Source organism: Lynx canadensis, chromosome B4, assembly GCF_007474595.2.
Source record: "Lynx canadensis isolate LIC74 chromosome B4, mLynCan4.pri.v2, whole genome shotgun sequence".
In the NCBI taxonomy this organism is placed as follows: domain Eukaryota; kingdom Metazoa; phylum Chordata; class Mammalia; order Carnivora; family Felidae; genus Lynx; species Lynx canadensis.
In genome coordinates, this window is record NC_044309.1 from 85844034 (window position 1) to 85988212 (window position 144179).

The 144179-nt window shown below is 35.5% G+C and overlaps 1 pseudogene; it reads right to left on the minus strand.

Annotated features, from left to right (window-relative positions):
- Window positions 1-59744: 59744 nt before the first annotated feature.
- LOC115518744 lies at window positions 59745-63382 on the minus strand (annotated as a pseudogene).
- Between the last annotated feature and the right edge of the window lie 80797 nt (window positions 63383-144179).

A 144179-nucleotide genomic window follows, 5' to 3' on the forward strand; every position in this document is an offset into this window, starting at 1 on the left:
ATTGGTTCTCCTACAGTCAATTTATGGATTTTGTTATCATCCAGTGTACTTTCTAGGTGGATGATTTAGCTGCAACTCCTCTAACCTCAGGCAGCCACAACCTGAACAAAAGAGAGGAGCTGTTGAGTCTCTGAAAAGGATGAAGTGAGCCCAAAGACTGCATATGAATTAAGGGCAAAAGCTTTCTTGGGATTCTGACATCAGTGTATTTCTTCCTTCCCCTTGGGCTGTGAATACACTCGGAGGCTTGAATAAAAATCATAGAGGGAGAAAAAGACTTCTACATCCTAAAGCATTCTCTACCTTGAGAATGTTGATGTTCTATATTATGTTTGAATATTTTTCTTTAAAAAAGAAAAAAAAACTTATCTCCCTTAGACAGGCTGACATTTAGCCAAAAGTAATTTTCAACGGTCCCCTGGTTTTAGCCAGTGAAGAGTGATTATACAAAGATAGTCCGACAGTGCCTGTAAGGTTCATGAGTCAAGCTCCTTATTTTTCTCATCCACTCTATGGACACTGATACTTTGTTGAGCTAAACTTAAGAAAGAATATCGCATTTCCACCAAGGTACACAGGACTAGAGCATTCATGTGCAGTGGAGAGTGAGGCCATTCTGTCTTAAGTCACATTTCTCTTGGTTCCCTTGTCACCTGGTGATGTGGAAAGGCAAACTTGATCTCAGAATGCAAAAGGATAGTGAAACGATAATGAGATGTGTTCAAGAAAAATAGAACAAGAAATGTTTTGGTCTTAGAAAGAGTGTCAATTCTTTCAACTTGCTGAAGAGGAAACAAAGCCAGCAGAAAGTAAAACTATTGTTTTTAACTTTGTTTCTAAATCTGGGCTTTCTACTAGTGAGAACTTCTTATAGATTCCCAAACGTGCTAGCAAAGTGTCATCCTGGCTTTGCTCAAACTGCTACATATGTCAGAAATGCACCCAAATCCTGACCCCTCTCTGGTCCACATCCTCAGTATGCAACCCATCATTAAAACGTAGAAGTAGGAAATGACATTGCTCTCAATGGATTAGAATGAATGATGCCTAAGCAAGGCAGAGTTCATGGAAGAAAAAGTCAGGACAGAACAGTAGAACAGAAATCAGGTAAGTCGGAAAGAAAGATCAATCAAATCAGCTAACAGAAATATTTTGTTAAATTAAAAATAAAAAAATATTTATAAGTAATGTCAATAGAAATGGAAGTCAGATAATTTAGGGTAAAATTTTCAAGTCAAATTCTGTAATTGTTTGAGTTCACATTCTATTTCTTCAAAAAGTTATTTTAGGGAATAAATAACTTTCTTGTTTTAGGAACTATTACAGTTAGAAGGCCTGATGCTTAAAGTAAATATTTTCTCTTCGATGCTGTGTGTTAATCCAAAGTAAGAAGATGGATATTGTGAATGAGTTCAATTCACAGCGATGGTCCTAAGGCGATGTTCTAAGTGAATCTCTTCACTTCATCACAGTGGCTTTGTTAAGAAATTGCATCTTTCATAGAAACAACAATTGGAACAATTAATTAGTTTCAATTTTAATTAAACGATAATCTCATTTAGCTCTGATTAAATTACAGCAGCTAGATAAATCCAGACAGCAACATTTAGCTAATTTAATTAGGGATGGCATTGCTTCTCTGTGTTTCCCTTCTGAATGACTAGTAGTTGGGTGCTAGGGTTTCCTTACACAAGATTCAGCACTTTTATTGGATAGGCACATGTAAACAATAAGTAAATTCAAACTAAATTATATCACACTTTCTTTTTCCGTTTTTAAAAGTATTTTACGATATGTGGCAAATAATTGTCTTTTTCTCTGTTAGAATGCAAGACAACCCTCAACAAAAGTTTATTAGTTTTCTCAAGAAGTAAATTTCTAATTATTTTGAGATAGCAAGGGTTAAATTTCACTGTAGAAAGCCTAATTTTCCCTATCTCCGCTATTTTTCAAAAATTATCTCACTTGGATTGATTTTCAGTCTTTTAGTTCAATACTTGCATCGTACTTTTCTTATTTTCTCTCCATTTTTATTCTCTCTCTAGTTTTATGTGCCTAAAAAGATTGAATTTCCAAGTGGTTATATGCTGTGATTCAACTTTAAAATTTCTGACTTCCTTAGAAAATTGTGTATCAGGGCTTAAATTTTCACAAATAACAGTAATTGGAATAAAATGGATATTAATTTTCTTTCACAGAACAAATAAATCCAGGGGTAGGCATCACAGGTCCAGGGTAGCAGCTGTTAAGGAAAAAGAAACCTGCTGGACAAGATGAACAAATAAAAGTCAATTTTGTTCCAAGAGTATTACAACAGGGGAGAGATACTGAACTCAATTCTACTGAAACAAAACCAGGAAAGTTTTGAAGAGCAAGATGGGGGGGATTGTGGGCTACCTGTTGATTAACTGGCCACACACAAAGGAAAAGTAAACTTTATCCTATCTCATGACAAAGGCAGTTTTACAATCCACAACAAGAAACCCACTGCAGTTAGGCTCCTCTCCTTCCACCGACACTGGGAATGAGGGGTACTCTCTTCCTACCATATGTTTATATTTCAGAGAGATGCTTCCTAGTTCCTTGAGAAAGACATTCCCTGACTCATGTAAGTGGCAAGAAGAGACTCATATACATCTTAGTGGGACAGAGAAATAATTTGCAATTACATGTTTGAGACAGGAAAGAAACATGTCTACAGTTGTCAATTGAGGGGAATGTTAAGGCCTTTTTGGCTACATTTTCAAGGGCATTTAGGACTGAGGCCTCTATAGTCCTCTCTGTCTTCTCCAGCTCCAGCCATTATATCTAGATTTGAAAACAAACAAACAAACAAACAAACAAAACCCTGATGAATTTAACATACAGTGCAGTGGTCAAGACTGAGTCTTGTGTCATGTCTATCCGTAATAAAGCCAGAAAAGTAGTTTGTATTCTTTTGTTTATTTGTTTTCCAAATCTGGGCATATTGCCACTTCAACAAAACTGGTGTAAGTTGGGTAAGGTAAGTAAAATTAATTTATTACGAAAAATAATAAAACAGTTTGATTTGAGGATTTTTTTTTTACATCACACTATATGGTGTTTTCCCAGGTAGCAATTAGAAATTATTACATTTTTCTTCTCAGTTGAGCCTTTTCTGTACGTTATTAAAACTTGAGTTAAGGACTACCAGGGGAGCTTGTTACTGAATGTTCTTTGCGCTCTCACTCTGTTGCTTTCCTGCAGTCTTAACATCTTTGGCCTTCCAGATGCAAAGGGCTTTATTTTGCATTAAACACCATGAAATATCTCTAGATACCATTGTTAAGTTTACTTTTGAGTTGCATTTGTTTTTTAGGGACTAGTTTATCCCCTTTCTTCTGTTCCAAGACACTCACAGTGATTTTCAAGGACGCTTTGTGGACAGAAATGAGAGTTGAGTCTGGTTTCAAGAAAAATACCTTTCTGTGTAGTGATACATTTAATGAGGTTCTCCAGATTAGTCACTAAATCAGCTTACCCACTGCAAATTCAGACTCTTAGAGTTTGCAGGCATAATTCTGGAGCAGGGGGACCTGACAGATTGACTAACAGGACTTTTCTTTGTGGGTGGGAATATAGGCAAAACAGCCCATTTTTGATAGAGGAAAATAACGTTCAAATATGAAATGTATATATAAATAACTCTTTAAAAGACTATTGGGGAACATGAAATGATATCTGAAATAATGACAAGGAAAGCATATTCTGTTTTGGAATAAGGATATTCAGTATGGAATTTGGAATATAAAAGTTATTAGTTCACTGTAAATTGATATATGAATTTAAAGTAATCCTAATAAAAAAGGCAATAGAAAAAAAATACCCCAAATATATGTCTCTGTCCTCATCTATTCCATCTTTTAGCATCATTGTGACTGTTTTGTGAAGTGACTCCTTTTTAAAGAATTTCTGTTTAATTTCAACATCATACTCCTAATCAGGATTTCATCCTGTCTCACTAGCTTTTTCTTAGTCATATTAGCTATTTTTCTTTCTCTGCTAACGTAAGTGCTAGACTAGACTCTAGGCCCTCTAAATATTTTGCATACAACTTCCCCTTGTATTATATAGTGTGTGTGCGTGTGTGTGTGTGTGTATATAATAGTAAAATATGTACAGATCTATCATCTATCGATCTATCATCTATCTAATCTATCATCTATCTATTTATCTTCATTTCAGTAATGAGCGCTCTCTCTAATCTGGTTCCTTCCCATTCTCTCATTTGCTTCTTTTTGTAGAGTACTACTCCCTGAAATCACCTTTACTTATTTTATAACACACTGTCTTCTAAATTAAAGAGTAAGCTTCATGATTATAAGCCTGTTGCAGATCAGAACCTGACTCATACCAAGTACTCAACATGTTTTGAGTGAATGAATTCTGAATGCATGTAAGCTCTCTGGAGTTGTAGAAATTCCTTTTAATATTTTAATTTTTAATTTTTCAATTTTATTTATATCCAAGTGAGTTAACACATAGTGTAATAATGATTTCAGGAATAGAATTTAGTGATTCATCACTTACATGATGTTCTTATCCCAACAAGTGCCCTCCTTAATGCCCGTCACCCATTTAGCCCATCCTCCCACACAACACCCCTCCAGCAACCCTGTTTGTTCTCTGTATAAGAGTCTCTTATGGTTTGCCTCCATCTCTGTTTTAATCTTATTTTTCCTTTACTTACCCTATGTTCATCAGTTGTGTTGCTCAAATTACACATATGAGTGAAATCATATGATGCTTACCTTTCTCTGACTCATTTATTTTAGCATGATACCCCTTAGTTCCATCCACATTGTTGCAAATGGCAAGATTTCATTCTTTTGGATTGCCAAGTAATATTCTCTCTCTCTCTTTCTCTCTCTCTCATCTATCTATCTACACACTCATTATACACACACACACACACACACACACACACACACACATATCTTCTTTATCCATTCATCACTCAATGGACATTTGGGCTCTTTCCATACTTTGCTTATTGTTGATAGTTCTGTTATAAACATTGGGGTGCATGTGCTCCTTTGAATCAGCATTTTTGTATCCTGTGGATAAATACCTTGTAGTGCAATTGCTGGGTCATAAGGTAATTCTATTTTTTATGTTTTTGAGGGACCTCCTTACTGTTTTCCAGAGTGGCTGCACCAGTTTGCATTCCCACCAGAAGTGCAAAAGTATTCCTCTTTCTCCATATCCTCACCAACATCTGTTGTTTCCTAAGTTGTTAATTTTAGCCTTTCTGACAGGTGTGAGGTGGTATCTAATTGTGGTTTTGATTTGTATTTCCCTGATGATGAGTGATGTTGAGCAACTTTTCATGTCTGTTAGCCATCTGGATGTCTCCTTTGAAAAGTGTCTGTTCATGTCTTTTGCCATTTCTTCGCTGGATTATTTGTTTTTGGAGGGGCGATATTGAGTTTGATAAGCTCTTTGTACATTTTGGATGCTAATCTTTTATCCAATATGTCATTTGCAAATGTCTTCTCCCATTCCATCAATTACCTTTTAGTTTTGTTTCCTTTGCTGTGCAGAAGGTTTTTATCTTGATGAGGTCCCAATAGTTCATTTTTGCTCTTGTTTCCCTTGCCTCTGGAGACATGTCCAGTAAGAAGTTACTGCAGCCGAGGTCAAAGAGGTTGTTATCTGTTTTCTCTCTAGGATTTGCTGGTTTTCTATATCACATTTAGGTCTTTCATCCATTTTGAGTTTATTTTTGTGTATATGTCAGAAAGTGATCCAGGTTCATTCTTCTGCATGCCACTGTCCAGGTTTCCCAACACCATTTGCTGAAGAGGCTGTCTTTTTTTCCCTTGGATCTTCTTTCCTGTTTTGTCAAAGATTAGTTGGGCATACATTTGTGGGTCCATTTCTGATGTGTTCCATTGATCTATGTGTCTGTTTTTGTGCCAGTACCATACTATCTTGATGACTAAAGCCTTGTAATACAGCTTAAAGTCTGGGATTGTGATGCCTCCAGCTTTGGTTTTCTTTTTTAACATTACTTGGGATATTTGGGGTGTTTTCTGGTTCCATACAAATTTCAGAATTGTTTGTTCTAGCTCTGTGAAGAATGCTGGTGCTATTTTGATAGGGATTGCATTGAATATGCAGATTGCTTTGGGTAGTATCGACATTGTAACAATATTTGTTCTTCTAATCTGTGAGCATGGAATGTTTTCCCATTTCTTTGTGTCTTCTTTAATTTCTTTCATAAGCTTTCTATAGTTTTCAGCATATAGATCTTTTACCTCTCTGGTTAAGTTTTCTCCTAGGTATTTTATGGTTTTAGGTACAATTGTAAATGTAGAAATGCCTATCTTTTTAATGTAAACTTTTTTTAATAGTTTGTTCGCCTGTGTTTATTTGATTATGTATGTAAACAGAGGGAAGTAGTATTAGCTTCGTGACACTGATGGTAAATTTAGGATTCAAAGGACTTGGGATTTTCTTGAAGTGACACAGCTTATAGCAAGACCAGAATTAGATCTCTATACTGTGTTGCACAAGGTGGAACATATCAACAAGAATTCCATTAATAGATTTGATAATACCCACAACAATTACATGACAATAACCCTTAGTTCAAGTTAAAATGCTAAACTCTAGGACCAGGAATAATTCTTGCTTGCCTTTCTAGGTGCCAAGTTGACCCAAGAGCCAAGGGAAGACTATAGTACATAGAGTGGATTATATAGTGGGCCTCACTGAAGAGATACCAAGAGATTTAATTTCGAGAAATTAGAAACAAGCCATTGCCATTGTAACTTCACCCTTTTGGCCTACCCTCATTTTTTGAACTATTTCAATTGGTCTGAATCAAGCTTACCAGTTATGCTTCCTGGTTTATTTGAACAAAAAGCCTCCCTCTCTCTTTTCTTCTCTCTGTCTCTCTCTTAAAAGGAACTTAATATTTCCCCTTGGATTTAATAGGTCACTGCAGGAATTAAAATTAGGTTGCTGTGGTGGATAAAAATTTAGGCCAATAATTTTGTCCAGTTACATTTTTTACAAGAGCTATCTACTGTCAGAGGAATACTTTCTGGAATTATAAACTCCTATGTTCTTGTGAGACTTTATATGCAATCTTAATTTGAAGATATGAGCTCTGCCATAACTATTAGAGTTGCCTAGAATGACAGATTAAACACTATGACTATTAAGGTAAATTATGCTAGTTTGACCACAGTGCAAAAGAACATTATTTCTGGAGACAATCTTTCTGCATCATAAAAATCAAATTCTTTCATTAGACCCAAAGCCACTTGTAGTTGTTAATATGCAATTACAATTTCATGAAATTTGAAGTGTACAATTAATTACCATTTTAATATTTGATCTTGCCTTCCTGTTTTATATTATAAAAGTATTATTGAAGCCTTTTCTCTAGGTACAACACATATTAGGAATCTTGAAAATGATACCACTTAAGTGGAAACATGGCAAGTGTCATTGCCAAAATTGAAGGTCCAGAACAATGTTAAATTAGTACAATATTTACAGAAGTATCAGCATGAGTGGTGTGAGAGCCACTTATCTTTTAACCAACAAGGGGGCTTAGGCTTAGATTTCATGCTCTCACCATCCTCCTCAGCATAATTGGAATGTGATTTAGAGGGTGATAAACGTGATCCAAAAAATGCATGTAATTGAGGAATGGAAACAGATTTCAGAAATACATGGCTTAATTGATGTCCTGAGGAACTAGAACAGCTGGGGGCCCTACTTCATTATTCTACTTCTTCACACTGGGAGAGAGGAGCATAAGAAGCTTTTTCTAGCTGCCAAAACACCCACTATCTTCTTTCCCTATTTGTAACCATAGTCATGTTTTCTCAGGTATACCCTCAGAATTTGTGAATAATCATCTGTTCCTGAAAGAAGTGGCAATTCATTGAAGAAGCAAGGAGATTTTGCAGGAGGCATGTTGAATTTCAGCCCAAATTAAAAAGCACTGATGTGTCTTCTGAAGTGAAATTTCAGCCACCACAGACAGAAAATTCCTGGATTAACTGCACATTAGTGTATTTTTTACATGTGCTGATATTCAAATTAATATCTAGATTGACACATGGTGTCAGAGTGAGAACAGAAGAGGACAGGCAAGGTGCTGCTACTCTCACATAATAAATGTGTAAAACCACTCAAGATATCATTTAGAAAGAATTCACACATAAAAAATGCAGACTGAGGCAGAACATAGCTATTGTTTTAATGGATGACAAAGCTATCCAAGTTCATATATTTCTTACAAATTTGTATCCAAATCTATTGCCTTAGTCTCCCAAAATAACTTCAGGGTTTCTCTCTCTCTCTCTCTCTCTCTCTCTCTCTCTCTCTCTCTCTCTCTGTGTGTGTGTGTGTGTGTGTGTGTGTGTGTGTGTTTTAATTAACCTTGTAAAGAGAAACATGGATATTTCAGCTATGTCACTTTAGGGTTTATCTGAAACATTAATTTGATAACAGTAATTAGCTTGTTTAAAAAACAGAGTTCCTACATTTGAAAGGGAATAAAATAAGAAACGGCACAAAAATAAATGCTGAAATTCTGTTACAAAGTGAGATAATGGAAGGGGATAAAAAGTGGGTTCTTGTGCCTTATTCTGTAAATTTAACAAATTATAGAAATAAAGCTATTTATTGACCACATAAAATGTACGGTGGGTTGAATAGTGTCCCCCCAAATTCACGTGCATCTGTAACCTTAGAATTTGACTTTTTTGAAAACAGACTTCGTAGAAGTAATTAGAATGAGGTCATATTAGATTATATTGGGCTGGAAATCCAGTGACTTGTGTCCTCATAAGAGGAGAGATACAAGATGCACGCTGGAAAGAAGTCCTCATGATAATGCAGACAGAGATCAGTGATGCAGCTACAAGCAAAGGAATGCCAGAAGCTAGGAGAGAGTTTTGAAATAATTTTCCCCCTATCCTCCAGAAGGTATCAGCTTCGCGGATGGACACCTTAGCTTCACACTTCTCTCCTCCAGCACTGTAAGAGAATATAAATTCTTCTTGATTTCAATTACCAATTTTGTAGTACTTTGTTATGGCAGCCCTAAGGAAACTGACATGTTAGTTAAAAAATAACATGGTACACAATTCACGAAAGTGAGAAGTGATGGAGGAGGCTGGGCCTCATTTTTCCATGCATGATTGTTTGATAAGAGCAGTGTGTGCTAATCCTTGGCATGGGCAGGATGTTCTGGTGTGTGTTAATTTTCCCAATGTTATCTTGGGACAGGAGACTGCCTTCCTCCCCCTTAAAAAAAAGTGTCAGCAAAGTGGAATAAAATTACACCAAAAATAACAAGAAAAATGTTCACTTGAGATGATTCTGTATGTGTTGGCAGGAATTATAGGATAATTTGTTGACGCTGGAGTTCAATATCCTATATACTAAGTTGAATACCAACTGGAATAAAGAGCTATAGACACAAAAATTGAACAACAAATGAATAAAGTAAAAATTGACATATTTTATGATATTAGAGAAAGGAAGAAACCCAAAACATAAGAAAAGGGTCTTTTTTTCTTGCTACATTAGATTAATCAAAGTTGTAAACTTTTTCAAGAAAATGTACACTATGACGTGATTTAACTCAAACTGCAACCTGTCACCCACCCGTGTTTTGCTCTTCACATAACATATCAATTATGAATAACAGAACACTAATTCTGTTTCAGGGCATCATTCATTTACCAGTTACTCATTTTGCCTAATTAGTACACCCAGGGATGATTCATACTGTTGATTTGGTCCCAAATTGCCTAGATTGTTCTATCTTTAAACTTTTGGTAATCTAATGATATTTAATGACTTCTTGAACTTCATTCAGTATGATGTATTGCTATAACTTATTCTTTTTAGTTTCTAAAATTTTAAAATATAAACATGACAGAATCAGTTCTTTCTTGCTAACGTTCCCAAAATTCAGAGCTAATGCTTTTTATAAACTTTTGTATATTACAATCGTTTTAATGTGTATTTTGTGCTGGTCTCAGCCTATCGATAACCCGTGTTGTGGCTTGACTGCCCTTGTGGCTTGTATTGTTATTGCAAGATACCTTCAGCAATAAGCATCAGGAAACTTTGAAAGAGGCAAGGTTTATTAATTACAACTTCTAAAAATGACATGATACAGCTGGGGCCAAGCAGTGAGGTCATGGGTAAAGAGAGATTGAGAGTGTGGGCCTGAGTTCTGCTTCTATTGGGGTCAAGGGTGGGGGATCTAGGGTTTGGTCAGCTCATTCTTTATTGGTGAAATTAAAACAGAAGAGCAGGAATTTAAAGTGCAAGAAGAGAAAACAAAACAAACAAACAAACAAAAACAAGTGTCCTAACTGGTCAGTTACCTAAAGAGCCTGGTGGGGGACGGGGGTGGAGAGCCCTGTGTCTTTATCTAGTCCTTGGCAGACAGTGTGTTTGGTCAAGATAGCCTTACATGGAAGAAAAACCAGCTTTCAGGGCTTATACTAAAATATGTCATAAAAACTGTGAATCGCCTCCTGAGGAAGAATGCACATAGTCCTACACACAAACACACACACCCAGACACAAACACACACATTTACATACGTGGGTTTTGTACTATTTTAAACTACTCATGGTCTTCCTGGAATTCATCCTTAAATACTCGAATCTCTGATCTTAAGAATCACTGCAAATAGGGGCACCCGGGTGGCTCAGTCAGTTAAGCTTCCGACTTCAGCTCAGGTCATGATCTCACAGTTCACGAGTTTGAGCCCCACATCGGGCTCTGTGCTGACAGATCAGAGCCTGGAGCTTGCTTCAGACTCTGGGTGTGTGTCTCTCTCTCTGCCCCTCTCCCAATTCACACTCTGTTTTTCTTTCTCTCAAAACTAAAAATAAACATTAAAAAAAAAAAGAATCACTGCAAAGTTTTCTCCAAAACGCACTCAATTCTGTGTTGTCTATGAAGCACCCACATAAAACTAAAAAGACATCATTATTAATATTAAAATATTTAAATAATACATACTTTCTAAGATCAAATGCTTTTTTCCATTTGTTAATACAGCAGTCTGTAGGATATCTATGCAAAAAAATTCTGAAAAAGTCATATATATTTTTCAAAATACCTTTTTCCTCCATGGTCATTAGTATCTGTATACTACAAGCTACTGCAAACACAGTTCTTGCATTTACTTTCCAAAGTAGTTTTTCATTTATTCAATTGAATGACAGTATTTCATAAAAATGTTTCCACAAACATCTATCTGTATAATGTCAGTGATAATGTTCTGGTATTTCACTGCCTCTATGCATTTATTTTTCGTTTCAAATGTTTGACTTATTAAAAGTAAAAATGCACACAGTGGATGAAAATCATTGTAGGAGGTTTTACTTCCTTTTGGAATCATTATTCCCTGTTTAGACCCATTCTTGAAAAATATTAAGTTCTCAAAAATATATGCTTAATAAAACTTAGATAAGGAATTCTATTTCCCTTAGTACATTAACAAATACTTTCAAATTTGTAAACTTAATTTTTTCCACTTATATGAATAGAGAAGGCAAATCTGTGCCTTCCAAGATTGATTTATATATTAAGATAGTTTATGTAATAGCATTTAACAAATTTCTTAGCATATAGGAAAAACTTAATTAGACTTCCCCTTCTTTTCTCTTAAATCTATTCAGTCTATGAGTGTGAATTATGTTGTGAATTATTTATGTATGATTGGTATTTAAAAGCCCTGACTAAAAAAAAAATTGAATTTGCCAAATGATAAATGTTTGGTGATGATTTATTCTACTATGTTGGAACTAAATTTAATTTATAAAACATCAATTAGGCACAATTTTACTATTTTATTAAATCTCAACTGTTATTTCAAACTTAGTGCTAGTTTTTTAAGGGGACTTTGGTAAACATAGAAAATACCAAAAAGAAGTTAAAAATTACCTTTATTCACTGTCTCACTCATTCCTTGACTAAGAGGCACATAAAATTAAAGCCCTATCTTCCCCTTACCCAATTTCATTTCCAACAGTTCAGACTTTTAAACACAATCTCACGTGTGTGATAGGTGGAAGAATAAATTTTCACTGAAAAAGCATTTTACCATTGTACTAGATATCTTTCTTGTCTCACCAAAACCATCCCATACTTCTCGGCTTCGATCTGCGTCCTGTATGCTTTCCTTGCTCTCTGCCTTTCACTTTGGTTCCTTCTGTTGAAGGCACTAGCAGAAGTTAAGAAGATGGGAAGGAAATAACATCAGGGTATTTGTTACCCAGGCTTCTTTCACTGGGTTCCCGTGCACAGGCTTTATTTTTCCAGGGGAGACAACAGCTCTTTCAGCTGTCGATTCCATAAAACTAGGTCTCTGGTTTCAGAGGCTGCTCCTTTCCCTTGTGATTTCAGGCTGAGTGGTGTCACAGTTTTCTGTTGTCACCAGCCTTGGCGTGCTGTGCCTTCCTTTCCCTGAACCCTTTGTGAATAATTTGTTCTTGTTAAACTCTTCTCAATTATAATATTGAGTGCCCTGGCATCACCACTGTGTTGTGTGCATCTAGACTGGTACATCTAGGTGTACATCCATTCATTCATTCACTTGTTTCTGTATACATGAGTACCTCCCCATTAAAATGGGAATATGGGTTGGGTTTCTTTAAATCCAAACTCTGGGATGTACATATCTCACTGGTGTTCTAGAATCAGCTGGGTTTTTATACTTCCAGGATGTTGGGCCTGCTATTCTAAACAGCTGAAAGGCTGCTGTTACCACACTCTTATAGTCATCAATAATATATAGGAATATCTCCTTTCTATATTCTTTTAGACATTCATTAGACTTTTCTTTTCTTTTGTATTTTATTTTATTATTTTATTTTTGAGAGAGAACACACATGACCAGGGATAAGGGGAAGAGAGAGAGAGAAAGAGAGAGAGAGCAAGAGACCCAAGCAGGTTTCACACTCAGTTTGAGCCCGATGTGGGGCTTGAGCCCACAACCTTGGGATTATGACCTGAGCCAAAATCAAGAGTCAGACACTCAACCAACTGAGCCACCTAGGTGTCCCAGAATTCACTTTTCTTTCTAAGTCCTATAATTGCTTTATGTAAAAATGTATAGATTTTCATGACTAACATATCCCACTGTGTTAGGAATATTTGATATTTGATTTGTGTCAATACCACAATTGTGTATATGGTCATGGGAAGGTGTCTGTTGATCATGATTTTATGAATGAGAAGTTAGCTAATTAGGACTGAGGAGGCAAATTGGTTTATAGTTTGTTGAGCTTTGAACTTTAGCTGATAAAGCATATCAGAGCCATTTTTCTGTTTTTGGAGGTCTGGGGTCCAAGGTCAATCATCTCCTCATAATATGTAGACCATTCCAGAAAAAGTATCATCTCAGTAGGAGGTCTAACTGCACATCATCATCCATGTTGTTCTCACTTCTGTGCCTTGATAGACATGTGAAATGCAAAAGACTAATTTAAAATATTACAAATAATTTTGTAGGAAATATGCCTCCACGCAATTTAACTCTATTTTTCATTTTTTGGTCTTGAGGAAAGCAGTTGGCATGTGTCTTGTTTAGCAGGCTGAACAACATGAGCAAAGACAAATTTTTGTATTCTGCTTCTGTAAATTGATACACAATCCCAGTATCTTTGTTTGGAGAAAGATGAACAAAGAAAGTACCAGAAATATTGAAGGCAAGGGTAAGAAAGGTCACTGGCAGGCATCTACATGCCTTTTCATAGTTCTCATTAGAATATAGGATGAGGAGAGATAAAAAAAAAAAAAAGAAGAAGATGGCAGCGTAGGAGGATGCTGGTATCACCTCGTCCTGCTGATCGTTTAGATTCCACCCACAACTGCCTAAATAACCCAGAAAACTGCCAGAAGACTAGCAGAACAGACTCTCTGGAGCCAAGCATAGACAAGAGGCCCGCGGAAGAGGGTAGGAAGGGTGACAGGAGGTGCGTGCTACATGAACTGGTGGGAGGGAGCTTGGGCGGTGGAAGGGCACCCCCCCAGGGAAGCATAGCCCCTTGCAAAGTGGCTGGACTCTGTGATTTCTAACAGCCAGTGGTACTTAACATCTGGAATGTTAAGTCAACAGCTGTGCTCTCAGAGAGCAGGGAGGGCAAGAGGATGCTGGGAGGGAAGGTTGTTGAACCCTGGAAGACAGAGCTCAGCTCTGAGGGGGAACAAAGGTGCCTGAAAGCTCCATTTCCCTCTCCCATCCCCCAGCAGAAATTCCAAAGGGAGCCAGTTCCCGTCCCCGAAATTGCTTGCACCTCGCAAACACCCAACAGTGTGTTTCTGTGGATCCATCCCTCCCATGGGCCTGCCTTCCTCCCAGTGCTGCAGGGCCCCTCCTGCAAGGGACTACCAACAGCAAAGCGAGCTAAGCCTGCACCTCCCACCCCTGTGCACCTTGAGGATCCACACTGTCTAATACACCCTTGGCCAGATCCCATCGAAGCAACACCTCAAGCCTGGCAGTATGCAAGCAGCCCATACAGGGACCACACCACTCCACAGTGAATCCTGCCCCTGGGAGAGGGGAAGATAAGGTACACACCAGTCTGACTGTGGCCCCAGCGGGGTGCTGGGGGCACATACCAGGTCTGACTGCAGCCCTACCCACCAATACAAGTTACTCCAGACAGCATACGGGAAGTGCCCTGCAGTTTGGAGCCACTGCAGGGACTAACCAAATGAGGAAACAGGAAATTTCACCTCAAAAGAAACTCCGGAAGTAGAGACTGCTAATGAATTGATCAAAAACGATTTAAGCAATATAATGGAACAAGAATTTAGAATAATAGTCATAAAATAATCACTGGGCTTGAAAAAGCATAAAGGACAGCAGAGAATCTATTGCTACAGAGATCAAGGGACTAGGAAATAGTCATGAGGAGCTAAAAATGCTATAAATGAGGTGCAAAATAAAATGGAGGTGACCACAGCTCAGCTTGAAGAGGCAGAGGAGAGAATAGGTGAATTAGAAGATAAAATTATGGAAAAAAGGAAGCTGAGAAAAAAAGAGAAACAAAAATTCAGGAGTATGAGGGGAGAATTAGAGAACAAAGTGATGCAATCAAACAGAACAATATCCGTATCATAGGAATTCCAGAAGAGAAGAGTGAGAGAAAAGGGCAGAAGGTGTACTTGAACAAATCATAGCTGAGAACTTGATCTGGGGAAGGAAAAAGGCATTGAAATCCAACAGGCACCAAGAACTCCCTTCATATGTAATTTGAATCAATCTTCTGCACGACATATCATAGAGAAACTGGCAAAATACAAGGATAAAGAGAAAATTCTGAAAGCAGCTAGGGATAAACACGCTATAACCTACAAAGGGAGACCCATAAGACTAGTAGCAGACCTATCTACTGAAACTTGGCAGGCCAGAAAGGAATGTCAGGAAATCTTCAATGTGATAAACAGAAAAAATATGCAGCCAAGAATCCTTTATCCAGCAAGTCTGTCATTCAGAATAGAAGGAGAGATAAAGGAATTCCCAAACAAACAAAAACTGAAGGAATTCAAAACTGCTAAACCAGCCCTATAAGAGATACTAAGGGTGATTCTGTGAGTGAAATGTTGCAAGGACCACAAAGTACCAGAGACATCACTACAGGCATGAAACCTACAGACATCACAATGACTCTAAACCCATAACTTTCTATAATAACACTGAATGTAAATGGACTAAATTCGCCAACCAAAAGACATAGGGTATCAGAATGGATAAAAAAACAAGACCCATCTATTTGCTGTCTACAAGAGACTCATTTTAGACCTGAGGACACCTTCAGATTGAGAGTGAGGGGATGGAGAACTATTTATTATGCCACTGGAAGTCAAAAGAAAGCTGGAGTAGCCATACTTATATCAGACAAACTAGACTTTAAATTAAAGGCTGTAACAAGAGATGAAGAAGGGCATTATATAATAATCACAGGGTCTATCCACCAGGAAGAGCTAACAATTATAAATGTCTATGTGCCGAATACAGGAGCCCCCAAATATATAAAACAAGTAGGCACAAACATAAGCAACCTTACTGATAAGAATGTGGTAATGGCAGGGGACTTTAACGCTCCACTTACAGAAATGGATAGATCATCTAGACACACGGTCAATAAAGAAACAAGGGCCCTGAATGAGACATTGGATCAGATGGACTTGACAGATATATTTAGAACTCTGTATCCAAAGCAACAGAATATACTTTTTTCTTGAGTGCACATGGAACATTCTCCAAGGTAGATCACATACTGGGTCACAAAACAGCCCTTCATAAGTATACAAGAATTGAAATCATACCATGCATACTTTCAGACCACAATGCTATGAAGCTTGAAATCAACCATAGGAAAAAGTCTGGAAAACCTCCAAAAGCATGGAGGTTAAAGAACACCCTACTAAAGAATGAATGGGTCAACCAGGAAATTAGAGAACACATTAAAAAGTATATGGAAACAAATGAAAATGAAAATACAACAATCCAAACGCTTTGGGATGCAGCAAAGGCAGTCCTGAGAGGAAAATACATTGCAATCCAGGCCTATCTCAAAAAACAAGGAAAATCCCAAATACAAAATCTAAAGGAAATAGAAGCTGAACAGCAAAGACACCCCAAACCCAACAGAAGAAGAGAAAGAATAAAGATCAGAGCAGAAATAAACAATATAGAATCTAAAAAAGCTGTAGAGCAGATCAATGAAACCAAGAGTTGGTTTTTTGAAAAAATAAACAAAATTGATAAACCTCTAGCCAGGCTTCTCAAAAAGAAAAGGGAGAGGACCCAAATAGATAAAATCATGAATGAAAATGGAATTATGACAACCAGTCCCTCAGAAATACAAGCAATTTTCAGGGAATACTATGATAAATTATATGCCAACAAACTGGACAATGTGGCAGAAACGGACAAATTCCTAAACACCCACACACTTCCAAAACTCAAACGGGAGAAATAGAAAATTTGAACAGATCCATAACCAGCAAAGAAATTGAATCAGTTATCAAAAATCTCCCATGAAATAAAGAGTCCAGGGCCATATGGCTTCCCTGGGGAATTCTACCAGACATTTAAAGCAGAGATAATACCTATCCTTCTCAAGCTGTTCCAAACAATATTAAGGGAAGAAAACCTCCAGACTCATTCTATGAAGCCAGCATTACTTTGATTCCCAAACCAGACAGAAAACCAGCAAAAAAAGAGAACTACAGGCCAATATCCCTGATCAATATGGATGCAAAAATTCTCAATAAGATACTAGCAAATGAATTCAACAGCTTATAAAAATAATTATTCACCATGATCAAGTAGGATTCATTCCTGAGCTGCAGGGCTGGTTCAATATTCACAAATCAATTAATGTGATACATCACATTAATAAAAGAAAAGAACCATATGATCCTGTCAATCGATGCATTTAACAAAATTCATCCTTTCTTAATAGAAACCCTCCAGGGGCGCCTGGGTAGCTCAGTTGTTTAAGCGTCCAACTTCAGCTCAGGTCACGATCTTGTGGTCCGTGAGTTTGAGCCCCGCGTCAGGCTCTGGGCTGATGGCTCAGAGCCTGGAGTCTGCTTCTGATTCTATGTCTCCCTCTCTCCCTGCCCCTCCCCCGTTCATGCTCTGTCTCTCTCTGTCTCAAAAATAAATTTAAAAAAAAAGTTACAAAAAATTAAAAAAAAAATAGAAACACTTGAGAAAGTTGAGGTAGAAGGAACATACTTAAACATCATAAAAGCCATTTATGAAAAGCCCACAGCTAATATCATCCACAATGAGGAATAACTGAGAGCTTTCCTCCTGAGATCAGGAACACAACAGGGATGTCCACTCTCACCGCTGTTGCTTAACACAGTGTTGGAAGTTGTAGCATCAGCAATCAGTCAACAAAAGGAAATCAAAGGCATCAAAATTGGCAAAGATGAAGTCAAGCTTTCCTTTTTCATAGATGATATGATGTTATACATGGAAAACCCTATAGACTCCACCCAAAGTCCGCTAGAACTGATACATGAATTCAGCAAAGTCGCAGGATACAAAATCAACGTACAAAAATCAGTTGCATTCTTCTACACTAATAATGAAGCAACAGAAAGACAAATAAAGAAACTGATCCCATTCACAATTGCACCAAGAATCATAAAATACCTAGGAATCAACCTAACCAAAGATGTAAAAGATCTGTATGCTGAAAATTATAGAAAGCTTATGAAGGAAATTGAAGAAGATACAAAGAAATGGAAAAACGTTCCATGCTCATGGTTTGGAAGATTAAATATTATTAAAATGTCAATACTACCCAAAGGTATGTACACATTCAATGCAATCCCAATCAAAATTGCACGAGCATTCTTCTCAAAGCTAGAACAAGCAACCCTCAAATTTGTATGGGACCACAAAAGACCCTGAATAGTCAAAATAATATTGAAGAAGAAGACCAAAGCGGGAGGTATCACAATCCCAGACTTCAGCCTCTACTACAAAGCTGTAATCATCAAGACAGCATGGTATTGGCACAAAAACAGACACATAGACCAATGGAATAGAATAGAGAACCCAGAATTGGACCAGAAAGTATGGCCAACTAATCTTTGACAAAGCAGGAAAGAACATCCAATGGAAAAAAGACAGTCTCTTTAACAAATGGTGCTGGGAGAACTGGACAGCAACATGCAGAAGAATGAAACTAGACCACTTTCTAACACCATTCACAAAAACAAACTCAAAATGGATGAAGGACCTGAATGTGAGACAGGAAACCATCAAAACCCTAGAGAAGAAAGCAGGAAAAAACCTCTCTGACCTCAGCCGCAGCAATTTCTTACTTGACACATCTCCAAAGGCAAAAGAATTAAAAGCAAAATGAACCATTGGGACCTCATGAAGATAAAAAGCTTCTGCACTGCAAAGGAAACAATCAACAAAACTAAAAGGCAACCGACAGAATGGGAAAAGATATTTGCAAATGACGTATCAGACAAAGGGCTAGTATCCAAAATCTATAAAGAACTCACCAAACTCCACACCCGAAAAACAAACAATCCAGTGAAGAAATGGGCAGAATACAAGAGTAGACACTTCTCTAAAGAAGACATCCAGATGGCCAACAGGCACATGAAAAGATGCTCAACGTCGCTCCTCATCAGGGAAATACAAATCAAAATCACACTGACATACCACCTCACACCAGTCAGAGTGGCTAAAATGAACAAATCAGGAGTCTATAGATGCTGGAGAGGATGTGGAGAAACTAGAACCCTCTTTCACTGTTGGTGGGAGTGCAAACTGGTGCAGCCACTCTGGAAAACAGTGTGGAGGTTCCTCAAAAAATTAAAAATAGATCTATCCTATGATCCAGCAAGGAATTCCTTTACCCAAGGGATACAGGAGTACTGATGCATAGGGGCACTTGTACCCCAATGTTTACAGCAGCACTTTCAACAATAACCATATTATGGAAAGAGCCTAAATATCCATCAACTGATGAATAGATAAAGAAATTGTGGTTTATATACACAATGGAGTACTACGTGGCAATGGGAAAGAATGAAATATGGCCTTTTGTAGTAACGTGGATGGATTGGAGAGTGTTATGCTAAGTGAAATAAGTCATACAGAGAAAGATAGATACCCTATGTTTTCACTCTTATGTGAATCCTGAGAATCTTAACACAAGACCATGGGGGAGGGGAAAGGGACAAAAAATAAGTTAGCGAGGGAGGGAGCCAAACCATAAGAGACTCTTAAATACTTAGAATAAACTGAAGGTTGGTAAATTTCATATTAATAATAATAAATTTCATATTAAATATATAAATAATAAATTTCATATTAAAAAAAAGAATATAGAGTGAGGAGAGACCAATTATTGGGTCAGAGATAGTGACTCAATAGATATTTCTGTTTTGAAAACTGTGATGATAGATGATCATGATAATATCTCAGGATAATGCATGATATTTAAGGAGTTTGAGGACTTGATATAATGAGATACATTCAAAATGCTCCACTGTCAGAGTTAAAAACACAAATAACAAAGAGCTTTATGAAAGAAAATTGAAACTACAGATTAAGAAAGTTCCAGGTAGGTATTTATAGATAACTTGAAGGCTGGTGACAACACAAAATAATAGAAATTCAAGTATTTTTGTATTTTGGGTGGAAGGGAGTGGCTGAAAACAAGATAAACATTTTCAAAATTATTCCTGTAACCCTTCCTTTGTAGTAGACATAAATACCATAAGTACCATTAACTAGGAAAGCCATTGATATTGACTTGTTAGAAATCTGGGATTAAGAGCTATTTTCATGAAAAAATAATAGCAAGGTGGAGTCAGTACTTTTCATAATTAAAAATTCTGATAAATTAGAGAGCCCAGTGGAGGAGATTCAGAATACTAGGGAAGGGTGAGTTTAGCAGACAAAAACACAGTGTCAGACTATGTACATCATTTCATGCCCTATCTCCATCATTCCTCCCCTGTGAATTCTTGGGTAAGTTCCTAAACCTCCTGTAGTTTGTATATAGATAAGATGAAGGCTGTATACTAAGTCATGGAATATTTGTGAAGGTGGAATAATAGAACACATTAAAAGAGCTCCATATAATTTATAGCATAAAGTTATTAAGTTATTCATGGTTTGACTATTATAGAATTGTGATGTAGAGAAGGTCTACTAAAAATAATAGATTAAATTGACTACCTTAAATTATTCAAATCCTTTTCATTCTAGTATCAACTATTATCTGGTTTCCATTTTGCTCTGTAGTGACTAAAATTACTATCTCCCAATTGCTAAATCTAATAATCCCCTCTTAGATAATATTCTGTTTTTCCACAAGGAGAAATTTGGTAATTCTTACAGTTTCCTTAATTTTGAAACCTCATGTGTCTTGACTTCTATAATGAGGCTTACTCTTGGTTCTATTAATAATGAGTGTTGCTCCTCATATTCTGCTCCTATCATCAGTCTTTCCAATGTTTGTGATTCCTTGGATTCTGTTTTGCTTTTATTTTTTAAAAATTTTTCATTCTGCCAATTTACTGATTGTTGTTCCATGTTAAATTCCAATATTTTAGTCACACACACACCTTTATCACATACAACTACATACACAAAAAAATACTTCTATTTCTGCTAAGCTCCACAATTTATATTTCCAATAAGCTATTCAGTATTTGCACCCATAGCCAGAAGTGCAAGGAACTTGGCATTTCTAAAGACTTAACTCATCTTCCCAAACAAGTGCCAACAACTCAAAAGACAAACTTGAATCCTCAAAGTATAAATGATTGGGTTCAAGTAGACTTAAACAGAATTGTCTTAAGTGTGAAGGCAAATTTCAGGCTGAATATAGAAAGGGTAATTAAAAAAAACAGTAGGGAATTTATAAAAACCTGTTGGAAAATCTGGATGGTATTGTGAAAAATCATACTTTAGTGGTTAATTTCAGTGAAGAACTGATAAAAGAATTGGTAGTGTGCTTTATGCTACAATATAAATATTTGTTTCTTCTTTCTTTCTTTCTTTCTTTCTTTCTTTCTTTCTTTCTTTCTTTCTTTCTTTCTTTCTTTCTTTCTTTCTTTCTTTCATGTAATATTAGTTTCAGGTATACGGTATAGTGATTCAACACTTCCATACAATAACCAGTGCTCTTCACAGCAAATGGACTCCTTAAACCCCATCTCCTATTTTACCCATTCCCCCACCCACCTCCCTTCTGGTAACCATTTAGTTTGCTCTTTATAATTAATAGTCTGTTTCTTGGTTTGTCTCTTTCTCTATTTTTCCCCTTTATTCATTTGCTTTGTTTCTTAAATTCCCAAATGAGTGACATCATATGGGATTTGTTTTTCTCTGACTGACTTATTTTACTTTGCATAATACTCTTTATAATACTCTTTAGCTCCATCCATGTCATTGCAAATGGCGAGATTTCATTCTTTTTTATGGCTGAGTAATATATATATATATATATATATATATATATATATATGCACACAGTAATATGTATACACACACACACACACAATTTCTTCTTTATATATTCATCAGTCAATGGACACCTGAGCTGTTTCCATAATTTTGCTATTATAGATAATGTTGCTATAAACATCTGGGCGCACTTCTGGGTTTTCTATTCTGTTCCATTGATCTGTGTCTCTTATTGTGCCAATACTATACTGTCTTGATTACTACAGCTTTGTAATATAACTTGAAGTCTGCAATTGTGATGACCCCAGCTTCACTTTTCTTTTTGAAGGTTGCTTTGGCTATTTGGGGTCTTTTGTGATTCCATACAAATTTTAGCATTGTTTGCTCTAGCTCTGTGAAAAATGCTTGTCTTATTTTAATGGGGATTGCATTAAATGTATAGATTGCTTTGGATAGTATAGACATTTTAACAATATTTGTTCTTCTAATTCATGAGCATGGAATATTTTTCCATTTCTCTGTGTCATCTACAGTTTCTTTCATCAGTGTTTTATAATTTTTAGAGTACTGGTGTTTCACCTCTTTGGTTAGGTTTATTCCTAGGTTTATTATATATGATGTGCTTTCAAAATATGATATGTGTTTATATGAATATCTAAGATATGTACACACATATTCATATGCACATATGTATACATAGGTGTGCATACGTGTATATGTAAAGTGATATCTTAGAGCTCATTTATTTTGATATGTAATATATTTTCTTAAATATATGTTATTTGTTATATATATACATATATATATATATATATATCATATATATTCTGCGCTGTTTGGAATTTAACACATTTAAGAATATGTTGGTGTTAGTTCAAAAATTACTCATTAAAACAAGTATAGAGGGGCGCCTGGGTGGCGCAGTCGGTTAAGCGTCCGACTTCAGCCAGGTCACGATCTCGCGGTCCATGAGTTCGAGCCCCGCGTCGGGCTCTGGGCTGATGGCTCAGAGCCTGGAGCCTGTTTCCGATTCTGTGTCTCCCTCTCTCTCTGCCCCTCCCCCGTTCATACTCTGTCTCTCTCGGTCCCAAAAATAAATAAACGTTGAAAAAAAAAAAAAAAACAAGTATAGAAACTAGTAGCACATTATTTTATTGATATTGTAGTGGCGTCCCAATGCATCTGTAAGTGACCATTGTAATGATACAGCTGTAGAAAAGAATTCATAATTCCTGCAGAGTAAAGTCACCACCTTCATATCCCTAAATCAAATGTGTTTACAACAATCACCATTTATCATGTAAATCAGATAAATGGCAAACATTATCCCAAATGCATATGATGGATTATAAGTGACATCCTAAATTTTAATGTTTCAACATTTTACAAAATGCACACCCCTCAATTAAATTTGGCCCCAATTTTGTCATTATAAATCACAAATTGATTATGAAATGTCAAAGAAAAATAAAAGTCACATTACCTGAAAACACAGGAAAAATGTAAAAAACATTTAAATTTAGTACAAGGAAAGTACTAAAAATCATGACTAAAATAGATAATGAAAATGATTTTAAAACATCTAGATGTTAACTATAAGGTAACTAATTGCGTATAGTAAATATAATTGTATTTAATGTCTAAATTTAGATGTAATGAATCATATTTAACTTCTAAGAAATCCTTGTGCACTTACACAGCACAGTAAAGCATTTAGAGAAAAATAACGATCAAGTCATCAGCTCATAGCTACTCAATCTGTTTACCACGAAAATAAATTCTTTGACTTTTACTAGCAACGGATTTTCATAAAAGGTCAAATATATAAGCAAGTATGTAACCCATACGGAGTCATAAAGAGAAATAAATAAACCATTTTTTGCAGTAGCAAAACTTTTGCCTTTATACAAATTCCTGCATTTGTCATTTATAAATCTTTCCTCTAAACGTTTCCAGTATTGGAAGGGACATGAATGCTTTATATTCAAATTGTGAATAATCTTATTAATATAACAATCCTATTATGTTTCTCAAGAAAACCAATCAAGTGCATTTTTATTCAAAGCTTTTTTTGGTTTCAATTACAAACAATTATATAAACTTTTGCCATACTTAATTGGATTGATACATATTAGATTCTATTCTTCCTTCATATCCAGGAGATTACTAGTTATACTCAGTCTTGAAAGAGGAAAAGGAAAATTTGTTGTAATTACAAACCATGTTTCAATCGAATTGCAACCAATGGATTAAATAAAAATTTAGCAAATGTATATTGGCCACCTGCCATGGAATAATCATGTTTAGGTGATTTGGGGATTAAATATAAAAGTAAGATATAATTTATTTAATCTGTTTTATGTCTGTAGCACAGAGGAAGATTCTGTCTTTTCTGACCCTCTTGTACACTAGTATGAACCATGAAATTGCCTAACCAGTGGTAATAACTGAAATAGAAACAGAACACTATTAGTATTATCTATATGTCTATACATATTGTATGCATAAGAAAACACTTCTAAATATGCTGTTAATATAGTCTGGTCATTCTCAGAATAGACAGATAGCTAGGTAGGTAGGTAAATAGACATTACAGATCCACTGCTACTTCTGCTCTGAAATAATTGAACGTTAATATTTATACCCACAAAAATGGGTTATATTAATTTAATTTTACATACAGTTAACTGTATGTGAATCATAATTTAAGTTGTCAGGCCCTTTAATTCTTTATTTCTGGCGCGACGTCTTATCTTCTTTTCACACTTTCCCATTGCTAAGCAAAAAATAATAAATACACAGTTTTGGAATTAAAGAGCTGCCAATCTAAAAATAAAAGGAAACAAATAAATAAACAGAAAGCACAGCTATTAATTTCATGTAGCCAATCATCAAAAGTAATCAAATTCCACACAATTAAAATTTGAGACAAACAATGGAAACTATCAAGAATCAGGGTGTATGTTTTATAATTCTTTTGCCAGAAATTATTACTTGTTCCTTAAATAATTGATTGGTAATATCAATAAATGACAAGCCATTTCCATGTTCTGATTTTTTTAAGTTAAAATTACAAGCAAAATTCTGAGAATTTAAAGATACATTTGAAATTTAAAAAATCATAATCAGCTCAAAACATAAATTTTCATTGAAATCAGAACTCTATGTGTATGTAACTGTCACTAATGAAAGGCCAAAGGCCATATATAGAATTTACATTTATGAATAGCCACGTACATATAACATATAGTAATCAACATAATTCTACCCTGTGGCCATATTTCAAGCATACTTTTTGAAAGAATCTTCTTCCCTTTAACCTCAGAATTGTTTTAAGGATGGAAAATGTTTCATATTCCATTTCTCCTTGGTTGGAACTAATTCCTCTCATATTTGAAAGAAGTGTAAGTTATACATATATGAAATATGAGAAATTATGCCTTTTTTTCAAGAAAGATTATGAAACTCTAGAAAATCTATACCATAAAATGATCTTTAAATCTTTCTCACTAGTCCATTAAACTAATTATATTCATACCAACAGGGAAAAGTTAATTTCCTATGTAAAATTTGATACTTGAATCTCAGGGTATAGTGAATCACAGTGTTCTGTAAGCATTCTCAGGCAAGGGACCTACTGTCTTCTCATTTCCTTATGTAATTAATCTGTAATCATGTGGAGAAAACATTGATCACAGAGTATCTGATAGACATGGACAGCGCTGAAACTGTATGTGGTTAATGAGAATGATCAATGAGGTGGGTATTTCTAAGAGACAGGACCCAGTAGTGCCCTTACATTTTAAATTTCTACAGCATACTGGAAGACAAATGTGATGGTCACTCTTGAACTTCAGGCACTTTTAAGATTCTTAATAATTTTAAATAGTGCTTAATTACAAACCAAAAAATAAAATGGTGCCCACTTTTAATTTTTTTTCAGAAGCCTCTACTTGCTTTGTTATATTGAAAGATTCTCAGAGTTAAGAGAAAATAGTAGAATTCAAAAATTTTCAACTAGGAGCTCTTCCAAATTTATTCAAATATATTCAAATGAGGCATTCAACTCAGCCTAGCAAAATAACCTAAGATTTTACTTGAAAACTGCCCCATCATAAATCATTTCAAGAGGAAATCTGTTATGCATTGTAGGGCACCAATCATGGTTAGCAAAAGCTTCTTTGGTTGAATCCAAATATAAATAAATAAATTTAGGTTTAAACAAATATGTATATAAATGATATAGTGTGTGTATACTTGTCAGTTACATGTAATTTTTAAAATTATTTATATGCCTGAAATAACTGAGAATGAATTGCCTTATAGCCTTGGAATTTTAGTCTATTAAATTAAGACAGCTATGATGCTATCTATAATAATTCTTTGAACTGCTTAAAATGTCGTTGTCAACACATCAATATAAAATCCCTCATCATGGACACTAGTGACATACAAGTTTCTAAGTGCAAACAGTGCTTCCGTTCTCTGTACAGATCCCTCTACCAGTGCAAAAGATTGAAGTTTTAGATCTCCACCCTCACCTACCAATTTCCCCTTACAAATAATCTAATTCATCAGTACTGAAAACTGGTTGTTCTCTAAATGTTGTATTCTTTCTGGAAGTCCCACGGTTTTCCCTGTTGCTCTCTATGCCTGGAAAATCCTATCCAATGCTCTTTGCCTTCCTCTCTCTTAATTCAGCCATTTAAACCAACCTAGGAAGTCGTCATCCCTGACAAGCTGCCTCTAAGTGTATGAGCTATTATCCTTTGTTAATTTTGTGACCTGTTTTTACTCACACATTTCTGACACCAAACGTGTGGATTTTCTTCTTGATAATTGAACTCAACCCCATCCTGTTCCTCTTTCCAGAAGTCAGGGCATGAGACTGAAAGCTCCAATAATCATGCTTTGGTCTTTCTGGTAAAGAGCTCCCATTCCGGAGCTACCAAGGTACCCCTAGCAATCACACATCTTATTAGCATACAAAAGACACTTATCACTTTGGAGATTTCAAGGGTTTAAAAGCCTGTGTCAGGAACTGGGGACAAAAAACAAATATATATTTCTTTTTTTAAAAGTGTATTTATTTTTGAGAGGGGGGAGGGTCAGAGACAGAGGAGGACAGGGGATATAAAGTGGGTTCTGTGCTGACAGCAGAGAGCCCAATGTGGGGCTCAAACTCACAAACCATGAGATCATGACCTGAGCCGAGTTGGATGCTTAACTGACTGAGCCACCCAGGCGTCTCCCAAATACATATTTCTTATTGTATCACAGTGTGCTTTGCTCTTTTTTGTGTTCCAATGTTTACATTTTTGAAATTTCTCTGAAACTTAGACACAAAGAAGATTATTTAAATTCGTATCAGAGATGACAAGCTCTTTATATATTGACTCCATTGGCAGAGATAAGAAAGAAAGGTTCAAAAGTGAGCCTCCAGAATTCAAGAAGGAAGAGGCTCTGAAATGCATGTACTGATTTTGCAATCAATTATGATTTTTATTCATGTACCTCTGTAGCATGTGCCACGAAGGATAGCTGGAGAACTGTAGGCATTTAGTTATTTTAGAATTTTTAATGATGCTCTTGACCAGTCCTGGGTAGCTACCCAGAGCTGTATAAATATGAACGTGTATAGAATGTTTGCTTTAGCTGCAAACATTTCTTTAGACATACTTCTCTTATATAACTCATTAGGATCAGTTTGACCATAAATATTTTTTTATTTTATTGTTCTCTGATTTAATTTCACTGATACTTTTAAGTACAAATTGAGGCCTTATGGTAGTATCTGCATTTTCTTTATGCTTAAAAATGTATTTTTAAATATTTAAGCAAAAATTTGTAAATTAGATAAAATGGTTGCATCGATTGAAATCTCAACTTTCCAAATAAGTACAAGAGGATATGAAAAATCTGAATATTCCTGTATCTTTCACAGGAATTATTTTTAATTAAATATTTTTAAATAGAAATTTTCAGGCCTAAGTTTATCACTGTTTAATTATTTCAAACATTTAAAGACAGGGTAATGCATATATGAGAAAAATACTCATTTAAAATGTTTAATAAATTTTAACAAATCTATAAAAAAGAAATGCACAATTTAAAATGGGCAAATGGATTGAAAAAAAGCTTTATAAATGTGCATATCAATCAGGCCAATAACCATGAAAAATATTCAACATCAATTTACACCAGAAAATATCACACACATCAATACCTCAATTAATATCATTATCTACCTCCCCTACCCCTACAAGTAATATTTAAAAGATGGATAATATTATATGTTATTTAGCATGTGTAAAAATGGAACTTCATAAACTGTGAATATAAGTTGATATAACCACTTTGCAAAACCTTTTGGTATTATCTACCAACACAGAACTCTCTCATGCTAATGACTCAGCGATTCTATTGCAAGTATATAACCAACAAAATTATATACAAATGTTTACCAAAAGACACTTAAAAAAATGTTGATTCCAGCACTGTTTGTAATTGCCCCAAACTAGAAGCAAACCAATGCCCATTAACTTCAAATGGATATATAAATTATGGTATATTTATGCAATGCAATTCTGTGCCATAATGAGAATGAATGAACTACAGCTATAAACATCAACAAAAACAAATCTCACAAACACAGATAGCATTGTGAAAAAGCTAGACTCAAGAATACATAATGTATATTTCCATTACATAAAACTTAAAAGTAGGCAAAAGATAATGTGCTGTATTAGTGGTTGACCTTCTAAGAATGTAGTGACCAAACTAGAGTTTGAAAATAGCTTCTAGAATGTAGGTACTATTTTGTTTCTTCTTTTGAATGCTGTGTTGATAGTGTGTTAATTTTGTGAAAAATTTTTGAGTTGTACACTTACGATTTGTGCACTTTTATGTGTATGTGATATACTTCAATCAAAGTTTACTTAAAATGCACACATGACTATATATACTCTTCATTATTCAGTTCTTCTACTACCATAATTCATCCCCCAAACTACTCTCCCTCATTCAATTTTTATATTTCTCCCTAGATTTAATATGAACAATTCTGAAAGCCACCACCAAGACCCCTGGCATTTTGCACCAGAAACTATTTTATTTGTAAGTAACAGAATGTTACCTCTGATAGAAGAAAATATCTTTTAGTTGATCCCATTAATTCATTTGGGACCATTTGCTGGTATGACTCATTTTATAACCAATCTAAATGATTTATTGTCAGTCTTATGAGCCAACATAATCCTCATTCCATATTATTTTTTTAATATGAAATTTATTGTCAAATTGCTTTCCATACAACACCCAGTGCTCATCCCAACAGGTGCCCTCCTCTATGCCCATCACCCACTTTCTCCTCCCTCCCACCCCCCATCAACCCTCAGTTTGTTTTCAGTTTTTAAGAGTCTCTTATGGTTTGGCTTCCTCCCTCTCTAACTTTTTTATGTCCCCTTCCCCTCCCCCATGGTCTTGTGTCAAGTTTCTCAGGATCCACAAAAGAGTGAAAACATAGGGTATCTGTCTTTCTCTGTATGACTTATTTCACTTAGCATAACACTCTCCGGTTCCATCCAGGTTGCTACAAAAGGCCATATTTCATTCATTCTCATTGCCAAGTAGTATTCCATTGTGTATATAAACCACAATTTCTTTATCTGTTCATCAGTTGATGGACATTTAGGCTCTTTCCATAATGTGGCTATTGTTGAAAGTGCTGCTCTAAACATTGGGGTACAAGTGCCCCTATGCATCAGCACTCCTGTATCCCTTGGGTAAATTCCTAGCAGTGCTATTGCTGGGTAATAGGGTAGCTCTATTTTTAATTTTTTGAGGAACCTCCACACTGTTTTCCAGAGTGGCTGCACCAGTTTGCATTCCCACAAACATTGCAAGAGGGTTCCCTTTTCTCTACATCTTCTCCAGCAACTATAGTCTCCTGATTTGTTCATTTTAGCCACTCTGATTGGTGTGAGGTGGTATCACAGAGATACAACCTCATTCCATCTTAAAAAGCACAAGGAAGCTCAAAAATCTCATCACTTTCACTAAGATTTCATTTTGGTTGAGATTGGATCCACTGGAATTTTTTAAACAGGTAACTCTAAAGATATTTGTTTTCTAGATAGCCCATTCCTAGAACCGATACAAATGGGGTCCAAGGATAGTGTTAATAAACAAAATAGATAGGGAAAATACTTCTATTTTTGCCTTTCACTTTTCCATTTCAGACACTTCCCATTTTTGCCGATAAATTGCAATACTGATTGATTTTAGGGATAGTTCATTTCACTGCCCGGTTAAAAAAAAATGTTAATTTAAAATTGTTCAAGATGGCAGATCAAAGCACATGATGAATGCATTAAGCATATACTGTTACCTAATAAAACTTACCCCAAATCTTAGCAACTTAGAGCAGCCATATTTGTCACACAGTTATGTGAGTCAGGAATCTAGACTGGGCATAGTTGGGTCCTCTGCATTCTCACAGGAATACAGGTGGGGCTTTCACCAGGGCTGCAGTTACTTTCAGGCTGAATTAGAGGAAAGTTTGCTTCAATTTATGACTTCCATACCTCACAATATGGTAGCTTGCTTCATCAGAGTGGACATGCAAAAAGAGCAAGAAAGAGAGAGGGTTTGAATAAGATGGAAGTCACAGATTTTTGTATCTCAGTCTTGGAAGTGACATCTTATCAGTTCTTCTCTATTATATTTGCTAGAATCAAAAACTAGGTGAAACCCACACTCAAGGCTACGAATTGCACTATGGTGAGATCACCAGGGAGTAGGGGTAAATGGTAAATGGGAGCTAATGTGCAAGCAGCCTACTGCAAAAGGACAATTTTTTTAAATAAACAACAACAACAAAAAATTATCATTGACACAATCACAAATTAACTACCAAAGTGATATCCTAAAACAAATCAAAATCATGAGACATAGAAAATGCAAAATCCACTATCTGGTATGTATACTAAGCTGCTTGCTAGGATTTATAAATTGTTATTGATGGAAAAGTACTTCAAATTCCTTTTATTATATATAATGATAATATTTGCAGTTTTCTACTTTCTTTATAAATACTTTATTTTTTACTTGTCTACATAAATTGATTCAACTAATATAGCCTTTTATGATGTACAAGATTAGTTTTATACTATTCATAAGACAACTTAGTGCTTTATAAACTTAAAAGTACTTTATGAAGATTGAAATACAGTCAGCACTTTTCAACATTGGTAAAATTTAGTCATATGTAAATTTCAGAAAAAAGTAGAAAGATTATATTAGAGGTGAGGGGTCTAGTTAAGGGTTAATTTATAGAAACCCAATGTGGATATGCTTAGAATATTACCATACAATAGGAAATTCTTAGAGAGACAGACCAAAGTTCAATTTTGAAATTTCTCCTAATTAAAAAAAAATTTCAAAGTGAGTATTTTTTGGTGCATTTTACCAGTATGTGGACATATTCCATACTGACTTTATGAATACTGGATAATATTTAGCATACTGTGTATGACCTAATAATGTGCTAAAGTAGCAATTATGACAAACAAATTATAAAAAAGAATTCACTAAGGCTAGGGAGGAATATCTCATAAAGTAGTAAATCATTAAGCAAATTCCCAAAACAGCCATTCCACTGAAATAAGTTGACATATTTCAGTGCACAGAACTAAGAAAGTAGCATAAAATAAACATAAAATGTTGTTGTATCTTTTCCTTTAATTTTTAAGTTTACTAACTTTAGAAGCAAACTGAAAAAAAGTCTTCTTTTATAATGAAACTCTAAAATATTCCCAGCTCTTAATATCAAAAAGGAGGAAGGAAGTAGAAGATAAAAGCACTTATAATAATCTTATATTTATAATGTAAGAAAGACAAATAAAAGATCCATAACACCTTGTTACATTCTAACTACTATTTTTATTTTTTTTTGACTTTTCTATGTTTTTCACAAATGATTATCTATAAGATATTTTTTCCTCTTACATGTTAATCACATACAATGGCTTATAAAAAATAATATACTCTTTGATCCAGTATTTTTAATTGTTATGATTTAACCTAAGACTGTCAAATCACCAGTGCTCAAATACATATACAAAAGCATATTCAGCATATATTATTTATAATGCCATAATTTTAAAACAAGTTGAATTTTTATCACTAGCAAATTGCTTCCATATATGGTTAAATTCAAAATTAATGGAATATTAAACAGTTGTAAAATTACTATGGAGTTCTTCTTTTATGGATATACATATGTAACAATTTAGATCCAATCAGGAGAGAATCACACATAAATTGAAGAGTAATTGGTATAAGATATCTGTTCATAATTATAATGCTACAGGAAAAATCAGGTTACAGAATCATAGATATAACATTTTTTCTTCAATAAAGTTAATATACTAGGTGGTATCCTGTGTGTTAGAAGTATAACAGTATACAAAACAAATTTCTTGCTCTGTGGAGATTATATTCTAGTATATTCTTATTATGTTAAAAACTGTACACAAGCAGATACATATATCCAATATACAGTTTATTCAGAGTGCTATTAAAATCTTTAGCCTAAATGAGAATGATTCCCCGGGGTGCAATTATAAAACAGCATTATTTTTCTTACAATATTGTGTTTCAATACTATTTTGAATTTTCCCTTCTTTCTTTATTTTTTATTTAATAATTTTTTTAACATTTATTTATTTTTGAGAGAGACAGAGCATGAGCATGTGCAGGAGAGGGGCAGAGAGAGCCAGAGACACAGAATCTGAAGCAGGCTCCAAGTTCTGAGTCAGCACAAAACCCGACATGGTGCTCGAATCCACAAGCCGTAAGACATGACCTGAGCTGAAGTCGGGCACTTAACCAACTGAGCTACCCAGACATCCCATGAATTTTCCTGTCTATCACTGAAAGACAATTTAGGCAGATACCATAGATTTCTAACTCACTTTCAGGTATTAAAAGTTTCATTCTCAATTATTTGAAAAATCCATTCTGATCTAAACAAAAATGTTTACCTCTCATTCACTTAAAAGTATCTTTCTCTTGGGCCCAAATGAGGCTTAAAAAATGATTATAAATAAAAAATGTGTGATCAGCTTCTTTATTCTTTTCCTCCCTTACTGTTTCATGATTTCTGTCTTCATTCTGGTACATCTGATTCCTGCAGGTTCAAGCTAAGAGGAAGGAAAAAGTGATATATGGACAAGAAAGCACTTACTTGAGAGCACTATTATAATCTGGCACAGGTACTTTCCATATGATAGCTGTGACTGTTTATCAGAGTCATAAAACCTCAGAAAAACACCTTTGGAAGGTAACATCAAAGGAAAAATCCTAAAAATCAGTGTATATACAATGATCTATGGATATTGCTTCTGAAAAAGTCACTCTCAAATAATGCATCCACCCAGCATTATCATGCTGAGGTAGTTTTAACAATTAACATCTTATTATATGGTGGTAACCCAATAGCTGTAAACACCTGTCCAAGGTCTGTTTTTATTCCCTGGCCCATTTATCCAACGCTGGCCATGATGGTGAGACTGGTCAATATGGAAGACAGAGATTACTCTAACATATAGGTAAATGGTACATCAGTGTTCAAAATAATTGTAGAGAGGATCCCAAAATGAAGTATGAATATTCTCAAATCCTACGTGTTTCAGAATATAATCCATTCCTCTAATACCCAAATGGAAGTTTAAGGTCCTATCCAACAAGACTGCAACAGTTGCATTCTTTTATTGAGCTTTCCATCCAAAGTATTTTGTAAAATTTTCTCTATATCTTTCTTTTTCACTTTTTGTTTTTTTTAAATGTTTATTTATTTATTTTGAGAGAGAGAGAGAGAGAGAGAGAGAGAGCGCACACATGTGAGCAGAGGAGGGGCAGAGAGAAAGGGAGAGAGAATCTCAAGCAGGTTCTGTGCCATCAGTACAGCACAGAGCCCAATATGGGGCTCAGTCTCAAGAACCATGAGCTTGTGACCTGAGCCAAAATCAAGAGTTGGCTGCTTAGCTGACTGAGCCACCCATGCATCCTGTTTTGTTTTGTTTTTAAGAATTCTAAGGGAAAGCTTGCATGGTCTGGAAATCCATCCTGAATGTCCTTCAAATACCCTAGCCAATCATTGTTAGGGTGACCCTAAGTTCAATTTTTATTGCCAAAGGTCATGTTTTAAAGTTTTAATTAGTTTTGGAAATTGCATGTTTGAAAGGTGAGACATAGCACATGGGAAATACAATGAGAAATTCCTGAAACAAGACAATTGATATCGCTCTCTCTGGAATACCTGTGTCTTGCTCTTCCTTGGCTGGTTTTCTGCTAATCATTGTCTAAGCCTACTAAAATGTTAAAAGGACTCAATTCTCCACTTCCCACACCCCCCCTAACAACTACCAATGACTATTATCATCACCCCAAACAGGTATTCAGCCTCTTCCAGGGTTCAAATAGATGAGAAAAATAAAATAAGTTTTCTCTTCTCTCAGAACTGCCTTTAGCTTGGTGATGTACTCAGGGCTGCAGTTCAGAAAGATAAGTTTTATATCGTTACACAGAACATTTAGTTCCACATTGCTTCATTGCTTCTCTTGTTTCGGATTAGGATCTCTTACAATGTTTTTCTTTACAAACAATTCAGAAATTTCCTTGAGGCTTGAAATAACATTTTTTCATCATCAAGTCATCAAGTTTTCAAACATTTTTTGAAAATACCACATTATATGTATGAAAAGTATGTGTAAATGTGAACTGTGTTTTTAGTATGATTTTCCAGCTGCTAATCCAGTTGTGTGTGGCTGAAGATCGTATCCAACATTTCTGCCAGTTCTCAGGTCTTCCTGGCTCTCACACTCTACTGGTGGTACCATTCCACTGATGAATACTTTGGGCATCTGTGATGAATATCTAGTTATTCTTATATCTCTCCATTAATTTCTCAGTTTTTTAATGTTTATTTTTGAGAGAGAGAAAGAGGCAGAGCACAACCAGGCAAGGGGCAGAGAGAGAGGGAGACACAGAATCTGAAGCAGGCTCCAGGCTCTGAGCTGTTCACACAGAGCCCCATGAAGAGCTCGAACTCACAAACAGCGAGATCATGACCTGAACTGGTCAGAAGCTTAACCAACTGAGCCACTCAAGCTCCCTTCAATTAATTTCTGATTGGACTTCCAAACTTCTTGACAAAGTTCGTAATTTCCGGCTAACAATAATATGGATTTTTCCTATTCATTAGAAACTGAGTTGGTAATTTTTTGGCTAGCAAAGTGGAAGATTGTTACTCCATTTAGCCTGTATTCAGTGCTTAACTGAGTGTGACATTGCTTATAGCAAAATTGGAGGATTATTATCTTATCAACTTCAAAATGGTACAAGTATAGTTTTCACCTGAGTTGAGATTTACCAGCTAAGATGGCCACAAATACTTGCCTTCTTATACCAGACATTTGTTGTTTCTCAGGAATAAATATTTCTCAATTTATTGCCTTCCTTTGGGTGATTTTTATTACTTAAAATTGTTGGTTTTGATAATTTTATTTAGGTTTGTATCATTTTCTATAGTGTAGGGGAATGCCAGAATGCTTCAGGTTACCATTGCCCAAAGGTCTTTCACAACATATGGTTTTCATACTTTTTTCCTAGAGTGAGATGCAATAGAATCATATAAATAAAATCTTGTGTATTTTTCTAATCCTTTACATATATAAGCTTAAATATGTATAAATTTAATGAAAATGTCACAGCCCTCAAAGCTGGAGGAAAACCAGTACTCAGAACTATAATTATACACAGCAACTCATGTTTTCACATTAATCATTATTCATCTTTTCTAGAAAATAAGTTTTAAAGTAGATTTTCTTTTAAAATGTGTATTTTTCTCATATTTATACCAAATGTATTATATCCAAATATAGTATATCCCTACCCACTGATTTGGGTTTGGTCATGAGAATTGTTTTCACCTATAGAATGAGAATGGGTATCCCATAGGCCACATAAGCTTTAATAATCATCAGCTGCTTTTGAAATTTCTTCTTTTTTTCCCAAGAAAATAGCATGTCCCAGATTGGAGAAGCTTCTTTAAATGCGATCCTTGGATAAAAGATATGCGGAGAACAGCTGAAACACCAATAACACAGTATGAGAGAGGTATGAATCATTATTTACAATAAGTCATGTTGTAAATCATTGAGATTGTTGAATCATTGTTTTAATTTAGGGTAACCTAGTACAAACTTAATACAGATGGACCTTCCTAGAAGTATCACTCAGTATTTCTACTTATATCCCATGGTGAGAACGTAGCTAGCTGGCCACTTCTAATTTTAAGAGGTAACGACAAATCTATTCTAACAGGGCACATTCCTAACCCGAGTAATGAGGAAGAAAGGGAAAATGAGGGTTGGGCAACTACCAGTCTCTGCTATCCCATTACGATGCCAAAGATCAATCACTGATGCATTTATTTCCTTTTTACCAAATATGTGTTACATATTTTCTCTATTTTAATTTGAACTTTATGAAATGTAAAAGATTGATGGCATTTGTTTTGCTCATTTTGCCTGCGGATCTCCTCACAGCTCGATTCATATCCTAATTTCTCTTTCCTCATTCTCTTTCATTTCTGCTCCATTCTCGATCACTCCTTTCCCTTTTGTTTCTTTTCAGGCTAATTTTGTATTACTATCTGATAAAATATGTTTTTCAAAACCAATTTTAATGGAATTTCTACATTTTATTCAGTTATTAAATAGGCATACAATAATTATTCTCTTCTTCATATTTTCATTTCTTTAGTGTTTTTCTCTAATAAAAAAAGCAGAAAGCAGCTTGAGGTGTCTTAATAGAGATTAACTTCACACAAAATATAATCAATCAGTATTTTCCTATTATAATGCTGGCATTTTGAACATTCAGCTTAAATGAAAAAAAAACAATATTATAATAAATGATAAATGACTTGGAGTTGGAAGAAAGAAAAGTATGAAATTGTTCTAGTGGCATTTTACCCTATTTCTTTCTTTCTCTCCATAAGCAAAAAAAAGAAAAAAAGAAAAAAAATCAAATTATCTACAAATTCAAGTTCTAATTACATTATAAGCCAAAGTGGCTTAGCAGGGCTGTGTTCACCCTGTTGAATAGAGACCCCACATGTATTGGATTAGATATATGGAAATCCTCAAATATGTGAAAAATTGGCATAGTGGCAATTATCACCACTGAGTGGAGAACAGTATCAGAGACAAATTTTTTTTTTTTTTTTTTTTTTTTTTTTTTTTGCTGAAGGAGAGTGTGTTGTCAAATGTTGGGAACAGCTGGCTTGACAGATTGTCTTTGTTTGTCCCCAGCTTAGACTTTGTGGAACACTTCAGCATGTATTGGGTATGCTATTTAGGTTAGACATGACATTTCTAGTACCTCTTTAAAGGTCACAATGACAGATGCCTGGGTATAATGTTCTCCACTGGAAACATTTATGTAGCGATCAACGCTTATGTCTTTTTCAAACATTGCTCTTTATTTTAAGTGATTTGTAAGAATTCCGTTTTGTGGAGACCCAGGTTCCAGTCTTGATTTCTCTGATTCCTGGGAATAACACGTAATAACACTCTTGTGAAATGAGGTAATATAAACGTTTACTCCGTAGGGTTCTTGTGAGAGCTAAGTACATAAAAATACTTTGCAGTTCTCAAGTGCCATATGAGCACTAGTTTTCAATATAGGTATTGTGTATACTTATTTTTATATGAAGAAACACACATACCAATTTCTAGACAGATATACAGATATTAGAATTCACATCCTTCAGATATCTGACTTTTTCTTATGTTCACTCTGCTGACATCCAAAAACAACTATTACGTGGTAATCAACTCAGCATCCTTTCACCACACTGAAACAATATTAGTCTCCTAAACACTAGTGTACAAGATACATTTACTTAGGCAGAAAGAGACAGAAGAGGGTTTAACATAATATGCATCAGAGTGTACAACATCATAAATTCCCTTTTAACACAGCTCTTCCCCCAAATCTGACTGATGACAGGGAGTGCTAGTTGGGATTAGGTGTCAATTTTGCCCTTGATGGGTCTTTGCTTCCCAGTTTTTGTTTTCCCTACTATGTGCGAGGTCCCTTGTGCTTCTGCCCAGCTTTCTACACCCTTTAGATAGAGCATATTATCCTCCCAGGGGCACGTGGGTGGTTCAGTTGGTTAAGCGTCCGATTTTGGCCCAGGTCAGGATCTCACGGTTTGTTGAGTTTGAGCCCCGCATTGGGCTCTGTGCTGACAGCTCAGAGCCTGGAGCCTGCTTTGGATTCTGTGTCTCCCTCTCTCTCTGCCCCTCCCCCACTCATGCTCTGTCTCTCTCTGTCTCAAAAATAAATAAACATTAAATTTTTTAAAAAAATAATTCAGCTCCAGGTTACATCCAAAATAAAAATATTGCTATGTGAGGAAAAACAAAATCATCAGTATTTAATCCACTCTGTCCAATTCTGCAGATAGTCTGATATAACTTGACATAAATAATTTTTATTAAATAGAAATATTAGGATTATTTAAATAGAAATTGTCTTTATCTTAAAAGTGATTTTGTGTAGTCCTAACATAATTATACAGAGTTTAAAGTGCCATTGATTAAAGAAGATTGGATGTTTCTATTAATGTAACTGGAAAATTTTCTCCTTAAAATATTCTGTGACTCTCCATTTAGTGGCAGAATTATGTCTGTCTCCAAAATCAGTTTAGGTAAACTGACATACTCATTTAAAAATTAATTTTATACTGTTATAGAAAGTTGTTTAACTCTTATTTCTCTCACTTTTCATGGGTGTGTAGGAAGAATTCTTAGTTTTTTCTTAACCAACCTAGTATAAATTATCTATTGTATTCCATACTTTAAATTTTGCAAGTTACAGAGAAGAAACTCATGCACTTAAGTGCATTTAGAGAAGGACTTAGGAGCAATTAGAGAAGGACTGTTATATTTAAAAGTATTTGGCTTCTGTCTCTAATGTATACTTTCCAGAAATTTACTTTTTTCCACTTGAGACACATATTTATTTTAACAGTAGAACTTGTAATTTATTAAAACATTTTCACAGTTTTGGTAATGTCCTCTTTTTCTTTTATTTTTAAGAAGTTTTTACAGGTTTATATATACATTCCTAAAACTTTGTGCTTTCGAGCTTCAATTGAATATGTCAACTGGATAAATAATGATAAATATTTATATCCCACGAAGATTGGAAATACCTGAAAGGAGCATTCTTATTTAGTAGACAAATATGTTTTTAAAATGCATCCTCAGAATTCAAACAATATGTAAATCTCACAAATATTTGTTCACACAAAGTTAAGATGGTTCTAAAAATTTTTGGAAAATAATATTCCGGGGTTTATGTCCATCATGACAGAAGAGTGTGACACTCATATAGATAGACCCTAGAGAATCTCTAGATTCTCAGATAACATAAAAATGCATCAAAACATGAAAATGATTTTCCTCAATAATCTACTCTTTCCTGTAGGAGCATCGTATATCTTCATTCTTACCAGGTCTCCTTGTGAGTACAGTACAGTCTCTCACCCCTTTTCAGGCTTAGCCATGAGACTTCCTTTGACAAAGAGAATGGGAGCCTATATGAAGTGTAGCATGTATGAATAGAAGATTTAAGCCCACTTGTGCAGGTCAATAAGTCTTCTTCTCTCTTCTTCCATGAGAATAACTTTCTCCAGTTCAAAGCTGTTTCTGGGTCATGGAGTAGGGCAACTTGAGGAGCAGAGCTGAACACAATAGAGCTGAGCAGGGCAGGACAGACCAGAACTGACCTACAGAATTGTGAGTGCAAAATAATTTTTTTATTGTTGTAATGCAACATTTTTTTACTATTGATTTAGGGATTGTTTTCTTGCTACAGCAAAAGCTGACTAATAGAGACTTTCTATTTTTTTTTTTTTTTTTTTTTGAGGGAGAGAGAGAGAGCCCATGAGAAAGATTCTTAAGCAGGCTCCATGCCCACTGCGGAGTCCAACTTGGGCTTCATCTCTTCGTGAGATCGTGACCTGAGCTGAAATCAAGAGTCAGAGTGGGAGTCGAAACCAACGGAGTCACCTAGGCACCCCTAGCCTTTCTAAGGGTATGCTGCAAAGGGAAATAAAGCAAGCAGATAAATAACAATATTTGTAGCTATCTATTGACTTATCTTGGTCCATGTCCGTCATTCACTCATGTATTCATTCTTTCCTTTATTCAACAAATATTTATCACTGTAGGAGCAAAGAGATGTCCATTTCTACTGGAAATAAAAAAAATGGATATAGGAACCTCCAAACACACCTGCCCCCTTAAGAAATGTACTCTTTACCAGAACAGTGCACATTAATGTTGAAAGTTATTTTCTCTACTATACTTCAATACTGGATACTATATTGTGATATCAAGGGAAATTAAAATTTTATAATTATTTCTCTAAATCTGTGATCCAAGAAATACGTTGTAAATTATTTCCATATTTTATCCTATGTGATCACCATTAACAAAGTAAATAGCAAAATATGGTAAATATTGGAACGCTCTATTAACTTTTCATCTCTGGGTACCTATTTTCCCCACAGCTAGGGATATTTTCTTTCCCCAGAGAGTATGTTCTACAACATACCCCCCATAATCCTCATCACTGAGGGAGGAATTTAAGGAACTCTAGTACAGCATTCTAAGATTGAGCCTGAATACCCCTAAGAGTTGATTTTGTGCCCCATGTTTAGTTTTTGGGCATCATCCTTTTTTCCAAGGCAGAGACCTTACTTGTGCAGTAAGAAAGATTTTCATATTTCTGAATTGGATATTTTTTCAATCAATCAATCTCTTTCTTTTTCTCTTTCTTTCTTTCTTTCTTTCTTCTCATTCTTTCCCTCTTTTTTTTAAATGAAATTCAATTGTTAGTTCACATGTTTTCTAGGCTGCAAAATTTAATTTCCTCTTCTAAATTGGATGTTTTTCAGTGTTAATATATTGAAAGACTGAGAGCACAGGGAGTGGTGATAGGATGTATGATCATTGAATCATCTATCAACACAGGCCTTATTTAGATATGCTTGAACTTGTTTCTTTCTGTCACCATGACCCTTTTAAGACTGATTCTCTTTGGTTCATTCATGCCTGGAATATTCATAAAAGTGGAGAGTTCGAGGTACATGCTTCAGGAAGACTTATGCTTGGGACATAAGGATCTTTGTAAAGCTAAACACACTTTGTTGGATACACCATGCATCACCCCCAACCTTGCAACGGAAAAAACCTGGTAAAAAGCAAGTTCACAACTTATCTTGAACCCATCAGAGTTCTGGCTGACATACCAAAACAAGATGCAGTCAGGTACCAACAAGGTGAGTGGAGCTAGGATTACTGACATGTTGGTGAAGGATGGTCAAATGCAAGGGTAGAGGGGCATCCGGGAGGCTCAGTCAGTTAAGCGTCCAACTTCAGCTCAGGTCATGATCTTGCAGTTTGTGAGTTCAAGCCCCGCATTGAGCTCTGTGCTGACAGCTGAGTCTGGAGCCTACTTCAGATTCTGTGTCTCCCTCCCTCTCTGCCCTCCCACACTCATGCTCCCCCCCCCATCAAAAATAAACATTAAAAAATACAAAAACCAAAAAACAAATGCAAGGGTAGAGCCTCTGGGGCTACAAATACACTGGGGAGTCTACCATCTGACAGCTTCTTACAGGCTCTTTCACCATAATCCTCCCTAGAAAAAAAAAAGCGAGAAAATAGAACAAGTCTCTCCTGCAGTATAGAATTGGGGGAAGGGACAAAATGCAGATGCATAGGAACAAACACTTAAAAAATTCGTGGCACCCTTCTCTCTTATTTCCTCTCTGGAACAAAACTTAATTTGGGAGGGAAGGTCAACAAACTCATGGCAGTTAGAAGGGAAGAGCAGGGGAAACAACTTCAAATGCTGGGGTAGCGTTAATATGTTCAGAGGTCAGAAATATGCACGTTAAGAAACAGTGGCATGCTATCTCTAAAGCAGCGAAAGAAATCAACTCAGAATTTTATGACCAGAAACAATATTCTGCAAAAACGAGGATAAAATAAACATTTAGTTTTTTCAGGCAAACACAAACTGCAGGAATAAATGTTACAAAAAGTTCTTTAGGAAGAAGACATATGGTATCAAGCTGAATCTTGGATCTACACAAAGAAGTAAGGAACACTGAAAATGAAACAAGTAAACATAAAATTCTTTTTCTTTTTTACAAGTTTTTGATTGATCGGAAAGATCATTATCAGTCTGTGATAACAACAAAAAAAACAGTAATGTGTGTTTGTCACATATGTGAAAGTGACAGGTACGACAACAATTATACAAATGATGAGAGGGAGGCAGTTGGGAATATGCTGTTGTAAAGCTTACACTACATATAAAGTAAGACAAAACTATTTGAAAGTACACTGAGTAATTAAATACATATAATCTAAATCCTAGAGCAGCTAACTGCCCTCCTCCTCAAATCGAGGAAACAAAATAACATCATAAAGAAAACTCAGTTAAAATCAGATAAGGCCAATGATGCCCATGAAATGTATTTTTTTTCCAGGTTGGCTGGTGTGAACGCTTAGAAGTGTTCTATAATCTTTTCAAACACATTTCTTCCCCATTCATAGATAGTTTCCTCACATGCACGTGCTTCTAGCACTCTGGTGAATTCTCCCACAACTCCCTCTTCAGATTTCTGACCCCTCCCTCCCGTTGTGCATCTTTCTCCTCTCCAGTACTCTGTCTTGTAAACTCTAGCCTTATATTCCCCAAACTCTTAGCTCCGTTTCCTCAGCTCAAGGAGTCCCCCCTACCTCTATTTGCAGCAGGGAGTAAGCTAGAGCAATCATAGTGCCTGTGATTAGTTTCTTTCTCAACTTTCAGAGATCATGATACTTTGTTGCCTAATATCCAGTGTCTTGAAATCTGTTGTTTCATATATTTTTTTGTAAAATTTTGATTGTTTCGGAAAGGAATGCATATTGATATATGCCACCAATGAACAACCAGAAATTAGGGTGAACAGACATTTCACCAAAGAAGATACAAGTATAGCAAATAAGCACATGAAAAGTTGATCAACATCATTAGGTATTAGAGAAATGCAAATTAAAAACATAGTGGCTTACCTCTAAACACAAATAGAATCATTAAAATTAAGAAGTGCACCAAGTATTGGCAAAGATGTGGAGGAAATGGAATACTTATACATTATTGTTGGGAATGTAAATTACACAAACACTTTGGAAAACATTCTTTTCAATTTTTAAATAGTGAAACATACACCTACCATAATATCCATTCATTACATTTAGCTATTTAAGGAGATACGACATGAATATCTAAATGTAATGTGAGATCCTGGATTAAATCCTGGTGTTGAAAAAATTATTATTGGAAACTGGTGAAAACTGAAGAGCGTCTGTAGTTTAGTTAGTAGCATTATAGCAATGTTAATTTCTTCATTTTTATCATTGTACCATTGTTGTATAAGATGCTAACCTTAGGGTAAGTTAGATGAAGGGTAGGTGAGAATCTTCTGTACCTTCTTTGCAACTTTTCTATAAATTTACAAAAAATTTTAAATTAAAGTAAGTTTTAAAAAACTATTGAATAAACATCCTACAACAACACTTCTTTTGGGAAATTCAGTGAAACAAAAGTGTTGACATCATACTAGGAATGGCAGAAGAACATGAAATTCTAAGTGAACTGATCAGATTAGGGCATAAAATGTTAAGACCACATTTCTCCTGGGGACTCTAACTTATATGCAGCCAAAATTTCTGAAAAAATACCCAAATGTAATTAAAATCTGGTTTTCATTGTGTTCATGATTATAATTAGCCTACATATTGCAAAGAAAATATTAAGAACATTGGGTCAATATCAGTGTTACTTGGCATTTTCTGTTTTTGTTTCCTCTGTTGATATTGTTGATTTTGTTTATTCCTTTTTTCTCTTTCTGAGATAATATATCCCACAATTGCAATTTAATAATGAAACATTTTTACGTTTTAAACACTGTAATTAGTTAATAATGCATGCCATTACTAAGGAGAACATAATGTTTGTTACTTGGTCTGTACGTGTATGTGTTTATACATGTTTTGTTATGTTTGTACTGTTATTAATTATAAATACCTTATAATGTGTTTTTAATGGTCACAAAATTTTAATGTAATCTAATTCTAGGTTGGATATGTGAACTTCCAAATCTTTATAGGAATGTATGGGCCTTTTGTAGTCCAGGATTTCCATGACTTGCTACTTGGATTTATCTCTTATAAACTTACACTGACAGTGTAAGAAAAATACTCTAGTATAGAATAAATTTATTTCATTGATTCTCATTTTAAATTCTGAACACTAATATAGTTCAGTATTAGGGAAGAACCAACCTCATTTAAGACTAGAAACATTCTTGTAAAGCTGTTAATCACTTTTTTTGTTTTCTTTGAAGGGTAAAACTTTGGAAGTCTATTAAATGTAGAAAATGTTCCACTGTTGACTAAGATTAAATACCAAATCGTGAATGTTCTTGTGATAAACATATTAAGAGAGTCTTATATTTAATATTCTTGAAATCCACAGTTACCCATCGATTGTAGTCAGCCTAGTATAAATGAATCAGATTTTAATTTATAGCTATGAGAAACACTCACCAGGTTAGGAGCCACTGAACAAGATGATTTAAAAGAAAGAGCCTTTTGTTAAGTGTTATTGACCCTGCATTTGAAGGAAGAGAATTACCAACTTGTCATTTGACTCTGCACTTGAGAAGAAGCTCTAAGTTTCCATTGTAGGACCAGTGAAACATAAGCCTGGATGTTAGAATTCAACATTACTCACTGTAGTAAGAGAGGCTTCATTAATTAAACATCCACAGTGTGCTAAGTGCTGCAGAGGGCAATAAAGACAGGTTCCTTGTCAGTGTGGAGAATGAAAGTCATTTCCTCTTGAGACCTCTGTTGCTGAGGTAAGTGCTACCCACCAAAGAAATAAACATGCCTCATCATGCATAAAAAAGAGTATAGTTTCCTCTGTTCTAATTCAAGGACCTTTCCTAGCTGCTTACCTATTCTTGAAGGACAGGGAATAGGCATGGACATCTTTGGAAGTCACACTCTGACTTATGATTTAATGTGTTTTATGACTTAATGATAGCAAAACCCCATGAACAAAGAATAGCCACCTAGCATGCCAAATGGGTTTATTCAGTTCTAGCATTGAGCTCCACCAACAGCACACTGCCACCTTACTGCCCACTTTGCTCTTCAACTCTGGCAAAATCCTACTCAACAGTCAAGTTCCAACTCACAAATCACTTCCTTTGTGAAGACTTCTCAATTCCCTTAAGAGCTGACTTGCTTTTGTCTGTAGTCTAAAAGAAAGTTTTCATACTCTACTAAGAGCTCTTTGTTGCTCTGGATTTTTATTTATCTGTTTACTCTTTTGCTCGCACGAAACTGTGAATTCCTTGAACAAAGTGACATTTCTTGTTTTCCAGTAGCCATCAACAGTACAATAGAGAAAGAAAATGAAGGAAAGAGCCAAATGGTGTCTAGGTAATAGAACATTTTAAAAGAGAAAGCAAGGAGAAAGGTTCTGTTTCGTAGTATCAGTGTTTAAATTTTGGATCAAGACAATACCTGTACTCCCTGGTGCTATCCCTTAAAGGAGGTTTGGAACTTAAAGTGAGGGTACAGCCTTATTCTATTTAATAATGGTTCTTACTATAGTGCCTAGAAGAGAACATTTTTTGTCAGTTGCTGAATCACTGATTCTATCCACTTCTCTCATTTTTTAGTTTTTTTTTTAATTTCTAAATTTTAGATAGTGTGTGAGTGGGGAGAGGGACAGAGGGAGAGAGAGAGTCTTAAGCAGGCTCCATGCTCAGTGCAGAGCCCAACATGGGGCTCTTATCCCATGACCCTGATATCATGACCTGAGCCGAAGTGAAGAGTTCAACCCCCAACCAACTGACCCACCCTGGTGCCCCCTCTCATTTTTTAGTTTTGATCACAGTGTAGACTTGGAGACAGAGAACTAGTTCTTTCAAGCTCTGAAAGGAAACATTTATGTTTCCTATAGAAACAAATTTGGGGAAAATGTTTTGTTTTTTAATGTTTATTTTATTTATTTTGAGGGGGAGGGGCAGAGAGAGAGGGAGAGAGAGAGAATCTTAGGCAGGCTCCACACTCAGTGCAGAGCCCCACATGGGGCTTGATCTCAAGATCATAAGATCATGACCTGAGCTGAAATCAAGAGCCAGAGGCTGGGCCAACTGAATCACTCAGGCGCCTCTGGAAAAAAAAAAAAAAACAAAACTCCTTTTCTCTCTATTTCAGTTTCCATAAAACAAAGGGTTTAAATGTTTTTACCCTTGTTAAATCTCAGCTACTAGAAATCATTGCTCCAAGCTTCTCTTTTTTTCTTCAAAATTCCATTTTTCTGCTTAAGCCAAGAGAACAGTAGAAGTCACCTAGAAGCATGGTTGATGAAGATAGCATTGAATACCAATGTGTGGTCTTTATACACATGGGAAGGTGATCTCAAGAAATCACTTTCTCCTATTAGTGATAGCCCTTCTTCAGTGTAAGGTGGTATGGCATTTTATGGATTTAATTAGAGAGAAAGACCTTCAAACTTTGTGAGAGACACCTTTACAAAAATGTTTACCTACGTGTGAATGTTTGTATATGTTTCCTTTCTTGGCATTTAAATGAAAACTGGTAGATTCTATAGTGTTTAAAAATATCTGAGAGCTTTTTATTTATGTTCCATAATTCCTCACACATCAATTGAATATATTCTTCCTCTCGGTAACATTTTATTACACATACAGTGATATAACATTAGTAGTGGTTGTTTAATGTGTTCAAGTCCAAAGTGAATTTATCATAAAAGTTAAAAATGGATAGGCTGTTGCTTACCTGGGATGTTAACATCACTCCTGGATAAATAATGCAATCTTATTAGCCTTGTTCAGAAACAAATCAATAAAAATTTCAGAAACCTTCTGGCTGAAGTAAGACCCTAGGCTTGCTTTTCTTGCAATGAATCTGCTTTATCATGAAGTGGTTGCAACTGGCATTCTTTCAAGTACTTGAAATTGTGTAGTGGATAGAATTCATACTAGACCCTAAGTACGAAAGCTGTTATGAGATAGGTTTGAGCTCATAAACAGCATTTGAAGTGTGGGAAGTTAAAAAAAAAGTTGGAGGGAGAAAGGAAAAGGAAGAAAAAAGAAATAGCCTAGTATACTATAATTTTAGTTAGTGCAACAGAACTGAAATAAGATGATTTCAACTCTTGCTTTAAGTGCTGATTAGTTGTCTTCATATAAAAACAGATTTAAAAGAACCCTAAAACAAGCTCTTACCTATAGAGAACAAAGTGAGGGTTGCTGGAGGGGAGGCGGGCAGAGGGATGGGCTAAGTGGATGAACTGCTGGGATGAGCATTGTCTGTTCTATGTAGGTGATGAATCACTAAATCCTAATCCTGAAACTAATATCACACTATGTGTTACGTAACTAGTATTAAACTAAAAACTTGAAACAAATGAACAAGAAGAGATAATGTAAGAATGTCCTGCCCATACTATACTCTGAACATTACCCACAGGGTAAATATTTTCACTTTGCTTTTGTTGTATGATTAAAATTTTACTAACTATAAAATACACACGTTATTTTCCTCTTGTAAATGCAAATATACCAGAGTATTGAGGACATAGTAAGACTGGGCCATTCAGGTATTGAAATGAATTTGTTGAATGAAAATCTTGTTAATTTTATACATGGATGAACTCAGTTGTCATGAAAGAATGGGGATTTGATAGGGTAAAGAATTGGTCTCAAAAATACATTGAAAAAATTAGCACTTTCCACCATGCTTACCACTCCCTTGTGATATGTGAGAAAGGAACTATGATGGTATAGATTTTATTGTAGAATTTTCCCAAATCATGCATTTTGTAAATAAACTAGGGATCAAATACTTGGCTCCAAGTGCCTGTGTTAATTACTACACTTCAGGATAATAATCAGTCAGTTTTTCTCATTGATTATCTTATAAGGTCATGATTTATGTCATACATTTAATGTCAGGAAGTCTTCACCACAAAACAATTTCTTTTTTTGTATTTCCTTGCCATCAGTTAGTGCGTGCTTCAAGAATATAAACTGGTATATATATATATATATATATATATATATATATATATATATTAATGTTTATATTATTTTTGAGAGAGAGAGACAGAGCACAAGAGGGGGAGGTGTAGAGAGAGGGAAACACAGAATCTGAAGCAGGCTCCAGGCTCTGAACTGTCAGCACAGAGCCCAACATTGGGCTCAAACCCACGAACCATGGGATCATAACCTGAGTTGAAGTTGGACATTTAACTGACTGAGCCACCCAGTCTCCCCAAGAATATAAACTGGTTTTTAACACCCCCTTAAATGTAGAGTTAGTAGCAAGCTATAAATGTTGTAAACATAACTCATAACATTGAAAAGTCAGTGTATGTGGTTTTCATATTTCTTTTGTTTAGGGGCTATCTGTGCTACTTCTGGCTTCCATTCAGGCAGATAATTTTGATTTGACTAAATCCCTAGTAGGAAAATAATGCTTTCACCTACCTGTGAAAGAGAATATGGAAGAATTTATGAATATGTCTTTTTTATTTATATAAAAATATATTTACATATACTATGAAAAATGAAAAAAAGATTGTTCATGCACGATAAGGATCAAAGAATATATTTATGATGCATTCATTTGTAATGCATTACAACTTTTTGGAAAACTAAGTGTCTATTCTATCAAAGAAACATAAAACACCAAATCTATTTATGCTTACATCCTCTTTAAAATGCTTTTTCTTTTATTATATTTTGCATTGCTTCCTGAATGAATGTCACCATTATCACCATTATCATTATCATATTATCATCATTGCTAGGCTGTATTTGACACTAAGCCATTGGTTATTTTAAATAAAAATGAAATAACTATGTTGAGATCTAGGAACATATTATTTTACCTTACTTAATTTATAATTTAATGGAAAGATACATCAGGTGAAATATTTTATTGATAACAGCATGAAAATTGTGATAAAATTAAGAGGAAACCAATGTTCATAAATGATATAATGAAATTATATATACATAACTTCAATGTATCTCTCTTCTAGTGCTTCCCACATAGAAACTGATTTTTTCTGATATGAAACTCAGGAAATCTGAGTTTAGCTGCATCACCCTCAAAATCAGTGGATCCTAGGTTTGTCTTACACTGAGATTTTTTACTGGGATATCTGGAAACATAGATATGTATGTCTTCAGAAACAACTCAATTCCTGATAAACAATTTTAGCTTACACACATAGGCTTTGAACAGATTACCCTCTTATCAGTCCACCTGGCTTTAATTATTATTTTACCCCTGATATAAGATCTAGATCTAGGTAGATATATGATAGTATGTGTGTGTGTGTGTATGTGTGTGCACGTGAGCACGTGTGTGTGTGTGGGGGGGGGAGGGAGAGGAGGGAGGGAGGGCGAGAGAGAGAGAGCGAGCGAGCGAGTACAGAATTTTGGATTTGCATTCAGGTAAATATGAACTCCTGGTCAGTGCTGATTCATTCTGGACCCAAAACCTGTGTTTTAAACTCTACTCATGAATGTGCCTTCATGATTTGTTTCTTGTCCATGGACAAGACAAGAGGTATGAACTTTTAATCTCATTTATATCATTTTGAGTATTTTTCTTTTTTTAAATATTTTATATGCCACAGTTACATGTTTAAAGGAGAAATTCAAATTGTTACCTTGATCAGAAGCCTAAAAGTTCTTATTGGTTACATTTGTGATTGAGCCTGGCCACTAAGGCATTGTCTTGATAGTTATTAAAACTGTTCCACAAGAGATGAATTATATAAATATAGAAAAGGATAATTTTTTTTTAATTTTTTTTTTCAACCTTTATTTATTTTTGGGACAGAGAGACAGAGCATGAACGGGGGAGGGGCAGACAGAGAGGGAGACACAGAATCGGAAACAGGCTCCAGGCTCTGAGCCATCAGCCCAGAGCCCGACCCGGGGCTCTAACTCACGGACCGCAAGATCGTGACCTGGCTGAAGTCGGACACTTAACCGACTGCGCCACCCAGGCGCCCCAGAAAAGGATAATTTTTAACATGGCTGTAGAGATATTATATTTTATCTAGTGTTTATCATTTTGAGTGTTTATCATTTTTTCATAGCTTCTTCATTCTATTGTTTGGTTTTTAGAATGCCAGAGTCCTGGGGTACGTGCGTGGCTCAGTCGGTTAAGCGTCTGACTTCAGCTTAAGTCATGATCTCATGGTTAGTGAGTTTGAACCCCACGTTGGGCTCTGTGCTGACAGCTCAGAGCCTGGAGCCTGCTTCAGATTCTGTGTCTCCCTCTCTCTCTGCCCCTCCCCAATTCACATTCTGTCTGTCTCTCTCTCTCAAAAATAAATAAATAAACATTGAAAAAAATTAGAATGCCAGAGTCCTAAACTATAGCTATGTGACCTTGGAAATGTCATATAATCCCTCTGATACTTTGCTACCAAATCTGGACAAGGATCATTTAGAACACTTTATATACAATGCTGTCATAAAAAATAAATGAGAAACTTAAGTAAAAACCACCTGTAGCCTTTCAAATATTAACTACAAGGTAACTAAAGTTGTTGTCATTACCAGCAAGCTCCCAGATTATAAGGGAAGAAAGTGACTTTTCTCATAGCACAGGCATGATCTTGTTTCTTTTCAATCAGTTGGTATGATTTACAGGGGTTTCAAACTCATATTCTTACAGAAAGTAGACACTGACATAAAATGTGTGAAACAGAAGGATGTTAAGATTATGGACAGCAGAGGAGTTTCACTCATGAAGATTGCGTGTTCCAGGAGGTATTTACTTTTCATTTTTAGTGGAACATGGCTAGGAAAGCCTGTCTTACAGACAACTAGTTTGAGATCTGGTTTACAGCGTGTTTATATAATATTTTGCCTTAAAACTATAGTGGTTGGGGTGCCTGGGTGGCTCCCTCAGCTGAGCATCCAACTTCATCTCTGGTCGTGATCTCGTGGTTCGTGGGTTTGAATCCCGCATGGGGCTCTGTGCTGATAGCTCAGAGCCTGGAGACTGCTTTGGATTCTGTGTCTCCCTCTCTCTCTGCCCTCCCCTTCTCTCTCTCTCTCTCCTCTCTCAAAAATAAACATTAAAATTTTTTTAAAAACTATGGTGGTCTTAAGCTCACAAATAGGACTAGGAGAGATATCAGTTTCCTCATAACATTGATACTTATGTTTTCAAACCCTTTTGTACCTCGCTTTTATTCTAAACACTTGCTTTTCTGCTCTAAAGATTCACGTAGTGTTCACTATGTATTTTTCCTGTTTAATACTTCTTGACCTACTCAAGCAACATAGTGTGAGGGCATATTTAGAAGGGTGAAGGGTCAATGCCAATAAACAACATAACAGAACAACAAATTAAAGGACTTGAAAATTTGGCATGGACATATACAAAAGAATTCCTTCTGTGAACTCGAAAGCTAGAGAATTTAGTGAATGAGCCAATGGATTCAGTAGTCTGTAAAGGGTTTTAAATATTTGAAGTTAGAATACAATGACATGTACAAGAAATTTTCAACAGCCATTATTCTCATTCCCTTACAGAATAATGAGCCAACAGCTTCAGAAGCATTACATCTTTATTGTGAATTATTACTTAGCTATTATATATATGAAATAATCATGCTGAGTTTGTTTTATTTATTCTCATTTGAATAAATGTGTTTTTATTCCAGTATTGTTCCAATTAGTGAAGACCTAGCTTTGTGCTCTTAGGTAAATTGCAAATGCTTCAGAAAAATGTTAATTTTTCAGTGGTGAATTGTAGGTGTTTTACAATTATTGTAACAGTGAAAAACCTTTTAATAAGTATGAACTATTTAGGCATATGCTTATGACTTTTATTAGAGGAATTACAACTGTACACATAAAATTTTGAAATGGTCTGTTTAATTTAATTAAAATCATTAATTACTACCAATTGATACAAGTGATCAAAGCAGATGAAATGCAACCAGTTGTAGCTTGTGACCCAATGAGATAATTGTGAGTCTATATGTTAATATTTTAAAATAATCATTTATGTAAATATTTAAATAATTTTTTCTTAATTGACTATGGTATATTCACATATGCCTATATTTTGTGATGGTTTCCTTTAACCCTAAATGTGATTGAAGAAAGATTGGCTTAAAGATTAGAAACATGTTAAATTGAGGGGCACATTCCATTAAGCGTCCAACTCTTAATCTCTGCTCAGGTCATGGTCTCACAGTTTGTAAGTTAGAACCCCACATTGAGCTCTGCCCTCAGGGTGCAAAGCCTGCTTGGGATTTTGTCTCCGCTTCTCTCTGCCCCTCCCCAGCTTATTCTCTCTAAATAAGTAAATAAACAAATAAACTTAAAAAAAAAGAAATATGTTAAATTGATATCAAATAACATCTTCATAAATCTTAGTACTCATATCTTTCAAATTAATGCTTTTATAAATCCTGAGTATCCTTTGTCATGCTGCCATTTAGTGTAATTGCAGAATTATTCTGTAATTTAGTATAATTACAGAAGTTTTTAAAAACTTCTGTAATCTGGTTTGATTCTTCAGTATATTTAAGAGATCATTACATAAGCTGAGAGAAATAATTAATATCTCAGGAAGTAAGTAGAAAAGTAGATAAACATACAAGAAAATTGCAGCACTAGCTTACTTAGAACAAATACACATGCATACACATAAAATTTATGGACTAGAATATATATATGTATATATATATGTATATATATATATATATATACATACAGATATCTATGTCTATATTTATATCATGTGTCTCAATTTTGAATTGATATGAATGCATATATACACATTGAGTGACTTTTGAGATATTTGTAGAGACAGGTAATCACAACCATGACTGGAATACAGAAGAGTTCTTTCACCACAAAAAAAATTCTCTTTTCCTCAATTTCTCCCCCTATCTCTTTCCACCACTAATTATTTTCCTTCCTGATAGCTTTGACTTTCCCAGAATGTCGAATAAATGAAATCACACAGTGTGATGCAGTATGTAACCTTTTGATTTTGGCTTCTTTCGGGAAGCATGATACATTTGAGACTTATCTACATTACTGCTTGTAAGAGCATTTCCTTTTTATTACTGAGTGGCACACTATTGTACGAGAGCACACCCATAGGACATCTGTTTGTAGGTTTTGACAATTATAAATTACACGGCTACAAACATTCACATGCAGGTTAGTTTGTCAACAGAAGTTTTTATTTCTCTGAGAAAAACACCTGGGAATGGAGTTGCTGGAGTATATTTTAAGAGTATATTTAGGTTTGTAAAAAATATGATTTCGCATTCCCTCCCACAATTAATGAGACTTACATTTGCTCAGATCCTCAATACTTACTATTGTTATTAAAAAAAATAGCCGCTCAAATAGTTATCCAGTGGTTATATTTTTGTCAAGTTTTTGTTTAAATTCTAGTTAGTTAACATATATGGTAAAATTGGTTTCAGATGTAGAATTTAGTGATTCATCACTTACATATAAATACCCAGTGTTCATCACAAGTGCCCCCTTGATAGCCATCCCCCATTAAGGTTATTGCCTTGAGTTTTTAATTTCTACTTTTCCATGTCTAATGATGTTAAGCATCTTTTATTGTGCATATTTGCCATCAGTATATCTTCAGTGGTAAATTATTATTCAAATATTCAAATTAATTCAAATATTTTACACATTGCCCTTCAACAATATGGAGAAAATGTTTTCTTCAGTCTTTAGCTTCTCTATGTATTCTATTAACAATATCTTTCTCACAGCAAAAATTTTTAATTTTGATGAAGCCCAATTACCAATTTTTTTTAAATCATGCTTTTGATGTTTTAACAAAGAGCAGTTGGGTTGATCTGAGGTCATGAGGATTTTCTCATAAGTTTTCTTGTAAAAATATCATTTTACATTTCCATTTAGATTTATTATTCATTTTGAATTAACTTTTGTATGAGATATAAGGTGAGAGATACCAGAATATGGCATCCCCAAATATGCCTCTTTGGCATATAAATTATTTTGAGCTAAAGGCCACTGAGAACCACCAGACATGAGAAAAGCCCTGGAAACAATGTGCAAATTTTCCTTTTAAGAGAAATTTACATTTATGAAATAAATGTTCACTTATAGAGATTCCTATCAGGAAAACTAAACAACCCCTGTTTATCATTGTTGTCCTGGTGACTGTCCCATAACTTGCCTTTTTTGTCCAGAAGCCCCAAATCTCAGTCTCTCTCTCTCTCTCTCTTTCTCTCTCTCTCTCTTTCTCTCTCTCTCTCTCTCTCTCTCTCTTTTGTTTTCGTTTTAGCCTGAGATGATTTAAGCACCCAAGATCTAACCAAATTTTGTTACTCATCTCTAGGTACTCCCACTTGTCGGTGCTATGCACATGTTATTAACCTTCTGTTTATTTCTCTGCCATTAATCTGTCTTTAGCCAGTCTCATGTAAAGGGCTCCAGCTGGGTAACCTAAGATGGGTAGAGGAAAAGATTTTTCTCCCCTACAAAGGCAGAGATCATGTTCAATTGTTTTTTGTATATTGATATTCAGTTGTTATGCCACAATTTGTTGCAGAGACTATCCTTTTTCCATTGAATTATCTTTGCACCTTTGTGAAAATCAATTGACTATGTTTCTACATGTCTATTTCTGGACTCTATTCTATTTTGCACATCAGTATGTCTATCCTCTCACAAAGATTACACTAGTTTTGTTAGGTAGAAGCTAGACAAGAGCAGTGGAACAAGGCCCGAGTCAGTGTCCCAAGTCCATGAAGGGGAATTAGACAAGAGCTGGAGGCAATGCTGCTGCTGATAAATTAGCAACACATTGTAAGTCCCTGAGCCCAACATCCTGACCTTCTGGCGTCTGAGACCTTGGGCCTGACAGACCAAGAGCTTCAGATGCAGAACATGCTCTCTCCTCTTCCACCTCTGCCCCATGGGAACCCCTAGAGTCACTATAATACATTTACATTGCGGGAGCAGCCCAACCAGATGGAGAAAGGCTGCTTGACCCCCCTGCTACAAAGCTTGTAGCATCAAAAACTCCCCCTCCCCACCTGTATGACAACTTTCCCAAAGGATTAGAGACCACCCCACTGTATGTCTTAGCCCAGAGAGACCCAATAATATCCAATTCCAAAACGACCTAGGGGCCTGTTCTATATTGCAGAACCTGCCGGCTCTCCGGCCTTGAAAATGTACTTTCTCTTTAATAAGCTGCTTTGTGCTTGCTACTTCCTCTGGCTGTCTTTATTCTGAGAGTGGATCTCACCTAAATCTTCTCCATGGGGAATCCAAGGACCTCTATTCATACAATGCAGACTCTTTCTCACCCTTAACAGTTTGATTACTGTAGATAAATATAGTTTAGTTAAAATCAGATATAGAGATTTCCAGCTTTATTCTTTTTTAAAATCATTTTAGCTATAACAGTAACTTTGTGTTCCATAAACAACTTAGATCCAGATAGTAGATATCTACACAAAGTCCTGCTGGGATTTCATTAATCTATGGAACAATTTGAGAGAATTAATATCATAATTACATCCAGGTTTCAAGTCCAAGAGCATGATATGTCTCTCCATTTACTTATGTATTTTATTTCTTTTATCAGCTTTGTATAATTTTCAATGTACTAATCCTACACATGTTAGAATTTTGACCAAAGTATCTAACTTTTGGAGCAATTTAAAGGTAACACTTTATTTAAGCTTTCAATTCATCTTTGCTAATAAATACAACAAATATAATCAACATATAGACCTTGTATTCTGTTAATACAGAATTTATTAAGAGAATGTTATAAATGTCTGTTGGACGATGTTTTTTATTCCTAGGAACTTTGGGGTACATTTCTTAGTATTTTCTGTGTAAACAAGCATGTCTTTTGTGAATATAACAGTCTTAATTTTTCCTTTTAAATCTAAATGCATTTTAATTATTTAATTTATTTTGCTTATAATATTGGCTAGGACTTCTAGTGAAATCTTAAATAAGAAGAGTGACACTAGGTGTCCATGACCTGTTTCAAATTACAAGGAAGAAGCTATTTAGTCTTCTTTTAAGTGTGAAGTTAGGTGTAAGTTTTGTTGATGTTATTTGTCAGATTAAGGATGTTTTCTTCCATTCTGAAATTTCTGAGAGATTTTTATCATTAATGCATATTGAATTATCTTAAATACCTTTTAAGCATATGTTGATATCATTTGCTTTTGCTTCTTTATTCTATAAATATGAAAGATTCTATTGACTCATTTTTAAAAATAGCTTTATTTAGGTATAATTTAACTACCATAATACTCATCTATTTAAGTATACATTTTAGTTATTTCAGAAAATGTATATAGGTGTGCAACCATGATGAAAATTTGGTTTCAGAATATTATCACCACCCCAAAGTGTTGCCTTTATGTTCATTCACAATTATTTCCTTCTTCCATTTTTAGCAAGTGGGGCAGGGGCAGAGAGAGAGAGAGAGAGGGAGGGAGAGAGAGGCTATCTCAAGCAGGCTCTGTACTGTCAGCACAGAGCCTGATGGGAGCTGGAGCTTGATCCCACAAATTTTGAGATCATGACCTGAGCCAAAATCAAGAGTCACCCACTCAATCAACTGAGCCACCCAGGTGTCCCAGATTAAAATTTTTAAGTTGAAAAGCTTCAGAAGTTTTAAAGGCATCCATGTAAAGAATATATTTGTGATTTCAGGGAAGGGGGATTTTTAAAACAAGAAGATAAAAAGCATAAGCCATCATGGAAAAGCTGATAAAGTTGATTTACTTATTATTAAAACCTTCTTTGTATCAAAATATGATAAAGAAAATATTTTTAATGCATACAAGCAATTAATATTCAAAATTTATGAAGATATTCAGTAAATCATTTAAAATAAAATAAAAATTAATACACAAATAATTATATAAGGTTACTTTCAATTATACTAGTAATCACCAAATTTCAAAATTATGATTTATCATTCTATTATTGTGACCAAAATTAAACACGCACAAACAACAAACAAACAAAACAAACAAAAGACTTAACACTATCAAGGCTGGCAAGAATACACACTATCAGAATCCCTTATCCACTAACCCTAGAAATGCAAATTAAATTGTTACAACTACTTTGAATAACTATTTGGCAAAATAGTTATTTAATAAAACTGAATAGACTTAAACCCTCACAGTTCCACTACCAAGGGCTTACAATATTACAGTTTTTACCTGAGTGTAGGAAAACATTACAATACTATCAGAATGGGATTAAAACAAAATGGAAGTAGAGTAAATGGTGATATTGAGTAAGAACAAATCTTTTATTTGTAAAAAGAGAGATGTATTCAACATATTTTTTTTTTTTTTTTTTGAGAGAGAGTGTGTGAGGGAGAGGGGTAGGCAGAGAGAGAGAGAGAATCTTAAGCAGGCTTGGAGCAGAACACGGGGCTCAATCTTCGACTGTGAGATCATGACCTAAGTTGAAATTAAGAGTGGGACACTTAACTGACTGAGCCACCCAGGCACCCCTCAGAATATTTTTCAGACTAGAGAAATACCTTCAGATTTATATGCTGAGTGCAATGATCCAGTTGACATGTATGAGATTCAAATGGTGGTAAGTAAGTAGATGTGGTGGTGAATGTCAATAGAAATTCTATGGAAATCCAGTGTTTTAGGAGATCATAGAATATCCTTATGGGAATAAAATAACCTCTCCTCCTGACTTCCTATCTCTATCTCCACAACACTTTACACTTTGCAAAAGATGTGCCTCCTCAAGCAATGGTTCTAGTAAGTTAATAATGACAATAACATTGACCAACAGTATTCAAGCCTTTATTATTTGGCAAGGCCTGTGCCCTGTAAGACATGTTGAGTGGCTAAATGATTTGCCCTAGATCATTCAGCTTAGGAACACAAGTGTAGAATTTAAAGCAGCATCTACTAACTACAACATTCAATTTAAACCACTGTCATACTGCCCATCTGGCAATCTATACACCCGATCTTCAACATGCAACTACTGCTCAAGTATTCTCCATATCTTCATATAAGCTTTGTAATGTGGAATTTCCAATCATATCAACTCTTTGAGATAGCAACCCTCAAGATTCACATTTTCTATTAGATTGCAATAGGCTGTTTGACAATAAAGCAAAGAGAAGGAATCTGAGCTGAGATAGTTTTGTTTCTTTTATGTTTCTAGATCCATCCTTGTCCAGACTATACTTAGTCTGATTTTTTTTATCTTTGCAGTTATATGAGCCAAGAGTATTTTTTTTCCTTAAAATAATTTGAGTTGGACTTCTTACACTTTCACCAAAAGGGACCAGCGTAATCCAATTCCCTTTCTTATATTCTCATTACAGTTTCTTCAGATATGACATTTAGGAAACTAGTATTGAACATTTTTGCATGCTTTTTCTATTTTTTTAAACTGGAAGGTAAGGATTATGTCTTTTTCAGTTCTGGAGCATTGCTTTCCTTGATAATATGCTTTCTAAATACTTATTTTAGAAAAATTATTAATATACTAAAAATGAATAAAAATTATGGCAGGAATTCTGGTGCTTCAATAATTGAGTTCTTCTAAGACTGATATACTATGTTTTAATTTTTCCACTGGCATAATAGAGATTAAATAGCCCTAAAGTGTTAATTAGAGTCTAATATTTTTAGCATATGCAGATTAATTATATTGAGGGTTGTACATATATGGCTTCTCCATTTCTGCATGAAAATTTATTTCTGTCTAAATATGGGGTAAAGGTTTTCATTTTTTACATTAGTAATCAGAGTGACATATTAATTGCTAAAATCAATTACCATTCACAGAAATAATTTCCCAGATTTTTAACCTACCAAAATATATTGTATTTCCATGTTATACACAATTTTAAGCAACAAGAATACCCATTCCATTTACTAATAAAATTCACATTTATTGAGGAAATATTTATGGTTATGCCAAAAATAAAATATGATTTTCTTTACAAATCAAATTAAATTTTTTTTAACTGGAAACAAATTTTTATTACCCAAGTATTGTCACATAATTGAATATTTCTCTACCTTGCACACAACTGTTATTCTCCACAGAAAGGCTGTTTCTTAACTTCTCATGTGATGGCAAGTGTTAAAATCCTGATTTTAACAGAAGAGTTAAGTGTAGTAAAAATGCCTCGCAATTTCAATTGAAAGGGGTACATTGGAACATGGCTTTTGCGCTCAGTTATTAGGAATGTATAAATGTCTTTTTATTAAAAATGTAAAATAAATTATTTTTCAGCATGGAAGATGACAGCAGCAAACCATTATTGACTGTCAACTGAAATCAGTAACTCATGGCTATAGAGATTTTCTTCAACATCAGCCAGCCTTTTCTTCAGTCATTTTCTTCAATTGACTTCCCTGAAGTTAGTGGTGAAGGGCACTGCCTTGAGCTTTCTCTTTTAGTTCACTAATAGCAGCAATGAACTACTCCAGGAATTAGAACATGCCACCTGCTGTTCCACCCATTCCACCTACTTCAGGATCCTTCCCTTTGAGAATTTCTGTGACGACAATTTCTGCTATAGTTAACAGAGTGGCACTCCAGCAGCATCCACTAAAACAGTTTTTTCAACCACAGTTGGATCCATGATTCATTTTTCCATCATATTCACATCATCTCCAAACATGGTGTCATAACTAACTTCTGAGGAACGTTGAATAATTTTCTCAGTTATCAATGATCCTTCAACACCTATCTTCTTAGCAATGGTCATTGCAGGGATTTTGAGTGTTATTTTAGTAATTTCTATATTGATTTTTGATCTTCATTAGCTGGAGTTATTGAGTCCGAGGCTGGAATGTACCAGAGTGGAGAACAAAACCCTCCTAGAACTATGCCTTCTTCAACAGCAGCTCATAGCATTAAGGACATCTGTAACTTTCTTTTCATTCATTTCAACACCATCTGTCCCACCAACTTTCAGCATAGCCACTCCATCTGAGAATTTTGCCAGATGGTCATTTCGTTTTTCCTTTTCATATATACTAGTTGTGATATCTAACTGCTTAATGATTTATTGAATACAGCTTTCAATTTGAGCCTTCCCACCTTTTCCTTTCACGAGCATAGCATCATCTTTGATCACAATGACTTCTCCAACTTTTCCTCAGTCCTGAGGCTTAATATCTTTAAGATTTAGTCAATCCTTCTCCAAACATAGTACTACCAGTAGCAGTAGCCATGTCTTTAATCTGGTTCTACTGTCACCCAAACCAAGAGCTTTGACCATTACACTCTGGAGACCAACTTTTAGCCTATTCAGAACTGATGTACTTAGACCTTCTCTATCAATATCTTTAGTGATTATGACCAAGGGCTTCTGGTGAGCATTGGCCATTTCAGACGCAGATACAATTTACTGGATTCTAGAAATGTTCTATTCACTCAACAAAACATAGGCATCTTGGAATTCACATTTCTGATCTGTTGATGTATTCATAAAGTACGGAGAAATATAACCTCATGCCTTCAATAATCTCTACTCCACCATTTAGTACTTCTCATTCTTTAATCTGGTAACACCCTTTCTTCCAGCCTTCTTCATGCATCAGAAATGATGTTATCAATTTCTTTGTCTCCGTTTTCAGGAATCATTGGAACTTGAGCAATTTCTTCCAGGGTCATCACAAGTTTAGACTGTTTTTGTTTTTTTTTTTAATTTTTTTTTCAACGTTTATTTTTATTTTTGGGACAGAGAGAGACAGAGCATGAACGGGGGAGGGGCAGAGAGAGAGAGGGAGACACAGAATCGGAAACAGGCTCCAGGCTCTGAGCCATCAGCCCAGAGCCCGACGCGGGGCTCGAACTCACGGACCGCGAGATCGTGACCTGGCTGAAGTCGGACGCTTAACCGACTGCGCCACCCAGGCGCCCCAGACTGGTTCTTAAATTCAGCAATTACCACATCAAGAGATAACATCACACCTCTCTTTATTTACCCTAGATTGGCATCTTTGCTAACCTTCCAGAAGCTTTTCTTGGCAACCCAGCATGTCAGTACACCAGCAGTAGTTGTGCCAGCCCCAGCCTCTTCATTTGCATTACTGGCAACATCTCAAACAAGTTTAGCACCAATATTTTTTATATTTAGCCTTTAAGTCAATGGATTTTGCGATGGTCACACCATCTTTTGCTGTTTGGGGACTTCCCCAGCTCTCTTCAATAATAGCTCATTATTTTACCTTTGGCTCACAGAAACAGCTGTAGCAAAGGTATACACTTTGAAGCATTATGAGTTGGGAATCTGCACCAAATTTTACATCCTTAGAATAAGCTGGAGTGAGATAAGGAGCTAGTGCCCTGGACTCTTGCCTTATCTGGCAAAGGTCTGCAGGTAATCAAAGTATTTCTGTAGTGTGCAGGCTGAGCTCAGGCCCTTTGTAGAGAGGGAAAAACTGCATTTTTTGCTTTGTTATTCATTTAATCCTGAGCTATCCTGATTTAAATTTAAACACACTTAAAGAGAAGGCAAGATGAGTAAAATTCATCTCCTATTTATATTATAAACATTATTTCATGCCCTTAGAGTAGATCCATTTGAACACAATTTTCTATTGAGTAAAATAGGGTCAACGTTTACAGTTGCAAATTAAGAACTGATGATGCCTATAGATAAAATGTGCAAGTTATACTTTAGGCATTATTCCTGACTTATCAAGATGTCAGTAATTTATCTATCCTCAGTTTTCTGAGAACTGAATTGAAACTGACTTAATTTAAAAAATAGAGCAAAAAGCCTTCTGTGCACTCAACACTTGAGATATAAACTCACCCAAATAATATTCATTAAATTCACTAATCAGGAGATACTCTGACCTTAACTCAGACTACTGCTTTTTAGTGTATGAATAGTGTCCTTGTTCAAAAACCTTAAGAAACCCTCTGTATTTTATTTCAAACAATATATTGTTATTAATAATTAATTTTGCTTTAATAAGTTTTTCCCATGGCAGAAAAGCATGCAATGCTTAACAATTTTAAGATGGCTTTATCTACCTTGTGTTATAGTAAAAGCTAGTTTCCTAATTAACTATTGTGTAAATGTTTCATATTTTTCTAATACCTATCTAACCAATGACGTTAAAACTTGTTTCCTAAAGTCCAAAGTGTCAATGTTTAATAAATGTGTTAATAAAGGTATGTATATGTGCATGTAGGTGTAAATTATACACACACACACACACACACACACACACATATTTTAAACATCAAAGAAATTTTTCCATAATTTAAATTTTCTTTTTCCCAACTCAAATGTAAGCATAAGAGAAAGATAGGAGTTGTGTTTTTTTTTGTTTGTTTTGTTTTTTTGTTTTTTTCACTGCTGCCTCCCCAGTGCTTACAGCCATAACTTCTACACAAAAGTTTGGTCAGAATCTATGTTACAGTGTATGAATAAAATGTTACCCACTAAAGATCATGCAATCTCTGCCAATGTAAGTGAGCAGACAAAAAAATACTTGGCTGAGAAATGCTCATTGCTCATTTATAGCCTTTTACTCTATGAAGTTGGTTTTTGCTGTGGAATGTCAGCAGGGGGTTAAAAATCCAGGCTTATCTCTTCATTCAGCTCTGGGCTAGAGGAACCCTCAGCTTTTGCAGCAATTAGCCAACAACAGGGGCAATTCATCCAGATGCTACATGAGACCGCTGGAGAGCTGGCAGATGTGGAGAGTGAGGTAGGTCCATAGACAAGGAGGCCCTGCAGATGAACTACCTCTAGGTGAAGCCACAGAAGGAAGCTATAAGGAGGTTGAAGGCCCTGGGCTTCTCAGGGAATCTGTTAATCCTGGTCTCTTTCTCTTGGGGGGTGGGGGGAGGGGAGGACTTGGCTGCCAATTTCCTCCTGAGTCAGAACTTTGATGAGGAGTGATGCTGGGAAGCCAGACTGCCCACAGATTAAGTGGATCTCCAACTCCACAAAAAAGCCGTGTGTGTGTGTGTGTGTGTGTGTGTGTGTGTGTGTTTATTTAAGAAGTGAAAGGAAATAAACTTTAAAACAAAGTTAAAAGTTAAAGTGGCCCCCATTCCCACCTTGGCCTGAGAAGATCCGGGCCAGACAGCTGTCCCCCATCTCTTGCCCCAGCCCAGCCACCTCAAGAAGCTGGCAGAACCAAAGGCTACAGATAGGCTCCTCTTGTCCTGTGTCCCTCCTCCCTGCAGCCAGATGGAGAAATGGGTGTTTCCTCCCTCTGCCCCCAAAGAGCAGCTGACACTTCCCTGCCCCTCTTTCAGGGTGAAGGAAAGCTGGAGAGGCCTAGACTTTGATCTTCCATTACAGTGAACCAAATCTTTTCTTCTGGGGTGAGCATTTGGAGGCCCAAGGTCCCCACCACAGTCAGGCCTTGACCTCCAGCTTGCAGCTGGAGAAGGAGGTCTGGTTTGTCCTGCTTGAGGAAGGGATAAGATCAGAGCCACTCTGGATGTTGAGGGTTGAGGCCACCTTCTACCCCAGACTAGAACTGTCTCTAAGGTTTTGAAGTGACTAAAACTTGACAAGCCAGAAAAAAGAAAGAAAGAAAGAAAGAAAGAAAGAAAGAAAGAAAGAAAGAAAGAAAAGAAAGGAAAGAAAGGAAAGAAAGAAAAAGGAAGGAAGAAAGGAAGGAAGGAAGGAAGGAATAGAAGAAGAAGAAGAACTAAAGTAACGGAAAGAAGAAGGAAAAGAAAAAAAGAAAGAAGAAAGAAGGAAGGAAGGAAGGAAGGAAGGAAAGAAAGAAAGAAAGAAAGAAAGAAAGAAAGAAAGAAAGAAAGAAAAGAAAGGAAAGAAAGAAAAAGTGAAGGAGTCACCGCCCCCAGGTAAGATGCTGATGAGCTGATCCAGAAAGAGAGAATAATGCCCTGCAGCTACTCTTCAAGGAAAAGGCTCCCATAACAGGCAATGGTGGTCTCGTGGGTCAAATTTTGGACACTTTACAGCTGCTGGGGAGAACAAATGGCCCCGAAGACGTTCAGTTGGGAGGATGCTAGTATTGCTACACCTTTCGACCTCGGCAGGTGTCAAGTCGTCGCCCCAGGGTTGCACCCTGAAGCCCCTGCCCTCTTCCAATTCCCCTCTGAGCTCTGAGAGGGCCGCAGCTTTGCACTCGGGGCATGCGCAGTTCACCTCCTGGTTTGGCGTCAGGTGCTGCCTTTCCTGAAGGGGGCGCGGGCCTTGCTGGGCCTCTGGGGCGAGGAGCTGCTACACTGTGAGTGTGATTGTGGGATTCTGTGTGGAGAGGTTGGGGGGGGGACGGCGGGGGGGGGGTGGTTAGGTGTCGGGAGGATTGGTGTTTGCGGGATAGGTCGCGTGAGCCAGACTCCTTACAAATGAGCCTGGAAGGCAGGGACTCTGGAGCTAGGGGGCAAGCTGGCATTTCTGGGCTCACGATTCTCCTCCGGATCCTGTAGAAATCCCGGCGTCCCCGGAGCTTCCTCTGGGAAGTGCTCAGGCTGTAGAGACTGGGGCCAGATTCTGCCGTTTTAGGAGCTGCCTGCGAGGCTCAGTGGGTCCCATCCTAAGCTTTCTGTGTGGGTCCATAGTACTTGCCTCACCCTGCCGCTCACACCGCTCACCCTGCGGGCTCCGACTGCGCCCTGTTTGCCTGCCTGGAAACTCCATCCACTGGCACCAGGCCTGGCCTTTGGCCCAGAGGATTAATTCAAACTACAGAAAATGGCATTCGAAACTTAAAAAATAAATTAAATAAATTAATTAATTCTCATCTCTGGAAACAAATGAGTTAGAATTAAAAAGCCTTTTAGATGTTCATAGTTCAAAGGTTCATTCTGACTCTTAATTAAAAGGCGGATGGAGCTTGAAGAAAGGAAACAGGAAGGTCAGTGAAGGAAAGCAAAGGAGCGGGACTGCTAGGGGGAGAAAAAAGGTTTCTTCTGCTTTGATCAATAACCTGTGGCCTGGATCCAGTTTTATGGTATGGCACGAGGTAGGTATGGCACGAGGTAGGGAAGAAATTATTGCAGTTTTCATCATCAAATCATAGATGTGCTATGGCACACGGGAGGTTTGGTTATGCAGCCATCACTGGGTTTTCCAAACAAATCTACAAATTTGGAAACACCGGCCGGTTCTCCCACTGCATTGACTAATTAAACAGCCACTCCCAGAGACATACTTTCAAACTTTTGAAAAGAAATTGCTCTTGTAGATTTTGGATACCATTGTGTCCTAGGAACCCCAGGAAACAAGAATAGAATCCAAATGACACTACGTAGGATATAATAACTCAGGAGCGTACCTGCAGCAAATCATTTTCACCAAGTTAAGGAGATTGATTTTTATTACTTTACAAGGTGGGGGTGGGGTGGTCAGAGGGAGTAGGTAACTCATTAGAACCTGTAGCACATAGCTGTTACCTGGAATGGTCTTGAGTCATTTCTTTTTTTGTTAAATGAAATAGTGACCACAGGGTGCTGGGATACTCTGGGCTGTCTAGGCCACAGGTATTTACATTACACATGTCTCCTGATATAATAAAAATACCTTATTTTATCTCCCACCATCCCTTTAACATCTGTGTGGTGTGAGTCACTTGATGTTGCCCATGTGACAATTCAAGCAAGTGTGTGACTTTGATGGTTATAAAAATGTGTCATTTGTATCTCTTACTGTGGCAAACAGTTTTGTTTTCTGATGGTCGCCAGCTGTAGCCCTTTTGAATCCACCACTGATTTCCATAGGCTGCTCATAGCCAATGGCTGCATCCAACAGATATCCTATCTTTACGCAAGGTATAGGACTCCCCTAATAGGCAACTTTGACTCTAAGATGGTTCATCTGTCTGGAAAAAACTTCCTTAGAGATGTTCTGCAGGCTGAGACACTTTCCACCCTGGCTCCTTCAGGGAGACAGGCATAACACCTTGCTTTCAAGTCTGAACGCTCTCCCGGCCCTCTCTGCCCCCAACTCTTTTTCTTCATAGAAATTTGTCCAAATATGTATGTACAAGCTTAGTGTCTACTTCCTTGAGTCCCCAAACAATGTCTTTCCTAAAAATCACAAACATCATCTCAATTAAGAAATTGGAATTTTGAGGGGCACCTGGGTGGCTTAGGTCATGATCTCATGGTTTGTGAGTTAGAGCTCCGTGTCGGGCTTGCTATCAGTGCCAAGCCCACTTCAGATCCACGGTCTCTCTCTCTCTCTGCCCCTACCCCGCTAGCACTCTCTCTCTCAAAGATAAATAAAACATTAGAAAAAGATTTTTTTTTAGAAATTGGAATTTTGAGTACAAATTATTAGTCCAAACTCTGGACTCGTTTTATTAAAAAATTTTTTTTGCAATGTTTATTTATTTTTGAGAGACAGAGAGACAGAATGTGAGCGGGGGAGGGGAGAGAGAGAGAGGGAGACACAGAATCTGAAGCAGGCTCCAGGCTCTGAGTTGTCAGCACAGAGCCCTACCCAGGGCTTGAACTCACAAACCATGAAATCATGACCTGAGCCAAAGTCAGCCACTTAACCGACTGAGCCACAGAGGTGTCCCTGAACTTTTTTTTTTTTTTTTTTCCCTGAACTTGTTTTAATGGCAAACCTCTCAACTAGCTCAAGCCTGCTGTCAATGGAGCCTTCTTTGGAATGTTGTCTCTTTCTCTCCATTGTGCTTCTCCTCTTCCTCCTTCTCCTGTTCTCTAATCTTATTAGCCAGTTTCTGTTTAGGGGATGTGGAAAAGAAGTTTAAGAGAATAGGAAAGGAGCAGGAAAAGATTTTCCCCTGGAAGCTAGTTCTCACTCTCTGGGACTGACAGATATTTTAGCTGACTGAGTTAAGGAGTTTTTCCTCCAGACATTCCTTATAGGCTCCTTTGTCTACAATTTCTATGACCTAGGCAGATGTTTATCCCCTGTCTTTAGAAATCTGCCATCATCCCAGCTCCTTTCTGTTGGAATTTGCCCAACCTTTGGTAGACACACACTGTGATAATGTGATTTATACTAAGAAATGCATATTTGGTCTTTGTTCCCATTTCTGGCATAGTGCTCCTAAAACCATTCTAATTCCCTAAGTGATAAGAGCAATGAAGATGTCTCAATATTCGTAACAAACTTCTTTCAACTACATCTTAGTTTATGTTAATGAGAATTTGGAAGGCCCCTAAGAATACCAAGGGGGACCCTAAGGATGGGGCTGGATGCCAGGGGAACCAACCATGTGATTAGAGGGTTGGAACTTTCAGTCCAAGGAGGGGAGGGGCTAGAGTTTGATTCAGTTGCCAGGGGTCAGTGATTAATTAATCATGTCCATGTAGCCAAGCCTCCACAAAAAACCCCAAATGATGAGGTTCAGATAGAGGGGTTGGTGAACACAAGGAGATGCAGGGGGGATGGTGCTCCCAGGAAGCAGGGAAGTTCTCTGCCCCTTATCACATACTTTCTCCTATGCATCTCTCCCATCTGGCTGTTCCTAAGTTATACTCTTTTAAAATAAATTGGTAATCTAGTAAGTAAAATGTTTACCTCAGTTCTGTGAGTCACTCTGCAAATGAATCAAACCTGAGGAAGAGGTGGTGGGAACCTCCGATCTATACACTATTACTCCTGTGGCTGAATCTGGTGTAGAGGAGATGCCGATCTGAGCTTTGTCCTGATGAATGTCAGAAATGCACTCCTCTCCTAATGCAGCCGTCTCTCTCAGGCTGGCACAGCCCACTTTAGCTTTTGCCGGCCTGAGTCAGGGACAGGTTCGCTTTGTCTTCCTGTGCAGAGTTACAGGGGAATCCTTTGAACCATTCCTCTGAGTTGGAGGTAAAGAGGCAGCCGACTGGACTCTGGGAGAGTTCTTGTCAATAAATCTTTCTTCCCAGTCGCGGCCTATTTCTGTGTGCATTAAACTGAGGGGTCTAATAATTGTGCAAATAGTTCCTTTGAAAATTTCCAAGAAGTGATTTCCCCCCCACATCTTCAAATTTAACATGTATCGTGTTTATATTTCTTTATATGCACTTACAATAAATACACAATCATATTATTTGCAAATGATTAAAACTCACCTGGGGATAAAGGATAGGCAGGAGATTAGAGGCATGAGGTGGAGTTTCTTCTCTTATGTTCACAGAAAATTGCTAAAATTACTTAGCAATGTTTTGATGGGTAACCAGCCTTTCGAGATAAATGCATGGTGACAGATAAATACCTGAGTCAAATAGTTTTTTGGTAATTAGATTATTATATTCCCATTGTGATGAATATTTTACCCATGCTAGCTAATCATAATTAAAATTACAGTTAATAATTTGGGAGTTTCACAAGCAGAGTATTTGGGGTTATTTGTATCCCAGTAGGTATTTGTATATTAATTAAGAAAAAAGACAAAATGAGAGGAAAATAAAGTTGATTTAAAGGAAAGGATAATTAAGTAAGATGGGGAGAATGGTTGCAGATTATTAATAATAACATGGGAATTCCTGTATCTCAAGGAGTAATACTTTTGCTTTTGAATAAAACTGCTAAGTAAGTTTTTGAGAGTTTTAATTATCTCTTGTGATGCTATCATTTAAGCCTTATAAATCATATGATATATGGATATTTATTAGCCTAAGAATTCTGGAGTATATAACCCTCATCACTTCTCTAATGAATTGTTTTATATCAAAGAAAAAATTGAAATGTTGTGTTATGCGATATTTCCCAAGCTACATTTATATGTAAAAGTTGTGTTCTGAACATGGTGAGAACCTTCCAATTATTGTTTGAAAATCCTCTGTACTTTCAGGTTGCATATTCTAGAAGCACTGTGCAGCATGCATATATGTATGATACAGTGAACTCAGCACAAGACTTTTCTTGGAAAACATTTCAGTTTTTTCTTACTGTACTTGAGAGACTGGACAAATATTTTTCCAGTGTGTAGCTCCATCATGCCACTGAACCTGGTCTTGGCCTTCACTGAAGTTAAACTCAGTTTTTCGTAGTCCTCATAATCCAACTGGTATAGGTTATTGACTTGACTTAGTAACGTTTGCTCTCAGTCTCTAAGGCTCCTCTCCAAACATGTATCTTTTACACTGATTAATTGTACAAATTCTTACTCAACATTTTTTATGTTCTTGCTCTGGGTAAACAAGGGTCAATGTAACAACTCGTTTCCTAGAGGAGCATTTGTCTCATCACTAAGAGGAATGTCCAATACATCATTAATTATAATAAAGTATGATAAATATTCTACCGGAGAGGGACCCAACCCTTAGAGGAGTACATGAGAGGAGTGAGGATTCTCTCCTGTTGTTATATCTGAACAACATATATGCCAAGTATATATGGTAATAGTACTTACCATAATTTGTTATATACAGGTAATATATCTGAGGGGAAATTGCCATCTGAGGACAATTTCCCCTCAGAAATACTACCTGTATATAACAAATTTTGTTTCATAGGTACATATGTTGATTTGTGAGCTTGTTTGTCCTTAAGAAAACTCAAAAATTATTTGATCTATAGTATACCTTCAGTAGAATGAAAATAATGTAGTATGGTCTCAATAGTACCCATTAGTAGAAAGAAAGTAAAGTTGACTGATTAAAATACATATAACATGTTTATCTTAAATGATAGCAAGTAAAATATAAAAAGGCCTAAAGGCAGAGGATGGTTGGGGAATATAATTTAAAAAAATAAACACATTGGACACCTGGCTGACTCAGTCAGTGGACTATGTGATTCTTGATTTTGGGGTTATTAATCTGAGCCCCATGTTGAGTGTAGAGATTACTTAAAAAATAAAATCTTAAAGAAATAAAAAATAAAAATAATAAGCAAACACATAAAGAGGTAGTATGGGATAGTGTGTAAATATTTAGGCTCTGGAGATATTCTATAGCTTCAAATCCTATCGCCATAACTTACCAGCTTTTTGACTTTAGGGAAGTATCCTTTTTCAATTTTATTTTTTTAAGTTTATTTATTTTGAGAGAGAGAGAGAGAGAGAGAGAGAGAGAGAGAGAATGAGAGAGAATATTCCAAGCAGGCTCTGCACTGTTGGCACAGAGCCCTATGAAGGGTTTGAATCCACGAAATGCGAGATCATTACCTGAACCGAAATCAAGAGTTGATAGCTTAACCAACTGAGCCACTCAGGTGCCCCAAGAGAAGTACTTTATATCCCAGTCCTTTTGGTTCTTGTTCTGTGAAATGGAGATGATAATAGGTTGAACCACATGAAATTGTTAGGTTTGGCTATTTTCTATAGCTTTATTGAAGTATAATTGATTTACAATAAACTGCATACATTTAAAGTGTACAACCTGATGAGTTTCCTAAGTAAATAAATACATGTAAGAAATGATTGCCATAATCAAGATATAAACTGAATACTCACTTCAAAGAGTTTTCTTGTGCCCCTTAAAAATCCATGTCTTCTTACCTCCCATCTCTAGGAAAGCACTGATTTGCTCTCTGTCTTTACAGTTTAGTTTGTCTTTTCAAGATTTTTTTTTAATGAATGGAATCTATGCAGTATGTACCCTTTTAGTCCAACCTTCATTTCAGCATAATTATTTTCAGAGTCATTCATGTTTTTGAGTGTATCAAAAATAATTGCTGACTAGTATTTTATTGTATAGATATTCCATAATTTGTTTATTCATTCAACTCTTGGCAGACATTTGGATTGTCTTCTGTTTTAGGTGATTATATATAGTTGTTTTAAACCTTTGCATACAGAAAACAATAGAGAAAAATAAATAGTTGTTTCTTTGAAATGACCAATAAAATTAGGAAAGAGAGAAGACACAAATCTCCAGCATAAGGAACGACAGAGGTGACATTACTCCAGACCCTACATACATAATAAGAATAATAAGAGAATTATTAACACCCATCTACTAAGAAACCTGCTTAATTAAATACAGTGGCAAAATTCCTTGAAAGACAAAAATTACCAAAGCTCACTCAACCAAAAAAATAGATATATGAGTAGCCATATATCTGTTAAAGAAATTGCTTTCACAACAACCACAAAAACAGAACCTTCCATAAAAAGAAATTTACCCCTAGATGGTTGATAAATAATAACCATACTACATAAACACTTCTAGAAAACTGAGGAGGAAAGAATACCATGCAGTGTATTTTATGAGACTAGTATTACCCTGAAACCCTAACTAAATGAAGACATTACAAGAAAGAAGTCTGTGTAAGAACAAAATCTCCTATGGACCTAGACACAAAAGTTTTTAACAAAAAACCATCAAATCCAGTGATATATTAAAAGATTAATGACAGCTGGGGATTATCCTGGTAATACAATAATTAGCTCCATATTAAAAATCAATCAGTGTAATTCACTGTGGCCACAGACTAAATAAAAAACATTATAATTGCCTTGGTAGAATGATTAAAAGCATTTGGCAAAACTTACCCTCCTTTCAGGATAAAAAACTGTCAACCTGATAAAAGATATTTATGTAAAACTCACAACTAACTCATACTGGTAAAAGACCGCATGTGTTGACTTTGAGAGTGAGGCATGGATATCTATTCTAACCACATCTATTCAACATTTTACTGAAGGTCTAAGACCATGTGATACATTAAAAAAAAAATGACAGAAATACATATTGGAAAAGAAGGATTAAAACATTTTATTTGCAGGCAACCTGATTTTCTAAATACTAAATCTATAAAAAGGGCGCCATTTGACAGTTTTAGACTCCCAAAGAGCAATTCTCTTGTTTTATCTTAATAATAATAGAATATAATTAAAAGATTATGGTGATTAATTGACATGTTTGAATATGTTAATATACATATGGCATTTATCATTGTGTCTGTTTCAGAGGAAGTTATCTACAGCTGTTACCTAATGCTTTTTAAAATGCATAACATTGTCTTATTATCAGCAAAACTTGGAAACAGCAATACAATGCAATTTAAAGTAAAAAAAATAGAAATAATGAATAAGGACATCAATATCAGAAATGAAATATTCTAGCAGGTAAAGTGCTAACTTAAAAAAATGACCTCTGAGAGGAGTAAAAACTTTGGCTGTGAGTTGCCTAGCACTTAATACTAAAAAGTAAACACTCACTGTTATCACATGTTTATCAATATCCATACCATTTAAAAACATTTTTTAAAACAGATAAAGATGTTAATTAGAAGCGCATTTTGTTACTGTGACCAAATAGAACATTTTAGGTTATCATATTAAGGACACAGTGCAACTTAGTGACCACAACCCAAGCATTTTTTAATACTAAATAAAATGACAAAATTTTAAGTATATTACATGAAGCTTATAGGGTTTTTCCATTTTACAAAGTGAATCTCAGTAAGCTATTTCTACATTGAGTAATAATGTGTATGGACCAATAATGAGTGGTAATAATGTCAATAGTTATAATTCATATAGTGCTACGTACCAGGCCCTGCTATATACCTTACATATATTAATTCATTTACTATTTATGATCATATCATGAGGTAGTTACTGTTATATTTTAAAGATAAACTGATGCACAGAGAGGTTGAGTGGTTTGGTTAAGGTCACACAATTTACAAATAGCAGAGAGAGAATTCAAACATGGGTTGTTTAGTTCCAAAGGCTGGAATCTATCTTTACTGCCTGACATTTTCTTCTTTTTCATGATTTAGTAACTGCCATAATAGTGCAATAGTGTTTTCATTGTTGATGCAATTGCATATGTCTAATATACTCAGGTAGACTTTTTTGCTTATTCTGATCATGCTTGTTCTGATCATTCAGAATGGAAAAACCTGCTTCTCTGAGTTGTCTACCCTAAGTCGATGTAGGTAAAATTGATGAATCTGATGATTTGAGGGAAAGATAGTGTAATGTTTAAAAATTTTTTAATGTTTTTTATTTATTTTTGAGAGAGAGAGAGAGAGAGAGAGAGAGAGAGAGAGAGAGAGAGAGAGAGAGAATGACCACGGGTGAATGGACAAGAAATATTTAAATACGTAAAGAATGGTAGACCACCATTTTTCCATATCTCCTTCTGTGGAATATGCCAATTTTAAGAAAAACACAAATATGGTCAGGTTCAGTTTTCAACCTAATCTTCAAGAACATGATCATTTTTATGTCAAAAAGCCGGAAGCAGTACAGATAATAGCATCCATGTCCATATATTCTGAGAGGTTATGGAAAATACAAAATAACTCAATATTGTCTTGTTAAAGGCTCAGAACTGGGAAAAGCTGTGAAAGTTCCCAAAATTACAATAGATATCAATTCTGATTCGTCCTGTTTGTGATATAGGGACCCAAAACAAGGAAATGAACATTGTTTTTTTTTAAAGATTCATATCTATTCTGGTTATTAATTTATTTTAGAAGTGGTCCTTAATATTTTTTCTATGAAACTGATATCACATGACTATCATTTAACTAAAATTCTCATTGATATGTGACTACTTCAGAATATATGTAGTGGCTGCCTTTGGATTTTCTCAGAATCTACATGGTGAAAAATGTGCTACATCTTTTCCCCTTTGTGGTTTTGCATAAATTAGTCAAGGAATAAAGAATATTTTAGTAATATGCTTTTCAAGTGATGTGTATAGTAAAACATTCTAATAAGTTATAAAAAGCAAATTGAACTAGTTCTTGTGAGGTACCATTGAGGATCACTCTGATTAAAAAGTACTTTATCTACTGTTGTGTTTATATTATCAATGACAGAGCAACCAAACATTTGACGAAATGTAACCTGAAACCTCTTCAATGGTTTCTTTTGTAACACTCATGTCCAAATACTCTTGTAAAATTCTTGTAAGGGCAGTAAAATCTGGAAGGCCATTGTCAATGACTAAAAGTTCACAGAGGTAGTAATTTGTTACATTGCTGACTTAATCATAATGGGCACCTAGTGTTCATCTTTGGAGAAAACCTCTTTAAGGGTCAAAACATGGTCAGGTAATGGACTTTGTATAAGGACAAATCAATGAATAACTGTCTCTTAATATTTACAGATGGTTACAAAATGGTGGTTAAGTAGGAATCACAAATTCTATAATAAAAATCTCTCTACTAGTTTTTAATAGGGACAAAGAGGCCAAAATAGACACAGTGAAGAGCCTAACAATTTTAAGTATTTAGTCTATAAATTAAAAGAAGTATTTTCTTTGCTAATGTAGTACATACATTTTAGAAAGTTAATCAATATTGTGTAGAGTCACTCAAGATAAGGCACTTAGGAAGGCAGATTCAAGGATATGGAGACGTAAATTCTTAAAATAGTATGTGCTTACATGACCTAAATATGCTTTTTAAAAATATAATTAAAAATAGGTAAACAACAATGATAAAACAATTGATTATTCATTGCATGCTTGGAATTGTATCATATTTAGATAGGCATCATTTTATCTAATCCTGATGAATTTCATTCATTAATTACTGTTTTTTAATTAGCAACCATTTAAATGTTTGATGAACTGGAAGCTGGGACTTTTGAAAAAGAAGAGAAATAGCATGTGAAAAGATTGGGGAGGTATATTATCGAAAGGATTTTCACATTGACCCTAAGTGCCAGAGGAAGTCCTTGGAGTGTTTTAAGAAGTTATATGATCTGATTTATGTTTTGAGATGATTACTCTGGCTATTGTGCTGAGTACTGAGACCTTCATTAATCCAGATCAGGAATAATGGTGGCTTGCAACAGGCAAATAGCAGTGGATATGGTGAGAAGGGACTGGATGTTTTATTTTTCTAAAACAAAGGCAAAAGGATGTATAGAAATAGCACATGTAAACTGTAAGAGAGACTGGAGTTGAGCATGTTGCTAAGGTTTTTGCTTGACAGGGTTTTTGTTAACTGAGAAGGGAAAAGTTGTGCAAAAAGCAGGTTAAAAGATGAAGAAGAATAGTTGTGTTCAAGGCATGTTGAGTTTCTGTCAGGTAGGAAATTGAATAAGTTTGGAAATATCTAGTGGGTAATTGGACAGATTAATCTGCTCAGAACTCAGAGGGGAGTCTGACTAGAGGTATAAATTTGAAATGTGCAAAAATAGACATAAAGATAACACATAGATAAGGACATGTGACTGAAGGAGCTCATCAAATAAGAGGTTATAAAGGTAAAAGAGAAGAAGTTAAGAGGCAGAGCCCTGGGGAATTGCAATGTTAAGGAAATGTTAAGGAAATAAAGAGAATCTATCAAAGGAGGCAAAGGAAAAGGCATTGCAGTAGGCAGATAATCAGGGGAGAAATCAAATTGATAGCCATGTGAAGAACATGTTTCAAAAAGAAGAGAGTGATCAACTATTCAGTTAAATGGAATGCGAAATTTTGTGCCTACCTTTATCCAGAAATGATTTTAATCCTGTTCTCAAGTAATTAAAGATCTCTTTGGGGAGTCAAAGGTGATACACAGTCTGGATTATGGTAGACCAATAATGAGAGTCAACCATTCACTAGAAAAAGTGTATGACACATATGCTTGAAGGCACCCGATACTTAACAGGAGAGTGGAGGGTTATAGGCCAAATCTGGACAGGATAGAAGTCCAGTGAGATGAGATTAGCAATTCATGCCCCTTTGCCCTGTTTTTTTTTTTTTTTCTTTTTTGTCAAAATTTTTAAGGAAAATGAGTAGGCTAAGAAGCCGAGTTGAAGTTTTAACTTTGTTGGGCCATGGCAGCAGAAATTGGTGTTAGGAACACAGGAGGGCACCCCAGTGAAGCCATTTGCCCAAATAATATCAATTCCTGAAATTGGATTAAGTGATTGCAGACTAAATGTGCCCCTTAGTACAGGGCAAAAGCAAAGATAAGTTCCTCGGAGATTAATATGATGTATTGCGCGTCAAGGTACTTCTACAATTTTGATGAATATTCTGTGCTCCATAAAAAACTAACCAGCCAGTAGGAAAGAACATGATCAAAACCAAAGAAAACTACAGAAAATAGAAATAGATTCATAGAAGCTTTAAATAATGAAGTCATTAGACTCATATATAAAATACCCATATTTAGTATTTTAGAAATATTAAAAAAGTTAAACATGTGGCAGAAAACTAGGAACTTCACAGCTGAAACGTATAATAACCAAATTTAAAAACTTTGGGGTGCCTGGGTGGCGCAGTCGGTTAAGCGTCCGACTTCAGCCAGGTCACGATCTCGCGGTCCGTGAGTTCGAGCCCCGCGTCAGGCTCTGGGCTGATGGCTCAGAGCCTGGAGCCTGTTTCCGATTCTGTGTCTCCCTCTCTCTCTGCCCCTCCCCCGTTCATGCTCTGTCTCTCTCTGTCCCAAAAATAAATAAACGTTGAAAAAAAAAATTTTAAAAACTTGATGGGTTGAATAGTCTGTTACTTACAACCAAAGAGATAATAATGAACAGGAAGACAGAGAAAGAGGAAGGAGGGAAAAGGACTCAAAAGAGACAGGCTGTATCTAGAGAATAGAGAGGAAAAGCAAACTCAACCCAAAAAAGCAGACAGAGGTAAGAGAAGAAATAGAAATTCATGAGAAAGAAAATACAATAACAAGAATAAAGATCAAATCCTAAGAATTTGGCAGGGGGTGGGGAAGTTCTAGTAAAACTGATAAATCTAGCAAATTTTGTCAAGAAAATAAGAGAAAACTAATACCAAAAATGGACAAGGAACATCATTATGTATTATTAAAGAAAGGATATTAATAAATTTATGGAATTGCAGATTAAATAGATATTTTTGGGGGCACCTGGGTGGCTGAGTTGGTTAAGCATCCGACTTTGGGTCAGGTCATGATCTCACAATTCGTGAGTTCAGGATCCACATCGGGCTCTCTACTGTCAGCACAGAGCTTGCTTTAGATCCTCTCTCCCTGCCCCCTCTGCTGCCCCCCCCATTTTCTCTTTCTTTCTCTTTCTCTGCCCCTCCCCTGCTCACATGTACTCTCTCTCTCTCTCAAAAAAAATAAACATTAAAAAATGTTTTTTAAAATAAAAATGCAGCTATGTGCTGTTTTAAATAGATAAATTTGAAGAAATTACAGTTTATATAATCTTAAAGAACTAAAAAATCTGTGTAGTTCTATAAATAATAAAGGAATTGAATTTATAATATATATTTTTCAATCCTACCAAGTAAGATTTAGGCCCCGAAAGCTTCATTAATGAATTATACTAAGCATATAAGGAAAAATCAAGTCCAATCTCACATAAACCTTTCCATATGCTTTTTTAAGGGAAAGTTCTATGAAGCCAGGCTAATTTTGATAATGAAAAGACAAGCATATTAAGAAAGAGAAACCCAGGTTAACTGATGAACATAGAATTACAAATTGTAAACAAAATATTAACAAACCAAATTAAAGACTGCACTCAAGTGCATTACAAATTGCACTCAAGATTGGTTTTATTCTAGGAATGCAATATTGTTTTTACATTTAGATACCAGTTACTGTAATTCACCAGATTAGCAGAATGAGAAAATTTACACAATTATTTCAATAATGGAAGAAAAAGGACAGTTAAAGTACAAACTCAATTTTTGTTAAAATTTCTCAGCAAATTAAAAATACAAGAAAATTACATTAAGGTGTGAAATTTTATATAACAAATACTACATTAAAACTCCTACTAGAGGGGGTGCCTGGGTGGCTCAATCGCTTAGGCGTGTGCCTTTGGCTCAGATCATGATCTCATGGTTTGTGAGTTCAAGCCCCACTTCAGGCTCTATGCTGTTGGTGCAGAACCCGCTTCTCATCCTCTGTTGTCCTTTCTCTCTGCACTTCCCCCTCTTTCTCTCTCTCTCTCTCAAAAATAAATAAAAAACAACTTGAAAAACAAAAACAAAAACAAAAACTCCTACTAGATTGTGAAACGTTGAAAGGTTTCTCCTTGTTGGGACACTTGGGTGGCTTAGTTGGTTAAGCGTCCAACTTTAGTTCAGGTCATGAGCTCATAGTTCAGGAGTTTGAGCCCTATATCAGGCTTGCTGCTGTCAGCCTGTCAGTGCAGCGCCTCATTCTGATCCTCTGTCCCCCTCTCTCTGGCCCTCCTCCACTTGGGCTCTCTCAAAAATAAATATTAAAAAAAATGATTTCTCTTTTCGATCATAAAAAAGGCATGAGGCTCAAAGTCAGTTTTATTATTGTACTGAAGATAGTAGCCAGCACAATAATAAAGATAAGTTAACAAAAATACAAAGACTAGATAGGAAGTAAAACTTTCATTGTTACCAGAATTTATTATTTTTATCTAGAAATATTTAAATGAATATAGGATTAAATAAAAGATTTCATAAGTTTGGTAGATGCAAGTCTAAAATAATAATAATAATAATAATAATAATAATAATAATAAACTGATCAGAAACAACAAACTAACATATGAACAATTGTTACAATTACTCAAAATAACAAATATTTAGGAATAGATTCCGTACAGATTATTGCTCTACGGAGCAAACTGTAACATACTGTGAAGAGAAAACCCAAATAAATGGAGGAATATATCCTGCCCATTGGGGGAATATGTATATTGAGGAATTTATTGAAAGGACTTACCTACTTACCCGATTGTGAGGTCTGGCAAATACAAAATCTGCAGAGAGGATGGCAGGGTGGAAACTCTTGCAGGATTTTCTATTGCAGCCTTGAAGCAGAATTTCTTCACTGGGAAAGCCCAGCTTTGGCCTTTTGACTGAATGAGGCCCACCAACATTATTAACAGTAGACTGCTTTATTTAAAGTCAACTGATTGTAAATGTTAACCGTATCTGCAAAATACCTCCACAGCAACCCCTACATTGTTGTTTGATGAAATTTACGGGACTAGAACGAAACCATATTGACACTTAAAAGTAACTGTAACCATATTGACACTTAAAAGTAACCAATCACAGTAGAGCAATTCATAAAGTAGCTGGTATCTTTCCCATTTACCTATGAGAAAACAGAATCATTGATTTTATATAAGATCCCCAACTTCACTAAACTTACTTGTGGCTGAGCTAAGATTCTCATTCAGGTCTAGTAGGCTATCAAATTCAAAATCGTAACCAGTATATTATAAAATCAAAAACAACAAAAATATTTTTAAAGCTAAATTTGAAACAAAGTGGTATTTCTTTGGTTTACATTTGTGTCTGTTTCCCTGCATGTGTGAGGTTGAGTAACAAAGAGTCAGATACAGTCAGAATTCTCCTGTGGAGAGCTAACTCTTCTGGTCCCAGAGCAGGTAGAAGAAATGACTCTATGAGAATGTAAAAGTTGTCTTGTCAACCTTCCATATCTGACAATCCTGTATTCCTTTTGGTAATTGAAATCATTGGTTCAGTGCTATTAACATTTTTTTCTTGAAAGTATGAAATATAAATATTTGCTCTGAATTTGCTTTGATGAATGCTTAGTATTTAGTGCCAATTGCATTTTAAGCTGCTAAATGTCAAGTCATTTGGAGATAATGAGATGACAAAAAGGTGTTTTACTTTATTGATAAAAAAGGTTGAAGGCAACAATTTTCATACTCTTTTTCACAAAGTAAACAACTCGTTGTGATTCAGCTTTTCAAATAAAATACATTTTTGTATTTTCAAATAAAATGCATTATCATATTGTAGGTAGTGAGGTCAATTAGTACATACCTCTGCAAAGCGTTCTCTTCTTAGCATCAAAGAAGATACTAGTAAAAGGTTGTGCTTATCAACTTCATTCATATTCAAGTCATCTAAATTATAGACATTCCATCTTAAAAGGTTTTGTATTGTCTGAATTGCTCAATTATATTACATCTCTATCAAACTGTTGAATTTATATTACTTCAATCATACATTTTTTTCCTCAATCCATCTTTGGCAACCCTTCTCAAACATGACTTAAAAAATATTTTAATCTATTTTAAATTTGTTAAATGACACAGTGTATTACTTAAGCTTTGAATTATTTGAAAAGGTGCTTAAATTTCTTTTGACAACATTATGAAGCAGAGTTTGAGCGATGATATAGGATATGGGTAAATTCTTATTGTTATAAAGAAAATAATATTTCTTTGTTTTCTTCTAAAATATATTATTAAATAAATTATATATGGTATTTCCACATTATTTACCATTAGGTGAATATTACATGGAAGAGGTTGAGAATTAGGAACACATGAAAAGGAGAAAAGTCAGATTTTTTCCAGGAGTGTCCTTCCCTCCTGATCTAACTTCAATATTAGAAAACAGAAATGTTAAAAGTAAAAGGATAGGAAAACATAATTCATGCACTGTAAATATAATAAAGTCAATTTAGTAATACCAACATCACATAAGAGTTTCAGGCAAAAAATATTGCCCACTGCAAAATGTTGTATCTATGTGTATGCATACATAGATATATATATATATATGCATTCATATATACATATACATATACACATACATATACATATCCGAACACTGGTCCTATTTGTCAGTGATTTGTAGAGTTAGTGCAAAAATTTGCTAGATCACCAAATATGTGAGGAGCAATGACAATTTTGAATAACAGTTCTCAGTTCACCAGATTTTTTTTGATTAATATTTTTTTTCCTTGCAAGGGAGGGAAAAAAATAGAAGATGAAAGAAGAATCAAGTGTTCTGTGGTAGTTCTAGAAATGCAGCTAAATTCTGTATTATCCTAGAAGCATAAGAGTGATACTTTCTTCTCTTCTTGGGTACTTAGGAGTTCAGAGTTCCAGACGTCAGGTGCAAGTATAAGATATTCCTGTAGCAGTGATAAAAACATAATTGCTTGAGTTAGCCAATGCAGTCAAATGGCCAACTGTGAACAAGTACTAACCAGCAGCTTAGCTAAGCTAATAAAGAATTTTTGTGGTGTGCTGTTATTTGTTTTGTTGTTGTTAAATCTTTAAAAAAGAAAAAAGTCATTTAGAGGCAGGGAGATTAGTGGTTTTGCTTTTGTTTTCAGCAACCGGTTGGGAGAAGTTCAGTTCTGCTCAAATCATTATGTTCAGAGAAGCATATTCTGCTTTGATTTAAGAGAGAGTTGCTTATTCAAGTTCTGATAGAGCCTGGTTGTATATCATGAGGCACCAGAGCATGGAGATTAAAGGAAGATGCTTAATAAACAGAAAGTCTTGATTTGAATTCTCAATTGTGACATGGGTTTGGAACAAAGCTCTCTGTATTGTAAGTTGATCATATATAGATGAAGATAATTAAAATGGCCTGTGGTGGTAGGAGGATTAAATGATACATGTATGGTGCTTAGGATGGTTCCTGGAACAGGTACACAATGGATACAAGTATCACTATATAGAGACTAGAATGACAGCAAAAGTTTCTGAGCTGAAGTGACTTTTTGCTGTCAGGCAGAGAGCCATGTGAGACTCTAGAGGGAGCTCATAAAGAGCAAACATATTGTAAGCAGTGCCTTGAGGGTACAGTTAAATGGGTTCTAAATATGTAGGGAGAGACCATGTCAGTTACAGAAGGAGCCAGGTCCAGACATTTCTTATTTTAAATTAGAGTTATTTCTGCTCTTTTTAGAACCTCACAACCCCCCTCCGACAAAGTAAAGAGAATAGGTACAAATTTAAAAAAAAATAGTAGGTATCTGTGACCCTAAATCAAAATATATGAGGGGGAGCTACTAAATGAAGTTAACCACAAAATGGAGTGATTAAGATCAAGTTACCTACAGATAAAACTGATAGTAAAGTGTACTTCTCCAAAGCAGAACTTTGTTCTCTGAGGAATAAAGCTGACACTCCCTTATTGGGATCAATTAGGAATATTCATAGGTTGGTATTGTGAACTTCCTTAGACCATACATGTTATCACAAATTAGTTTGGGAAAGAATTCTGAACCAAGGATGCAAAAAAAAAGCCATATTTAGGTGAAAATACCTGTTTATGAGACAAATTGAGGAGAGTCTCAGTTACAAATAGCCCTCTAGTTTCTAATGCATGTATACTTGGAGAAAAAAAATATTTTTTTTAAAGAAATAACATTTTACAGTAGGTAGGCACCACCTTAACTGGGTCAAACTGATATTAGATATTTGTCAATATGATCCAATGAGAAGTAAGTAATATCACCTATGTAGTATTGTTCAGAACAGTTTTAAATTGACTCTAATCATGAAAATGATCAGACAAATTGGGGTTGTCAATAACCCGTAAGAAAACTGAACAATATCAGTTCCATGAAAGACCAAAGTGTCAGGGGACTCTTCTGAGTTAAAGGAGATTAAACAAAAGACAGTCCAGGTTCAGTCATTGGATCCTGGAAAGAAAATAGCCACAAATGACATTTTGAGGAAATTGAAGCAATTTGAATATGGATTGAATAGTAGGTACTATTAGAGAATTCACGGGAAATTTATGTGTGGTAATGGTAGTTTTTCCAAAAATATATTGTGGTAAGAACAAGACCTCTACCCTATTAACGGATTTTTAAGTGTGTAATACAATATTGTCATCTATAGGCACAGTGTGGTACAGCACATCCCTAGAACTTAAGCATCTTGCATAACTGGAATTGTATGCTCCTTGATTAGCAATTCTTGATTTCTGCCTCTCCGAGCCTCTGGCAACCTCAATTCTATTCTTTGTTTCAATGAGTTTGACTATTTTAGATACCTTATATAAGAGGAAACATCTAGTATTTGTCTTTCTGTGACCGGCTTATTTCCCTTAGCATAATGTTCTCCAGGTTGGTCCATGTTGTTACATATTGCAGGATTTCCTCCCCCCCCCCTTTTTTTATGACTGAGTAATAGTTCACTGAATGAATATTGTATTTCTTAAAAATCCATTCATTCATCAATGGACATTTGGGTGGTTTCTACATTTTGGCTATTATGAATAGTTGCACTGAACATAGGAGTGTTAATATCTCTTTCAGATTGTGATTTCAGGTCCTTTGGATAAATACCCAGAAGTGGTATTGATTGATTATATGGTAATTCTATTTTTAATTTTTTGAAGAACCTTTGGACGGGTTTCCATAGTAGCTGTACCATTTTGCATCCCCACTTCCACTGTACAAAAATTCCAATTTCTCTACAACCTTGCTAACACTGTTGTCCTTTGTTTTTTGATAATAAGAGGTGTGAAGTGATAATGTCATTGTGGTTTTGATTTACATTTCCTGATAATTAGGGATGTTGAGTATCCTGTTCATATACCTGTTAGCCATTTGTGTTTCTTCTTTAGAAAAATTTCTGCTCAAGCCTTAGCCCATGTTTTAATTGGTCTATTAGTTATTTTTGCTATTGGGCTGTAGCAGTTCCTTACATATTTTGGATATTAACCTGTAATCAGATGCATGGTTTGCACATTTTTTCTCCCATTCCTTTATGCTCTGTTGATTTGTTTCCTTTTTAGTTTTATATAGACCCACTTGTCTATTTTTGCTTTTGTTGCCTGTGATATTCATGAAATCATTTCCAAGACCAATCTCCAGAAGATTTTCCTCTTTGTTTCCTTCTAGGAGTTTTATGGTTTCAGGTCTCACATTTAAATTTTTAATCCATTTTGAGTTTTGTGTGTGGCAGAAGATAAGGGTCCAACTTCATTCGTTTACATGTGGATATCCAACATTCCCAGCACCAGTTGTTGAAGAGATTATTCTTTTCCCACTGTGTATTCAGACACTCTTGTTGACTATCCGTTGACCATATATGTGTAGATTTATTTTGAGGCTCTACTCTCTGTTCACCAGTCTATTTTTCTGTCTTTATGCTAGGAATTGGTATTGTAGTTTATAAATATGTAAAACATTTAAATATTTAGCATGTAATGTGAAGATATAGGTGACATATTTTCTTGTGTTTGAACAAACGATAGCAACAATAATATGGAATGTGTGTGTGTGTGAGTGAGTGATATGTTATCACTGAAGTCTGGGAATTTTATCTCAGTGTCTACTATGGCATCTCCATCTACTTAGCCTCATCTCTGTATCATGTTAGGACAACTGATTTATCATTGAGTCTCTCCCATCAATGGTCAGAAGTTTTGACTAGTATTAGGTGAATTGCCAGAAATCTGGATAGATCCATAATCCATCAGAGGTTACTGATATTTGAATAACTGTACCAAACCCAAAATTGGAGATGAGAGACTGTATTTTGAATAAAATAAATTTGGACAGCAGAAACCCCTAATGAATAGTCATTTGATTGAGGAGTGACCAGAGGTATTGCATGAGAGGCTTTAACACTCCAGCCATCACCATCTCTTAAGTGAAAGATTTCAATCAGTGCTTTGTTGGTAACTGTTGACCATTTTCCAAGAGCTAATACAATTTTCTTTGCTTGTTTTATTCACTTTTATGATTAATGTATCCAAAAGTAGTTAGCACTTACTGTGCTGGAGACCCTGTTTTAAGAGCTTTACAAACAATAGATTATTTGGTTGAATTTCTATAATATTATGAAGTAGGTATGATTATTATCCCTGTTTTACAGAAGAGGAATCTGAGGCACAGAGAAATTAATTGTCTGGTGCAAGATTACACAGCTAGTAAGTGAGAAAACAAGGATTTAGCCTAAGTACTTTTGGACCTTATGGACAATATGGGCAGAATGCTTTGAATATGTATGCAGTCTAGTTACTTTTGTAACAGATTCCACATTACGGACAGTGTTCCCTTCCAATTTAGTAACTCTCTTTAAACTCTCTTCAAACTTCAGACTTTCAAAAGCTTCTCAATGCTTACCATTCCTTAGCTTGGTCCTCAACGTCTTCAACATATATGCTTTAATTAATACTTAAGTGTTATCTCTAATCCTTCCTTACATTCTATGTCATAATCATTTCTTATTTTCTTTCATACACACATGCAGTCTTTATTAATTGTAATGCATTAAATCGATTATTTACTTGAGTAGTACTGAATATTGCTTTGATATTGAACTTCAAGTATCTCAGCTTCCTCTTTTCTATAGTTTTATGTACATGTGACTCTTGTATGTCTAACTTCTTTCCTTTTTTTTTTTTTAAGATTTTAAAAATTTATTTAATCTCTATACCCTACATGGGACTTGAACTCATGACCCCAAGATCAAGAGTTGCATTCTCTTCCAACTGAGCCAGCCCGGTGCCCCAAACTTATTTCTGACACATTATTCATATTCATATAGACCCTTTCTCTTTTCTTATCCCATGAACCTGGATTATCGTTAGTTAGCCTTCTGATTTAGTCTTGAATTTTACCCTAACCCTGTGTATTGTCAAGGTTAGTTTCTCTTTCTAGAGCATAACATCATCCTCAAGTTTCTGCTCTTCCTGTTTGCTTTGCTGCAGAATGATGCAATTAGTGGTTTTTATTAGAGTGTAGGAAATATAATGAGAGACTGTAGTAAAAGTGTACTATCATTGGACTATACGAATCAAAGTAGTGCCATAGAGTAAATATTTGTGTATTCATTTACTAACCATTATCTATAATCACTAAGCAATAATGAAATAATCCCAGAAATGATACTTATTTTCTGTTAGAGACTTGTGTTTCTTTCGTTATCGCTTTTTTATTGTTGGTTTTGAAAGTAATGTACCATTAAAAATTTCAACTTTTGGGGCGCCTGGGTGGCGCAGTCGGTTAAGCGTCCGACTTCAGCCAGGTCACGATCTCGCGGTCCGTGAGTTCGAGCCCCGCGTCAGGCTCTGGGCTGATGGCTCAGAGCCTGGAACCTGTTTCCGATTCTGTGTCTCCCTCTCTCTCTGCCCCTCCCCCGTTCACGCTCTGTCTCTCTTTGTCCCAAAAATAAATAAACGTTGAAGGAAAAAAAAAAATAAAAAAAAAAAAATTTCAACTTTTGCTAAAGTGTTAACTGCTAATTAAAATTTGGTCAACTCTTATAATAAATGATTAAGTACATGGCAAATGATCCATTGTGTTGTATATCCAATGATATAAATCAACAATATATATATATATATGTATATATATATCTATATATATAGTATATATATATTTATATAGTATATATACTTATATAGTGTATATATATATGTCTATATATATATGTCTCCCTCTCTGTCAAAAATAAATAAACATTTAAAAAAATGTTTATTTTTGACAGAGAGAGAGAGAGAGAGAGAGAAAAGAGTGTGAGTGGGGGAGAGTCAGAGAGAGAGGGAGACACAGGATCCGAAGTAGGCTCCAGGCTCCGAGCTCTCAGCACAGAGCCCGACACAGGGCTCAAACTCACAAACCATGAGATCAAGACCCGAGCCGAAGTTGGAGGCTCAACCGACTGAGCCACCACCCAGGCTCCCCAAGGAACTTTTATCATATATAATGTGATCTTGAAGAGGCCTATAAAAAGAAACACTTTACAAGAGTGTGTTTTGTGCACTGGAGTCATAAATGTCCCTGGCAATCAGTATCAAGAAGTGTAATAATGCACAATATTCAAAAATTTTTAGCCAGTATACACAACATAATCCCTCTGCACATGATTTTTTTTTCACTTACACACAAATACCACCTATTACATAAATATTATATATTCATTCATACAAATTATAAACCTTGACAAATACATTCATGTCAAATATTTCATTTTGAATTTTTGTTTCCAAGAGAATACTAAGAAACCCAGGGTAAACCAGAGGGGTGACTATGGACCGAATTGTTTGTGTCCTCGCATATTTCATGTTAAGTATGTCAGTCAGAGAAAGACAAATACCATATAATTTCACTCATATGTGGAATTTAAGACACAAAACATATGAACATAAGGGAAGGGAAGCAAAAATAATATATAAACAGACAGGGAGACCAACCATAAGAGATTTTTTTTTTAACATTTATTTATTTTTGAGACAGAGAGAGATCAAGCATGAACAGGGGAGGGTCATAGAGAGAGGGAGACACAGAATCTGAAACAGGCTCCAGGCTCTGAACTGTCAGCACAGAGCCTGACATGGGGCTCAAACTCACGGACCGCGAGATCATGACCTGAGCCGAAGTCAGTTGCTTAACCGACTGAGCCACCCAGGCGCCCCATAAGAGATTCTTAAATACAGAGAACAAACTGAGGGTTGTGGGCAGGGTGTTGGGTTGGGGGGGGGAGGGCTATAAAGGGGTGATGGGCATTAAGGAGGACACTTGTTGGGATGAGCACTGGATGTTATATGTAAGTGACGAACCACTAAATTCTATTCCTGAAATTATTATTACACTATGTATTAACTAACTTGGATCTAAAAAAAAAAATATCCTAACCATCAAGGTGATAGTATTAGAAGGTGGAGGCCCTTAATAGGTGGATCATGAGAGTGGAATCCATATGAATGGGATTAGTGCTCTTACAAAAGAGACTCTAGAGAGATCCTTCAATCTTTGTACCTGTTAGGACGTAGTGTAAAAGATGGCCATGACCAGGAAGCAGCTTCTCCCCAGACACTGAATTTGTTGATATCTTGGTCTTGGACTTCCCACCTTCAGAACTGTGACAAATAAATGTTGCTTATAAGCCACCCAGTCTTTTGAATAGTAGCCTGAACAGACTAGGACATAGGAATAATGTAAGCCTCTTCCAAATGATTAAAAAAAAAAAAAGCAAAAACAAAAACCAAAACCAAAAAAAACAAGTATTCCAATATATATTTTCTTCAAAAATAACTCAGTATGTGGGGAAAAATGATGAAGCATAACATTCTACTGTGACTTAATTTTTTTTTACTTTATTAGATGTAAATATGACTTTTAAGAAAGTTTATTTACTTATTGAGTGTAGTTGACACAAATGTTACATTAGTTTTAGGTGTACAGCATAGTGATTTGACAAGTTTATACGTTATGTTGTACCCACCACGAGTATAGCTACCATGTGTCACCATTTAACACTATTACTGTATCATCGACTATATTTCTTGTGCTGTTCCATTCATCTCTGTGACTTACACATTCCATAACAGGAAGCCTGTACTTCCTATTCACCTTCACCCATTTTGCCCATCCCCCTACTCTCCTTCCCTCTGACATCCATCGGTTTGTTCTGTATTTAGATCTGATTCTGCTTTTTGTTATTCATTTCTTTTAAATTCCACATACCAGTAAAATGGTATTTGTCTTAAGGAGATAAATTTAAATGCTTATATGTGTAGCTATACCTTATGACCTAATAGTACTACATTTACCAGAAATTCCATTCAAAGAAAATAATGTGATCTGCTTAATGGATTCCACATATGAGTAAAGTCCTATGTTATTTGTCTTAAGAAGGTAAATGTAAATGCTTAAATGTGTAGCTATGCCTTATGACCTAATAGTTATGAACTACACTTACCAGAGATTCCATTCAAAAAAAAAAGTGATCTACTTAATAGATTCCTTTGGGCAGAGTCTTGGAAATACCAATTAGAACAACATTTAAACGATAAATGCTTAATCTTTCAGATTTTGAATGAGTAGCTTAAAAAAGATTTTGCTGTCTCAAGTTTCAAAAACATATTATTTCTCTGCCGAGTGCATTTTAGAAATTAGGACACAATCTTTATCAATCAAGTGTTTTAACACATTTTGGTTTCATTAAAAATCAACCTAAGAATATATTCAAAATGTCTGATGTAATGTTTGGAGAGAAAAAGCAAAACTAAGCAACCAGAATATTAACAACAAAAACCTGTGTGACAGGTTGGTGGTATTAAATTTTGTCTTTGTTATCTTGGAATGATGTGAGAGAAATATCTCCATTTTCTAAAAAGGAGTGCCAGACCCATTCAGGAAAGATGTATGAAACAAACAAACAAACAAACAAACAAACAAAAAGTCCTGATGCTATCTTCCTGATTACTCACTAACAGTCTATATAAGAAAAGAAAATAGAAAAGGACAAGTCTAGAATCTGTGATGTGTAGACATATCCATGGTCTTTTCTCCAGAAGATATTTCTGCCCCACTTTAAACAAAGTTGGTTAGGAGGAGAAGGTATTTTGCAAAGAGAAAACTAGTGTCTTATTGCCTGGCTAGATCTTTGCTGAAATGAGCAACTGAAAATTTTATAAGCACTTCAGTGTAACAGAGAGAGAGAGAGAGAGAGAGAGCGAGCGAGAGAGAGAGTGCGCGCGCGCAGGCATTAGTGAGTGAATTCTTTGGAAAAGTCACCATCTGTTCTCTGAAATTGGATGTCCTATGTAAAAAAACAAAACAAAAAAAAGGGGTGAATTTTGAGGGTAATGGCCAGCTGGAACTTCCGGTGATGGCTGGAGTGAAGAAAGAAATATTAGAGAAGTTTGTATCACCAGCAATTATTATGTCAAGAAAACATGAGCCTCTGGTAGGCAATGTGTGATCCAGAAAAGGAGCTGGGTGTCGGTTATCCTGATGGAGACCCAAATGAGGTGGTCTATTGGAACAGAGTAACTGCAGCAGTCAGAGGTTGCAGCCTGTGTCATTGGGTGGTGGCAGGCAAGAGCTGAGGAGGTTGAAGGAGTTCGGCGGAAAGTGTTTCAGAGTCTTGAAAGCTGGACTGTTCAGACGGTCCTGCAGGACCGAAGAATGGCCCAACGTGACCTAAAGGAGGGCTACTGAGACTAGGCAGCATATGACCATGGAAAAATACAGACAGCCACTTGGTGAAATGTGGTTGTACCAATATATGTAGTTGTTTTCTATATGTACCCTCACTGAATTCACTCACTCAAAAAGGTTACACTAGACATTAATCTGAGATATTTTCAGGTGAAAATAAATATATCTGCAGTGATAGTTCCATAAGATGCTTTCAGTGTTTCCCCCACAAACCTCCCTTGACTGGAGACAAATTTCATGGTTTGGAAAATAATCTGGAATACGCTTCATTACTAACACTAGGAATTTAAGTTAAATTATCTTTCTAGTTGCGCACATAAAGCATTTTTTAGCCTTTGTACGTTAATATAACATAAATCTAGATCTATGAAAGTATAAAAGGATCTAATTACTTTGGCTCTTTTAACATGTTTTAATTCTTCATTTCCAATCAAATTGACTTCATTATGCTAATAGCCACAAAGACTACCATCCCCAGTCAGAATATTTTGGATCCCTCATATATTTGCATGATTAGTGGACTTGAAACATTTTTGAAGTGGGGAGATATTATTGAGTTTGTCCTAAAATGTAATATAACCAGATTATTTGGAAGTGGGAAATGTACACTCTTGCACAAACAAAATAATATATGTATACATATATTTCATACATAGGTATGTATAAATATTGAATGTTCTGTATTAAATCTGTTGTTACCAATTAGTCAAAACCCCACTGAATAATTATTCCCTGTGGTATGTACGATATGTGTGTGTGAATATATATACGTAATTTATACACATGTATGTATAAAACATATTTACAAGCTTAATGACCTATCCAAGAAGAAGCTACTGTACTTGAGTGGGCTACTAGTATGCTGTCTTTGAGATTCATTTTACTTAAAATCATATTATTATCATTATGATATTTATACATATGTAAGATTTCTTTTCCCATGAAGGAAGTTGAGGATAGAAATTTAATTTCTTATCATGCTGAATCTTGTCATTTTACAGAGTGTGATTTCTTACTAAGCTTGCAGCATCCATTCTTTCTTCTTTTAGATAGGGGTGAATACACGACAGTGACATTTAGTTTAAAGTCAGACTCTCCATACGGCAAGTGAGGCTGAAATGTCTACTTAATCCAACATATTTTAATGAAGTAAATAAATTACTGTAGTGAATGAATAAGCTGTTGTAGTATGAGATCACTTGGCACCATACTTTGTTAAAGGAAACATCACTTTAACTCTTAACCCAATTCTGTTGTGTACTCTAATTTAAAAAGACCATAATTTGCAATTGCAAAAGTAGGTAAGAGACAAATGATTGAAATGCATATTTATGTGCTGTGTTCAGCTGAACATGCATCTGTTTTATTTACCTCTGGAATATTAGATACTAATTGGGACTGGGACGATCTCCTCTGTTCACTTATGAGGATAGTTTGGGGGAGGGTTAACAGTAGAAATTGTTTTTATGGTGATTATCTTTTACAAAATTGTGACACTAATATAACTGGAGTCCAATTAATAATAAATTGAATACTTATTATAATAATTATCATTGTATTTTATATTAAACATGGGATCATGAAGAGATTGTCAAAATTACTCTTTTAGAGAGACCATTATTTTAATTACATTGTATTTAGATTGACCCAAATGAAATCGCCAATATTAAACCATCTTTTTCTTACATAAAAGGAAATTTCTTATGGTTCAATGTAATACAGATAGTGAATTGAGGCAGTTTCAAATTTAGTAAATGACCCAAGCCTTTTACATTAGACAGTGAAATGAATGGGGGAATTGCATAATTTACTAATGATAGTTTAATGTTCATTTAGATTTTTAGATGTTGAATCACTCCTGGAAAACTTGATTCTGTAAAGATATGTAGAGTTGCACTGTGCTTTTATATATACTGTATGATCTACTTATAGTCTTACTCCCTTTTATATAAACTGAGTATTGTGGAAATTATATACTTTTATAATTTTAAAATTATACTACTTTTGTGGCCAGTTGATCATCATTCTCTCCCTCTCTGTCTCAGATCCCTCTCACTCTCTTATATACGCACATGCATGCACACACGTACGCATACATGCAAGACTGCAATAGCAAAGAGAGATCAGAATTCAGTCTGACCTTGACTCAGCTGAAACAAAGGATAGGAAGATTTTTAAGCAGTAGAATGAGAGGGGAAACACAGGCCATTTTTGTTTGCTAATTGGCTTTACCCAAAGGAAAAATCAAATTTCTCTTTGGGAAAGAAGGTGGTTTTACAACTTGGAACAAGGCACTACAGGTATGGCTCCTACCCTCTCACAGAGACTGGGAGACAGGGTGCTATTGCCCTTGAAGATTACGTTTCAAAGGGATAGTCCCAGCTCCTTAAGGAAAACATTTCTGGGTTGTAAAGCTAGCAAGAGGATTTTAAAATGATTTACATGTCTAAGGGAGAGAAGAAAATTTTACAGTGAGCTAAAGCAAAGTCTCTTTAAAAAAATGGAGGTCAGAGGACTAGAGTCAGAAAAAAGCCTATCAAAAGTTTGGTCAAGGGGAGGGGAACGTTAAGGCATATTGGTTACTAGTTCAAAAAAAGAAAAAAGTTTCTGGAGTTTTATTTAATAGTATACTAGACTTATATTCCAAACATGAATTTTGCAGACAATATTGATCTGTCTCTTCCTTCACCACATGCTCTTTCTTGTGAGCAGAGAGGAGGAAAATTGTTATTAAAACTACATTTGAAAGATTTCCAATTCCCACTCGAACATGTAAAGAACTTGTAAGGCATCACTTCAACTTTCACAACAGGAAGAAAGCTAAACAAACTGAAAATCAACAACATTTCTTAGATCCATAAGAGGATTGGGGTCACAGGATAAACTGCCACCCTGGAAACTGGAGAGAAGTTAAATGCAGAGAATATAGAACAGTTTAGCCGAAGCAGAAGTCACTGCCGCCAGTGAAGAACACAGAGGAACTTCCTAAACTGCTGGAGGCTGAATGTGGATCCAGTTTGTGGGTTAAAAGCTTCTGGGGATCCCCACCCCCATTTTGGGTGTTTTGCCTTCAGGAGCCCCACCAGGTTCTCATGGTAAAGATCAGAGAAAAATCCCCATGTGCTTGGCCAAGAGGAAGGAAAAGGTGATCATTTACACCTAGAGGAAGTGTTTGGTGAAAAAAGGCTCTAGCAGCTTCTACAAAGGAAAAGACTTCCCTAAAGTCCTATCTGACTTAAGGGAGAGGAAATCATCTAATTCCAGCCCCTTTTAGACTTCCTGCCTCAAATAAGAGAGGAAAAATACTGAGAAGCTCTTGTGAAGTCATAACCCAGGTCCACTATAAGACTGGCACTTAAGCATAAGAGTATAGAATGCTCCCTCTCCCACACATACTACACTTTGCCACCACTTAACAGGCCTCCTAAGGTATTTACTCAATTGAGATGGAAACTTTGCCACACAATATTCTGCACATGAATGTTTATAACAGTTTTGCCCATAGTTACAACTGGAAACATGTCTTTCAGTAGCTGAAAGGGTAAACTGTGGTATGTATTCATAATGGGATACCATTCAGCCATAAAAAAGAGTGAGCGATCAAGCCATGAAAAGACATGGAGGAATGTTAAATGCATATTGATAAGTGAGAGAAGTCAATCTGATAAGGCTACATAATAAATTATTCCAACTATATACCATTATGGAAAAACCAAAACCATAGGGATATTAAAAGGTATGTGATTACCAGCTGTTCTTTAGAAAGAAGTGGAGAGGAGGAAAAATAATTTTCTCTCTCCCCTCTAGCTTCTCGGTTAACTTCTCAACTAAGAAGACAGATTAACAGGAGAAAAACAAACAGGAGGTTAATAACATGTATACCTCCTGTGTACATGGAGATACCCAGGAAAACTGAGTAACTACCTAAAATGCCCTAAGCTATCACCTTATATACCATCTCGTTTATACCATCTAAAGACAAAAGATGTTGGGCTGCGAAGGGAGGTGTAGTCAATTATGGGAGATTACTAAAAAAAGCACAGTGAATAAAGGTGAGGTTGTTATACAGATTCAAGTCTTTGTCTTCTCCATTGATAAGAGTTTCTAGAGACTTACAGTCATCCTCTTGTGTTATAGACAGGTGGACACCCTTACAAATAGAGATTTCCTTTATAAGTGTAAATGTCTTTTACAAATGGGTAACTTGCACTCAGTTGTCAGAGCTATTTTATCTGCAGTTCCGTAAAAATAATCAGCTAAGAATAATTAATATGCCAAAAAGACATATTTTTGGTTAGTATATTTCACTCCTCTTCAGAGGCGATTGCTAGGTGAGGCTCAGGGAATTTTTAGGGTGGTGACACCAGTCTTTACGAGACTGTAATGGTGGATACATGGCAATATGCGTTTGCCAAAACTCAGAGAACTCTATAACACAGAGAGTGAGGTCTAATGTAAACTATGGATTATATTTAATAATAATGTTTCAATATGGATTCTGTAGTTGTAGCAGGTATACCACTATCTGGTCTATAATTCCAAAAATCTAAAAGTATACTAAAATGTAGGAGTTATTAATTATAAAAATATACAAATAGAAGAAAATTTGCTGCATATTTTATTTGGAAGTAACCACTTTTAAAAAATATTTTAATTCCAGTTAGTTAACATACAGTATTAGTTTCAGGTGTACGATATAGTGATTTAATAATTCCATACATCACTCTGTGCTCATCGTGTGCTTTGAGTATGCATAGCATTTCATTTTGAAAAAACCTTGATAATTGTGTTTGATTATAAAATCTAAAGCTCATACAGCATAGCTTTACAGTGTAGCTTTTAAGAGAGCAGTAAAACAAAGCGATGGATAAAAAGTACTATATATGAAAAGAACAGAATTTGGAATATAACAGAAAAAAACATGCATGAATTTGAAAGATAAAGATAAAAAAATGTGGATGAACAGTTGAGGATAAAGAGGGTCTGCAAAGAAGCACTAGGGTGAGATTTGCAAAGGTATGACTAAGTAAAAGAATCATGAAAACAGAGATGGTTAAGTTATTAGCGCCATGATGCTGTGAAGGACCACTTTGCATTCTCTTAAATTTTTAGCCAAATGTAGGCACAACTATACAGCCAATATTGGAGCCATATTTGAGTTACTTACCTATATTAGGCTATAGTTTATTTTATTGTTAAAACAAATCAGTTCCATTCCATTTAGTACATCAACACTAAAGAGAATCCTGTTTGTTCTTTGATAGCTTATGGATACTGAAATAATCTGATATGAAAATTAAAATTCCCAATATTATAAGGTTAACATTTTGTAAGTATAATGGCTTTTTTTTATAAGGTGGCTTGCATTTGTAAACACTGCACACAGCTAACTTTTGGTACAAAGTGCATATTCTTTTTGTGCAATTTATTAATATTTCTGTGTTTTATTATGGAGGAAAATCTAAATCTAGTTTCATTAAATTACAAGTGCAAAACTATTTGAGAATTTAATGAAATATTCTCAAATTATTCCAGAGATAACTGGTTTAGAAATAAACAAATATAAGTGGTTTATTTTCTCTTGAGGTAAACTAGAACATTTTGTTTCATTTGCTGGCTTCAAGAGTTACACATGGCTAAGTGAAACTGGTGAGCATCATGTGGGAAGGCAACATCAAGAACATTATTTATTCATTTAATACTTTGGGATTCTTTTTTCCCTAAAAAGAATATTTTTTCCATTTTCATTTGTCACTAATCCTATGTTTTCTTTTTATTTAGACCCTGTTGTATATGAAACCAAATAAGAAATGAAACTGCAGACTTTAGGATTTACAAAATAATTTCACTTATTTTATGTGGAATTTTCAACTCAGAGTAAAACCTCCTAAAAGATTTTCAGGTTTTGTAATTAGGTGACAGCTGGCTTATGAAGTATCCAACGCCAATTTTCAGATAAAACTTTCATACTAGAACAGTTGTAATATATCTTGTAATTTCTAAGAGGATTTGCTATACATACCTCCAAAAAGTGAAAAACAATTTTCTATCAAGTCAACTACAAGTTGATATGTTTACATACAATGAAGCTTCTTTCCCTGATGAAGCTTGAATTATTAATACCCCATTAATGTGTGTGTATGTATTTATATGTATACATGCATGTATATGTATGCGTGTGGGGTTATTAAAAATTCAGGCTTAACTAGGGAAAGAAGCTTTCTTGTATTTTATATGTGTGCATGCATGTATGTGTATGTATATATTTATGTGTATGTGTTTGTAACCCCCTTTTAATTTCAAAATATGTACTATATGGCTGAGTTTCATTATTATGAGGCAGTCACATCTGTCATGTGGATGGGTACAATATAAGTCATTTGTTCTTTTCTCAATAAAATTATAATTTCTCTTGTGAGAGTATCTAAGTGAATATCAGGAAAAGAAGTGAAAGTCAGTGTATCTATGTCACAGAAAGAAATAGGGAGAGCAGTGGTACAAAATATATATGGCGAAATTGGCAGAACCTTCTAGGTCATGCTAAGGGTTAAGGACATGTGTCTTCCAAATACAACCTAAACCTACTAAAGGATTTTAAAATTTTTGATGCTTAGACTTTGAAAGATTGGTAAATTTTCCATGTAATGATATTTAATAGGAAGGTGGATAGAAAGATAAGTGCTCAGAAGGGATGACTTACCCATAATTATCTGGGTTCTTGGGAGTAATTAATAATACCCAAGGAGTAGTTTAAGTGTAAAACAAACAAACCCTCAGTGTAACTAGGCATGGTTTTCCTTTCCTTTCCTTTCCTTTCCTTTCCTTTCCTTTCCTTTCCTTTCCTTTCCTTTCCTTTCCTTTCCTTTCCTTTCCTTTCCTTTCCTTTCCTTTCCTTTCCTTTCCTTCACCCATTCATTCAAATTTTAGTTAACATTCAGTGCAATATTGGTTTCAGGAGTAGAATTCAGTGATTCATCACTTACATACAACACCTAGTGCTCATCATAACAAGTGGCCTCTTTAATACCCATCATCCATTGAACCCATCCCACACCCACCTCCCTTCGTCAGCCTTCAATTCTCTGTAATAGTCTCTTGTGGTTTATTTCCCTCTCTCCTCTTATTTTCCTCCTTTCCCATATGTTCATCTGTTTTGTTTCTTAAATTCCACATGCGGTGAAATCATAGGGTATCTTTCTCTGATTGACTTATTTATCTTAGCATAATATATTCTAGATCCATCCATGTTCTTGCAAATGGCAAAATTTCTTTTTTTTTTTTTTGATGGCTAATATTCCATTGTATGTATACCACACCTTGTATATCCATTCATCAGTCAATGGACATATGGACTCTTCCATAATTTGGCTAATGTTGATAATGCTATAAACAGCAGGGTGCATGTACCCCTTTGAATCTGTATTTTTGTATCCTTTGGGTAAATACTTAGTAGTGAAATTTCTGGATCATAGGGTAATTCTATTTTAGTTTTTTGAGGAACTTCCATACTGTTCTCCAGAGTGGCTGTACCAGTTTGCATTCCCAACAACAGTGCAGGAGGGTTCCCCTTTCTCTGCATCTTCTTTAATACCTATTGTTCCTTGTTTTGTTAATTTTAGCCATTTTGATGGATACGAGGTGGTATCTCATCATGGTTTTGATATGTATTTTCCCTGATGATGAGTAATGTTGAGCATCTTTTCATGTGTCTGTTAGCTCTCTGGATGTCATCTTTGGAAAAGTATCTATTCATGTCTTCTGCCTGTTTCTTAACTGGGTTTTTTGCTTTTTGAGTGCTTGGTAAGTACTTTATAGGTATTAGGTACTAACCCTTTATCAGATATGTCATTTGAAAATATCTTCTCCCATTCTGTCAGTTGTCTTTTAGTTTTGTTGATTGTTTCCTTTACTGTGCAGAAGCTTTTTATCTTGATGAAGCCCTAATATTTCATTTTTGCTTTTATTTCCCTTGCCTCTGGCGATGTGTGTGGTAAGAAGTTGCTATAGTGGAGGTCAAAGAGGTTACTGCTTGTGTTATCCTCTAGGATTTTTATGGTTTCTTGTTTCATATTTAGGTCTTTAATCCATTTTGAATTTATTTTTGGGTATGGTGTAAGACAGTGGTCCAGTTTCATTTTTCTACATGTTGCTGTCCAGTTTCCCAACACCATTTATTGAAGAGACTGTCTCCTCACTGAATATTCTTTCCTGCTTTTTTTAAAAGATCAGTTGACCATATAGTTGTGAGCTCATTTCTGGGTTTTCTATTCTGTTCCACTGATCTGTTTTTATGTCAGTACAGTATTGTCTTGATGACTACAGCTTTGTAATATAGCTTGAAATTCAGAATTGTGATGCCTACAGTTTTGTTTTTCTTTTTCAGGATTGCAACCTGGGGGTCTTTTAGGGTTCTGTAAACATTTTAGGATTATTTGTTCAAGCTCTGTGAAAAATGCTTGTGGTATTTTGATAGGGATTGCATTAAATGTATAGATTTCTTTGGGTAGTATAGACATTTTAACAATGTTCTTCCAATCCATGATCATGGAATGCTTTTCTAAAGAATATCATCTACCATGCAAATTCTTATAGATGAGGAATGTTCAGGATATGTGCAGTTTACTGCACATAAATTTGTTAAGATCAAGATAGTACATTTTCTTTTAAGTTTTGAATATTGGGTTTAATTTTTAAAAACTGGGTTTAAAGTTTTTTAATGATGGTAAGTAATAAGATGATAAGTAATATATTATGCTTTAAGGCACCTGCTTGAAACCAGTTAAGTACTGATTAGCCAAAAAGTGGGTCAAAGGCTAATAATGGTGTGGTAGACAGCCTCTGAAATGGCCCCCAGCAATTTCTACTTGCTGGTAATAACCCCCTTGTTTAGTCCCCTCTTCTTAAATGTGGAGCAGACCTAATGATTGATGTCTAAAAAATAAAATACAGCAAAAATATGTCACTTCTGTGATTAGGTTACAAAGTCTGTGACCTCTGCCTTACTTCTCTCATTGTCTTGCTTGCTTGCTCTGAAGGGAAGGCAGTTGCCATGTTGTGAGCTACCCTACAGAGAGGCCCATCAGGCAAGACACAGATGATCCTTGCCAACAGTCAACAAGGATTGACTGCAGTCTACAAACAGCGACATGAATTATCTTAGAGGTGGATCTCCCCAAGACAAACCTTGAGAAGACCACAGCCCTTGATCAGAGCCCAGAGACAGAGGACACACTCCTGAATTCCCGGACCACAGACACTGTAAGGTAATATATTTTCACTGTTTTAAATTGCTAAATTTTGGAGTTCGTTATGCAGCAATATATAACAGATACAATAGGAAAAACCCACTTGATTTCAAAAATATATTTCAGATGGTTATCAAAATATTCCATGAAGGAATGATTTCATCTGCTACAATTTATTTTTTAGGTTTATTTATTTATTTTGAGAGAGAGAGAGAGAGAGAGAGAGAGTCCATGAGTGTGACTGGAGGAGGGATAGAAAGAGGGAGAGAGAGAATCCCAAGCAGGCTCCATGCTGTCAGCACAGAGCCCAATGTGGGGCTTTATCTCATGAACCATGAGATCATGACCTAAGCTGAAAGAGTTGGATGCTTAACCAACTGAGCAGCCTAGGTGCTCCCTCATCTGCTATAATTAAAAAAACAAAAAAACAAAAAAAAAAAAAAAAAGAAAAAACCTCAAACAAAGCACCGATGTATCTGTATTAAGAGAAATGGCTGTTTCCTTGACTTACTCTTGTATCATTCAGAATAGGCTAGGCATAGAGGTAGAAATGGAGACAGAGATCTAGAAATACAGAGATCTAGGCATAGATAAGGATTTTTCTTCCATTATACCACTTGTACTGCAGGTTTGTGCAGACTGAGGGTTGGATATCTGTGTATCATATAGTCAGTAAGAAACCCAGGTTTTTAGAGGCGCCTGGGGGGCTCAGTCAGTTAAGTATCCGACTTTGGCCCAGGTCATGATCCCACACTTCATGGGTTCAAGCCGAGTGTCAGGCTCTGTGCTGACAGCTCAGAGCCTGGAGCCTGCTTCAGATTCTGTGTCTTCTCCCTCCCTGTCTCTGTCTCCCCAAAATCAATAAACATTAAAAAAATAAAAAAAAGGAGACCCAGGTTTTTAATGAAACATCCACCAGTCTCAAACACACCTGGTCAGCATGTCAGAGAGAAAACACAGCTCTGGAAGCTGTAATGCTAGGAGTTGAGTATTTTAGCCCAGAAGTGGCACACAACTGGTAACAACTCACTGATGAGAAGTAGCAGTAGTAACTGCATTCAACCAGAAGGTGGACAAGATTCATAATTTTACCACAAACCAGGAATGGATTAGAGCTCCAAGTGCTTCGCAGTATTATTGACTACCACTTTGTAAAAGCTTCTTGATCCTTTCCCATTGTATGTTTTCTTTCTTTCTTTTAAAGATACATTGGAAGAAATCTGCCAGGCCTGTCTTGGAATACTATAAACATTAATTGAAATTAATTGAAAAGCTGTGGCACATTGAGCTGCACTATTCTTCACAGAATTTTTGATGGTATTTTATATCATAGATGAGTAATCCTACAGTGCTGTCCAGCACGTACCTGTGTAGTTTAGTTTAATCTTTTTCTTAAGTAGTTCTGAAAGCAGTGAGTGTAGCGGGTAGAGGGGAGAGGGCATAGAGCATATCTGCAAAGTAGCCCTTTTTTTTTCTTTTCATTTCATCTATGTAGATTTCCCAGAACTTAACATTATTTTTATTCTTTGGTTGGTTTGGTTTGCTGATGGTCTCTGGACTTACCATACTTGTTATTCCATCTAGATAGTGAAGACACCTGTTTATTTTGCTAATTAATTCAACAAATATGTATTGAGCCCTTCTGCTTTGGCAGCACTTTTCTATGTAACAGTGAATTTATGGTATATAACAGTGAACAGTGTAACTTTAAAAATTTCCTGCCCCCCATGGTGCACATCATCATGAGGAAGATAGTAAACTGCTGAAAAGTAAAATGTACATGGTGTTAGGTAATGCTGAATCCAGTGAAGAAAAAATAAATAAGGAAGCATACAGGTAGCACTAAAGACTTCACTAATCTGCTGACATTTAAGCAGAAAGCTACAGAAGATGAAGCAATGAGTGGGGTCATGGAAATGAGAAGAAAGAACTTAGCCTGAGAGAATGGCAAATGCAAAGACCCTGTGGTGGGAACATCTTCACCATATTATTATTTTAAGGATGTTTGGATACAAAAGAGTGTTTCAGGAAGAGAGTGGTAGTTGCTAAAATCTGACAGGCATAACATAAGACATTATATCTCACTGTATTCATCTTTATTCTACCATTTTATAAAAACTTTTGAGGATATTGAGAAGTTTGACATGCTTAACACTTATATCTTAAAAATAATAGTATGACTGTAACATTGAGAGTAGGTGGTGGGGATATGATGGTAGCTGGAACACATGGATAGAAGCAATGGAAAGTAGTATGTTGTTATATGATAGATTTATTTTGAAAGCAGATTTATTCTGAAAGATTGATGTAGACTCTGAGAGATAGGAAGAGACAAAGACTTCAATTTTTTTTTTTTTTTTTTTTTTTTGCAAATATTGAAAGAATTACAACTGACTGAAAAGGAAAACCAGGAGAATAGGTTTGGACTAAAAGTGAGAGTTTGAATTTGGTATGTTAGGTGTAAGAGGCCAATTTGACATAAAAATAGAGATATTGAAAGCTTTGGATAAGTGCACCTGAAACAGAGGAGAGAGGTATAGCTGGAGACCTGTATTTGAGAGTTATCTGTATATTAATGGTTTTTAAAGCCATAAGACTACTAAAGACTGAATTGAGTGAAGTCAGAGAAGTTAAGAACTCTAAAACCTGAGCCTCAGGGAATTCCAACATTTAAAGATCAAGGAGAAAAGAAGGAACTAAAAAAGGCACTGAGGAGAATGATTAATGAAGTTGGAATAAAATCAGAGTAGAATGTCCCTTAACCAAATAAAAAAAAAAATCAAGTAATCAATTGTGTTAATTGCTGCTGACCAAGTAAGATAAAGACTGAGAATAGACAATTAGATGTAACAATGTTGAGATCACTGGTAACCTTGACAAGACTGATTTTGGGGAAGTTGTAGGTAGAGTCTGATTCAAATGTTGCAAGAGTGGGAAGAGATAAGGAGGGGTGAAGCATGTGGCTGGGAAAATACAGAATGATTATGATGGCCGTACTTAGGAAAACTCGAAGTGCTTATAAATCTACCGTGAGGATAGTTGGCGTGTTTGTGAGTGCCAAAGCTTTTCTTTAGTGGTTGCGTTTTGATTTTGTTACTTCAATATAGGCACGTTATCCAATGTGATACACGTGCAGATGTCGTGCAGGAAGAGGATTGGAATTAATTGGTTTCGAGGTTTTGCCAGGTAGATGTGATATGAGTAGACAGTTACAAAGAAGTTGAGGATATACTCAAAGGAGTGATTTAACAAAGGACTGTGGGATTTCAGCTTGCAAGGAAGGGAAGTCACGATATGAAACAGTGAAGTGATAGTTAAATTTTGGTATCATAAATGTTAATTTTGGTCCCAGAAGGTCACACACATTTTGAGACAGGATACTAGCAAGAGCAAGCTGTAAAGTTAAGAAGTACTATTTAGAGACTAGGATGCTTGCAATGAAGAGAGTGGAGTTATGGGTAAAGACATCACTAGTGTATGAATATTGAAGCATGGCAGAGGGCATGATCCATGGAGCAGGAGAGGGGTTAGGGTACCAAGATGACATATCCAAATGTGACTACCAAAACAATGAGGGAAATCTGATACATAATTTCTGTCCTTAACTGTAGGTTTTGTTTGAATATACCATAATGTTATAATGACCATGTGGACAGGCTTTTCTAAAATACATGGCATAGGTCTGAGGGACAACATGGGTCAGCCACTCAATCTTTCTGTATGTAACTTTTTTCATCTATAAAACTGAGTTAAAAATAACACCTCAGGATGAGGGTGAGAAGTGTCAAAGCTAATGCCATTGCTCAGCACTTAGAAAGCTCTCAATAAATATCAATTATTATTTTTAGCATTGTTATGAGTTCTCAAATGAGCTCAGTTCATATAACAGACATTTTGAAAGGAAAGGATTTCTCCACAATGAGATAAAGCCTATTGGTGCTATTTTAAGTTCTCAAATTCAAGCCCTTTCTAATGATCTTCAGTTTGAACAATTAGAAATATAACTTCAGAAAGATTTTAACGTTACTCTCGTTGGCAAATGTTGAACAAATTAATTCTCTAGATTTGTTAATTTTTCCCATATGCCAAAAGCAACTCTAGAGCAAAGCTGAATAGCAAAAAAGGGAAAAGTTGGGTTTGGGAGTAAAGAATTATAGCTTTAAAACAAGGAAAAAAAAAGAGAGTCTTCAGTGGGGATTAGGATAAAAGACAAACTTAGTGTCCAATTTGTGTGGGTTTCTTCAGTGTTCTAGTGATAAGGAATAACAATCCAGGGACACATCAAGGTGTGTTGTACATAGTTTATTATAGACTGCTTTATATAATAATAGATGAACATCCCATGTTTAGTAAATTTATCCATTTTCTAGCATAGGCTTAATTTCTCTAAAATATTCTATTGTGTTCATAAAGACAAAGTCTCTTTAGTTACATTAAAAGATGAGCACAGATTTAAAATTCTTCAGTATCCTAAATTGCATATTATTTAACAAAGGCGTCGCAATTCCAGAAATCCACTGGAGTCATCTAATTTGAATAAACAAGAAATTACATTTTATATAGTAAGTTTTAATATATGTTATGTTGATATATAAATTAGCAGGATGTAAGGAATTTTTTTCTGTAATATTTCCCTTGGGATCCAAGAACTGAAGCCTAGGATTGACACCAAAACCATATAAAGATTACTACTGTACTTTCTATTAATTGAAAAGTTTGAGTTGTTCCTAAAAATACATTTCATCCTCTCAAAGGAGAAAAAATTGTAATAATGAGAGTTTCCCTCCTGGAGAATCCCAAGCCTCCAGCATATTTTATATTAAATCTCAAGACCATGAAAAGGAAGGATCTGATTAATTTTAATTATTGTGAGCAGCAAAAAGATACGGATGATTCCTAAGGCAAACGGTGTTCTAATCAAACTGAAATAATCATATTAAATCTAATGCCTAGGAAACCAGAAAGCATGCAACACAGTTTGAGAAGTACGGAGGTAACTTTTAACAGTACCTCCAGGTATGATTTAGTAGAGGATACAAAGTAAATCAAATTCTAAAACTCTTTGAGTGGAAAAAACACAATCTGAGTTAAGATATGGAATTTATTGGCAACAGTAAATATTAAAGGCTTGGATTTCTTTAAGTACCAAAAGAAAATGGAAGTCTTGAACATCTCAAAAGGTGTTGTATCTATTATCACCCAAGATAGTTGATGTTATAAATCAATATATATGTATCAATCATTTGAACACTGTTTTCATTCCTATTAACCTATTAACAGATCGATCAGCTGATATTAATGTTCTTGTTCCTGGGAGACTAAAACTAATCTCTTTACCTATGTATTATTTTCATTTAGTAAGTATTAAGTCCAAAGTTTAACTCAGCACAGACTTGGTTAGAAATAACAGATAGAAGTCATTTTCATCATAATAATGTTGTTATTCATATCATCATCACCATGATCATATAAATCAGTAGAGAATCACCTAGTCTTCTCCCATATTATAATGTATCATTTTTGTCTTCCTAAGTCTACTTCACATTTATTCTATACTGATAAACTCTTTATTTTTATATTACTTTGTTTTTATTTTCAGCTATTTAAGTACAGGTCATACGTATTCATATATAAAAGCTAAGTGATATTTAAAGGCAATGGTAAAAGGAACGATTCCTTTTATTTTTCCATTCCTACCCATAATTGTATTCTCCAAAGCAACAACTATCAATACTTCTAGATATTTACTTTAGAATTCATCATATGGTTCCAAAATATTGTGCTTATATACCTAACCAACTGTTGCCATTTTGGGGCATTTATTGTATTCCTAGTATGTTAAATGATGGATTAACTCAACTATACTACTATTATTACCTTTCCTCTCTCATTCCCTAGTAGACTTATTGAATAATATTTGGATAAATCAGTGGTGACTGCTTCATTTTCTAATTATGAAAATTGTGTATCATTTATGAGCCAGTTGGTGTTCTAAGTTAATAATTCCCCATTTTCTATATATTTCCATACTGTCAAGTACATTTTTTTGGTTGTCTTACGCCTCTTTCATTTTGTATTCCAAACTGAACTAATTTATCAAAGCCTGTGGCATAGCTCTTGTCTTTCTGAGTTGGATTAACTTGCCAAAATCTTTGGTTTCTACCTTAATTTTGTTGTAGCTTATTTCTCAATTATTTCCTTTGAAATAATTTATGACTTTATATTTTGAGATTTTTGTGTGTCCAAGGATAATTTTATTGTACACTTATTCTTGATTGATATTGGCTGCATATGGTTCACTCAGTTTTCTAGTATATAGTAGTGATACAGAGAAATCAGATACCTAACTGAATTCCATACCTTTAGATATTTATTCTTTCATGGCAATATACTCCACTATAGTTTTTATTTACTATGCAAGAACATTTTTGGAATTTTGAATAGTTTATGCTTCTCAGAATGCATTTATTAAATACTGGACTTTCTGGATTTATTTATTACATTATATATTTTGATCTTTTTTTATTTTTTGGTGTATCAGTAATTTGATTTGTTTTCCAATAGCAAAACCAAACATGCACAGATATCTATGAGAAAACTATGTGAGACAAAAGTAGAAAATGGAACTGAGAACAGGGCATCTGATAGACTTGAGAACAGAATAGTAAATTCTCCAATAAGGGTTAACTGGAAAGTACCACAGGCCAATTTGAAAAAGCAGTGGAAACCGGGAGATGTTTTTGCAAACCACATTACATATATGAGTGCAAAGGGTCTAAAGTGGTTTCCAGGAACTGAATCTGATCTAGCCCTGTAAACTCTTGAAATTAGCAAATCAAAGTATCTTTCTGACAAATGTCATTCTAAATGTCTAGAAATACACATTGAGCAGGACAGCAAAAATAAAAGCAAAGCAAAACAAAGATCTAGATAAAAGTAAGGTAACGGCAGTAGAAGATACCATCTCAGAAAGTACAAGTGTATGTTATTTTTATCACTTTGTCAGGACATTAGAAAAAGGAGCATTTGAGTCAGGAAACTAGAAAAGCAATTCCCTATAGTGTGTCTTTTATTTCTATGACTTATTCATTAACTGGAATGCTATATCTCCCTCTCCCCTTCACCCATTTTTCTGATCCCCTCTTCCCTCTTGCAAATACCAGTTTGTTCTGTGTGCATAGATCTGATTCCACTTTTTTGTTTGTTTACTCATCTGTTTGTTCATTTGTTGTGTTTTTAGATTCTATATAAGAGTGAAATCGTATAGTATTTGTCTTTCTCAGTCTGATTTATTTCACTTAGTATAATACCATCTAGGTCCATCCATTTTGTCACAAATGGCAAGATCTCACCTTTTTTATGGCTGTGTAATATTACACACATACATATCACATCTTCCTTATCTATTTGTCTATTGATGGACACGTTGCTTTCATATCTCGGCTACTGTAAATTATGCTGCAATAAACATAGGGGTGCACATACATTTTTGAATTAGTGTTTTTGTTTTCTTTGACTAAATACCCAGTAGTAGAATTATTAGATTATATGGCATTTCAATTTTTAATTTTTTGAGGAATCTCCATACTGTTTTCCACAGTGGCTGCACCAATTTATATCCCCACCAATAGTGCATGAGGGTTCCCTTTTCTCTACATCCTTGCCAACACTTGTTATTTCTCATCCTTTTAATTTTAGCCATTGTGATGGGTATAAGGTGACATCTCATTGTTTACTTCCCCAGTGATTAGTGATATTGAGCATCTTCCAATGTACCTCTTGGCCATCTATATGTCTTCTGTGGAAAAATGTCTGCTCAAGTACTCTGCTCATTTTTTTAATTGCATCAGTTTTTGTTGTTGAGTTATAGACGTTCTTTATATATTTTGCATGTCAACCCTTTATCAGATACATCATTGTAAATATCTTCTCCCGTTTGGTAGGTTGCCTCTTTGTTTTGTTAATGGTTTCTTTTGCTGTGCAAAAGCTTTTTATTTTGGTGTAGTCCCAATAGTTTATTTTTGCTTTTGTTTCCCTTGCCTTAGGAGACATATAGACAAGAATTCTTATGTCAAAAGAAAATATAGAAGTATATGTAAGATATACAAAATAAAAACTATGTGTGAGCTAAAAATGCAATGAATTGGCTAAAAGTCAAGTGCAGGCTAGAATTACGTAGAAACCCTGGGACTCCCAGACACAAGGGAAGTTGCTCTTACTCTCTCTCAACTCTGATCCCTTTGGTGCCTACTCTAAGCATAAGGCAGTCTACTGCTAGAGGAATTGGGATGTTAGCGATGCAGCCTTAAGCTGTTAGAAACTGTTAGTTACTGGTTTCATTAAGTCTTTATAGGCCTAAGTTCAGGCCTGGTCTAGAAAGGGCTCAGTAGAGCCTGGCTAAAGTTTGGTCAGAGAGAGAATCTTTGTTAGTATGTGTAGGAATTTCATATGTAAAAAAGAGAGCAAAATACAACAGTAAGGAAGGAATGGAAAATTCCATGAGAGGTGTTAGGAAAAGTGGAAATGTTTAAAACAAGAAAATAAGAGACTAACATCCTAATCTCCACTGAGAAAATTATAAACGTCCAAATCTAAATGAATGTATATAAAGTCAAAGCAAAATAGAGGAAAATATTTATTTGTAGGAATATAGAAAGATTTCTTAGAATAAATTCAAAGGAAAAATGCAAAAAAAATGACGCATTAAGAAAGAAATTAAAATATATAATTTATTATGCCAAAGAAAAAAATGAATCAAAAATTATAAAAATATAAGAGAGTTAATTGATTTTTTACCATATAAGTAACAACTCTGGGAGATTTAAAAAGATAAGTAACTTACAAAAAGTAAACCAACTAATATAATTAGTAATCAGAAAAATTAATAATTTTCCATTTTTTTTTGCCTTTTATATCAGCAATTATTTAAAGCAATAAAAAAAAAGTATTCAGTAATGATCAAAACTGGCTAAAATCCAGTGAAACGAAGAGCCAAACTGTGGTAGTAGAATTCTAAATTGTTTCAATTTTCTTTAAAACCTTTTTTTTTAATTTTAATTTTAATCTTTCCCCATTGATAGGGCAACTTTAACGTTTCATAATCTACTTCTCAAAATCTAGTTTGAGGAACTAATCATAGATAAGTTTTTCAAAGATGATCATTATAATGTTCTTTACTGAGAAAATAGAAGCAATTTATCTATATTTTTATGTAACAAAATTGTCAAATGTATCACATAATCATTTACTGCTGTGCTTTTTCTGTCATTGAAGACCATTCACTACCATTCTCTTCATGCCTTTCCTCTAGATAGTTTCATTTCTAACTTTCAGTTCCTTTTTGTCTCTGCTAAAGACCACATTAGTAGAAAGACTTTCCTTGCTCACTCTCTGTATGAAAAACATAACCCTTGTACAGTCATCAGGCCTTTTCTAGTGCCCTTACCTCACTTTTTTTATAAAGAAAATGGAGGGGGCACCTGGATGGCTCAGTCATTAAGTGGCCTACGTTGGCTCAGGTCATGATCTCCTGGTTCAGGGGTTTCAACCCTGCATCAGGCTCTGCGCTGACAGCTCAGAGCCTGGAGTCTGCTTCAGATTCTGTGTCTCCCTCTCTCTCTACCCCTTCCCCACTCACGCTCCACCTCTCTCTCTCTCTCAGAAATGAATAAATGGTAAAAAAAAAAATAAATAAATAAAAAAGAAAATGGAATTTGGGGTGCCTGGGTGGCTCAGTCAGTTGTGTCTGACTTGGGCTCAGGTCATGATCTCACAGTTCATGGGTTTGAGCCCCATATTGGGCTTTTCATGAAGCACAGAGAATCTGTCTCCCCACCCCACCCTCTCTCTGCCCCACCCCCACTTTCTCTCTCACTCTCAAAAATAAACAATAAAAAAGACATCCTTATTAAAAAAAAAAAAAAAGGAAATGGAACTTAACATTACATGTCAAGTTACTTTGTACGTTTAATTGTTTACTGTCTGTCTTCTCAAGTAGAATGTAAACCCCTTAAAAGTAGAGAAAATTTGGGGCACCTGCATGGCTCAGTCATTTGAGTGTCGGACTCTTGATTTTGGCTCAGGTCATGATCCCAGGGTCATGGGATTGAGCTCCACGTCAGATTCCGTGCTGAGCATGGAGCGTGGTTAATGTTCTTTCCCTCTCCCTCTCTCTCTCTCTCTCTCTGTCCCTATTCCGGAAGCAAGCACATGCAAGCATTTCCTCTCTCTCTAAAACAAAAAACGAAAAAACAAAAGCAGAGACCATTTTATTCAAAATTGTAATCCCATGCTGGTAATTATGCCCAATACCTGGTAGTTGCTCACTAAATATTAAGTGAATGGATACGGTAGAATTTCTTATTAACGGACATCCTTCCCCTTACTTTGTGCTTAAAAAAATCTGATAAATACTAAAAATATTATTATATCTCCAAATTGAGATTAAAATCTCAAATATATTTTATTAACTAAAATTTAGGAAAATATGTAAGTGGCTCTTGTTATAGTCTGCAAATAAACATGTTATCATATCCTATATGTAGGGAAAACTGAAAAACAAAATATGCCATCACTACCTCAACTTCTAGGAAAATGGTGACTAATCCAGTCTTTTTTTGATAGTTCTATTTCTCATTTAAGTGTAAGAAGTTGATATTCTGGATAATTTATCAGAGTTATGTAAGTTTGGTTCACGTGAGTTATTCTTTCTGAATTTAGATCTCTCCAGGTATATTGAGAGAAACTTACCTGTTTTCAGATAAGGTACAACTGAGGCATGGAGAGAGAACTTCCAGGAAATAAGTTCATATTCACATACACATAGGGATAGGAATTACAAAAGGTTCTGAAAATGCATTATATTAATAACATATAGCACATGAATTTCAAGTAGTGTGCAACTCAAATATTTGTGCAAGATTTACATTTTAAATAAATAATTTGTATTTTCATAGCATTAGTTCAGTGGTGCTATTGTATTTAACTTGAGAAGGAAGTTATAATCATTATTCATACTGTTTTGTGTGTGTGTGTGAGTGCATGTTTTTTTTTAAGTATATTTACCTAATATATACACACATATTAGAAAAAACACAGTTGGATTCTTTCCCCTGAATTATAGTTATTCCTACAACCAACCCAAGAAATATATAGGTTTAAGATCCCTTGAATGAATAAATTTTATCTCCTGAATAGAGTCACCTGAAAACCAGGTATAGAGCTGAGAGTGTATTGACTAAAGCATAGAGAAGCATTCCTCTTTTTTTTAACTCCTTCAAGGTCAGCAAACATCGCATTCGCTTTTGGAAAATGTCATCTCTCAGAACAATCCTGCAAGTATATGAGGTTGACTTAATAGGGATATTATAACTGATTGATTCATAAATTGTCCTCTTGTATCCAGGTCAGTTTTGATTGCTCTGTACCTACTGTGTGAATCATGCAACCCTTCTTGTCAGTATGGCAGAATTATTGCTTCATGAAATTTACGGTAATAGAGAAGAGCTATACTCTTCATAACAATTTATAAATATTTTGACAGAAGCCATTCTTGTTTATTCTTCAAATCAATAGGTTCTGTATTCTTTTCTATGAAAACACCTGTGTAGGGGCGCCTGGGTGGCGCAGTCGGTTAAGCGTCCGACTTCAGCCAGGTCACGATCTCGTGGTCCGTGAGTTCGAGCCCCGCGTCGGGCTCTGGGCTGTTGGCTCATAGCCTGGAGCCTGTTTCCGATTCTGTGTCTCCCTCTCTCTCTGCCCCTTCCCCATTCATGCTCTGTCTCTCTCTGTCCCAAAAATAAATAAAAAAGTTGAAAAAAAATTAAAAAAAAAAAAAAAGAAAACACCTGTGTACCAAGAATGCCTTTTAAAAAGCAGAAAACCAATTTACTAACCACTTAATTTACCAGCTTAAAGAAGACAGGTTTGGGTTTGTACTTCCATCAGTCTAAAAGGTTTGTGACCAGGCTCAGAGTAAGTTGCACAATAAACAAAGAACATCAGATGGCTGGATAATATTTTGATCTTTAATACAATTAGTCCTTGCTTTGAATATCTATAAATCCACATTTATTTAACATTAGGATAAACTTTGAGTGGGAGATACCATGTGTTTCCAATGGTGCAGCTACGTGTTTGTGGAGTTGCCATGAGTCAGGGTCTCTGGGTCCTTTTGTAAAGTCCTTGCACTGGACATGCACCAGGAGTGCAACTGTTTGTCATGTAAACTATTGAGATGAGAGGGTGAATTTGTGACTGCAGCATTTCCTAGCCTCTTCTGAAAAATATGAACATTTCAAGGACAAGTTGTCATCTACTCTTAAATGAATATGAAAGAGGGGTTAGTGGTACAAGCAATCCTCCTCATAAGACAGTCAAGATTTTGTGATACATAAGGACATAAAGGAGTTTCTGCCATGCATTCCTGTTTGTATTGTCTGAATAAGTTTATCTAGCCTTCTTTTGTGAAGGACTTTCGATTTTGATTTCTGTGTCTAAAATACAGCCTCATCTTTGGAAATCTACTTATTATTGAAATTGTTTTAATAACACCATCTATCTTCCTTTTCCACTGAAAAATTAAATCTATATTCAATTACACATGGTATTTTTCATTGTTTAACTGTGTCATTACCTATTTCCTCTTACTTATCTATTTGAAAATAAATATAGATCTTCTTATCTTAGGTCTATAGTGATCTCATCATGCTCAAATGAATTTCAGAAAGCTGATGGTTATCCTTTTCCTTTCATCAATAAACTGATACTTTAAAAAAATCACATTATTAAAGAATATAATTCACTTTAACTTTTCATTTCTCAAAGTTTTCATCCTGTCCTCTTTCCATCTACTGATAACTTTTAATGTCCTGTAGCTATTTCTAAAGAGCTTAGAATTGAGGCGCGCGCTCTCTCTCTCTCTCTCTCTCTCTCTCTCTCTCTCCTATTTTTGTAGCATTGTTATACCACAGGAATGTAAGATCCTATATCTCCTAGAGTCATATTATTCAAGTCATAATATCATTTTTATGGACATATCCATATGCTAACTACATAATTATGGGAGTTATTCATCTCTCTCACATACATATTTGTTATAAAGTTTGTTTCTATACAAATATATTTACAGATATATATGTTAAATTTGTACATATGTGTGTGTGTGTGTGTGTGTGTGTGTGTGTGTATCTTGCTGTCTGCCCTAACACTGGACATAACACTAAATTCAGAACAAATTATTCATTAAAGTTGCTACATTATGTTTTTGTTTTTAAAATATACCAGAAATGTTTTTTATTAAGGTTACACTGCTATCTCTATAATAAAACTCAACATTCTGCTCAAGTGAGATTCTATTGTCTGCTTTACTACTTGGCATAATGGAACGTTTATTTAAGGTGGCATGTGAAGTATTTCAGAATTTCCCTTATTAGTTTCCTTGAATCTATCCATGTCTGTTCATAATTAGGACTGCTATACAGCTCTTCTAAAAACATAAATCATATCATGTCTCTACCTTGCTCAAATCATTTCAAGAGCTTTATATCATCCTTGGAATGAAATCCAAAACACTTGTAATGGTTTTATATGGTAGGTTTTATATGATCTGATCTCTGCCAATTTTTCTAATTCCCAACTATGTTTCCCTGACGTATTTCAGATGCATTACATCTGAAATCTTTGCCAAATATCTTTGTGCTACTTTTTAATTGGTTTCAAACATACCTACCATTCATGCTTTATAACCTTGTCATTATTGTTTCCTCTACATGAAATTCTGCCTAACTTCCCCTATCTCCTTACTTGCTCTTTTCTTCCCATAATTTTTATCGTTTTTTCATGTAAGCAGTAAACATAACGTTTTTTTGAGAGAGAGGTCGTCTTCACCACATGTCTTATCTGCTTGGGGTGCTATTACTGAATAAGTCTTATTATCATAAGACTGGGTGGGTTAACCAACAGAAATGCCTTTGTTCAATGTGCTGCTGGCAGATTTGGTTTCTGGTGATGAATCTTTTCACGGCTTATAGATGACTGCCTTCTTGCTATGTCTTTATATGGTCTTTCCTCAATTCCTTGGCACAGAGGAGGAGAGAGCAAACTCTGTTGTCTTTTTTATAAGGACACTAATTCTGTTGTATCAGGGCTCTCCACTTGTGAGTTCATTTAACCTTAATTAATTCCTTGGAGGCCCCATCTCCAAATATAGCTACACTGGAGGTTAAGATTTCAACATATGGATTTGGGAGAGATGCAAATATTCAGTCCATAAAACAACTAAAATAGTATACTTCATCTACAGTTCTGTACCCGTTATTCTTCTGTGATTCTCCTACTTAATTCAAACTATTTAAATGGTACTGTATATTAGTTTTCTTGTTTGTGAAATCTCAGTGAAGGCATTTTGTCATATTTTAAACATTCTTTTTCCTAGGATCTAGTACTTGACAAGCATTTTTATTGTAGAATAAGTAAAAGTTTCAAGGATAAATGAATCCATTACAGAATAATAAAGAGTCAATAAAATATAGGACCAGAGTGTCATGGTCTTTTTTGAACTTGGGTACCTCTTAAGCCTATGACTTTTCTCCTATTTCAAATTTGGAATAATAATATCTAAATCTCTGTTGGATTCCCCAAATAGAATGGAAGACTAGAGATATCATTATATAGTTTATGTTTAACAAAAAAAAACCCTTTTTGTTTTGAAATAGTTGATATTTAAAGCATTGTGGAGATTTTACTCATTTTTTACTTATACATGAGACTTTATCAGAAGAAGTGAGCCATGGAAGCTTCCCTCCCCTCACTCCTATTACAGACAATTTGTGTTACTCGAATTCCTATTAGGAAACTCTTCCAACTCTTTAAGCTATGTTTCTACATAATTCTATTTTGGGGAGTCAATAATATATCTGCCTAGATGATTATAGGATGCAAACATACTTTTATATAATTATAGAGTACTTAAAATGCAAGTACCCTTTGGAGAGAGGTAACTGAGTAAAATTAAATAAGAAGCCGTTTGTAAAACAGTTTCTGTAGAGTTTTATAGACCACAGTATTAGTATATTCAAAGAATGCATTTTTATTTAGACCCATTTGACTGTTTGTTTCAGCACTGGGGTTACCTCTATTGCCATTGCTATGTATTGCCTACATGCCCAAGGAATAATGTTGTCTGTTGTTCACTTTTCTCCTCATGGAATGTCAACCAAATGAAGCAATGCAAAATATGCATATGTGAACCTATGTTTTCCTCCATGATCCTGCAGTGCACTCACTAGGGGGAGAAGTTGGCTGGGAAAAGGCGTTAGGATAGAATAATTAGTTCTGATATGATTATGGATCCCTTAATCTTGTGACAGTTTTATCACTTAGTCCATTGATTTCAAGGAACAGCTTCTGGTACTTAAACAAAGCTACATTTTCAGTGGATATTGGAAATGATGTCAAGGAAAGCCACTCCTCTAAACATCACATCTAACCTTCAATACCTCATTATTGACCAGATGCTGGCTCATTCATTCAAATTACTTAATTGAACAATTCAAGTCCAAGCATGAAGTAGACAAATTAATTTAGTAACCGTCAATAAGCTGACATTCCCTGTGAAACTTTAGAAACTTTCCATACAATTTGCAATAGTATTCAGTTGACCCATTTTAAAAACTCATTATTTGAGTAAACATTACCTTAAATTCTGCTTTCAGATACCATTTGTATTTTGTGTTAGCTTATGTTTTCTTTTCCTTATTGATAAAGAGTTTTCCTCTTGTGTTCATATCTTGAATCAATTCATTTTATGAAAATTATTTTGCCTTTATTGTTTAGTAGTATGGGTTCAGCTTAACCTTCTAAACCAACAGTTTTACGGAAGTATTCAATTTAACCTTAATATTAAAATTTCAGAGGATAGACAGGACATAAAATACTTTCCATGTAAGAAATTTTGGAAAAAGAAAGAAAATTCTTTATTGAACATCTAACTGAAAGATAAAGTACCCTCCAATTCCTCCCTATAAAAGGTCCAATCTGAACTACAGTAGTGGATTTGCGAGCTCTTCCATACTGAAAACTGAGTACACAGGTTTATATCCCCCGTGTTGCTATCATCATCCATTTCTAAATTTCTTTAATTTTTTTTTACAAAGAATTCACAAAAATTAAAAACTTAAAAAAATTTCCTTCTTCAAAATAATTCATTCTTTAGAAAAGTGGTTAAAGCTAAAGGAAAATAATCCATTAAGGTTTTTTTTCTTTTTTACATTTCAGTTTTATCTTAACTCTCAAAATCATTAAGTAATATGACCATGATAGGAAATAAAACAATTTCCTAAGAATATATACATGAATAAAATATTTTATATCAAGTATACATAGACCATATTTAAGAGAGTTCTTTGAGCTTTTAATAGGACAATGATGGCATATGAATTAAGTTTGAAGTTATAAAATAAAAAATGTATTTAAATAATACGTTCATGAAACATCAATAAAAGAGAATCTAAGCAAATAACTGAAATTAAAATGGCATCGTTTTAAGGTTGTTTGACTAAGTGAATTATAAACTGTGTTTAATAGTATATGAGAAATTTTATGTAAATCCCTGGCAATGCAAAGAAATCTATAGTGGCAGAAATCTGTAGAGTGTCTGCTTGAACAACTAGAGTAGGGAGTTGGGGAAAGATAGGAGGGAGAAATTACAAAGGGGCATGAGGAAACTTAGGAGTGAGCTACATGTTTATGATTTTGGTGATGGTTTTGTAGGTGCATGCATATGTCAAATTATCAAATTGTCCTCTAAAGTTAGTGCAGTTAATTGATATAAACTATATCTCAATGAAGTTGGAAAAATACATGTATAACAAAATTGACACGACTAAAAGGAGACATAAAGAAATCTATAAACAGATTGAGAGGCTTTAGCACCTCTCAGTAGTTAATAGAACAAGCAGATGATATATTAGTAAAGTATAATAAATTTGAAAACCATTTAACCAAAATAAGCTATTGGAAATACAAAAGGCATTGCACTTTAGGGGGAAAAAAGAATACATTTCCAATTGCACATACAAGATTTATCAAAATTAAACATATATCTGTCCCATATTGCACCAACAGTGAACTCATTTAAGTATTTAAAAAATTATTTTTCAATTTTACATAAATTATTTCAGAAAATAGAAGGTAAACACTTAACTAGTTATATGAAACAACTGTAACTTTAAATCGGCACCTGGCAATGATTTTTATCACAGAGGATTTTAAGATATCTATTTTTTCATGAACATAGTTCTTAAAATCCAGCCTTAAAAGTTACACAATCTAACTTCCATAGTATACTGTCAAAATATGTCAAAAGTTCAGCTTATATACAAGGAAAGAAGAAATATTCTCCTTCATTTGATGGGCTGGTTACATCTTGAGGTAGAATGTGAAATGAAAAATATTCTGACTACTCTAAATCTAGGTTGAGACCAAATCCAGTATGAGTAGTATCTTTGTAAGAAGAGACACAAGGAGAATACTATGCGACAATGGAAACAGAGATTGGCGAGTTATATCTAGAAGCAAAGAAATGCCAAGGACTGCCAGCAACTAAGAGAAGCTGGGAGAGGCATGGAAGTGATTCTTCTTGAGTGCCCAGAAAGAATCAACCCTGCTGACACCTTGATTTCAGCCCAATGGGCCAGGCAACTGTGAGAGCATAACTCATTGTTTTAAGCCACCAAATGTGTGGTGATGTGTTACAGTAGCTCTAGGAAACTAATAGCCCAATGTAGCCTCCCACCTGTTTTTATAGATAATGTTTTATTGCATGCAGCCAGTTCATTCATTTATGTACTGTCTGTGGCTGCTTTCATGCTATAATGGCAGAGGTGAATAGTTGCCACAGAAATCATATGACCTGCATAGGTGTCTGTGAGTGTGTATGTATATGACATATCATATCATGCATCTTCTCTGACCACACGGTATAAAACTAGAAATCAATCATAAGAAAAAAATCGGAAATAACATAGAAACATGGAGGTTAAATAGCATGCTGGTAAACAGTAAATGGGTCAACCAGTAAATCGAAGAGGAAATAAAAAGTACATGGAGACAAATGAAAATGAAAACACAATAGTCCCAAATCTTTGGGATGCAGCAAAAACTGTTCTAAGAGGTAAATATATAGCAATACAGGCGTACCTCAGAGGCAAGATAAAAGCAAAGCCCAAAGGCAGTAGAAGGAAGGAAATAATAGGGATTAGAGCAGAAATAAATGAAATAGTGACCAAAAAACAATAAAACATCAGTGAAACCAGGAGCTAGTTCTTTGAAAAGATCAACAAAATTGATAAACCTCTAGCAAGACTCATCAAGAAAAAGAGGACTTAAATAAATAAAATCAGAAATTATGGAGGAGAAATAACAACCAACACCAAAGAAATTTAAAGGATTATAAGAGAATGTTATGAAAAATTATATGCTAATAAATTGGACAACTTAGAAGAAATTGATAAATTCCTAGAAACATAGAACCTTCCCACACCAAATCAGGAACAAATGGAAAATTTGAACAGACGAATTACCAGCAATGACATTGAACAAGTAATCAAAAATGTCCATTAAACAAAAGCCCAAGACCACATGACTTCCCAAGTGAATTCTACCAAACACTTAAAGAAAAGTCAAAACATATTCTTCTCAAACTATTCCAAGAAACAGAAGAGGAAAGAAGACTTCCAAGTTCATTCTACAAGTCCAGCATTAACCTGATACTAAAACCAAAGACACTACAAAAAAACAAAACAAAATTACAAGCCAGTGACTTTGATGAATATTAGCAATATTAGCAAACCAAATCAATTCCTCATGACCAAGTGGGATTTTTTTCCAGGGATACAAGAGTGGTTCAATATTCACAAACAAATGAACATGATAAGTATATCAATAAGAAGAAGGATAAAAAATATAATCATCTCAACAGATGCAAAAGAAAAGCATTTGACAAAGTACAGCATCCATTCATAATAAAAACTTTCAAGAAAGCAGATTTAGAAGGAACATACCTCAACATAATAAAGGCCATATATTAAAAACCCAGAGCTAACATCATCCTCAATGGTGAAAGACTGAGAGCTTTTCCTCTAAGACCAGGACAAGACAAGTGTACCCACTCTCACTTTTATTCAATATAGTACTGAAGTCCTAGGTGCAGCAATTAGACAAGAAAAAGAAATAAAAGGTATCTAAAGGTAAGGAAGAGTTAAAACTTCCAGTTTGCAGATGACATGCTACTATATATAGAAAACCCTAAAGACTTCACCAAAAACTAGAACTGATAAATGAATTCAGCAAAGTCACAAGATTCAAAATTAATGTACAGAAATATGTTGCATTTATGTACACTAATAATGAAGTGTTAGAGAAATTAAGAAAATAATACCATTTACATGAATGTATATAGATATACAGGTATATGCATTTATACATGCATGTAAACACATATACCTATATACCTATATAGATATGTAAAATTTAAAATTGTTTTTTGTGAAGATGTCTGAGATAAAAACAAAATATATTTGCAATATCTTCCTCTATAGCAAATACTACAGTAATAATACTCTGTTGTAATGGGGATACTTATCAATCATCTAGCAGTTAAATTATTTGCTTCCATAGAGATTCAGAGAGGAATAAATAGGATTTCTTACTATTACTTTGTCCTGAAAACATATTCAAGTCATAGTCTTTATTCATGAGGATAATTTGAAGAAATTGTTTTGATTATTAAATAAGAGGATCAGTTGTTTTTATGGTTATCTCTCTACACATAGTGAAAAAAGAGCTAAAACCCTAGAGTGATTTTTAAATCATATTTGGAATCAGTAAAATTTGAGTTAAACTTGTAAAATGGTGAATTTTGCTTGGTTCTGACTTAGTATCTCTAGATAATTAGAGATAGTATTTTAACACAAATCTGACGTTCCCACCAGAATTTCCTAAATATATATATATATATATATATATATATATATATATTTAAAGAAATATGTTATATGACCTTAAAGTTAATCTTCATATGATTGAAATGGCCTCCACAGTAATGAAACTTGGAAATTCTGATCAAACCATAAATTTTAGATCTTACAGAAGTTCATATCAACATATATGTTTTATATATTCTGCATATATATGCTCTGTGCACACCTCCAGATTTAAAAGTGTTCTTTTGAATTAATGCTTTCTTCCTAGTATGACTGATGTTAAAATATGTCCCTAGAGGAATCATCCTACAGAAATAGTTCTTTGACAGTGTGTTTTCCTTTCTGCCCTTTGACAGTAGTTTTTTGTCAAAAAAAGTAGAAAACAGCATCATCTCTGTATTTAGAATAAAGTGTGTATGTCTGTTGTGTGTGTGAGAAGAAATACAGACAGGTAACACAGAAAAAATAGGAAAGGAAAGGGAGGAAAATTCTGTAAGAGAAGTTTTGGCTATTATCTTTTAAAACGGTTATATTTTCCAAAATGCTATAATATTTACTCTATAAAGTAGTTTAATGAATGTCTGATAGCAATTGAGTTGCATACATATTGTCCGCGGGCAATATTTAAAATAACTAATGGTGAATATTTGCAGATTATTCTATCAAAGAGTTTACACTTTCTTTATAAAGCAGGAATAAGATACTGGAGTGGGACTTTGACTGCCCAGCATTGGCAACTGGAAGTGCAAGTTTAAGGTTAAGAGGAATCAAGAAAGCTTCATTATAAAGGAATCTGGAAAAGAGGCAGCATATCAACAGGTGAATGAGCCAGCTCTGTTACCTCTAACTATCACCCTAGCCCCCTCTTCTCTTTTCTGCTGCCATAAACCTAGGACCGACAGGGAAAGTTTTCTTTGGATCACGAAGGAATACTGTTGTCTTCTTTTTCCGCCAGGAGGGAATTATGATGGTGCAGTCCTTTCAGGGAGGGTGATGATGTTTAAGAAATTAACTTCTAGAGATTGTGCCTCAGAGAAACGGGGTTTTACTTATGCAGTGCATTTAAGGAATATAATTCTGTGGAAAGTGTCTGTATAACCTGTAAACAGTAAACAGTCTCAGTCTAAATAAAACAATGACAAAATAAATAAATTATCTTCAGTGGATCAATGGAAACAAAGTTACCAAAATGTAAATATAGAGTTGAGAGAATGTTGCATGTTATATAAACCGTAATTATTAAATACAAAAACAAGAAGCTCAAATTCAAGAAATAAAGCCAACAAGCTTTATTTGATTGATAATACTTCTACAACTCAAAGCAGTGGGTTATTCTTCAACCCTACTAATAGTCTACTATTAGACTAATAGGATTTTTCATTTTAGGAAGAACTGGTCACTAAAATTCATGGTGAGCCTAATATATTTGAATCTTTGGAACAATTGACTTTCAAATGTTCCAGGACTGCACTGTCATAGACTGGTATTTTCAAACTGGATGGTTTTGGCCCAGCATCTTATTCCAAACCTTAATTGCAGTCTTAATCCTCTCTTACTGCTGCTCCTCTATTACTCTCATGGAGTTTTTTTCTTACTGTTTCCAAAAGCACATCTGAGTAAAACAAATAAAAGTGTTTTGGATAAGAAAGGGTGAATACGTTCATAAAGAAAAAAAAAAAGAGTAAATTTTAGTGTCCCTTTTGGAAACAAAAGATGGTTGAACAGATTATCAATATTTAGTTTTAGCTAAGAATTCTCAGTTCTTAAAACACCTTGGAAAATAGTTTCAAGACAAATAAAAGTCTTGCACTTGTAGCCAGATGCCAGCTAGGGTGTCTTTGTCCCTTAATATTTAAAGTAAATCTTAAAATCCCTGGAGAGCAGAGCCCTGTCAAAGATCGTTATACATTCCCTGCAGCTAGCATTTTCACAATTATGACTGGCTCTGAGCTCCTACGTTGCTAAATTTAGGAATCATATTGTATTTCAATTGTGTTGGCCTGCTTATACATTAGTCAAATTCAGGCCTTTCTTTGTTTTAATGTTTGTTTATTTTCAGAGAGAGAAAGCACGTGCATGTGTACAAGCAGGGAAGGGGCAGAGAAAGAGGGAGAGAGAGAATCCCAAGCAGGCTTTGCACTTAAAGGGCAGAACCCAACGTAGGGCTTGAACTCATGAAACTTGAGATCATGACCTGGGACTAAGTCAAGAGTCAGATGCTTAACCGACTGAGCCACCCAAGCACCCTGAGGTCTCTTTTTTCTCTTTGATACAACAAACAAAAACCACTCAACTTTCTCAAAAAGGGATAAGATATGAAAGACTTTCATCCAGGTTTTTAGTGTTGCCTTGAGTATATTCAGTTGAAATGCTTCTTTACTATTCTAGTTATTAACTTATGCACAGCAGTGGGAGGTCTAATCTTAACATACAGGCCAGGTTTCTCTGTCAGGGAAAGAGAATCTATTACAACACAGTGGTTTAGGAAGCCATATGAAAAGGACAGAAAGAAGCCAAAGGATTAAGAAGACTTGAGCAATGAACTTCGGGAGGAGATCAGTATTATTGTTGTATGAATATAAAACACATAAAGCTAAATTTATTTCTGTACTGAATTACATCATTTACCATTTAATGAAAGCATTATGATTGGATGTTTTAGGCAGATCTCTAGATAAATCCAGTATTCCTAATAGTCTTATCATTGTCATGTATACTCACATTAAGTCATCTGAAACTTGCAAAACATGATAAACATAGGGAATGTTGGTTTTCTAAGGAAATTAAGAGGATACATATGCTCCAATCCTCTTAGTATAAAATTAATAACTTAAACATAAATGATGACGTATCTTCAGCAAAACTACAGAGAAATGGCAAAGTTAGGAAGAGTCTTGATCATCTGCCACTGACCCTGGCGTTTATTTTAAAATACCTGGCAGTATTTAAAAAAAAAAATACCCTGGTATGTCTTTTAGCTGAGGTTTAAAGTAATATACAATTTGCTTATTTATACTGGAAAATGTATAATTTTTGTTCATATTTATGTTTAGCACAAGTCATGTGTTGTCAGAAAGTTGCATGTCTGAGTTCTGGCTGCTATAGCAAAATATTATAGACGGAATGACTTCAACAACAAATAGCTTCCCCACAATTCTGGAGGCTAGGAAGTCCAGGATGAAGGCACTGGCAGATGCTGTGTCTCGTGAGACCTTGTGTTCTCCCTGTGTCCTCATGTGGCAGAAGGGGCAAGGGGGCTCTCTGACATCTCTTTCAATAAGTCATTAATCCCATTCATTGGGTCACCCTCATCCCTCAATCACCTCCTAACGACTCCACCTCCAAGTAACATCATATTGAGGATTGAGTTTGAACATAAGAGTTTTTGTGGGTGGAGGGGGGGCGGTAGAAGGGAGGAAACAAATATTTAGACCATAGCATTGTGTATGAAAGAAATATAAATACTTTAAGTTAAATCTGAAAAAACATTTGAAGGGATTTCTTTGTAAAACAAAGTATCTTTGGGCAAGGTGAAAAATTGTTTTAGTTTATCTGTTTAGTTGTTAAATATGATTATACCTACCTATCTGTGTTTAGATATGATTATATCCACCTATATAGGTATATTTTAGTATGCCCAAATAAAGTAATTCCTCTGAGTTAATTTTGTGTTCATTCAGCAGGAATGAAGTTTGAGGTATTCCTTAAAAAATATATATACTTACTTTTTAAAAAATCTATTTTTGCAAACTCTGTGTGGCAGATATTTAACAAAAAACTATATCAAATTAGTATGTTTCTCAACCCAAACAGATGTGTAAAAATAAATATTTAGTTGTTGTTTAAAACCAAATTTCTGATCTTGTAAGGCTTGTTTCTTACCAAATTAAAATTAAGATGGTATCATTTTTTTGAAATGTATATCTAACATTTATACATATAGAAAATTTCTGTACACAAAATTACAATATGAATACTAATTATAATTTAAATAATTTTACTGCAAAATTTTAATATGCTGTCTTAATACATGAATGATGTTAGGGGCATCTGGGTGGCTCAGTGGGTTAAGTGTCAGACTTCAGCTCAGGTCATGATCTCGTGGTTCATGGGTTCAAGCCCCATGTTGGGATCTGTGCTGACGGCTCAGAGCCTGGAGCCTGCTTTGGATTCTGTGTCTCCCTCTCTGTTTGCCACTCCCCTGCTTGTGCTCTGTCTCTTTGTGTCTCTCAAAATTAAACAAATGGTAAAAAGAAAAATAAATAAATAAATGATGTTAGATATGTTTGAAATGTATAAAAATAATATTTTCAGAGAAGACAAATAATAGACAATTTAAACAGTCAAATTTTATTTAATCACTATTAATCATACTAATAGAATGTAAACATGCAAAAACAGAATCTCACATCTTTTTGTTCTAATTTATCATAAAATTAAAATTTGGAAAGAAGTCTTAAATGTTCAGGTATTGAATTGGCTCAGTGTGAAAGATTAGTTTTTTTTGTTTGTTTGTTTTTGTGTTTTGTTTTCCAGGTAGACTAGTACTGTGTCTGATTTGGGTATCAGTTTCAAGGCAGTGACTTTTGTCATACAAACCATGAGGAATTTAGGAAAATGAAATATTAGATGTCACTATATATGCATGAAAAACCAATTCAAGCATTAAGCATTCATCATTATTTTAAAATAAGTGTCCTTAAACATTTTAAGATTGAATTGTATTCATTCATTGATTTTTTAACTGACTGTATTTGGTGACCTTCATTTTGTGGACTTTTTTTCCTTCTGTGTTATAGTTTTAACATTGAATGCATGAAGAAAATTGGAGAATTGCCTGGGTGATTATTTACATTTTATTTTCATGGAAGATAATTTATTTCAAACAAATATTCTACTTCCTAAGTAAAATTGGTCCTTTCAGTCAAAGAGAATGACATATCAGAGGAAATACAGAATATCATGTTTAAAAAGGAACAATGATATTTAACATGATTATAAGTGAATGAAAACCATGGTATGCAAGGAAGAAAAAATAATTTAGTTTACTGTTTTAAGTAAGGTAATATATGGTTCTTTGTGTAACTAAATACTGAGGCACCAAAATGAGTAAACTTAAGCTTACTGTAACTTTTGAGAAATAAATGGAAAATGGAAGTTGTGTCAGGATTTCGATGACAATTTTAGGTTTCGTCAAAAAGAGGAAAATAAAGTTTTAAACTGGAGAGCATGATAGTCATAGGTATAACACTAGGTTTTGTGATACTTTGAAATTTGTGCAATATTTTTATTTTCTTCTCATTAGATCTCTCCGGCCAGCCCTGTATACACTGTAAAGAATGCTTGTTAGACGGTAGATTGGATGAAAGTGTTTACCTCTGCTTCCATACTGAAATTTTGCTAATGTGATAGTATCAGAAAGAGAATGTACAAACCTGTATAAACAGATTCATGGGGAAAAAAGAGCCAATGATGAATAAATATTAACAGGTAGTAGAAATGAATAAAAAGATTTAGCAGACCTAAAGAAGCTAAACATCAAGAGCCTTCAAAGGGGAATACTTATGACAAGAAAGATAATTCAAGCCTCATATTCCCAGAAAGCCTCAGGGAGCCAGCAGACAGGACAATAAAGGCAAGATGAGTGGATTGGCCAGAAACAAGGGAAACAGGTGAGAGCATTTATAAGAATTAGTGAGATCGTCACATCTTCTCTCTTGTTTGAATATTTGCATAAGATCTGTTGTTTCCACAAAGATTGTGTATTTTTTATACATAAATTGGAACATAAAGACTAAAGTCCTAGAGAAGTAAGACCATGAAAAGCTGGGGGAAAGTGGTATATGGAAACAGGAGAGTAAGTCTTCATTCCTGCACCCTCTTGCATTGTTAGGCTTCAAGAGTACTGAAATACAGCCAACTGTGTATTCCCCTGGAAGGGGTTGGGGAGATCCTTTGGAGAAATTGAGTAGCCTCAGAGGAAACACAGAAAATAAAAAACTGTAGATTCCAATGCATGAAGTTCTCCAATAATATGGTTGATGCTTTAGGTGATTACCATACAATGAAGCATATCAGGTGACTGGCTTTCCCCATTCACACTGCTTCCAAACACTATATGACAGAACAACAAAGATTGCCAGACATCTGTACTCAACAGAAAAGTTACAGAAACCAAAAGCAAAATCAAAGAAAGAGAGAATATAGGTTACTTACCAAAGATCAGGAATTCAAATGGGAAAGAATCTCTCAATACCACTCATGCTAGAAGAAAATGTAAAACTACTTTAAAATTCTCAGCAAAAATGTTATCTAAAAATCTATACCCAGTCCTCCCCGCTAAGAAAAGTTGAATATAAAAGAAACAGGTAATTTATAAACAAAGAATTTCTTAAAACATCTAATTCTCTATCTTAGGATACTTAGGAGAATGTGAAGCATTAAATAATAGTGTCAACCAGAAAAGGAATTAGCAAAGAACCTGGGAAACAGGATTTAATACAGAACTGGGACAGAGTCTCAGGAAGGTAACTGTCCATCAATTTAGACAGCAAACAGTACAGATTGGAGAAGGAAGATAATTTTGTGAGGGCTTCATGATCATAGAATGAGAAGGAAGAAATGACTGAGTACCTCATGTGTAACATAATGTAGAGACTATTTTATAGAGAGGTTTGTAATTTCATTGGAAAAATTGTGATAGAGCATAGGAAACAAAAGATACAAAATCAGTTTCATTATTGACTCTAGAAAGTACAAAAAGTTACTGAATATAGGGAAAGTGATCATGAGTCATTACTTGAATCAGCAGTAAACAACACATAAACGGTCAGAATAAGTATTAAATGGTGAGTTAATTATATGTATACACACACAGTTTTGAGAAAAATAGAGAAAAGAGAAGCAGGGACTTTGGTCATTTTTGAGGAAGAATTCGGGGATTTAGGCTCCAGCAATTATTTTTTCAATTTTTAAAGTGGCCCAAAACACTTAACATAAAATTTACCATATCAATTATTGTTTTCAATTTTTTAATGTTTGTTTATTTTTGAGAGAGAGAGAGAGAGACAGAGTGTGGGTGGGATAGGGGCAGAGAGAGAGAGGGAGACACAGAATCCAAAGCAGGCTCCAGGCTCTGAGCTGTCAGTGCAGAGCCTGACACGGGGCTTAAGCCCACGACCTGCGAGATCATAGCCTGAGCCGAGCCACCCAGGCGTCCCCTCTACCATCTCAATTATTTTTAAGTGTATAGTTCAGTAGTAGTTAAGTTCATTCACATTGTTGTGCAACCAACTTCCAGAACTCTTTCATCTTATGATTCCATATCCACTAAATAAACACCCATTTCTCCTTCTCCTCAGTCACTGGCAACCATGATTCTATTCTACTTTTTGTCCCTATGAATTTGACTTCTCTGTGTACTTCATGTAAGTTTAATCATAAAGTATTTGTCTTTTTGTGACTGGATTATTTCATTCAGCATAATGTCCTCAAGGTTTATCCATGTTGTAGCATTCTTTCGAATTCCCTTTCTTTCTTAAAAGTAAGGCTATATAATATTGCATTGAATGTGTATAACATATTTTGCTTATTCGTTCGTCTACCAGTGGACATTTAGATTATTTCTACCTTTTGGTTATTGGAAATGATGCTACTATGAAAGTAGCTGTACAAATAATTATTTTAGTGTCTTCTTTCATTTTTTTTGGGGGGGGGCACATATCCCAACGTAGAATTGCTCGATCATGTGGTAATTCTTCAGTTTTTTGAGGGACTTGCATGCTGTTTTCCATAGTGGGTGCACCGTTTTATATTCCCATTAATAGTATGCAAGCATTCCAGTGTCTCCACATCCTCACCCAACACTTACTATTTTTTTTAAATTTATTTCCTTATTTTGAGAGAGACAGTGTGCACATGAGCTTGGGAGGGACAGAGAGAGAGGGAGAGACAGAACCCAAGCAGGCTCTTTGCTGTCAATCTGACACTAGGCTGGATCTCACAAACCATGAAATCATGACCTGAGCTGAAACCGAGTCAGACACTTAATGGACTGAGCCACCCAGGTACACTTTTTGCTTTTTTGAAGTTATGTACCCTGATGGGTGTAAGGGCCTACTTCCTTCTTTTAAAACTTTAAATTTTATATGCTCTTATTATTGTTTAATTAAATATTTAAAAAAAATTAAAAGTAAGAGTTTTATATGGCACTATCTTATGCCAAAATCTAACAATTGGGAGTTTGAGTTACATGTATTTATAAATTGTTTAGCAATGTTACATAGGATGTGCTGAATAATAAATTCCCAGGCTAAAGAATGTTTTTATAAGCATGCCATAAAGCTCTATTGTAATTCGTATATGGTTTAATATTGATAGTAGTTGCTTGGATTAAGACACAGGTGGCATATTACTATTTAGTATGCATTGTGCTTAATTGCAATAACAAAACACATTTCACTGTAGCTTGAAGAAATAGGAGTTTATTTTTCTTTTGAGAAATTTGGAGTTATGCATTTGCTAGAGTGTTTTTTTTTTTTTTTGCTTTTTTTTTTTGTCCTGTTTAAACTACTCATCTTTATTCTCATATCACAGAAAGGAAAATCCAGTAATTAATCCCTGCTATAGGTAATACAGCATAAAATCAGAGATTGTACAGAAAATGATTTTGGCAACTGAGCATTCCAAAGTTTGCCTTATTTATTCCCATTCTAAAGCTGAAAAGTTAATTTCTGGGTACAGACCCAGGAAGTCCGGTTCATACCCTATCCACTTCTGTATGTATAATTGAAACCATACTGCAGCGTATAAGGAAGAAACAGGCAGCTCTGGCTGTCTTTGCAACAGAGCAATGCAGATTTTGATGATCCGGGTGCCTTTTGGCACTAATTTCCTCACAATAGCCTTTGGGTTTATTCTAAAAAATAATACAATAATACTAATTGCCATTAAGCTGGTGGCAAAGAGGAGTAGTTTTTCAGCTTCGTTGGGATATAATTGACAAGATTGTGAGTTATCTAAAGTGTACGACATGATAATTGGTTATATGCATACATTGCAAAAGGATTCCCCCATCGAGTTAATACATTCTTCATCTTACATATTTACCTTAAGTTCTACTTTCTTAGCAGATTTCAATAATATAATATAGTGTTATCAATTACAGTCACCATATTATATATTACTGAGGTCTTATTCAATCTTATAATTGAAACCTTGTACCCTTTTACTGACCTCTTTCAATTTCCTCTACCCCAGCTCCTGGCAAACACTTTTCTATTCTTTATTCATTTTCTATTCTTTCTTTCCTTTCTTCCCTTTTCCTTTCTCCCCTCCCCTCCTCTTCCTTTCCTTCTCTTCCTTCTTTTCTTTCTCATATAAGTGTTATCATGTGGTATCCATCTTTCTCTGTCTGGCTTCTTCCCTTCCCTCCCCTCCCCTCCCCTCCCCTTCCCTCCCCTCCCCTCCCCTCCCCTTCCCTTCCCTGTTTTCCTTCTCATATGAATATTACCATGTGGTATCTGTCTTTTTTTGTCTGGCTTATTTCACTTAGCATAATGCCCTCCAGGTTCATTCACACTGTTGGAAATGACAGGATTTCCTTCTTTTTTAAGGCTGAATAATATTCCATATAAATATCACATTTTTATCCTTTCATCTATTGACACATGCTTAGGTTGTTTCCATAACTTGGCTATTGTAAATGATGCTACTATGAAACATAGAAGTGTAGATATCTTTTCAAGATAATTATTTCATTTTCTTTGGGTATATAACTAGAAGTGGGATTACATAATTATATGATATTTGTATTTTTAATTTGAGGAATTTCCATACTGTTTTCTATAGTGGCTGCACCAGTTCAAGTGCAGTGCAAGAGGGTTCCCTTTTCTCTCCATCCATGCCAGTGCTTGTTATCTCTTATCTTTTTGGATGCTAGGGTTACCAGCAGGTGTGACGTGATACCCCATCATGGTCTTATGTTTTTTGTTTTTTGCTTTCTTTGTATTTCCCTGATGATTAGTGATATTGAGTACCTTTAATGTACCTGTTGGCCATTTGTGTATCTTCTTTGGAAAAGTGTTTATTCAGGGATTTTTTGCCAAGTTTTTAATTGGCATATTACTAATTATTATTATTTGCTATTGAGTTGTAGGAGTTCTCCTAAATTATGAATATTAATCTCCTGTCAAAAATGTGGCTTGCAAATCTTTTGTCCTATTGCATAGGTTGTCTTCATTTTGTTGGTGGTTTCTTCTGCTGACCAGAAGCTTGGTAAGTTTGGTGTAGGTCTACTTGTTTGTTTTCTTTTATTATCTTTGCTTTTGGTGTCAAACCCCAAAAAATATTTCAAAGACCAGTGTCTAGGAATTTATTCCCTCTGTTTTCATCTAGGAGTGTTATGATTTCAGGTATTATATGCAAATCTTTAATATATTTTGAGTTCATTTTCATGTGTAGTATAAGCTGGGACCCAATTTCATCCTTTTCCATCTGGCTATCCAGTTTTCCCACATGATTTACTCAAGAGACATTCCTTTCTCCATTGTATGTATATTCCTGGCTAATTTGGGAAAAATTTATTAATCCATGTATGCATGGATTTATTTCTGGGCTCTCTATTACATTTCATTGATTCGTGTGTTTTTATGCCAACACCATACTGTTTTGATTACTGTAGCTCTGTAATATAGTTTGACATCAGGAAGTGTGGTATATTTATTTAGCTTTGTTCTTTCTCAAGATTGATTTTGCTTTTTGGGTTCTTTTGTATTTCCGTACAAATTTAGGACTTTGTTTTTTCTATATCTGTGAAAAATGCACCAGAGTTTTTATAATTGTTCAGTTGGGTTACTGAGAACCGAGGCTCTGCCTCTCTCTATTCCATTTCCTGAAAATGTAATTTTGTTATCTATGCCATTATCAAAAGATGGCTGCTGCAGCTTCAGATACCAAATCTATGTTCAATACAGGAATTAGAAATGGAAGGGGGGCAGGGGCGCCTGGGTGACTCAGGTGGTTAAGCATCCAACTTCGGCTCAGGTCATGATCTCACGGTTTGTGAGTTCGAGCCTTGTGTAGGGCTCTGTGCTGACGGCTCGGAGCCTGGAACCTGCTTCACATTCTGTGTCTCCCTCTCTCTCTGCCCCTCCCCCACTCATGCTCTGTCTGTCTCACTCTCAAAAATGAATAAATGTTAAAAAAATTAAAAAAAAAAAGAAATGGAAGAGGGCCAACAGCAACAATAATCAGTGCCTCCTTTAATCAGGAAAACAGAAGCTTTATCAAACACCCACACACCACTAATAAGGGTGCCCAGTGTCACGTGCTCATTCATCGCTATAAGGGAGACTGGGAACACACATGTTAAGATGGGGCTGCCTTGAAACAATTTTAGTGTTCCATCTTCAAGGGAAAATTAAAGAAATTAATAATGAGTAAACAAAACACTGATCATGTGCACTTATTTTATAGATTTAAAAGACTGATAACTAAAATAAAAAATCTCAAATATCTTGTGCTAATAAAGAATCAAATTTAAAATGGCCTGAAGAATGGAAAGGAGAAAGTAAAACAATATTTGTTTCATACAGAGTTGTCCAAGATAAGTTACATAATTTGTATAATATTTCTTTCTTTAAGTAACCAAGTGGGATTCAAACCCAGGTTTGTTGAATTCTAGTTCTCATGTGTTTTCCATGACATACCATGCAGGGGTTCTTTGTTTGTTCATTTTAATGGCCAGAGTGGGAAATACAAGGTCACATAATTATGTTTTTAAAAATATGCAAGTAGGGATGCCTGAGTGGCTCAGTCGGTTGAGTGTCTTTTTTCGGCTCAGGTCATGACCCAAGGTTGTGGGATTGAGCTCCGTACATGGACATATTGATCAATGAAACTGAATTGAGAGCCCAGAAAAAATCAGTGTGGAAACTGCTTAAGACTCTCTCTCTCTGCCCTTCTCCCTGGCTAGTGCTCTCTCTCTCTCTCTAAAAAAATAAGCAAACAGAGAGTGAAGGGAAGATGGCGGCGTAGGAGGACGCTGGGCTCACCGCGCGTCCTGCTGATCACTTAGATTCCACCTACACCTGCCTAAATAACCCAGAAAACCGCCAGAGGATTAGCAGAACGGAGTCACCAGACCCAAGCGCAGACCAGAGGCCCACGGAAGAGGGTAGGAAGGGTGGCGAGGCGGTGCGCACTCCACGGACTGGCGGGAGGGAGCCAGGGTGGAGGGGCGGCTCCCCAGCCAAGCAGAGCCCCTGAGTCCGGCTTGCAAAAGCGGAGAGGCCTGACGGATTGTGTTCCAACAGCAAGCGCGACTTAGCGTCTGGGAGGTCATAAGTTAACAGCTCTGCTCGGAAAGCTGGAAGGCTGGAGGACAAAGGGAGGGAGAGCTGCGGAGCCCCCAGACGACAGAGCTCAGTTTGGTGGGGAACAAAGGCGCTCGCCAGCGCCATCTCCCCCGCCCATCCCCCAGCCAAAATCCCAAAGGGAACCAGTTCCTGCCAGGGAAATTGCTCGCTCCGAGCAAACACCCAACTCTGTGCTTCTGCGGAGCCAAACCTCTGGCAGCAGATCTGACTCCCTCTGGCTGCCACAGGGCCCCTCCTGAAGTGGATCACCTAAGGAGAAGCTAGCTAAGCCTGCCCCCCCTGCCGCCCGCCGTGCACCTTGCCTACCCACCCCAGCTAATACGCCAGATCCCCAGCATCACAAGCCTGGCAGTGTGCAAGTAGCCCAGACAGGCCACGCCACCCCACAGTGAATCCCGCCCCTAGGAGAGGGGAAGAGAAGGCACACACCAGTCTGACTGTGGCCCCAGCGGTGGGCTGGGGGCAGACATCAGGACTGACTGCGGCCGCGCCCACCAACTCCAGTTATACACCACAGCACAGGGGAAGTGCCCTGCAGGTCCTCACCACACCAGGGACTATCCAAAATGACCAAGCGGAAGAATTCCCCTCAGAAGAATCTCCAGGAAATAACAACAGCTAATGAGCTGATCAAAAAGGATTTAAATAATATAACAGAAAGTGAATTTAGAATAATAGTCATAAAATTAATCGCTGGGCTTGAAAACAGTATACAGGACAGCAGAGAATCTCTTGCTACAGAGATCAAGGGACTAAGGAACAGTCACGAGGAGCTGAAAAACGCTTTAAATGAAATGCAAAACAAAATGCAAACCACCACGGCTCGGATTGAAGAGGCAGAGGAGAGAATAGGTGAACTAGAAGATAAAGTTATGGAAAAAGAGGAAGCTGAGAAAAAGAGAGATAAAAAAATCCAGGAGTATGAGGGGAAAATTAGAGAACTAAGTGATACACTAAAAAGAAATAATATACGCATAATTGGTATTCCAGAGGAGGAAGAGAGAGGGAAAGGTGCTGAAGGGGTACTTGAGGAAATAATAGCTGAGAACTTCCCTGAACTGGGGAAGGAAAAAAGCATTGAAATCCAAGAGGCACAGAGAACTCCCTTCAGACGTAACTTGAATCGATCTTCTGCACGACATATCATAGTGAAACTGGCAAAATACAAGGATAAAGAGAAAATTCTGAAAGCAGCAAGGGGTAAACGTGCCCTCACATATAAAGGGAGACCTATAAGACTCGTGACTGATCTCTCTTTTGAAACTTGGCAGGCCAGAAAGAATTGGCACGAGATTTTCAGTGTGCTAGACAGAAAAAATATGCAGCCGAGAATCCTTTATCCAGCAAGTCTGTCATTTAGAATAGAAGGAGAGATAAAGGTCTTCCCAAACAAAAACTGAAGGAATTTGTCACCACTGAACCAGCCCTACAAGAGATCCTAAGGGGGACCCTGTGAGACAAAGTACCAGAGACATCGCTACAAGCATAAAACATACAGACATCACAATGACTCTAAACCCGTATCTTTCTATAATAACACTGAATGTAAATGGATTCAATGCGCCAACCAAAAGACATAGGGTATCAGAATGGATAAAAAAACAAGACCCATCTATTTGCTGTCTACAAGAGACTCATTTTAGACCTGAGGACACCTTTAGATTGAGAGTGAGGGGATGGAGAACTATTTATCATGCTACTGGAAGCCAAAAGAAAGCTGGAGTAGCCATACTTATATCAGACAAACTAGACTTTAAATTAAAGGCTGTAACAAGAGATGAAGAAGGACATTATATAATAGTTACAGGGTCTATCCATCAGGAAGAGCTAACAATTATAAATGTCTATGCACCGAATACTGGAGCCCCCAAATATATAAAACAATTACTCATAAACATAAGCAACCTTATCGATAAGAATGTGGTAATTGCAGGGGACTTTAACACCCCACTTACAGAAATGGATAGATCATCTAGACACACGGTCAATAAAGAAACAAGGGCCCTGAATGGGACATTGGATCAGATGGACTTGACAGATATATTTAGAACTCTGCATCCCAAAGCAACAGAATATACTTTCTTCTCGAGTGCACATGGAACATTCTCCAAGATAGATCATATACTGGGTCACAAAACAGCCCTTCATAAGTTTACAAGAATTGAAATTATACCATGCATACTTTCAGACCACAATGCTATGAAGCTTGAAATCAACCACAGGAAAAAGTCTGGAAAACCTCCAAAAGCGTGGAGGTTAAAGAACACCCTACTAACGAATGAGTGGGTCAACCAGGCAATTAGAGAAGAAATTAAAAAATATATGGAAACAAACGAAAATGAAAATACAACAATCCAAAGCTTTGGGACGCAGCGAAGGCAGTCCTGAGAGGAAAATACATTGCAATCCAGGCCTATCTCAAGAAACAAGAAAAATCCCAAATACAAAATCTAACAGCACACCTAAAGGAAATAGAAGCAGAACAGCAAAGACACCCCAAACCCAGCAGAAGAAGAGAAATAATAAAGATCAGAGCAGAAATAAACAATATAGAATCTAAAAAAACTGGAGAGCAGATCAACGAAACCAAGAGTTGGTTTTTTGAAAAAATAAACAAAATTGACAAACCGCTAGCCAGGCTTCTCAAAAAGAAAAGGGAGATGACCCAAATAGATAAAATCATGAATGAAAATGGAATTATTACAACCAATCCCTCAGAGATACAAACAATTATCAGGGAATACTATGAAAAATTATATGCCAACAAATTGGACAACCTGGAAGAAATGGACACATTCCTGAACACCCACACTCTTCCAAAACTCAATCAGGAGGAAATAGAAAGCTTGAACAGACCCATAACCAGCGAAGAAATTGAATCGGTTATCAAAAATCTCCCAACAAATAAGAGTCCAGGACCAGATGGCTTCCCAGGGGAGTTCTACCAGACGTTTAAAGCAGAGATAATACCTATCCTTCTCAAGCTATTCCAAGAAATAGAAAGGGAAGGAAAACTTCCAGACTCCTTCTATGAAGCCAGTATTACTTTGATTCCTAAACCAGACAGAGACCCAGTAAAAAAAGAGAACTACAGGCCAATATCCCTGATGAATATGGATGCAAAAATTCTCAATAAGATACTAGGAAATCGAATTCAACAGCATATAAAAAGAATTATTCACCATGATCAAGTGGGATTCATTCCTGGGATGCAGGGCTGGTTCAACATTAGCAAATCAATCAACGTGATACATTACATTAACAAAAAAAAAAGAGAAGAACCATATGATCCTGTCAATCGATGCAGAAAAGGCCTTTGACAAAATCCAGCACCCTTTCTTAATAAAAACCCTTGAGAAAGTCGGGATAGAAGGAACATACTTAAAGATCACAAAAGCCATTTATGAAAAGCCCACAGCTAACATCATCCTCAACGGGGAAAAACTGAGAGCTTTTTCCCTGAGATCAGGAACACGACAGGGATGCCCACTCTCACCGCTGTTGTTTAACATAGTGCTGGAAGTTCTAGCATCAGCAATCAGACAACAAAAGGAAATCAAAGGCATCAAAATTGGCAAAGATGAAGTCAAGCTTTCCTTTTTGCAGATGACATGATATTATACATGGAAAATCCAACAGACTCCACCAAAAGTCTGCTAGAACTGATACATGAATTCAGCAAAGTTGCAGGATACAAAATCAATGTACAGAAATCAGTTGCATTCTTATACACTAACAACGAAGCAACAGAAAGACAAATAAAGAAACTGATCCCATTCACAATTGCACCAAGAAGCATAAAATACCTAGGAATAAATCTAACCAAAGATGTAAAGGATCTGTATGCTGAAAACTATAAAAAGCTTATGAAGGTAATTGAAGAAGATTTAAAGAAATGGAAAGACATTCCCTGCTCATGGATTGGAAAAATAAATATTGTCAAAATGTCAATACTACCCAAAGCTATCTACACATTCAATGCAATCCCAATCAAAATTGCACCAGCATTCTTCTCGAAACTAGAACAAGCAATCCTAAAATTCATATGGAACCACAAAAGGCCCCGAATAGCCAAAGGAAGTTTGAAGAAGAAGACCAAAGCAGGAGGCATCACAATCCCAGACTTTAGCCTCTACTCCAAAGCTGTCATCATCAAGACAGCATGGTATTGGCACAAAAACAGACACACAGACCAATGGAATAGAATAGAAACCCCAGAACTAGACCCACAAACGTATGGCCAACTCATCTTTGACAAAGCAGGAAAGAACATCCAATGGAAAAAAGACAGCCTCTTTAACAAATGGTGCTGGGAAAACTGGACAGCAACATGCAGAAGGTTGAAACTAGACCACTTTCTCACAGCATTTACAAAAATAAACTCAAAATGGATAAAGGACCTAAATGTGAGACAGGAAACCATCAAAACCTTAGAGGAGAAAGCAGGAAAAGACCTCTCTGACCTCAGCCGTAGCAATCTCTTACTCGACACATCCCCAAAGGCAAGGGAATTAAAAGCAAAAGTGAATTACTGGGACCTTATGAAGATAAAAAGCTTCTGCACAGCAAAGGAAACAACCAACAAAACTAAAAGGCAACCAACGGAATGGGAAAAGATATTTGCAAATGACATATCGGACAAAGGGCTAGTATCTAAAATCTATAAAGAGCTCACCAAACTCCACACCCGAAAAACAAATAACCCAGTGAAGAAATGGGCAGAAAACATGAATAGACACTTCTCTAAAGAAGACATCCAGATGGCCAACAGGCACATGAAAAGATGTTCAGCGTCGCTCCTTATCAGGGAAATACAAATCAAAACCACGCTCAGGTATCACCTCACGCCAGTCAGAGTGGCCAAAATGAACCAATCAGGAGACTATAGATGCTGGAGAGGATGTGGAGAAACGGGAACCCTCTTGCACTGTTGGTGGGAATGCAAATTGGTGCAGCCGCTCTGGAAAGCAGTGTGGAGGTTCCTCAGAAAATTAAAAATAGACCTACCCTATGACCCAGCAATAGCACTGCTAGGAATTTATCCAAGGGATGCAGGAGTACTGATGCATAGGGGCACTTGTACCCCAATGTTCATAGCAGCACTGTCAACAATAGCCAAATTATGGAAACAGCCTAAATGTCCATCAACAGATGAATGGATAAAGAAATTGTGGTTTATATACACAATGGAATACTACGTGGCAATGAGAAAAAATGAAATATGGCCTTTTGTAGCAACGTGGATGGAACTCGAGAGTGTTATGCTAAGTGAAATAAGCCATACAGAGAAAGACAGATACCATATGGTTTCACTCTTATGTGGATCCTGAGAAACTTAACAGGAACCCATGGGGGAGGGGAAGGAAAAAAAAAAAAAAAAAAGAGGTTAGAGTGGGAGAGAGCCAAAGCATAAGAGACTGTTAAAAACTGAGAACAAACTGAGGGTTGATGGGGGGTGGGAGGGAGGGGAGGGTGGGTGATGGTTATTGAGGAGGGCACCTTTTGGGATGAGCACTGGGTGTTGTATGGAAACCAATTTGTCAATAAATTTCATATATATAAAAAATAATAAAAATTAAAAAAAAAAAAAATAAATCCTGAGAAACTGCAAAAAAAAAATAAGCAAACAAACAAAAAATGTATGAATACATGTAGAAGTTCCTGTTAAAAATCATTTGAAGAAAGTTTGAGGGATTAGCTTACTGTAAATTCACTAGAAGCCAAGGGCAATAAGATTATTGGATATTCTATATGCACTCATGCTACCTCAGAATAACAGTTCAAAAGGTATTCATCATACTGCAACTAGCCAAGTCACATGCAGGGCTCAGTGTTTATAATTTTCATAAGCCACACATTCTGATGTGCAAAAATTAGAACTGTCTGCTTTGATTTATACTGGACTTCATATTTTTCTCACATTTGTTTCAACCTGCTGCCCAAAACTTAATTTAGTAATTTCCAGGAAAACTAAATCAAATTCCAGGATTCTTTTCAGTTGTTTTAGGTTTAAAAATTCCCAGCCCACTCTACCTTCTTCTCCCTGGGATCACTTCTGAGTGCCTGGCTTATTTATACAATTCTATGACACTGGGGGGGGGGGGGGGGGGGGGGGGGGGGGGGGGTACAGGGGGTTGTGAAGTGGTTAGATTTAGATCAGTCTGTTCTCTGAGACATAAATTTTACTGGTTTGATTTTCAGGATTGACTCCCCTTGTCTCTACTGAGAGAACAAATATCTTGCTGGCTTCTGATTTCGAATTCTAGTAAATTGTTTGCAGTGCTGTCCCTAGTCATTTTTGTGGACCAACCCTGTCACCTTCAGACCATGCCTTCTTTCTTTTAACTCCTTTCAAATAACTTCTCTGCCCTGTTTGGAGGAATAGGGAAGGTTGCACCCCAATAAATCTTTAAATCTCAAGGGAAATTCAGAAATTCTCATCCTATGTAGGAATTCTTTGCTCATGACCATTTATCTTCCACTGTAAGGTTGTTGATACCAGAGTATCAGATACTCTAGAATACATAACTACTTCTCTACTACTTGTAATGAATGAGAAGTTGTTGCTGAAGGAACTCTTCAATGAATGTTAGGAAGCCATATCTTGGTGGATTCTCCAAACTGTCTACAATCTAAGAAAGGAAGGAAGGAAGGAAGGAAGGAAGGAAGGAAGGAAGGAAGGAAGGAAGGAAGGAAGGAAGGAAGGAAGGAAGGAAGGAAGGAAAAGGAAGGAAGGGAAAGGAAGGAAGAAAGAAAGAAAAAACAACAACAAAAACTTAGCAATGAGAATGGAGATATTTACCTTTGCAGGTGGGGGAGGTATTCTCAGACTTACCAAGTATGAATGTTTAATATTAATTAGCATATTAACCTTTTGGCATGTGAAAGCCAGCCAAAGCAGCCTTCAGGGTTTTGAGGAAGGAGAAAAAAGCAAAAGCAAGAACATTTGCACAAAATGGGTCAAGACAAACAAGGGTAGTAATCATGCTTTGGAGGACCTAAAATGTGGTTTTAGTAGATAACAGTGCTGAATGAAAGACAAACTTTTGTCTGCTTTTTGGCCCTTGCAATAAATTAATAAATACTCTTTTAAAGGTTTTATTTTCAAATGAAAATGATAGGTAAGAAATTGAAATTCTTGTATCTCCTTTTAATGCTGAATTCTAGAGTGCTGAAGCTGAATTGTATGTATTCCTATGAATTAATTTAATGAAACTCCACCCATGTTTTTGAAAAAGTACATTCAAGTCTGCACCATGTTTGCCTAAGGAAATGAGATTTGAAAATTTCTGTCCCCAAACTGTCTCTTTTGTGCTGATATAACACTCATGTCACCCACTTGCAAAAATACTCTATATAATGCCTTTTGTGAACATTGCTTGGGCTGGGAAGTTCTATTTACTCCAAGAAATCTCTTTAAGCTTTTGTAAATGCTGCATTCTACTATGCAAGAAGCAGTCTTCCAAGGAAACGATAAAATTTCTCTATTTGGGTGTCTAACAAAGACTAGGAACATGCATTCTTCGAAAGGAAATGTAATCATGGGACAGATCAGCTACAGCTGTAATGAACACCTGAGACCTGTAACTTTTAAGTCATGAAAGTTATTGATCTTTTCTTATAAGACTGTGAGAAATATGGATTTCTTTGGATAAACTGTCTTGTACTTACTTGATAACTTCTAGGACATTTTAACCCACTAGAAGATACTATAAATTCTCTATTTTGTTTTCTTGCCATTTTAGAATATTTTTCTCACAATTCATAGGTTATTATTAAAAGATCACTTTAATCCACTTTGTCAATGCTCACCTCACCTCATCCACCAGTTTAAAGACCATATTAAATTTAGGCAATGTAGTGGGGTTCAAGTGTAAATGGTCATTTTTATGAATTGGGATATGTACTTTTCTGTATGCACAGTAGCAATATTTCTATTTTGAGGAGGTAGTGTTGAATTTTAAGTTTCAGTCATTTAAACAAATTTTTAATGTTTATGTGTGAGAGAGAGAGCGTGAGTGAGGGAGGGGCAGAAAGAGAGGGAGACGCAGAATCCAAAGCAGGCTCCAGGCTCCGAGCTGTCAGCACAGAGCCCGACACAGGGCTCGAATTCACAAACCACAAGATTATGACCTGATCAAAGTCGGACGCTTAACAGACTGGGCCACTCAGGTGCCCCTTAAATTTCGGTCATTTTTGTTCTTAAATTTTATTTTTTTTCAACTTAGGAGTTTTAAATATGTATTAAAAGAGATCTTTAGATTTAGACAGATTCTTGACATATCATTTTTATGCATGTATAAAAAGAAAAACATAGAGAAATCATTTTGGATAAGATATTTCTAAGGCAAAAACAACCACCTCACAACTGGTATATGCTAACAGTGATTGTAAGACCGTTCTGACTTTAGAGTTGTCAAAATGTGAACAAAAGTACAATAGTAAGTACCATCATCCCCATGACCTTGCTTCAGAAATAGAATAATTCCCAATAATGTTGGTATCCCTATTGCACACCTTCCTGATCACTTCTTCCTATTATCTATAAGAAATCAGTATCCTGAATTTTGTGTTGCTCATTCCCTTGTTTTTCTCTGCAGGTTTACCAAATACTTATCCTAAACAGCATGTTGTTTGGTTTTAACTGTTACATGGTTCTTTTGTGGCCTTTTTATTTAACCTAACATTATGTGATATTCATCCACACTAATGTGTATACCTACTATTAATTTTCAATGTTGTGTAGTATCCCACTGTATGCATATGATAGAGTTTGTAAATTCTCCTCTTGATGGGCATTTGGGCAGTTTCTAGTATTTTCCCATTACAAACGCATCTGGTATAAACATTCTTATAGTTGTCTCTTGAATTATGTATGTGGGTTTCTTCAAGGTAGATGCCTGGGAATAGAATTGCTGTATCTAGATGATATTGTTCAGTAGAACTTTCTGCAATGATATAAATATTCTGTACCTCTGGGCTAATAGGTAGCCACTAGCTACATGTGCTGTTAAGTCCAGTTGACCCTTTAACAACTTGGGTTTAAATTATGTGGGTTCACTCATGCACAGATTTTTTTCCATAAATACAGTACAGCACTGTAAATGTATTTTCTCTTTCTTATGACTTTCTTAATAAGATTTTTTCTGTAGCTTACTTCATTGTAAGAATACAGTATATAATACATCTACAAAATATGTGTTAATTGATTGTTGATGCTATTGGTAAGCCTTCTGGCCAACTATAGGCCATTAGTAATTAAGTTTTTGGGGAGTGAAGAAGTTGTATGTGGATTTTTAGCTCAATAGGGGTCAGGGCCCCTAATGCTTACATTGTTCAAGAGTCAGCTGTTCAAGACTCAATTTTTAATTCTATAAAAATAATTAATTGAGGACTTCAATTTTTTATTCTATATGATTTCACTTAATGGAAATTTAAATAGCCACATGTGGTGTCAGGTGTCCTGTCCTTGCTTCCTTCCCTAAAGAGTTGGGGAACTAAGCCATAAAGTGGATGAGGCAAAAGCCAATTTTGTTGAATCTGTGGATTTCGAAGTCATTGTAGATGTGTTTCTACTTATTTATCCAGCTGCCCTAGATTCTTCAGGGGAAATTGGCTGGGACATTTTTAAGTGAAGGACCTATGTCTGTTGCTCCCTGAGCTGCTCTGCCTTTTATTTATTTTTTGTCAACCCTACGAGTTCCGTGTTTGGCTAAGGACTAAGGAAAGGATAATCTCAGTTTGTTGTGATGTCAGTTGATACTCTAGTCCCTTCCACTGCCTCTTCAGCAGGCTCTGGAGTTTTCATGACTGCAAACACAAAAGAATGTGTGTTTGGAGTGAACGCACTGGGATTTTATGAACACAGTAGATGTGGGGGGCAGGTTCGATTCTCTTGCCTCTTCTCTAAACCTAAGCAGAAAAGGTGAACTCAGCTCGGAAATCACATAGAGACTTTGATGCTAACTTTCTTACTTCCTTTTTCATGAAGCTCCATGTTCCCTGAGCTGTTCTTATTTTCTGCCACTAATACAGGGTGCCCGTTGTGTCCCCATCTGTTGCTCTTAAGAAATAGGTAAGTTTTTCCCATTAGATAAATTCATCTTTAGGCATGCTGCTCTCTCACAGAATTCTTAGATGGAGATGATTACAAACTTTAAAAGAAGTATCCTGGTTAGCTGTAAGATGTCTGCAGGCTTATACAACCTCTTTCCTTGGAGGCTTGACCACATCAAATAAAGAATCAGAAGAAGAGAACACTTAAGTAAACTGCCCAAGTGCACACAACTCAGAAGTGCCAAATCTGGGATTCAAATCTAGACCATATGGTTCCAGATTTTATGCTCTGTGAAGTTCGCTGTACTTTATACTAATGCTCTTTCAAGTCATTTGTCACGGTTTTACGTTTGTGCTTCGTTCAAGGTAAGCACTCAAGAAGGATTCATCGAATAAATGAATCAATAAATCTCTAAACAAGTAAGTGGAGTAAGGATGCAGGTGAATATAGTGGCAGATGGTATTTAAGGTGGGCAGGCAAGTGCATGTTGCTGTAATGGGTTGTCAAGTATAGAAGATATAGAAAGATCCCAGTACCTAGGCAGTAAGTCAGTGTAAGTGAAACTGGGCAAAATATGATGCCATTTCAGCCATGGATCTGGAGTCTTGGGTAGAATTTCATTTTCTAGGAGGTCAGTAAGACTGACTGAAAATTGCAAGTAAGCCAACGTGGCTGGAAGCATATGAAGATAAATACTTGGACTTAATGAAAACTATCAAGGATTTAATTGTGAAATGAGCTTATGAAGACAGAACCAGATAAAAAGGAATTTGTATTTGTTTCTGAGTTTCTAGTACTCTTAGTATTCACCTGCTAAGGAAATACATGTTCTGAAAGCCTAAGGGGCCAGGGAATTAGAGCAAGACATCAGTAATTTGTTAATGTATCATCTCAACTTTGCATTGCTGCTGAATTCTTACTTCAGTGCTTATGTAATGGAAAATTCTGGTGATTTGAGTTTCTGTTTAATTGCAAACACTTGCGTCAAACATTGTTGAACAGCTTTGTAGATTGTATCACAAAATTTCATTCCTAATATCTCATGTTTTAAAAAATGAGTGCAATGTAATTTATTTCATTTTTTAAAAATACAGCTTATAAAAAATAACTGGGCTGAGTCCTCACTCATTGTTTAATTTATTTGATATTTAGCTTATTCACTTACCATTTAGTAAGCACGATGTTTTTAGCTTTTTAGAATAAGATAATGAAAAAGGTAGTTGCTATTGCTATCTTCACAGCGTGTATTACCTATTGAGAGATAAAATAGGATAGAATGTTGTAGTAATGTGTGAAAATCACTGAAACAAGACCACATTGAGTGGTATAAGAATGTATACCAAGAGCATGTGACACAGTCAAAGGTGGTTATAAAAAAGTTCCAAAAGATATTAACACTTAGTGTATAATATGAAAGATGAGTAGGAATTTATTAAACAAAACTAGAGTATTTATGACAAGGAGGACAATATAAATCAGAGCCGAGGAATGAGTGTAATCTTCAGAAGTCTGGAAATCTAAAGGTCGTTCACCATGGGGACACCTGACTGGCTCAGTTGATAGAGCATGCAACCCTTGATCTCGGGGTCATAAGTTCAAGGCTCATGTTGGGTGTAGAGTTTACTTAAAACAAATCTTAACAGAATTAAAAGAAGTTCACTATGAAAAAATTATGGGTGACAAAGAAGCCAAGTTAAGGAGAAATGGTGAAAGATGAGGCTGCATGAATAAGAAAAAACAGATGAAATTACTAATTAATTACGTATCAACTTTACTGAAGATGATCTAAATGTCAAAGGATGCTACTAAAGATGTTAAGCAAGGGAATGTTATCATTACATTTACATTTTATAAAATTGATTCACACTTCTGTGTTGAAAAAAAGTTAAAAGAGATAAACAAAATGTGCTATGTTCATATGATGGAATATTATTCAACCTTAAAAAGAAAGGACATGATATCACATTCTAAAATATGAATGACCCTTGAGGACATTATGTTAAGTGAAATAAGACAGTTACAAAAAGGTAAATACCATATGGTTCTACTTATCTGAAGTATCTAAAGTAGTCAGATTGATAGAAACAATAGAGGAGGGGTTACCAGGGCCTGGGTTAGGGAGAAATGGAGAGTTGTTTAATGAGTAAGCAGTAGTTTCAATTTTGTAGGATGAAAAAGTTTTAGAGATCCTGTTGCACAACAATGTCACTGTATTTAACATTAATGAACTATGCACTTAAAAAATAGTTAAGGATCATGAAGTTTATGTTATGTGATTTAAGGCTTTTATTTTTTAGAGCGGTTTTGTTTTCACAGCAAAACTGAGAGGTAGAGAGATTTCCCATATATCCCCTGCCCACGCATGTACATACCCCCCCCCATTATCAGCATCCTTTGCCAGAGAGAAGTACTTGTTACAATTCATGAATCTTCATGGATACATCATAATCACCCAAAGTCCATAGTTCACATTATGTTATACACTAGTGTTATACATCCTGTGAACTTGGACAAATGTATAATGACATATATCCATTGTCATATCATATAGAATATTTTCCCTATCCTAGAAATCCTCTATGCTCTGCCTATTCCCTATTCAATCCCTCACAGCCATTGATCGTTTTACTGTTCCCATAGTTTTGCCATTTCAAGAATGTCATATAGTTATGATCATATAGTATGTAACCTTTTCAGATTGGCTTTTTTTCATTTAGTAATATGGATTTAAGTTTCCTCTATGTTTTTCTATGGCTTGATAGTTCATTTCTTTTTAGTGAGAAGCAATATACC